Source organism: Cherax quadricarinatus, chromosome 45, assembly GCF_038502225.1.
Source record: "Cherax quadricarinatus isolate ZL_2023a chromosome 45, ASM3850222v1, whole genome shotgun sequence".
NCBI classification, from domain to species: Eukaryota; Metazoa; Arthropoda; class Malacostraca; order Decapoda; family Parastacidae; genus Cherax; species Cherax quadricarinatus.
This window is the reverse complement of record NC_091336.1, coordinates 26,706,786-26,831,472: the sequence shown is the minus strand read 5'-3', so window position 1 is coordinate 26,831,472 and position 124,687 is coordinate 26,706,786. Positions and strand designations below refer to the sequence as shown.

Genomic DNA, 124,687 nt, shown 5'->3' with positions numbered 1-124,687 from the left:
CTCAAACAGCCTTCTGGAACAAATTAAGTTTGTATCCCAAGGTACCACTGTACTTTTTTACAATAAGCTTGATTCCATTTATATATGTGAAACATTAAATGTGTATGGGTCATTCATTGGGAGGCATGGTGGAAGCTCGATCATCCATCTACTTAGCAAGAGAGAGACGCTTACCATCCAAAATATACAGTGGACCCTCGTTTTTCATAAGGCTCGAAAGTCGTAATTTTCGAAAATCGTAACTTTTTTCGTCAAAACATTGACTCGTGAATCGTCGTTTGACTCACAAATAGTTGTTTGTCTCTGACGCATATTCACAGCCCCAAGCCGCCTCACACTCCATTCCCAGCCAGTGTGCCATTGTTTACCAGTGAGTGACCATCCCCTCATGTGTTCATATAAAATACGTATTTCATAATATTCCATTCATTTTAGTGCTTGCAACTGCTAAATGAGCTACCATGGCTCCAAAGAAAACTCCTAGTGCCATGCCTTTGGTAAAGAAGGTGAGAAATACGATTGAATTCAAGAAAAATATCACTGAACAATAAGAAAGTAGCATACGTGTGGCAGAACTGGCCAGGATGTAGTATAAGAAACCCCATACAACCATAGCTTCCTTCATGGCCAAGAAAAAGGAAATCAAGGAAGCTGTTGTTGCAAAGGGGGTAAATATGCTGACAAAAATAAGATTGCCAGTACTCGAAGATGTTGAGGAGTTATTGTTGGTGTGGATCAATGAGAAACAATTAGAAGGAGATAATCTTATGTAGTCGCTTATTTGTGAAATGGCTAGGCAGTTGCATGACGATCTTGTAAAGAAATTGCCTGCAACGAGTACTGATATTCGTGAATTTAAGGCCAGCAAAGGCTGGTTTCAGAAATTTAAGAACTGTGGTGGCATATACAGTGTGATAAGGCATGATGAGGCTGCCAGCTCTGATAAAAATGCAGCTACAAAATTCGTAAGTGAATTCAAGGAGTACATACAGAATGAACAATTAAAACCCCAACAAGTGTTCATTTGTGACGAAACAAGCCTCTTTTGGAAGAAAACGCCAAAGAGGACTATTACAACCCAGGAATCCAAAGGCCTGTTATCCTGGGTGTAAAGGGAGCAAAATAAACACAGCATAAAAACTTCTGACTTGTATTATCCTTCACCAATTTAGAACAGAAGTATGTACACTATATACACTATGTATAACAATAGGTATTAGTGCACTCCACGGTAAGCAAGGCAGAATAGGAGCCACTAGAGAGCAGACCGTGCTTCAACCAGCTCTAGAATGGGAATGACAAGGGCAGACAGGTGTGTGGTACCCACAACACCTCTGCAATTGCCAAAACCATCTTCTCATTGGCTGGAACCTGGGTACTGATTGAACAATGGGGCCCCATCATCAACCCTTAGTACCTGGTTCGCTGGTTGGGGGAGATAGCCTTTCAATGAGGGTGTGTACATGCGCCGAATAAAGGTTACGTACTCTTTGCATGCCACAAGGACTTACATTACTCATAAGGAAAAGGCAGCCAGGACACAATCCTATGAAAGACAGACTAACTCTCATGTTTTGTAGTAATGCTAGTGGGGATTTCATAGTGAAGCCGTTACAGTGTATCATTCTGAAAGTCCCAGTGTTCAAGGAAAAAAGAGTCATGAAGAATAAATTGTGTGTGTTTTGGATTGCTAATAACAAGGCATGGGTCACGAGGGAAATTTTCATTGATTGGTTCCACAAAGTGTTTTGCCCCAGTGTGAAGAATTACCTCCTGGAAAATAAATTGGATCTCAAGTTCCTCCTGCTAATGGACAATGCACCTGCTCATCCTCCAAACTTGGATGACCTAATCCTGGAGGAGTCTGGGTTCATCTCAGTGAAGTTCTTGCCCTCTAGTACCACTCCTCTACTCCAGCCCATGGACCAGCAGATCATTTCAAACTTTAAAAAACTCTCCACCAAAGCAATGTTTCAAAGGTGCTTTAATGTGACCAGAGACACTCACTTGACCCTAAGAGAGCTTTGGAAAGATCACTTCAGTATCCTCCATTGCATAAGCCTTATAGGTAAGGCTTGGGAGGGAGTGACTACCAGGACTTTGAACTCTGCTTGGAGAAAATTGTGGCCAGATTGTGTCCACAAAAGAGATTTTAAAGGGTTTAGGGCTGACCCTGACAAGCCTATGGCAGTTGTGGAATTTATTGTGGCATTGGGGAATTCCATGGGGTTGGATGTGAGTTTGGAGGATGTGGAAGAGTTGGTGGAGGACCACAACAAAGAGCTAACCACTGACGAGCTGCAAGAGCTTCAGCTGGAACAGCAACAGGCTGCAGCTCAGAATATTGCCTTAGAGGAGGAGTAAGAGAGATGGAAGAAGGTGCCTTCTTCAGAAATTATGGAAATTTTTGTAATGTGGAGTAGGATGGAAAAAATTAAGGAGAAACATCACCCTGACAAAGATGTTGCAAGCCATGTCGGCAACATGTACAGTGACAAAGTCTTGGCCCATTTTAGTTAAGTTTTAAAGAGATGCCAGAACAAAGCTGTCTGGACAAGTATTTAGTGCCACAGGTGTGCAATGGCTCTCAAGCTGGTCCTAGGGACATTAAAAAACAAAGAAGGGAAGTAACCCCAGAAAAGGACTTGGTACCTGAAGTCTTGATGGAAGGGGATTCCCCTTCCTAACAGTGAATAATCCAATCTCTCCCCTCCTCCAGTCTTCCATGCACTAAGAAGAATCGCTAATAAAGGTAAGTGTTATGCTGGTAATGTTTCATTCTTCATGTTTCATTGTTTTGTGTATGTACATCTATATTTCATGTAAAAATAATTTTTGTTTTAATACTTCTGGGTGTCTGGAACAAATTGTATTTACATTATTTCTTATGGGGAAAATGGTTTCGCAAATCGTCAATTTCAATAATAGTCACACTTTCTGGAACGGATTAATTACAAAAAAGAGGGTCCACTGTAATTATGATTGAGTATCATGAACAAGCCTTATAAAATATATACCATGTCGACCAAACTCACGTGTTCTTGGTTTTACACTAAAATGTAATTTGGACAACCACTACAGGCTTCAAAATATATTATCTTAATACTGTGTCTCAATACAAGTTGAGGTTCCATAGACTTTGGGATGAAAATAATCTACTGAAAAAAAAATTGTCAAAAAATATTAAAAACTGAAATGAAACATCCAGTTATATCACACTCCAGGAGTCACACTAGTGTGACATAACATAACTTACCACACTCCAGGAGTCACGGTGTCGTTCTGGTGTACCCAAGGTGTGGAGTCGTACACAGCATCACCGTTGATGTCAAGCCAGGAACCCAGTTGTCTGAGTCTCTCTTCCATGATGGGTGGGATGCGACCATCATGAGTCGGACCAACATTCACCAGAAGGTTACCTGAAAGATACAGAAATTTAATCATAGTGAAAAATGGTGACCTAAGACAAAATAGTTTAACATACAAGTTTATTGTCACTACATTACATGCACACACGCACAGACACACACATACACACACACAGTGGAAACCAGTAGGACTCCAGGAAATCAGAACAGGGGGGCACACCAGCAAGTGCTGGATGAGGTACATATAACCAAGGAGGAGGTGAAGAAGCTGTTATGCAAACTTGACACCTCAAAGGCAGTGGGACCAGACAACATCTCTCCATGGGTCCTTAAAGAGGGAGCAGAGATATTGTGTGAGCCATTAACAAAGATCTTCAACACATCATTTGAAACTGGGCAACTCCCTGAGGTATGGAAAATGGCAAATGTAGTCCCAATTTTTAAAAAGGGAGACAGACATGAGGCACTAAACTACAGACCTGTATCACTAATGTGTATAGTATGCAAGGTCATGGAGAAGATCATCAGGAGGAGAGTGGTGGAGCACCTGGAAAGAAACAAGTGTATAATTGACAACCAGCACAGTTTCAGGGAAGGAAAATCCTGTGTCACAAACCTACTAGAGTTTTATGACAAGGTGACAGAAGTAAGACAGAGAGAGAGGGGTGGATCGACTGCATATTTTTGGACTGCAAGAAGGCCTTCGACACAGTTCCTCACAAGAGGTTACTGCAAAAGCTAGAGGATCAGGCACACATAACAGGAAAGGCACTTTGTAGATGAATGGTTCAGAGAACCGACATGTTGATAAATTAGACACATGTGCAACTCTTGGGTATCTTTATTGAGGAAACGTTTCGCCACACAGTGGCTTCATCAGTCCATACGTAGGAGAAACTTGAAGAACAGGAGGAGAATGAGGTAATCAGTCCCTCAACCTTGAGTCGATGTGTTCAGTCCATCAATCTTGAATAGAATACGGCATATGAGCGGAGCAGCAGCTTATAAACCGTATGGCAGGAGAGGTGCAGCAGTCATAGGTGGTGTCACATTTGTTCAATGTGGAAGTAGGTCGTGCCCAAGAATTAGGCAAGCGAAGAATTCCTAGGTATTATGATCCCAAGAAGTTGCAGTGTCTGACAGGTTTGTAGATGAATGGTTCAGAGAACCGACATGTTGATAAATTAGACACATGTCTAATTTAACGGCTTGCTAAAAACTGAGTCATATTGGGACTTGAGTAGCTCACTCATTTCCTTGCTGTCATCTGTGTAGGACCCATCTTGTTTAAGTAGGGGCCCAATACTGGACATTGTTCTCGACTTTGATTTGGCATAGGAGAAGAAATACTTTGGGTTTCTTTCGATTTCATTTATGTCTTTTAGTTCTTCCCACGATTCCTGACTCCTATAAGATCCCTTTAACTTAAGTTCGATGCTTGCTATTTCTCTGACCAGTGTCTCCCTACGCATTTCAGATATATTGACCTCTTTTAGCCGCTCTGTTATTCTTTTCCGTCGCCTGTAAAGGGAGCGCCTGTCTCTTTCTATTTTACATCTACTCCTCCTTTTTCTTAGAGGAATAAGCCTTGTGCATACATCGAGTGCCACCAAGTTAATCTGTTCTAGGCATAAGTTGGGGTCTGTGTTGCTTAGTATATCTTCCCAGCTTATATCGGTTAGGACTTGGTTTACTTGGTCCCACTTCATGTTTTTGTTATTGAAGTTGAATTTGGTGAATGCACCCTCGTGACTAATCTCATTATGTCGGTCTGGGGCTCCGCACATACATGTCTGAACCTCAATTATGTTGTGATCTGAGTATATTGTTTTTGATATGGTGGCATTTCTTATCAGATCATCATTGTTAGTGAAGACGAGGTCTAGTGTATTCTCCAGTCTAGTAGGCTCTATTATTTGCTGGTTTAAATTGAATTTTGTGCAGAGATTTAAAAGCTCGTGTGAGTGTGAGTTTTCATCAGAGCTGCCTCCTGGTGTTATTACTGCAACAATATTATTTGCTATATTCCTCCATTTTAGGTGCCTTAAGTTGAAATCCCCCAGGAGCAAGATGTTGGGTGCAGGAGCTGGAAGATTTTCCAGACAGTGGTCAATTTTTAACAGCTGTTCCTGGAATTGCTGGGATGTTGCATCCGGAGGCTTGTAGACTACCACAATGACTAGGTTTTGGTTCTCGATCTTTACTGCTAAAATTTCCACTACATCATTTGAGGCATTAAGCAGTTCTGTGCAAACAAGTGACTCTGCAATGTACAGGCCAAACCCCCCTTTTGCCTGTTCACTCTGTCACATCTGTATAGGTTGTAACCTGGGATCCATATTTCGTTGTCCAAGTGATACTTTATGTGGGTCTCAGTGAAAGCCGTGAACATTGCCTTTGCCTCTGCAAGCAGTCCACGGATGAAAGGTATTTTGTTGTTTGTTGCTGGCTTTAGACCCTGTATATTTGCAAAGAAGAACGTCATCGGACTGGTGGTATTGTTGGTACTGGGGGGTTGATTTTTTTTCCGGCATTAGTATCTGTATCTGTTGGTTTGGAGTGGAGGCCATCGACTGTGGTTCCACTCCAGGAATGACTGGATTTTGTGTACGAGCATATCTCCTGAGGCACACATCAATCAGATAACTGCTGCAACATACGGGCGCCTGGCAAACCTACGGATAGCGATCCGATATCTCAGTAAGGATTCGTTTAAGACTCTGTATACCATTTACGTCAGGCCCATACTGGAGTATGCAGCACCAGTTTGGAATCCACACCTAGTCAAGCACGTCAACAAATTAGAGAAAGTGCAAAGGTTTGCAACAAGGTTAGTCCCAGAGCTACGGGGATTGTCCTACGAAGAAAGGTTGAGGGAAATCGGCCTGACGACACTGGAGGACAGGAGGGTCAGGGGAGACATGATAACGACATATAAAATACTGCACGGAATAGACAAGGTGGACAAAGACGGGATGTTCCAGAGAAGGGACACAGACACAAGAGGTCACAATTGGAAGTTGAAGACTCAGATGAATCAAAGGGATGTTAGGAAGTATTTCTTCAGTCATAGAGTAGTCAGGCCGTGGAATAGCCTAGAAAGTGATGTAGTGGAGGCGGGAACCATACATAGTTTTAAGGCGAGGTATGACAGAGCTCATGGGGCAGGGAGAGAGGGGACCTAGTAGCAATCAGCGAAGAGGCGGGGGCCAGGAGCTGTGAATCGACCCCTGCAACTACAAACAGGCGAGTACAAATAGGTGAGTACACACACAGACACACAGTCTGGAACCCACACCTGATCAAGCACGTCAAGAAGTTAGAGAAAGTACAAAGGTTTGCAACAAGGCTAGTCCCAGAGCTCAGGGAAATGCTGTACGAGGAAAGGTTGAGGGAAATCGGACTGACGACACTGGAGGACAGAAGGGTCAGGGGAGACATGATAATGACATACAAGATACTGCGGGGAATAGACAAGGTGGACAGAAATAGGATGTTCCAGAGAGGGGATGCAGAAACAAGGGGTCACAACTGGAAGCTGAAGACTCAGATAAGTCACAGGGACGTTAGGAAGTATTTCTTCAGTCATAGAGTCGTCAGGAAGTGGAATAGCCTAGCAAGTGAAGTAGTGGAGGCAGGAACCATACAGTTTTAAGAAGAGGTATGACAAAGCTCAGGAAGTGAGTACAATTAGGCGAGTACAGACACACAGACACACAGACACACACACACACACACACACACACACACACACACACACACACACACACAGATATGGAGGGAGGCCCAGCGACAGTACGAAAACAGTGGCATCAAAAGTCAAGTCTGACCCGAAACTGCTGTATAGCCACATTAGGAGGAAGACAACATTCAAAGCCCAGGCAATCAGAATAAGGAAAGAAGGTGGGGAGCTCACAAGAAACGATCAAGAGGTATGCAAGGAGCTCAACACGAGATTTAAGAAAGTATTTACAGAGACAGGAAGGACTCTGGGAAGACAGAACAGAGGGGGACACCAACAAGGGTTATACCAACAAGTGTTGGATGAAATACACACAACTGAGGAGGAGGTGAAGAAGCTGCTAAGTAGCCTTGATACCTCAAAGGCAGTGGGACAAGACAACATCTCTCCATGGGTCCTTAGAGAGGGAGCAGAGATGCTGTGTGTGCCACTAACTACAATTTTCAACACATCCCATGAAACTGGGCAACCACCAGAGGTATGGAAAATGGCAAATGCAGTTCCCATTTTTAAGAAAGGAGACAGAAACGAGCCACTAAACTATAGACCAGTGTCGCTGATGTGTATAGTATGCAGAGTCATGGAAAAGATTATCATTAGGAGAGTGGTGGAGCACCTGGAACGAAACAAGATTATAAACGATAACCAGTACGGATTCATGGAAGGCAAACCCTGTGTCACAAACCTTCTGGAGTTTTATGACAAAGTAACAGAAGTAAGATGCAAGAGAGAGGGGTTGGTTGATTGTATTTTCTTGGACTGAAAGAAGGCCTTTGACACAGTTCCTCACAGGAGATTAGTGCAGAAGCTAGAGGAGCAGGTGCATAACAGGAAGGGCACTGCAATGGATCAGAGAATATCTGACAGAGAGGCAACAACGAGTCATGATACTTGATGAGGTATCACAGTTGGCACCTGTGATGAGCGGGGTCCCACAGGGGTCAGTCCTAGAACCAGTGCTATTTTTGGTATATGCGAATGACATGATGGAAGGGATAGACTCGGAAGTGTCCCTGTTCACAGATGATGTGAAGTTAATGAGGAGAACTAAATCAGATGAGGATTAGGCAGGACTACAAAGAGACCTGGACAGGATGGACATGTGGTCCCGCAACAGGCTCCTTAAATTTAACCCTGCCAAATGCAGTCATGAAGATCGGGGAAGGGCAAAGAAGACCGCAGACAGAGTATAGGCTAGGTGGCCAAAGACTGCAAACCTCGCTCAAGGAGAAAGATCTTGGGGTGAATATAATACCAAGCATGTCTCCGGAAGCACACATTAACCAGATAACTGCTGCACCATATGTGCGGGCAAACCTGAGAATAGCATTCCAATACCTTAGTAAGGAATCATTCAAGACACTGTACACCGTGTACGTCAGGCCCATACTGGAGTATGCAGCACCAGTTTGGAACCCACACCTAGTCAAGCATGTCAAGAAACTAGAGAAAGTGCAAAGGTTTGCAACAAGGCTAACTCCAGAACTAAGGGGAATGTCCTATGAAGAAAGATTAAGGGAAATCGGCCCGACCACACTGGAGGGCAGGAGGGTTAGGGGAGACATGATAATGACATACAAAATATTGCATGGAATAGATAAGGTGGACAGAGACAGGATGTTCCAGAGAGGGGACACAGAAACAAGGGGTCACAATTGGAAGTTGAAGACTCAGACGAGTCACAGGGAAGTTCGGAAGTATTTTTTCAGTCATAGAGTTATCAGGAAGTGGAAGAGTCTAGCAAGTGATGTAGTGGGGCAGGAACCATACATAGCTTTAAGATGAGGTATGATAAAGCTCATGGAGCAGGGAGAGAGAGGACCCAGTAGCGATCAGTGAAGAGGCAGGGCCAGGAGCCGAGTCTCGACCCCCGCAACCACAATTAGGCAAGTACAATTTGGCGAGTACACTCTGGAGAGTGAAGTAGTGGAGGCATGATACATACATAACTTTAAGAAGAGGTACGATAAGGCTCTCGGAGCAGGGAAAAAGTGACCATAGTGACTACCAAAAAGGCGGGGCCAGGAGCTGTGAGTCGGCCCCTGCAACCACACACATAGAGCCTCTCCTCACTTAACGACGTACTCGGACTTATGACGGGCTCTCTGACCAGTATTGATACTAATGTATATTACAGCTGATTTCCTCTATTCTGTTTATTCCAATATACAGTACACCAGTGTATAAACATTTAAAAATATACCAGAAATGTTATAAATGGTGCAAAGGTGACATTAAAACAATATCAAAGATGGCTGACACAAACCCACTACACCATTAGAGTATGCTCCTCACTTAGCGACGAATTCGTTTAACGATGTGATCAGAGGAACGGAACTCAATCGTTAAATAAGGAGACTGTATAGGCGTGTACACACACACACAGTAAGAGAGTGGACCTAGTAACAACCAGTGAAGGGGCAGGGCCAGGAGCTGTGAATCTACCCCTGCAACCACATATAAAGACACCCTTCTCCTGCATTATTCTTACTGAGACCTGGCTTAAGCAGGACACAATAGATATCTACCCTCTACCAGGATACACAGCAATCCACAACTGCAGACCATACCAAGTTGGGGGTGGTATTGCAATCTATTACTCTAACCAATTATCTTGTATTAGCACCACTTGCTTTAGTGATGAATATGGAGAATACATTTTTGCTAATTTTACTGTAAAAAAACTTAAGACGCCTATAACAATCGGTGCCATTTACCGGATACCTCACACAAACATCCTAAATTTCAGTGAGAAATTAAAGGAACTAATAACAAACAGACAAATGAATAAGCACCACCTTCTCTTAGCTGGAGACTTCAACATCAACCTTGGCCTACTAGATGAACAGCCTGTAACTGATTTCATCAACAATATGAACAACACACTTCTCATACCAACAATAACTAAACCAACCAGGCTCACTGAAACAAGTGCAACCATAATAGACCACATATGGACCAATATACAGTACTAGCCCCCCTTAAATCAGGGATAATCACAGATAGCACTACAGACCACTACCCTACCTTCCTCTTGACAAACATTAGTAAACCACCACTTGAATACAACAAAGTTTCATTTAGACTCCATGATGAGGCCTCAATAAGGAAGTTCACAGCTGACCTAGAGGCTGTTGACTGGCCTACAGAATTCTCCAAGGCCAATGGTATTGATGACTGGACAGACATTTTTCTTAACAAATTACTTAGACTATACAACAAACATTGTCCTATAAAAACGAAACAGATCACAAATAAACGGCTTGGTTGCCCATGGCTAACCAGCACCATTCTGAAATCCATTGATAAGAAACACCAATATGAAAAGCAATATAGACAGGGCCTAATACACAAAGATATTCCTAAACACTATTCATCAGTCCTGACCAAAGTAATAAAGAAAGCCAAACAACTATACTACTCTAGTAGATTCACTGACACAAGAGGAGATATAAAAAAGACCTGGAAAACACTCTCTCAGATTCTAGGGACCCACAAACTGAAAAAAAACAAGAATATTGTCCTAACTAAACCTAATGAAACACCACTGCATCCCACTGACACAGCTAACAAGATAAATGACTTCTTCTCAACCATAGGTTCTAATCTCGCCAATAAAATCCCACGTACCAATGCCCACGCCGGGGACTACCTAGATGGGAATTTCCCAAATTCCTTCTATCTTGCTCCAACTGAGCCCACGGAAGTCACCGAGATTATAAAGTCACTTAATCTGTTTACATTAATGTTTTATCACTGATTTCATCATTACTTAGTTAATCTTAAGTTAATTTTAAGCCAGCCCGTAATGCTATGCATAGTATAAGTGGCTTTGGCATACTGCTCTTATCTGTATTTTTTTGTACCTCTGTATGTGTGCTCAAATTGGAAATAAATAAATAAATAAAATAAATAAAAATAACTCAGGGAATCTGTCTCGTGTCCTACCATTATTGTACAAGAGAGCGGCCCATGTCCTCTCGCATGCTATCTCATTACTTTTTAACAAGTCACTAGAAACTAGCACCTTCCCAAAACTACTCAAGACGGCAAGGGTTACACCAATACATAAAGGTGGTGACCCTACAGATTTAAACAACTATAGGCCAATATCAAACTTACCATTGCTATCCAAAATCTTTGAGAAACTCGTGCACAGGAGACTATATTCATTTATAACAGCACAAAACATACTCAACCCCTGCCAATTTGGATTCAGGAAAAATAAAAGCACTAACGATGCAGTCATAAAAATGCTAGATCTGCTTTACACAGCATTGGAAAATAAGGAATATCCACTAGGAATTTTTATTGCCCTAAGAAAAGCTTTTGACACAGTAGACCATGGCATCCTACTCCACAAACTTGACCATTATGGTATAAGAGGCCATGCGCTTGCATATTTAAAATCTTACCTTACTAATAGGTATCAGTATGTCACCATTAAAGACACAGCATCAACAACACAGCCACTTGATACTGGAGTTCCGCAGGGAAGTGTCCTCGGTCCCCTGCTCTTCCTCATATACATCAATGATCTTCCAAACGTATCTCAACACCTGAACCTCATTCTCTTTGCTGACGACACGACTTATGTCATCTCTCACCCTAATCTTGCCACCCTCAACACCATTGTTAATGAGGAGCTGATCAAAATATCGACTTGGATGACAGCCAATAAACTCACGCTTAACACTGACAAAACCTACTACATCATGTTTGGTAGCAGAGCAGGAGATGCGCAAATTAACATTAAGATCGACAACACTCTAATTGCCAGGCATGAGGGCAAATTCCTAGGCCTATACCTCGACAACAACCTGAACTTCAGCACCCATATCCAACACATAACCAAAAAAGTATCCAAAACGGTTGGGATCCTCTCCAAGATACGATACTACGTGCCGCAAACTGCCCTTCTCACACTATACCATTCACTTATATCCATACCTCACCTATGCTATCTGTGCTTGGGGTTCAACTGCAGCAACACACCTAAAGCCAATAATAACCCAACAAAAAGCTGCAGTAAGAATAATCACTAAATCCCATCCCTGGCAACACCCCCCCCCCCCACTCTTCATAGATCTAAACTTACTCCCTGTTCAGTACATCCACACTTACTACTGTGCAATTTACATCTACAGGACCTTAAATTCCAATATTAACCTTGACCTAAAACGCTTTCTTGACAGTTGTGACAGAACCCACAGGCACAACACCAGACACAAACATCTCTATGACATTCCCCGTGTCCGACTAAACCTTTACAAAAACTCAATGTATGTCAAAGGCCCTAAAATCTGGAACACCCTACCTGAAAATTCTAAAACTGCAGACACATTCATCACCTTCAAAACTACCATCAGAAAACATCTTATCTCCCTGATACACCCTGTCAACTAATTACAGTGGTCCCTCAATAATCGACCGGCCTGAAAGTCGACCATTTCGGAAATCAACCTGTTTTTTTGACAAAATATTGACTCGGAAATTGACCGAAATTCGTTTATCGACCCGTCTCGACCCGTCGTCCCAGACGCGTATGCACGAGGTAAGCGGGCCTCGACCCGCCTCAGCCTTCCTTCCCAGCCAGTGTGCCATTGTTTACCAGTTAGCGGCGGTCCTCTCACGTGCTCCAGTGAAATATTTCATAATATTTCATTTATTTTAGTGCTTGCAAGTTATTTAAGTGCTAAATAAGCTACCATGGCTCCAAAGAAAGCTCCTAGTGCCAAACCTTTGGTAAAGAAGGTGAGAAATACCATTGAATTTAAGAAAAACATCATTGAACAATATGATAGTGGCGTACGTGTGGGCGAACTGGCGAGGATGTATAACAAAAATCATTCAACCATATCTTCCATCATAGCCATGAGAAAGGAAATCAAGGACGCTGTTGTTGCAAAGGGGGTAAATATGCTGACAAAAATGAGATCACCAGTACTGGAAGAGGTTGAGAAGTTATTATTGGTGTGGATAAATGAGAAACAATTAGCAGGAGACAGTCTTATCACCTCGATTATTTGTGAAAAGGCTAGGCAGTTGCATGAAGATTTGGTAAATAAATTGCCTGCAAATAGTGGTGAAGTGAGTGATTTTAAGGCCAGCAAAGGCTGGTTTGAGAGATTTAAGAAGCGTACTGGCATACACAGTGTGGTAAGGCATGATGAGGCTGCCAGTTCGGACCACAAGGCAGCTGAAAAATATGTGCATGAATTCCAGGAGTACATAGAGGCTGAAGGACTGAAACCTGAACAAGTGTTCAATTGTGACGAAACAGGCCTCTTCTGGAAGAAAATGCCAAAGAGGACCTTCATTACACAAGAGGAAAAGTCAATGCCAGGACACAAGCCTATGAAAGACAGGCTGACGCTAATGTTCTGTGCTAATGCTAGTGGGGATTTCAAAGTGAAGCCGTTACTAGTGTACCATTCTGAAAATCCCAGAGCATTTAAGAAAAATAATGTTATGAAGAGTAAATTGTGTGTGTTTTGGAAATCTAATAATAAGGCATGGGTCACGAGGGAAATTTTTGTAGAGTGGTTCAACGAAGTGTTTGGCCCTAGTGTGAAGAATTACCTCCTGGAGAAGAAATTGGATCTCAAGTGCCTGCTAGTAATGGACAATGCACCTGCTCATCCACCAAACTTGGATGACCTAATTCTGAAGGAGTTTGGGTTCATCTCAGTAAAGTTCTTGCCCCCGAATACCACTCCTCTCCTCCAACCCATGGACCAGCAGGTCATTGCAAACTTTAAAAAACTGTACACCAAAGCAATGTTTGAAAGGTGCTTCAATGTGACCTCAGACACTCACTTGACCCTACGAGATTTTTGGAAAGAACATTTCAGTATTTTCCATTGTGTAAGCCTTATAGGTAAGGGTTGGGAGGGAGTGTCTACCAGGACTTTGAACTCTGCTTGGAGAAAACTGTGGCCAGATTGTGTCGACAAGAGGGATTTGGAAGGGTTTGGGGCTGACCCTGATGAGCCTATGTCAGTTTTGAACTCTATTGTGGCACTGGGGAGTTCCATGGGGTTGGATGTGAGTTTGGAGGATGTGGAAGAGTTGGTGGAGGACCACAACGAAGAGCTAACCACTGAGGAGCTGCAAGAGCTTCAGCAGGAAGAGCAACAGATCGCAGCTCAGAATCTTGCTGCAGAGGAGGAGGAAGAGAGATGGAAGAAGGTGCCTTCTTCAGAAATTAAGGAGATTTTTACTATGTGGGGTAAGATGGAAAGATTTATGGAGAAACATCACCCAGAGAAGGATGTTGGAAGCCATATCGGCAACTTGTACAGTGACAGAGTCTTGGCCCATTTTAGGGAAGTTTTAAAGAGACGCCAGAAACAGAGCTCTCTGCACAGTTATTTTGCGAGACAGGACTCCAGTGACTCTCAAGCTGGTCCTAGTGGCATTAAGAAACAGAGAAAAGAAGCAACCCCAGAAAAGCAAATGGTACCTGAGGTGTTGCTGGAAGGGGATTCCCCTTCCAAACTATAAACAATCCACTCTCTCCTCCTCCTCCAGTCTCCCATACACTAAGAAGAATCTCCAATAAAGGTAAGTGTTATGCTGTTAATGTTTCATTCATCATTTCCCATTGTATTGTTTATGTACTACATGAATATTTCATGTAAAAAATTTTTTTGTTTTAATACTTCTGGGTGTCAGGAATGGATTAATTGAATTTACATTATTTCTTATGGGGAAAATTGATTCGTAAATCGACCATTTCGATAATCGACCGGCTTCCAGGAACGGATTACCGTCGATAATCGAGGGACCACTGTACACGAATACCACCTGGTGGTTAACACTTACACTCACTCACCGATTTGACCATAAACAGAAATATTAATCTCAATCTCAAAATAATGAATCTTAACTAGTCATAAGTTGGCCTGTGATACTCCAATACTGAAACTATGTATAGTGCCAAAACAAAAGCATTCACATTGCTAAACTCACAAACTAGTATTTAGTCACTTAGCTATAATACCAACTTACCTCATAATTTTGTAATATTTTAAGCTTAAGATTTAATTTAAGTCTGCCCGAAATGCCTAGCCATGCTAGGTGTTCTAGTGGTACACTCTGTAATTATTTTACTACATGTAAACCACACAATAACCAAATTCTGTAAACTCAGCATTGTAATCCTTATAGAGAATAAACTTTGAATTTGAATATAGGTGAGTACATACACACTAAAATAATGTAGACAACTTAAATCGGCTAGACTTCATAGATCTAAACTTACTCCCTGTTCAGTACATCCACACTTACTACTGTGCAATCTACATCTACAGGACCTTAAATTCCAATATTAACCTTGACCTAAAACGCTTTCTTGATAGTTGTGACAGAACCCACAGGAATAACACCAGACACAAACATCTCTATGACATTCCCCGTGTCCTACTAAACCTTTACAAAAATTCAATGTATGTCAAAGGCTCTAAAATCTGGAACACCCTACCTGACAACTCTAGAACTGCAGACACATTCATCACCTTCAAAACTACCATTAGAAAACATCTTATCTCCCTGATATCCTTACAGAGTCGAGTTAACATGCAGTATCATGGTGTCAAAGTATATGCAGGCGATTTTTCCATAAACATTTTTAATCTCTATGCCCCAGCGAACCAGCTTCGACCTGATTCTTTACCAGATCGCATCAATAGTGAACCTACCATCATTCTTGGAGATTTTAATGCCAGACATAAGAATATTGGTGGGTCTATAACAAACACCAATGGAACTAAACTAGTGAGATTGCTAAATGAGCATGATAATGTTCGAATTGTGGGCACTACTGAGCCTACTCGCATATATGGTGGCATACTAGATCTGTGTCTTGGATTTAATACATCATATATGATGCATGACTCTGTCATAGTTGATGATCTTCTATCTGATCACTTCCCAAGACTAACAACTGTCAATCTTGATCACATCTCCAGCAATCAAGGAGCTAAATACAGAAGGAGGAAACTTATTCTCAAACCAGAACACAGAGACAACTTTATTAACCACTTGGATCAATGGTATAAGAATTACGAGCCCATTGGCACACAAAAATTTAATGATGATTTAATTACCACTATTGAGAGTGTTCTCACAGATCAAGTGGGCAGGAATAGGAAACAAAGACCCTTCACTATAAATAACAATAAAAACCAATGTAAATACTATAATGATCCACAGCTGCGCAATCTAACACATGCAGCTAGGAGGATTGGTAAAGCATACCGTGAATGTAGAACCCCAGACCTGCTCAGAACGTTCCAAGCTGCACTAACAAATGCAAGGAATAGAAAGGAAGAACTTAGGCAACAGGAATGGGAACAGTTTGTTAGTGGATTAAATAGGTCCACCCCTTTGAGTTTGGCTTGGAAAGGTATAAATAAAATAACCAGGAAAAAGACTGGCAATGTTGCTCATCCCTTTCCTCTTGAAAAAGCAAATGACCTCATAAATGACTGGTCCAAAACATCCAGGCATGAAAGCCTTCCATCTCATATTAGAAAAAATTTAGAGAGTACTTCTGAAGAAATGTTGAAACTGATTAATTTTATGAGCCAAAATATTAAGATAAGATAAGATTTCGTTCGGATTTTTAACCCCGGAGGGTTAGCCACCGAGGATAACCCAAGAAAGTCAGTGCGTCATCGAGGACTAACTTATTTCCATTGGGGTCCTTAATCTTGTCCCCCAGGATGCGACCCACACCAGTCGACTAACACCCAGGTACCTATTTGCTGCTAGGTGAACAGGACAACAGGTGTAAGGAAACGTGTCGAAATGTTTCCACCCGCCGGGAATCGAACCCGGGCCCTCCGTGTGTGAAGCGGGAGCTTTAGCCACCAAGCCACCCGGTGAGAGTGATTGCCTCTTTACCGAGTATGAATTAGATAATGCATTAATCAAAGGTCGATCAACTGCTCCTGGAGAGGATGGTATAACCTATGATATTCTCAGAACTCTAAGGCACGTGCCTGATAACCCTTTGTTGGCACTGTATAATCTCAGTTACATTGAGGGCGTTCTTCCTACTTCCTGGACCAATAGTCTCATTGTGCCTATCCCTAAGCCCCAACAGCCTGATACATTTAGGCCAATCTCCTTAACTAGTTGTCTTTGTAAAACTTTTGAAAGAATGATGCTTAACAGACTGTACTACAGAATCAGACATCAACTTTCCCCCTACCTCTATGGGTTCATGAAAGGTAAAAGTGTGCAGAACTGTATTTCCACTTTTCTCACTGCACACACCTCTACTAGTTTTACCACTTTTCTTGATCTAAAATCTGCATTTGATATTGCGAACAAAACCGTTATACTACATGAACTAGCCAAAATGAATATTGGTGGTAGCTTACTCTGCTGGATAATAGGATACCTGTCAAATAGAGTATCCTCTGTCCTTTACCAAGGCTTCAGAAGTGATTCTACAGAAATGTCTTTAGGTACACCGCAGGGAGGAGTTCTTAGTCCCATGCTATTTAATATTCTGATTAATGCTCTCCTAAATGCTCCACCTGCCTCACCTAAACATATAGCTATAAGCTATGCTGATGATATCATGATCCATACAACAGGGCATAAGAAGATGAATATCATTCTTAATGAAGTTCAAGCAATTTGTAATCGACTAGGCCTCATAATATCTTCCTCTAAAACAAAGATATTAACAAGCAAACGACATCCCCCACCCATCTATTTGCAGGGTGAAATCATTAGCTACGTTAAAACTTACAGATATCTTGGTGTAGATGTACCCTTTAACAAATCCACTATACCACAACTAAACAAGAAATGTAAAGCTAGGCTAAATGCTCTCAAAGCTGTTGCTGGCTACAATCCCAACTATGGTGCTAATGTGAGAATCGTGAGAATGATGTACATAGCCTATGTTAGGTCCTTAATTGATTATGCTGCTCCCATGTTGATATTAGCTAGAGAACGTTCTCTCCAACCCTTGGAGTTAATGCAAAATGAAGCTCTCAGGATTATTCTTGGCTGTCCCAGATCTACAAAAGTTCTTAACATGAGGAAGGAGCTTGGTATTTCTAGTATCAGTGATAGGATTGTTGAAATTAACACTGTACTCGGTATTAGAATGTTGAGAAACGAACCAGACACTGTCACAGTGAGTCTTACCAAGTGTCTAGAGGTAAATACACACAGATCTAAATGGATTGTGAAAACGTGCAATTGCATTAAGTTTTATAACCTGCATGAACTGTATCACTGTAGGCAACAAGAGCATTTCACCCCTCCATGGAAGATGTGTTCATTTAATATCACATACCTACAAGTCCCTCCCAAGAAGCTCATTGCTAGTAATCCCTTCCTTAAATCTCTTGTTAGAGCAACTGCTTAAGAAGAAATTTCTCACCTAGCTGGTAGTAATAAGTTATCACAAGTTATATACACTGATGGATCTAAACAGGAGTCTTCTGGCAGGGCTGCATCTGCTCTTGTTGCCACCTCCCTCGTTAAGAACGATAATAAATTTGTTGAATTAGGCATAAGAATTAACAACTGGGCGTCTACACTGCAAACTGAATTGTTTGCAATCCTAATGGCGCTAAAGCTAACCTATGACACTGAGCTTGACTCTGTCATCATTACTGATTCTATGTCATCATTGAAGGCTCTTGACTCATATAATGACTCCAACAACATGCTCATTGGGGAAGCCAGGTATAGATACTCAAAAATTAGGGACAAAGGAATTAATGTACAATTGCTATGGATCCCATCACACATTGGATTACTCCTTCATGATAAAGTTGATATGTTAGCCAAGAAGAGTACCCAGAAGGAGAATGTGGAATATAACTTTGGTATAACTGTGTCTAGCATTAGGAATAATATTAGGAGAGAAGTAAATAATGAAAATGATTGTTATATGAATGCAGTTAGAAGCCCGAGTAGATCTATAACCCACTATGATAACATGAACGTAGATAAGTATGTTTATGGAGCAACTTGCAATGTGAACAGACTGACTGATGTTGTAGTGGCCAGGCTTAGGCTTGGTTACAAGTACTTCTGGCAGTTTGGGAGACACACAGATGATGATCAAACTAAATGTAAATTATGTGATCAGGCATATGGTCACTCTCTTGAACACTATGTGCTTAATTGTCCACTCATTGAGGAATACAGAGACAGACAGTATAATAACCTATGTGACATGTCAAGATATCTTATTAATGAAAATAAGATACCAGATATACTAAGCAAATTTCCTAAATTTGCTTGTAACAGATAAGTGAACTATAGATATGTAGATATAAATCCATATGTATTCCTGTTAACCCTTTGGGGCCTAGTTCCTAGGCCTTTTGTGTATCCATATGCTCTCGCGCTACCGTCCACAGGATGGATATGGGGTGCACAATAAACTAGCCACTTCGGTGGCAAAATCTAATCTAAAATCTAATCTCCCTGATACACCCCGTCAACTAATTACACGAATACCACCTGGTGGTTCACACTTACACTCGCTCACCCATTTGACCATAAACAGAAATATCAATCTCAATCTTAAAATAATGAATCCTAAATAGTCATAAGTTGGCCTGTGATACTCCAATACTGAAACTATGTATTGTGCCAAAACAAAAGCATTCACATTGCTAAACTCACAAACTAGTATTTAGTCACTTAGCCATAATACCAACTTACCTCATAATTTGTAATATTTTAAAGTTAAGAATTAATCTAAGTCTGCCCGAAATGCCTAGCCATGCTAGGTGTTCTAGTGGCCCCCTCTGTAATTAGTATTTTACTACATGTAAACCACACAATAACCAAATTCTGTAAACTCAGCATTGTAATCCTTATAGAGAATAAACTTTGAATTTGAATTTGAATAAAGTACCATTGGTGACTAGTGGCCGCTTGATTATTAAATTTAAATACAGCCTCTCCTCACTTAACAATGGAGTTCCGTTCCTAAGACCATGTCCGTAAACGAATTCATCACTAAGTGAGGAGCATACTATAATGGTAGTGGGTTTGTGTCAACCATCTTTGATATTGTTTTAATGTCACCTCTCCACCATTTATAACATTTCTGGTACAGGTCGGCCATCAATAATCTGGCATCATCCAGACCTGTAGGGTGCCGGATTACCCAATATACGCCCTATTTTTGGCCCATTCCATTGTTCCAGTCTACCAAACTCATAGCTATTTCGCTAGTATTCCTTCTGGAGTGCCGTTTAAATTCACCAAGGTTTATACAAGCATTGCACTGAACCTTCAACTCAGTGCCACTCTTGCAAGAACAGATCTTGCAAGGGTTTTTGCAACTGTATAACTGAATAAACTTATTTACTTACTTCTATTCTGTTGGCTGAGCACAAGAAACTGCCCATTCACCTGTTTCAACTATGCAATAAAGTGGTCAGCAATTAGGAATTTGGCCAATTTCACACAAATTTCTAAAGATGTTAATTTCAAAATAGGGTTCAGAATAAACAATGCAGACATTCCTGGCACTAAAATAACATTTTCTCTGTTCATTAGTCACATCTCCAGGCTCCTCTTATATTACTCTTGCTTTCCATTTTGAATTTTTATTCACACGAAAAATAGATTTACTGTTATGCAGACTACTGCATTACTGTAATAATTGTATAAATAAATTAAAATGATATGAGGACAAGAGACTATTTCCACCATAGGGGAAGAGGTGAAGATGCTACCAAGCAAACTGGACACAAAGAGGTCAGAGAACCTGAGAATATATCACCGTAGATGCTGAAAGATGGAGCAGAGGAAATGTATTTCTCTAGAAAAAATATTTTAAAGTATTGGATGATTGAAAGCTGGAAAAGAGCAAACTTCATACTGATATTCAAGGACCTTATAAGCTGGTTGCCTTGGTGCTGGAGATGATAATCACAAGGAGAGTAAGGAAACAAGGAGAGAAATGCATTCTTAAGTGATAACTATATGGGTTTAGAAACATGAAAGCCAGTATCAGACCTACTGGATGTCTATGATACAAGTAACTTAGATTTTTGCAGGAGAGAGATGAGTAGATTGCATTTTCATGAACTGCAGAGAGGAAGTGTTTAATTGAACGAAATTGATGAGGGTAGAGATGCAATGATCACTGATAGAATCAATACTGTTCCTGCTGTATTTAAATGGCATCCCTTAATATACACATATCACTGCTGACAATATATAATTTCCGAGATGTATACAAACAGGAGTAAACAGGGCGGACTCCAGGGTCACCTGGGCCGACTTGTAGGATTCGTGAGACAAGTAACTACTGGGTTATAATCCCAGCAAGAGTAAAGTTATGAACATAAGGGAAGGGAGGAGACGATCACACATTAACAATAGCCTAAGAGAAAAATACTAAAGATGACAAACCAAATAAAAATTTGGAAATAAACATAATATTGAGCACATTTCCAAAAGTGCACATCAAGAGAATAACTTTGCAGGTTTCTATAGCAAGTCATTTAGTCCCTATACTAGACGCATTCCAGGACCATTGTAAAATACACAGCACCAACGTAGTGCCCATACCAGGTAATACCTGGTGAAGTGCATCAAAAATATAGAAAATTTTGCAGCACTACTAGTACAGCTACTGAGAGAACTGACATACGAGGAGAGACTAAGGAAAGTGAATTTGGCTAGATTTGAAGATTGGAACCAGACTGAGATGTGCAAAATTCTCAAGAGACATTGACAGGGCAGATCGGGACAATATTTGAAAGGAGTCCATTCAACAGAAGGCATGTGGAAAAATTTTTACAAAATTTTCCTAAAGATAGAACATATAAATGAATAATATAATAAATGCATATTAAAATGTTATATTATGTGGACCCTTCGAGAAATTTTGAGTGAGAGGGGGAGGTGGAACAGCTGCTAAGTGACGGGGACAGGAGAGAAGCCATAATAGATTTAATGTGTGACCACTGGTCTGAATTGTGCAATGTAATCAGGCATTCTCAAAGGTAAATTGGTGTATATTGGCCTCAATCCATAATTCAGAAATTGCTGACACGTTTCTGCTGAAGAAGTGGAATGAATAGTGTTGGAAACCCTTAAAATTCAGCAACAAGGATGGAAAAATAGAGGACTCCAATCCTTCCCAGCAGCACACCTCTGCTAAGTCATGCTTACCCATAATGTACAGTAGTTTTATCATTGGCCATTGTAAATTCTAGCTGTAGTGGTAGTGTTAGGGAGCATTTCCAAAAAAATAATAATTAAGATCCAGTAATTTAATGGTAAGTGGTAATACGACTTTCCTTTCTAGTAACACTATTTTATGTACAATAATTATATTCTGTGTACCCAGCAAGCCTAATCATATACAGTCCACACAACTTTAATTTACCAGAGTAACTGGTTTTAATACTGTAATTATTAATTTAATGCTAGGTCTAGCTTTTTTGTGAGAGTGGTAAGGAGTGGGCATCGAGTGAGTGTCAATTTGGCGACCTACTTTGACTACGTGCCACTTACCTCGCCCAAATTACTTGCAGGTAATAATTCAGGTAATACCCTGTAAACTTCCTGCAGGTAATTTCCCAGAGGGTGCAACTGGAAACTATAAAAATGAAAATGTCAGTAAATTCTTCTGTAGTGTCAGGATGGTTAAGAAGTGAACTTATCTAGATGAGGATAATGTGGAGGCAGATTCAGTGCATCAGAAGTACAGGTATAATAGGACCCAACATGATAGGAATCTGTAAAACAGGACTACAGGAAAGAAGACTTGTGCAACCATAACTAGGCTAGTGAGGTGTGTCTAGAGGGTATGGTGAAGATAGTTACCTCCGCAGCTGATTGTCTGAGCCAGGGTGGTGAGCAGGTCGTGTATACTGAGGTAATCAGTGGCAAGAGCTTCTCGTCTGTATCCCCATGACTGCTTGTCCAGGGTCATGGCATTCTCCCACTTGTGTGTCTGTAATACACCTGTGCCCATAGCACACTTGTTACACCAGATGTTGGGGTCTACAAGACGTTCTTGTCACGTTTAATTCTACAAAATTAGTTTAGCCTGTTTCAATACTGAAAATTTTCAATATTAAAAAACAACTAACTCGTCAAGTTATGTTCTTGATAGCAACAATGAACATGGCTGTGCAAATGCTATTAAGAAATAAATTATCCAAGTGATGCAGTGGCTGGTGTTATTAATATCAGGAGGGAATGCAATTTCACTTACCCGGGTTATAACGATCTTGACAGTTATAAAACGAGCCATGTTGGCAAGCTGTTCCGGCGCCCCACCTGTCGTTGACCACCACAGTGTCCTTGACGGGGGACTCGTTGAACAACCACGCCAAAAAGATGGTTGAATTCCAGTACCAGTCTTTAGCCTCCCAGTCCCCGTCTGACCAGATCACTTCCGGCTGATAGTCCTTCACCTGGTAACAAATGTCAAAGTTACCTTCGCATACACAGTTTATTTATTTATTTATTTATTTATTTATTTGAACATGATACAGAGAAGTACAAAGGAATACAGTTATTGAAGTTCAACATGCCAAAGCCCCTTGTATGTAGAGCATTATGGGCAGGCTTAAAATTAACTTAAGATTAACTAAGCAATGATATATTCAGTGGTAAAAACATTATTGTAAACAGATAACAATTTAGCACAAATGAGTATTACAAAGACAGGTCATATGGTCATTTACGGTGTTGCTGAGCATTCAATAGAATGGAGTATTCTGTTAGGTAATGTATTAAAAAAAAACCAGTTTGATTGGGTCACAGGTTAGACATTTATGAGATAAAATAATGAGAAATATTTATGAGATATAGTTATGGCATTACACTGGATAACACATTATTATTATTAATTTGGAAGCATATAATAGTTATGTAGTAGGAAATGGAAGTTATTTCATTGAAAAAAGCACAAATTATGAAATATTGGCAAATTGGACCCCACACATTACAATAACAATCCAAGTCGTCCTCTAAAATACACTACTGTTGAAAGTTTGAAGCCGATCGACAGTCTTTCCCAAGTTACCACGGAAACCAAAATCACACCAATTTATAAAACAAGGAAAGGGGAACCTGAATATCTCGTGAACAATCCAAACCTGCCTGTGGGTATGATACACAAGCTTTAAAGAAAAATGAAAGTCAGATGAGGCGTTCTCAAATATCAAATCAAAAGTTTATTCTCTGTAAAGATTACAATGTGGGGGTTTACATATTATAAAATAATGGTTACAATGTCGCTTGTTATGCAGAGCATTTCCCGCAAATTAGGTTTTGTCCCCAGGATGCGACCCACACCAGTCCACTAACACCCAGGTACCTATTTTACTGACAGGTGATTATATACAGCAGGTGCCTTAAGGAAACACGTCCTAACGTTTCCACCAGTACCGGGGATCGACCCCTGGACCTCAGTGTGTGAGCCGAGTGCGCTAACGATCCAGCTACGGGACATGAATAGTATATAATGTCATGGTCAAAGATGTCGGCATTACCATTCTATTTCCACCTTTACTGATCATACATACCGGGAAAAGCCAAATTCTTGGTACAACTATCATAATTACTGAAATAAGCAAATTATATTTCCTAGAGACATTACTGCGTTGTAACAGTACTAAAAAAACATTATTTAAATGGATGCTTTTTAGAAAATTATTATTGCTGAGCATTCATTAACTGAATCTTGAACAGACTGAGCTTGCTACCATCTGCAGCTCATAAGACTGCCATCCCCACGAGCCCCTTTGTGGGGCGGGGTAGATGGCAGACCAGAGGCCTAGCTTCTCCCTACGAGCCCCGTGAGGGCGGGGAATGTGGCTAGGCCTGGGGACAGTTGGTCCTAAAGATGAGGGGGTACTTGTACCTCCTCCCATGGGAGACTTAAGTCTCGAGACACTCCCCAGATAGGGAGCCAAGGCCGGGTCACCACTACTTGGAAAAGACCCGGGCCGGGAGAATACCGGCGAATAAAAAAAAAAAAAAAAGAGTGAATACTAGAGTTCAGGTTTGTCTGAAGATCCTCTGATTTTATTAGTCTCCTAACGCTGTTTTGCTTACCAAATGATGTTTAAGAAAATCGCTTCGATTTACGATATTTTGTAACACTAACCTAATAGCCCTGAATTCATGGTATTCAAAATTTTCTAGATTTAGAAAATTTTGGCATTGGCAGAGTAACAAATAATCTTTGTAAGTCATACATCCCAGACATTCCAATTAGAAGTATCAATTATAATTTTCATCTTTATCAATTATGTAAAATAAAAAGAGGTCATTATGGAATTTCACATTGTCAATAACAAGGTATATATGTCTTTTTCAAACTCTTACATATTACAGTGCTCGAAGTGGTGTCTACAGCATTCAGTGATCCACACGAGTTTAACGCTTAATACAAATAAATTTAGTACTAATTGTACTCTAATTACACATAATTACAGTCATTCACTAAAATAATTTCTACAGCCTTCAAGTTTATAAATATTCCTGTGCTTGTGGCCCCCCAGCCTTCCATAACTTACTGTCTATATTACACTCACCAGTTCGTACAGTTCCGGCAGTGTCTTCCTGGAAACAAAATCGTTGGTCATGTAGTGATTATTCTTGTCCTCGAGGTACAGCGGGTTGTACCATTCATACAAGGAGTGGTACACTCCTACATGGATGTGTGGTGTAGTGGACCTCATCGTCCGGGTTAGATCCCCTGACGAGGAAATGAAAATAGTGGGAGATATAAGAGGTAGTGGCGCTACTTCATGGCTTTCTCTCTCTCCACCCTATAACAGATACCTTCTGGAACTAGTCCCTTCTGGTGAAGGGCTCTTCATACAGGGGGCTGGAGTTGTCCTTCACTTCTTCCAGGTTGAACCAGATTATTTCCCATTCTGACACTTCTGAGACAGAGCTCCATCAGGTTTTAGTGTGGCAGTATACCAGTGCATCCCTCAATAAATTTTCACATTTTAGCCAGAGTTAGTAATAGTATCATCAGAAGCAAACCAGAACAGACTACAAGATCCATTGTGTTAGGCTGTGATGGGTTTTGCACTGGGGAGACGTGTAGATATTTCGACACCAGGGTCAGTGAACACGAATATACATGTAGAAAAATGACATGAAAAACGTATGATTTGATGTAAATGATTTAGAAAATCGACAAGGTGAAGAATTAAACACTTTCGCTGCACTTGGTAATCATTATTGTGGAAACGTTTCGCCAACAAGTGGCCTCCTCAGTCTGGTACAGAGATGAATGGTGTAAGATGTTTAAAAGCTCGAGATAGTCCCTCAGCTTCAGTCGATGTGTTCTGCCCATCAGTCTTGATAAAAGTACACCATTCATCTTTGTACCGGACTGAGGAAGCAACTTACTGGCGAAACGTTGCCACAAAGATGCTCAGATGTTGCAAAGGTATCTAATTCTTCAATGATGCTTCACACACAGTAGCTCACAAAGACATATTAGGAAGTGCAATGCACCGCTAGTGACCACAAAGAACGCCATAAACGCACATGTTTAGATCCATCTTTATTGTTGACAGCTGACACTACCACAAAACAGCTTCAATACCATTGAAGTTTTTGTATTTCATTTAATGATATGCGCTATTTTCAAACTGTATTAATCTACTAAAGGCTTTTGATACTATTCATTGAGATACATTTGTTAATCATTGTGCTACAGATTACTACTGACCCTCGTGACTTCAGTATTCTTTTGAAAAACACGGCTAATAAACTCCTTTTGAAAAATTTATGTCCTTTGATGATAAAAAAAAAATAAAAAAAAATTGTCATTATGATTTATATAAAAAAGCCTCAAACAACTCACCAAATAAATCCCTCTTGGGACCGACATCCATGGAGTTCCAGTTCCAGGAGTAGCGAGAAGGCCACATAGTGTAACCCTCGTGGTGTTTACTGACGAATACTGTGTAACGAGCACCTGACGCGTTGAACAATCTCGCCCACTCAGCGGGATCATAGAACTCCGCTGTAAACTCTGCAGCGAAGTCCTGGTACGTGAAATTCGGCTTAAAGTTTTCCTCCATGAACTTCACATATTTCGAGGAATGAGAACCTGTTAACATATAACAAACACTTATTCTGGTGGACTCTGATTCCTATGCCCTATTCTGTATATCAGTTATGTTTACAACTTAATTTGCCAATTAATAAATAAAAAATAACTTACTTTGCCAAGCATTCCAGAACCACTCATTGCCAAATGAAGGGACAGAGTACAGTCCCCAGCAGATCATGATGCCAATCTTGGCTCCATCATACCAGGGAGGCAGGGGACGTGTATCCAGGGACTCCCAGGTCGGATCATACCCAGCCCAGGCCACTCCTGCGAATACAGTAATTATTATACCTAATACTTATAAAAAGAACGTGGCGAAAGTACCTGGAGTTTACCTGGAGAGAGTTCCGGGGGTCAACGCCCCCGCGGCCCGGTCTGTGACGAATGAGGGTGCCGAGGAGCTGTGACAGAAAATATTGTTCTGTCTCTGTCATGAGATATTTACTTTCTAAAAGCACAAGTGCCACAGATTAAATAGTAAGTAGCAAACTGACCCAAAATATGACGCGAGTCTACAATACTCTAGTGAATGAGTACGACACATGTGTAACCGTTGGGTATCTTTATTGTTGAAACGTTTCGCCTACATGGTAGGCTTCTGCAGTCAAATACAGAAAATGGATTGTAAGCAGAAGTGACGAGGTAAAGATGATCCAGAGTATTTCTCTACTCTGGACTTGTTATAATTTGCCGTCCCTGACCTGTGATGTTCAGGCGTCCACAAGAGGCCATTTTCAACCTGACATGAATGGCAGAGTCCACAAACTCCCTAAACTGAGACAATATTTTACTGTTGCTATGACAGTTATGTGGGTGACTGATACACGAGTGTTAAACAGCTCATATCTAACTTCCATGTTTCTAAGGTACTCAGTAAATGCCTCTTTTCTGCTCGCACGTCACATTTTATTGCATTTAACTTGTATTAATTTACTGTCATTGTGAAATGTTATAACTGGTTAATTTTGACAAAGGATCAGTTAACCTAATTACACCTAACTTAATAACGTAAATAGAGAAAATTGATACAGACCGTGAGTGAATTATCAACATACAATGTCACTACTGCTAAGACTGTCCAATGTGTTCATTATTTGAACCTTAACAATGTACTTACTGAGGAATGTTCTGTCATAATACAAATAATAATGTTCATAGCATTCACTGTTGCTATCTAATAATAATACTAATTATATAAATTATTATAGAAGTTCAATATTCTTATCTAAACTGTTCATAATAAAAACTATGAACGACTCGATAATGAAACATCCTAACACAAACAGGACCTGAGAAAAAATGTACTATATATATATATATATATATATATATATATATATATATATATATATATATATATATATATGTATGTATGTATATATACACACATATATCTTTCTTTCAATTCACCAGCCGTATCCCACCGAGGCAGGGTGGCCCGAAAGAAAAAACGAAAGTTTCTCCTTTTAAATTTAGTAATATATACAGGAGAAGGGGTTACTAGCCCCTTGCTCCCGGCATTTTAGTCGCCTCTTACGACACGCATGGCTTAAGGAGGAAGAATTCTGTTCCACTTCCCCATGGAGAATATAATTATATATATATATATATATATATATATATATATATATATATATATATATATATATATATATATATATATATATATATATATATATATAATATATAGTTAGTTTACGTATACACACACGTACACAACATGTACTCCTTACATGACACCTCAGCTGTTACTACCTCCGCTTCCCGTACTTGCCTCAGCTGCCCGGACTCATTGTACTGAACACTGATAAAGCGTCTGTTCTGACCGGTGTGAACATGAGTATACAAAACCAAAATCTAAAGATGTTCTTCTAGTACTAGTTAATTGAACAATCTCTTCCGATACTAGTGCAACTAAGCCAGACTACAATAAATGTCTTCTGACTCTTCCATAGCAAGAGAACTGAAGTAGTCGGTCAAATTGGAAACTCGTTTTAATTTTGCATTTAATGAACGATGTTATACAGCTGAACTTCAGTATTCTGTGACAAGGAAAAATGTTTCTCATATTTCTGAAGCAAATTCTTTAAGAATTTCATTGTGGATAAAAACTCGGAGCAGAAATACAGGATCCCCTGGAGAAAAATATCAAGGAAGGTTGATGGAATTGAAGACAATTTGGATCCTAATTCGTACCTAGGTTACGAATTTGAAAAGGAAATATCATAGCGCGAGTTTCCTAATGAGAAAAATAATCGTGGAAGGGAGGATATACATGACTCACGAAATCGTAATGACACGATTGCAAACAAACCATACCCCGGCCGGGATTGAACCCGCGGTCAGAGAGTCTCAAAACTCCAGCCCGTCGCGTTAGCCACTAGACCAGCTAGCCACAATAAGATTCGTCCAACTAGGTATATTTCTACACCATAGGAAGGTTAGCACAGGCACCACTGTGACCACAAATGCAAGTTTTTACAGACGAATCTCCAGCTAGCGTGGCCGTGACGAACTCGAGCTCAAGTCATGTTGACGGCAGTGAAGGGACTTGAGCTAGAGTTCGTCACGGCCACGCTAGCTGGAGATTCGTCTGTAAAAACTTGCATTTGTGGTCACAGTGGTGCCTGTGCTAACCTTCCTATGGTGTAGAAATATACCTAGTTGGACGAATCTTATTGTGGCTAGCTGGTCTAGTGGCTAACGCGACGGGCTGGAGTTTTGAGACTCTCTGACCGCGGGTTCAATCCCGGCCGGGGTATGGTTTGGGAGGATATACATTTTGTGGAGGAGCCTCTGGTGCTGGTGCGTCAGCGTGTCAAGATAACGTTAGAATGCTGAAGTCAGTGTCATGTCTGAGTGGAAGTGAATGACTATATTCAGTAAAGATGCATATTGGACCTTGAATTTTATAAACCCAGTGTATGTAATGCAGCGGGCACACACCCAGTGTATGTGATGCAGCGGGCACACACCCAGTGTATGTGATGCAGCGGGCACACACCCAGTGTATGTAATGCAGCGGGCACACACCCACTGTATGTAATGCAGCGGGCACACACCCACTGTATGTAATGCAGCGGGCACACACCCACTGTATGTAATGCAGCGGGCACACACCCAGTGTATGTAATGCAGCGGGCACACACCCAGTGTATGTGATGCAGCGGGCACACACCCAGTGTATGTGATGCAGCGGGCACACACCCAGTGTATGTGATGCAGCGGGCACACACCCAGTGTATGTGATGCAGCGGGCACACACCCACTGTATGTAATGCAGCGGGCACACACCCACTGTATGTAATGCAGCGGGCACACACCCACTGTATGTAATGCAGCGGGCACACACCCAGTGTATGTAATGCAGCGGGCACACACCCAGTGTATGTAATGCAGCGGGCACACACCCAGTGTATGTAATGCAGCGGGCACACACCCAGTGTATGTAATGCAGCGGGCACACACCCACTGTATGTAATGCAGCGGGCACACACCCACTGTATGTGATGCAGCGGGCACACACCCACTGTATGTAATGCAGCGGGCACTAACCCAGTGTATGTAATGCAGCGGGCACACACCCACTGTATGTAATGCAGCGGGCACACACCCAGTGTATGTAATGCAGCGGGCACACACCCAGTGTATGTAATGCAGCGGGCACACACCCAGTGTATGTAATGCAGCGGGCACACACCCACTGTATGTAATGCAGCGGGCACACACCCAGTGTATGTAATGCAGCGGGCACACACCCAGTGTATGTAATGCAGCGGGCACACACCCACTGTATGTAATGCAGCGGGCACACACCCAGTGTATGTAATGCAGCGGGCACACACCCAGTGTATGTAATGCAGCGGGCACACACCCACTGTATGTAATGCAGCGGGCACACACCCAGTGTATGTAATGCAGCGGGCACACACCCAGTGTATGTAATGCAGCGGGCACACACCCACTGTATGTGATGCAGCGGGCAAACACCCAGTGTATGTGATGCAGCGGGCACACACCCAGTGTATGTAATGCAGCGGGCACACACCCACTGTATGTAATGCAGCGGGCACACACCCACTGTATGTGATGCAGCGGGCACACACCCACTGTATGTAATGCAGCGGGCACACACCCAGTGTATGTAATGCAGCGGGCACACACCCACTGTATGTAATGCAGCGGGCACACACCCAGTGTATGTAATGCAGCGGGCACACACCCAGTGTATGTGATGCAGCGGGCACACACCCAGTGTATGTAATGCAGCGGGCACACACCCAGTGTATGTAATGCAGCGGGCACACACCCACTGTATGTAATGCAGCGGGCACACACCCACTGTATGTAATGCAGCGGGCACACACCCAGTGTATGTAATGCAGCGGGCACACACCCAGTGTATGTAATGCAGCGGGCACACACCCAGTGTATGTAATGCAGCGGGCACACACCCAGTGTATGTAATGCAGCGGGCACACACCCAGTGTATGTAATGCAGCGGGCACACACCCACTGTATGTAATGCAGCGGGCACACACCCAGTGTATGTAATGCAGCGGGCACACACCCAGTGTATGTAATGCAGCGGGCACACACCCAGTGTATGTACTGCAGCGGGCACACACCCACTGTATGTAATGCAGCGGGCACACACCCACTGTATGTAATGCAGCGGGCACACACCCAGTGTATGTAATGCAGCGGGCACACACCCAGTGTATGTAATGCAGCGGGCACACACCCACTGTATGTAATGCAGCGGGCACACACCCAGTGTATGTGATGAAGCGGGCACACACCCAGTGTATGTAATGCAGCGGGCACACACCCAGTGTATGTAATGCAGCGGGCACACACCCACTGTATGTAATGCAGCGGGCACACACCCAGTGTATGTAATGCAGCGGGCACACACCCAGTGTATGTAATGCAGCGGGCACACACCCAGTGTATGTAATGCAGCGGGCACACACCCAGTGTATGTAATGCAGCGGGCACACACCCAGTGTATGTAATGCAGCGGGCACACACCCACTGTAATGCAGCGGGCACACACCCAGTGTATGTAATGCAGCGGGCACACACCCAGTGTATGTAATGCAGCGGGCACACACCCACTGTATGTAATGCAGCGGGCACACACCCAGTGTATGTAATGCAGCGGGCACACACCCAGTGTATGTAATGCAGCGGGCACACACCCACTGTATGTAATGCAGCGGGCACACACCCAGTGTATGTAATGCAGCGGGCACACACCCAGTGTATGTAATGCAGCGGGCACACACCCACTGTATGTAATGCAGCAGGCACACACCCAGTGTATGTAATGCAGCGGGCACACACCCACTGTATGTAATGCAGCGGGCACACACCCAGTGTATGTAATGCAGCGGGCACACACCCACTGTATGTAATGCAGCGGGCACACACCCAGTGTATGTAATGCAGCGGGCACACACCCACTGTATGTAATGCAGCGGGCACACACCCAGTGTATGTAATGCAGCGGGCACACACCCAGTGTATGTGATGCAGCGGGCACACACCCACTGTATGTAATGCAGCGGGCACACACCCACTGTATGTAATGCAGCGGGCACACACCCAGTGTATGTGATGCAGCGGGCACACACCCACTGTATGTGATGCAGCGGGCACACACCCACTGTATGTGATGCAGCGGGCACACACCCACTGTATGTGATGCAGCGGGCACACACCCACTGTATGTGATGCAGCGGGCACACACCCACTGTATGTGATGCAGCGGGCACACACCCACTGTATGTGATGCAGCGGGCACACACCCACTGTATGTAATGCAGCGGGCACACACCCACTGTATGTAATGCAGCGGGCACACACCCAGTGTATGTGATGCAGCGGGCACACACCCACTGTATGTGATGCAGCGGGCACACACCCACTGTATGTGATGCAGCGGGCACACACCCACTGTATGTGATGCAGCGGGCACACACCCACTGTATGTGATGCAGCGGGCACACACCCACTGTATGTGATGCAGCGGGCACACACCCACTGTATGTGATGCAGCGGGCACACACCCACTGTATGTGATGCAGCGGGCACACGCCCACTGTATGTGATGCAGCGGGCACACACCCATTGTATGTAATGCAGCGGGCACACACCCAGTGTATGTGATGCAGCAGGCACACACCCACTGTATGTGATGCAGCGGGCACACACCCAGTGTATGTGATGCAGCGGGCACACGCCCACTGTATGTGATGCAGCGGGCACACGCCCAGTGTATGTGATGCAGCGGGCACACGCCCACTGTATGTGATGCAGCGGGCACACACCCACTGTATGTGATGCAGCGGGCACACACCCAGTGTATGTGATGCAGCGGGCACACGCCCACTGTATGTGATGCAGCGGGCACACACCCACTGTATGTGATGCAGCGGGCACACACCCAGTGTATGTGATGCAGCGGGCACACACCCACTGTATGTGATGCAGCGGGCACACACCCACTGTATGTGATGCAGCGGGCACACACCCACTGTATGTGATGCAGCGGGCACACACCCACTGTATGTGATGCAGCGGGCACACACCCACTGTATGTGATGCAGCGGGCACACACCCACTGTATGTGATGCAGCGGGCACACACCCACTGTATGTGATGCAGCGGGCACACACCCACTGTATGTGATGCAGCGGGCACACACCCACTGTATGTGATGCAGCGGGCACACACCCACTGTATGTGATGCAGCGGGCACACACCCACTGTATGTGATGCAGCGGGCACACACCCACTGTATGTGATGCAGCGGGCACACACCCACTGTATGTGATGCAACGGGCACACACCCACTGTATGTGATGCAGTGGGCACACACCCACTGTATGTGATGCAGCGGGCACACACCCACTGTATGTGATGCAGCGGGCACACACCCACTGTATGTGATGCAGCGGGCACACACCCACTGTATGTGATGCAGCGGGCACACACCCACTGTATGTGATGCAGCGGGCACACACCCACTGTATGTGATGCAGCGGGCACACACCCACTGTATGTGATGCAGCGGGCACACACCCACTGTATGTGATGCAGCGGGCACACACCCACTGTATGTGATGCAGCGGGCACACACCCACTCTTTGTGATGCAGCGGGCACACACCCACTGTATGTGATGCAGCGGGCACACACCCATTGTATGTGATGCAGCGGGCACACACCCACTGTATGTGATGCAGCGGGCACACACCCACTGTATGTGATGCAGCGGGCACACACCCACTGTATGTGATGCAGCGGGCACACACCCACTGTATGTGATGCAGCGGGCACACACCCACTATTTGTGATGCAGCGGGCACACACCCACTGTATGTGATGCAGCGGGCACACACCCCTCCCTCCCTCACTTATTTTACCTATTCGGCACTACATATATATATATATATATATATATATATATATATATATATATATATATATATATATATATATATATATATATATATATATATGTCGTGTCGAATAGATTATATTATAATCATGGGGAGCGCTAAACCCGTTGGATTATACAACATATGTGGGGGTGGAAGGTATTCAGGGAACCGGAGCACAGATCCAATTCCCTAGATCAAGAGCCCCTCACCAGTGTCAAGGAACCTCCGCTGAGGGGTGTGCCGAATAGGTAAAATTGGTCAATTAGCAAGAACTCATTTAAAATTAAGTCCTTTCTAAAATTCTCTTATACGTTTAAAGATATATTTTTTTTCATTTATGTTAATATAAAAATTAATAATTTTGTACCAAAAGAACCTTAGAAAACTTACCTAACCTTATTATAAAAAACGCAATTTAATTTAGCCTAATCCAGCTAAATATATTTTAGATAAGTTTACTACAATTTAATAATAACCAAGCACAATGAAATATATTTTTTTTCCGTTAGATTCGGAGTGTGTTTTGCGAAATTATTGCATACACAAATTTTCGCTTACCTTATTCGGCAAGAAGAGCGTTGCTATTTAAACCAAAATCGCAAGTTTTGCCTATTAGGAACGACATATATGGTAGGATAATAGCTCTTACCCTGTTAAATTATATAATTAGAAGCTGCTAGAAATGCTTTCCCTAACAATAGATTTACCCGTCACGCATATCATACATGTTTTATACAAAGTTTCATGTGTGTGTGCTTATTATGGTTGATTCGAGGAACGAGAAGAACTCTTGAGCCAATTTCTGGGCTCAAGTCCCCCTGATCATCATCAGGGCAACCCCCGTGATGGGCTAGTAATCTATAATGCACTGGTATCAAATGTACAGTATGCTGGTTCACACACCACCTGGCGTGTGACCGCTGGCACCTGTGTGCACCGTCAGGTACTCGTTATCGTTACCATGCCTGAAATGCCCTGGCATGGTAGTTACTTTCTTTGTGTATAGCAAACCAAAATTGTAATTACACATTCTAACCTTTACGAAGAAATAAACCTTTATCCTTTATGGTGGATATTTAGGAGATTTTTTCACTGCAGATTATAATGATTATAATAATAATCTTTATTTTTACAAGTACATGATACAACTATTATAGACGTAGCTGTCATCAGTGACAGCTACGTCTATAAGCCCCTGGTTATGCAGAGAATTTCCCTCAACTTGGGTTAATTTTGTCCTCCAGGATGCGACCCACAACAGTCAGGTGCCTACTTACTGCTAGGTGAACAGGATCACTAGGTGTAAGGAAACATCCAATTCCCGAAATGCCCTGGCATGATAGTGGCTTTCTTTGTACTTAACAAATCAAAACTTTAATCACACGTTGTAAAAATTGCAAAGAAATAAATTAATCTTTTTATTCTTTAAAAAATCTTTGTAAAAACATGTTTCACCCGTGCCGGGGTTAGATCCCGGATCCTCACTGTGTGAGCTGAGGATGCTATCAACTCAAATTATTCACCGAGACAAAATAACAGAAATACTGACCCAAAATAGAGATGAGAAGAGTCAGTCGACACATTGTATGCAACACTGAAGACTGGACGGTCACCCAGTGTCACTGATACTATAGGAGGGGGGGGGAGAAGTGAAGGGGGAGGGAGAGGGAGGGAGGGATGTGAGGGGGAAGGGAGAGATGTCGGGAGAGAGAAATGGAGGGAGAGACTTAGGGAGTTAGTAAACAGTGGTCACTCAGCGCTCTTACCAATACACAATTAAATACAATATACACCAACAAAATAAATGGCTAAAAATAGCCAAAAAAAAAATCAAACATGAATAAAACGCACAACAGAAATAATATAATAACCAGTATTAATTAAAATCAACATTAAATTATAAAAGAAAACTAAATTCCCTTGAAAAGTCCCCGAGGTCCCTACAGGCCTCTCAGTAATTATAAAGACCATGGAAAAAGGCAGAGAGGCCTAAACCGCTGGCAAACTTAAGCATGTTCTTCAGTCAGTGACACGCCACAAAGTACACAGTGAGGGGAACACGTGGGAACATGGAGCTACGGGTGAGACGTTTGTTCCCGATCCTCAAATGACAGAGATGCATCTCAAAGTGACAGTTTTTTTTAAAGAAGAGCCAAAAACCCATGTCTTGCTGAACCCTTTGTAAGCTGCTGTATAGTTTGTAGGGTCCACCAGGTCCTACAGACTATCAGCATAGAGTGGGCTCGCTGCAGTAGCAGCCTTTGCCTTGTCATCCGCCCATTCATTTCCCAGACACCGACATGGCCCTGGTACCAACTGAACTTCATTTCGACGACTGGGATGTATGAGGGGAGGGATAATGGAAGAGAGAGAGAGAGAGAGAGATGGAGGGAGAGAAAAAATGAAAAGAGTGTGGAGGGAGGAAGAAAGGAAGAGCAGGAGGGAGCGTAAAGTGAACTAGATACGTACAACGTTTGCGGGAAGTCACTGGAACTCCAGTTTTATTTATACGGGCCAGTTATCAAAAAAAAAAAAAAAATATTGGTCGAGTTTCTAAAGCAAATTAATTTTATTCAATTTATATTTCATGAATACATTATAATTTTTAAGTATATGGAGAACAGGATCAACATTTGTACTTCAAAAAAAAAAAAAATGTTTTACAAATTTTTATTTTAATCTCTTAAATAGAAGTTTTGAAGCAAAAATCAAGATAAACAATTAAATAAATCCAAGTCGAATTTATAACCGTGAAAATAAAAAAGGCGCTGTTATGTAAAATTGTAATAAATTGGCATTTTATTACAAAATCTTATCACAAGGAAGCGCTGACCTCGCAGGGGTCATACAGCGGCAGATGACTGGAAGATAATCAGGTTTGTTCCGAGGAAGGAGAAGGTAGTTCAAATTCTTTGGATCATGGACCCTTCACCGGCATCAAGGTATCCTTTTCCCATCCTAATAATGCAGAGCTCTTGTTCTTTGCAACACCAACAGATAGAGTGATATAAGACAACCCGAAGTTATCAATAATTTCTTCCCTCACGAGCTCTGTAACACCTTGAAGCCTGGGAATTAAGCATTGGTCTCAAATTTGTGCCGCTAGTACAATATCTCATTACCAAACCTTAGTCACCAAGGTAGTGTGTTTAATTTTTTTTTTTTTTTTTTTTTTTTGATAAGAGGCCTCATCACCGCAATTACTGTCGAAGCATCGAGGCCGGTGCTTCCCCGCCATTACTTTGCTGTAATCGGGTGTCATCTGCAAAGGAAGACACGGCACTGTGGCTTATATCCCTGTCTACGTCCGATATGAGGATGAGGATCAAGATGGGAGCGAGTATTGTGCTTGAGGAACAGAGCTTATCACCGTAGCCGAAACAGACTTTACTCCGTTGATTACTACTCTGTATTCTTTTTGTCAGGAAATTATAGATCCATCTACCAACTTTTCCTGTTATTCCTTTAACACGCATTTTGTGCGTTATTATACCATGGTCACACTTGACTTGGCGAAGGCTTTTGCAAAGTCCGTGTATATTACATCTGCATTCTGTTTGTCTTCTAGTGCATTCGGGACCTTGTCGTAGTGGTCCAGTAGTTGGGGCAGACAGGAGCGACCCTTTCAAAGATTTTTATGATATGGGACGTTAGTGCTGTGTCAAAAGCCTTCTTACAGTCCAAGAAAGCGCAATCTACCCCCTTTCCTCTCTCTCTCCTCTTACTGCTGTCACTCTGTCATAGAACTCCAGTAGGTTTGTGACACATGATTTCCCGTCCCTGAAACCGTGCTGGTTGTCGTTGATAAGCTCATTCCTTTCTAGGTGCTCCACCACTCTTCTCCTGATAATCTTCTCCATGACCTTGCATACTATACACGTCAGTGACACAGGTCTGTAGTTTAATGCTTCGTGTCTGTCTCCTTTTTTAAAAATTGGGACTACATTTGCTGTCTTCTATACCTCAGCTAATCGTCCTGTTTCGATAGATATGTTGAAGATTGTTGGTAGTGGTACACAGTGCCTCTGCTCCCTCTCTCAGGACCCATGGAGAGATGTCATCCGGCCCCATCGCCTTTGAGGTATCTAACTCGCTTATCAGTCTCTTCACTTCTTCCTCGGTTGTATGTATTGTGTCCAGCACATGATGGTGTACCCCACCTCTCCGTCTTTCTGGAGTCCCTTCTGTCTCCTATGTGATCATTGCTTTCAATACTGTGTACACTCATCCAGTCGTGTTTGCATGGGTCGAGTAAAAGCTCCTGGCCCCTGTGTGTGTGTGAGAGAGAGAGAGAGAGAGGGGGGGTGAAGGCTACTGGGAGGAGTTGTGCTGGCAGGGGAGGGGGAGACAGAGGAGTTTGTTCATGTTGTGAGTGTGGGTGTCAGGGAGACGCCCCACAGTGTGTCACCATGGTCCACTTGCCACACCTCCTCTGCCTCCTCGGTCAGTATTTCACACTTTTAATATTTTATTTCGAGCAAAAACCTTACATACAAGACCAGAAATATGTTTATATATTAGCCTAGTGATTATCTGAATGCGAAAATTCAATGATCTAGAGCTTAGCTGGTTTTCTAGAAACCCAATTTCGGTCTACTGCGTATGGACTTATAGTTCACTGACTTCATCCATAGCTAAGCAAACCAAATGTAATATCAACAGCTGATGCTGTTGTTGTAGCTAGAAGCAAACAACTAGTTGATGCTGTTGTAGCTAAAATCAAACAACTAGTTGATGCTGTTGTAGCTATAAGCAAACAACCAGCTGATACTGTTGTTGTCAAGAGCACCAGGTTCCTAGAATCTCTGACCCAAACTCTTGTCTTTAAAGTGGTTTTCAAGTCACTGCTGATGAATGGAATCTTGCTATTAAAAGTATTTATTATATAAAAAATGCAGCGCTTGTTAGGCAAACGAAAGGTAAACAAGTCTTGGTCAGATTTCATTCCTTTTCGAAGGGAAAACACCTCAGTAATTGAGTCAAAAAATATAAACTTTTAAAAAAAGACGCAGCTAGAAAAAGACAAAATCCAAAAATCTGATTAAAAAAAAAACAAACAGCCAAAATAGACATGAAATTGTCGAAAATCATAAAAGAAAAATCGTAAACATAGCTAGCTTAACCTTTCACAGTACAACCCATAAACCACGTACAGTGACACGCACCCTCCTCCCTACGTACAGTGATGTGTATCCTCCCCACGTACAGTGATGTGCACCCTCCTCCCAATGTATAGTGATGTGTACCCTCCCCTCGAGCAATGTGTGCATCCTCCCCATGTACAATGTGTGTACCCTCCCCACGAGCAATGTGCGCATCCTCCCCACGTACAGTGTGCACTGTGCACCACCCTACGCATAATGCGTGCACCTTTCCCATATACAATGTGCGCCCCTCCTCCCCATGTACAGTGTGTGCACCATCCTCCCCACGTATAATATGTGCAGCATCCTCCCCACGTATATGAGCACCCTCTTCCCCACGTACAGTATGTGCACCTCTTCTCATAATTACTGTTTATCATTTAAATCTACAATTAAGGAAAAATTATTAACCTAGTAAATATTCCAATAATTTTAAATACTAGTTAATATTTTTGGCCCTGGATCAATTTTTAATCATATTTTGTATATTATCCTGTAAGACCCTTACTTTACAGCCCTGAAGAAGATATTCACTACCTTCGTCTGATTATAATCATAACTAACCCAACCCCACAAGGAACATACAACGCCGTGCCTTCGTCTGAATAACAGTGAAGGATGTGATGAATGGTTTGAAAAACCGACAAGTTGAAGATTGAGACACTTATGCAGCATATGGGAATCTTTATTCAGGAAACGTTTCGCCACACAGTGGCTTCTTCAGTCCAATACAAAGAGGAAGGCGTAAGGAGAGGAGGAGAATGAGGTAATCAGTCCCTCAACCTGGAGTCGATGTGTTCAGTCCATCAATCTTCTACAAGATTGATGGACTGAACACATCGACTCCAGGTTGAGGGACTGATTACCTCATTCTCCTCCTCTCCTTACGCCTTCCTCTTTGTATTGGACTGAAGAAGCCACTGTGTGGCGAAACGTTTCCTGAATAAAGATTCCCATATGCTGCATAAGTGTCTCAATCTTCAACAGTGAAGGATACCCATCTTACCTGACCCCAGTATATTAGAGACTGTCTTCCTAACTACACTTGAGGTTCAGTACCAGTAAGGTAGTGAATACTTCAAGAGACACTGATTACCTCCTTTTCTGCCGTATATTGTAAATTAGGTCAGTAATGAAAGGATACAAACATCGGCTGGCGAATCGTCTACAAAATAATGATGGCCAGATGTTACACAGATGTTTAATTCATCGGGTCTTGGCTTGTACAGGTGTCTCTCGTCAGTTGTTTGTATACAAAAGCTCTTCCCGATCTCTTCCGATCGGCTTCAAACTGTTAACACAGTCCTAGCTTAAAACAAGGTTGATATTACTGCTCGTGTGTGGAAGTTACAACATGTCAGTTGTCTTCCTAAAATGGTATGGTATATTTTTCCTCAGTTTAAACATATTTCATCTGAACTGCTGCAGTTTTTAGCGGCTGATGCGTCTCACGAAAGGGATGCGAGAATGCCTTCATTGAGGGAAGTGAAGCATTGACAGGTGATGCGCAGGTGATGCGTAAGTGATACGCAGATGCGCAGGTAATGTGTAGGTAAAACCTGCTTTAATGACCCTCACGCTACAACACCAAACATGTCCGTGTCTTTGGTAAAACACCAAGCATGTCCGTGTCCTTGGTAAAACACCAAGCATGTCCGTGTCTTGTAAAACATCAAGCATGTCCGTGTACTTGGTAAAACACCAAGCACGTCCGTGTCCTTGGTAAAACACCAAGCACGTCCGTGTCCTTGGTAAAATGCAAAGCATGTTCGTATCCTTGGTAAAACACACAGCATGTTCATGTCCTTGGTAAAACACAAAGCATGTCCGTATCCCTGGTAAAACACACAGCATGTCCATGTCCTTGGTAAAACACAAAGCATGTCCGTATCCTTGGTAAAACACACAGCATGTCCATGTCCTTGGTAAAACACAAAGCATGTCCGTATCCTTGGTAAAACACACAGCATGTCCATGTCCTTGGTAAAACACAAAGCATGTCCGTATCCTTGGTAAAACACACAGCATGTCCATGTCCTTGGTAAAACACACAGCATGTCCGTGTCCTTGGTAAAACACAAAGCATGTCCGTGTCCATGGTAAAACACAAAGCATGTCCGTGTCCTTGGTAAAACACAAAGCATGTCCGTATCCTTGGTAAAACACACAGCATGTCCGTGTCCTTGGTAAAACACACAGCATGTCCGTGTCCTTGGTAAAACACAAAGCATGTCCGTATCCTTGGTAAAACACACAGCATGTCCGTGTCCATGGTAAAACACACAGCATGTCCGTGTCCTTGGTAAAACACAAAGCATGTCCGTATCCTTGGTAAAACACACAGCATGTCCGTGTCCATGGTAAAACACACAGCATGTCCGTGTCCTTGGTAAAACACACAGCATGTCCGTGTCCTTGGTAAAACACACAGCATGTCCGTGTCCTTGGTAAAACACACAGCATGTCCGTGTCCTTGGTAAAACACACAGCATGTCCGTGTCCTTGGTAAAACACGCAGCATGTCCGTGTCCTTGGTAAAACACACAGCATGTACGTGTCCTTGGTAAAACACACAGCATGTCCGTGTCCTTGGTAAAACACACAGCATGTCCGTGTCCTTGGTAAAACACGCAGCATGTCCGTGTCCTTGGTAAAACACACAGCATGTCCGTGTCCTTGGTAAAACACGCAGCATGTCCGTGTCCTTGGTAAAACACACAGCATGTCCGTGTCCTTGGTAAAACACGCAGCATGTCCGTGTCCTTGGTAAAACACACAGCATGTCCGTATCCTTGGTAAAACACACAGCATGTTCATGTCCTTGGTAAAAAAACACGTAAAACACGCAGCATGTCCGTGTCCTTGGTAAAACACACAGCATGTACGTGTCCTTGGTAAAACACACAGCATGTCCGTGTCCTTGGTAAAACACACAGCATGTCCGTGTCCTTGGTAAAACACGCAGCATGTCCGTGTCCTTGGTAACATGGTATAATGAACACAATGAAAAAAGCGACTTAATGTTGTCATTGATGTATATATTTTGTAACAGAAGTTAAAAGCAGCAGTAGTAGTAGTTACTGGTAGTTAGCAGTTAGTAATAGTTGCAGTAGTAACTGGTAGTTAGTAGCTGAGGTAGTAGTATGTTACTCCTTAGCTGTAGTGGTAGTAGCTATTAGTAATAATAGTTGCTATTAGTAATAGTAGCTACTCGTTAACAGTTGTGGTAAGTAGTTATAGATGTAGTAGTAATTATTAGTTACTCGTTAGCAGTAGTAGTAAATACTAGTAGTAAGTAGTAGTTAGTATTATCTGTTAGTGGCAGTATTAGTAGTCAGTAGTATTAAGTGGTATTTAGCAGTAGTAATAATATTAAGAAGTACTAGTTAGTATTAGTAGTTAATAGTAGAAGTTAGTAGTAGTAATTAGTAGTAGTAATTAGTAGTAAGTGGTAGAAGTTAGTAGTAGTAACTAGTAGTAATTAGAAGTAAGTAATAGAAGTTAGTAGTAGTAATAGTTGTTTAAAGTGAATTACAGGTTGGTTAAAGCTGAAAGTAACTAACACCAGGAACACTGACCTTACTAACACAGTATAATAACCTCTGATATACCAGGAACACTGACCTTACTAACACAGTATAATAACCTCTGATATACCAGGAACACTGACCTTACTAACACAGTATAATAACCTCTGATATACCAGGAACACTGACCTTACTAACACAGTATAATAACCTCTGATATACCAGGAACACTGACCTTACTAACACAGTACAATAACCTCTGATATACCAGGAACACTGATCTTACTAACACAGTACAGTAACCTCTGATATACCAGGAACACCAGGAACACTGACCTTACTAACCTTACTAACACAGTACAGTAACCTCTGATATACCAGGAACACTGACCTTACTAACACAGTACAGTAACCTCTGATATACCAGGAACACTGACCTTACTAACACAGTACAGTAACCTCTGATATACCAGGAACACTGACCTTACTAACACAGTACAGTAACCTCTGATATACCAGGAACACTGACCTTACTAACACAGTACAGTAACCTCTGATATACCAGGAACACTGACCTTACTAACACAGTACAGTAACCTCTGATATACCAGGAACACTGACCTTACTAACACAGTAACCTCTGATATACCAGGAACACTGACCTTACTAACACAGTACAGTAACCTCTGATATACCAGGAACACTGGCCTTACTAACACGGTACAGTAACCTCTGATATACCAGGAACACTAACCTTAATAACACAGTACAGTAACCTCTGATATACAAGGAACACTGACCTTACTAACACAGTACAGTAACCTCTGATATACCAGGAACACTGGCCTTACTAACACGGTACAGTAACCTCTGATATACCAGGAACACTGACCTTACTAACACGGTACAGTAACCTCTGATATACCAGGAACACTGACCTTACTAACACAGTACAGTAACCTCTGATATACCAGGAACACTGACCTTACTAACACAGTACAGTAACCTCTGATATACCAGGAACACTAACCTTACTAACACAGTACAGTAACCTCTGATATATCAGGAACACTGACCTTACTAACACAGTACAGTAACCTCTGATATACCCCGAGATACTCACCTCTCAGTGTATTACACACCCTGGTATATTATTAGTTCTATTATTTAAATTTACTTAACTGATAAATTCCCTAAGTAGTTTTATGAAACAATGGTTATAATCAAATTAAAACTGCCTACACAGGGCTGTATATATATTTTTCTCCCTGTAATACTAGTGCAATTATTGATGTTGACAATAGAGCGGCCTCCACTCTTCCCAGGAAATATTTTCTTAAGCGCATAAACACGGATTTCAAGCTGGAGATAAACCGGATATTAAGGTGAAAACACACGTGCTTTCTTGCTTACTGGAAATACGAGATAAAATAAGGGAGGTGATATATCTCGTCTGAATACAACACGACCCTCCCACGACACACTGTTGATCAGTGTGGAGGGTTGATACAGGCGAGTGCACGCTGACTCAATGTTACCTAATCTCTGACAGTCTGACGATTGCTTGTACCCTGCCTGTCTACATAATCCCCCCTCCTTTTTTTCAGCCTATATCTTCCAGTTTCTTTTACTACGTCTCTGCCTCCCATCTTCACTATATTACGAGACATTCTTCCCGAGTCTTGTATCTCGCTTCCTTTCTGTCTCCTTATTTTCTCGATTCTCTCTCACTTTCCGCTGCCCTGCCTTCCTTTTTACTTGCTATATCCCTCTCTCCATTCCCTCCTCCTCACCTTCCTTCATTAACCACCTACTCCTTCCCCTGTAACATCAACACTGTTTCAATAACATTATAATATACCGTATATTCCGGCATATAAGGCGCGCGATCATGATGAATATGAGACGATGTTTCCAAGGAGTTGTAGCATAACATTAATAAACAGCCGCTAAATCCAATGCGTGCCCTTGACCCTGACCTTGAACATATATGGCCCAGGGTGATTTTCCTAGATTTTGTGGAGATAAAACCTCCGCCTTGTATGCCGGAAAATACGGTGCAATATATATATATATATATATATATATATATATATATATATATATATATATATATATATATATATATATATATATATATATATATATAATATATATATATATATATATATATATATATATATATATATATATATATATATATATATATACATATATATATATATATATATATATATATATATATATATATATATATATATATATATATATATATATATATATATATATATATATATATATATATATGTCGTGCCGAATAGGTAAAACTTGCTATTTTGGCTTAAAAAGCAATGCTGTTCTTGCCGAATAAGGTTAGCGAAAATTTGTGTATGCAATAATTTCGCAAAAATCATTCTGAACCTAACGAAAAAAATATATTTCATTGTGTTTGCTTATTATTAAATTATTGTAAACTTATCTAAAATATATTTTGTTGGATTAGGCTAAATTAAATTGCGCTTGTTATAATAAGGTTAGGTAAGTTTTCTAAGGTTCTTTTGGTACACAATTATTAATTTTTACATTAACATAAATGAAAAAGATATACATGTATATTTAAACGTATAAGAGAAAATTTTAGAAAGGACTTAATTTTACAAGAGTTCTTGCTAATTGACTAATTTTACCTATTCGGCACGACATATATATATATATATATATATATATATATATATATATATATATATATATATATATATATATATATATATATATATATATGGAAATATAAACACATATGCAGTATGATGTGATCCTTTATTGACAACGTTTCGCCCACACAGTGAGCTTTGGGAGACAAATGTGACATCTGCTGAGCCAGTGAATGATACCGAGGAAACAGATGATTCTCTTTTCTAAAATTCAAGCTGTTTGTGTATGTATAATGTTCGGTTTCTGTACATTCTTCAGACTGCATTAGCATCAGTGCCACGTGTTTTAAAATTACTTGTCTTTATTCATTGTTAATCTGTTTGTTAGTGTGATGATTTGCAATCACCAACAGTCTGGTTGATCAGAGATCAAGTAGCACCGAGCGCTTCATGAAATGAAATGTTCAGGTTACTCAGTGAACATTTTATATTGGGTGTTGAGGACAGTCCTTGGGATTAATGAACCTCTAAGTAAATACCACACCTCCTGAAGAAGGGTATTGAGCGAGTTTCGAACCCGCGGTTTTGAGGTTCTGGAATCATCAGACCGACGTGTTTACCCATTGATCTACGAAGTTGTAAGAATTCTCCAACCAGATTTACTGGGAAGGTTCGTGATGGCCTCAGAGTTCAGTACTGTGGTAGCTTTTAAAGTAGGCCAGGCCTGCCTATCATATGCCAGTAGGACTGCTGGCCTGCCCATTATGTATCAGTAGGCCTACTGACCTGCCTATTACGTATCAGTAGACGTACTGATCTGCCTATTATGTATCAGTGGGCCTACTGACCTGCTCACAGCGTGATGTGCCGTACATGTGCAATTAAGACTGTTGGACTACCTACCGTGTACCAGGACTACTGTCCTGCCTACCGTGTACCAGGACTACTGTCCTGCCTGCCGTGTACCAGGACTACTGTCCTGCCTGCCGTGTACCAGGACTACTGTCCTGCCTACAGTATACCGTGCACCAGAACTACTGTCCTGCCTACTGTGTACCAGGATTACAGTCCTGCCTACCATATACCAGGACTACTGACCTACCAACCATGTATCAAGACTACTGATCTATCTAAATATGATATAATTATGATATTTTTAGAGGAAAGTCACATCCTATAAAGGACATACAAGGCAGCCTGGGAAACGGATGGGAGAAAGGGGTTGGCTAACTTCAGTACCTCAAGTCAAGGAAAATGTGATGCGTAAGGTAGATAAGACATTACACGTTACAGGTATTTATTTTACTAATTACTTTTCATAATGCTGTAGGCGTGGTGGCTGCCGGCTACGAGCCTACATGGAAGTCCCTGGACACCAGGCCGCTGCCTGCCTGGTATGACGGAGCTAAGATTGGCATCTTCCTCCACTGGGGAGTCTTCTCTGTCCCTTCCTTTGGCTCAGAATGGTTCTGGCAGCTCTGGCAAGGTAAGTGTGTGTGCGCAAATGTTCCTAGATAAAATGGTACCAGTATACTAACGGAAGAGACTGCTGTCTTCTCAGTAATGTAATCAAGTTGTGTGTATAAGCTTCCTGTGTATATGGAAACTTTCATGGTCATGACACATGAGAGAGTTAGCTGTTTTGGTGACGTGTATAGTCATTTTAAATCAAGTGAAAAGATAAAGCAATTTTGAAAAATGCTTAATTTAAGTGATTCATGGAGTTTTTGTGTCCAGCCAATTGGTAGTAACTATACGAACTTCTCAATATTACCAAATAAAAAAAATCAAGATTTTATAACAACTTATATAAACGTATCTTTGATGTTTTGGTTAGGAGCTAACAAGAGTCAATACGTGGACTTCATGAAGAAGAACTACCGGCCTGATTTCACGTACCAGGACTTCGCGCCCCAGTTCACTGCGGAGTTCTTCAATCCGGATGAGTGGTCATGGATATTTGGTTCTTCTGGGGCTCGCTACGTGGTGCTCACCAGCAAGCATCACGAAGGCTTCACCAACTGGCCCTCTCGCTACTCCTGGAACTGGAACGCCATGGACGTAGGACCTAAGAGAGACTTGCTGGGTCAGTCTTCTTGTATTGCCAAGGCAATACTAATTAATTTTAGGTGTTAAGGATTAAGGTCGTTGTACAGTCAGGACCACCAAGGCCATAGTTTACCCAGTTACTATTAATATTCTATAATTACTGATATTCGAAGGTTCCTCCGAAGGATTCGCCTCTCCAGTGAATATTCTCATGTTTCGATCCTCTTAAGGTGTTTACGTTAACCGAATGATGAGATGATAAAACGAGGTGTCAGGTATATAACATTATCTTAGTCGTCAAGCGCAAAGTAATTAGCTCGTTGGAGGCCACCTGCAGGCTCAACATACCTGGAGGCCAGCTGCAGGCTCAACATACCTGGAGGCCAGCTGCAGGCTCAACATACTGGAGGCCAGCTGCAGACTCAACATACCTGGAGGCCAGCTGCAGGCTCAACATACCTGGAGGCCAGCTGCAGGCTCAACATACCTGGAGGCCAGCTGCAGGCTCAACATACCTGGAGGCCAGCTGCAGGCTCAACATACCTGGAGGCCAGCTGCAGACTCAACATACCTGGAGGCCAGCTGCAGGCTCAACATACCTGGAGGCCAGCTGCAGGCTCAACATACCTGGAGGCCAGCTGCAGGCTCAACATACCTGGAGGCCAGCTGCAGACTCAACATACCTGGAGGCCAGCTGCAGGCTCAACATACCTGGAGGCCAGCTGCAGACTCAACATACCTGGAGGCCAGCTGCAGGCTCAACATACCTGGAGGCCAGCTGCAGGCTCAACATACCTGGAGGCCAGCTGCAGACTCAACATATCTGGAGGCCAGCTGCAGGCTCAACATACCTGGAGGCCAGCTGCAGACTCAACATATCTGGAGGCCAGCTGCAGACTCAACATACCTGGAGGCCAGCTGCAGACTCAACATACCTGGAGGCCAGCTGCAGACTCAACATACCTGGAGGCCAGCTGCAGACTCAACATACCTGGAGGCCAGCTGCAGACTCAACATACCTGGAGGCCAGCTGCAGACTCAACATACCTGGAGGCCAGCTGCAGACTCAACATACCTGGAGGCCAGCTGCAGACTCAACATACCTGGAGGCCAGCTGCAGACTCAACATACCTGGAGGCCAGCTGCAGACTCAACATAAATGGAGGCCAGCTGCAGACTCAACATACCTAGAGGCCAGCTGCAGGCTCAACATACCTGGAGGCCAGCTGCAGCCTCAACGAATAACAACCTTGCAAACACAAGAATAAAGAATACCATCAGAAGGTAGTGCCTTGGCTGGAACAATTCATGGAACAATTTACGGTGGCCCGGTGGCCTGGTGGCTAAAGCTCCCGCTTCACATACGGAGGGCCCGGGTTCGATTCCCGGCGGGTGGAAACATTTCGACACGTTTCCTTACACCTGTTGTCCTGTTCACCTAGCAGCAAATAGGTACCTGGGTGTTAGTCGACTGGTGTGGGTCGCATCCTGGGGGACAAGATTAAGGACCCCAATGGAAATAAGTTAGACTGTCCTCGATGACGCACTGACTTTCTTGGGTTATCCTGGGTGGCTAACCCTCCGGGGTTAAAAATCCGAACGAAATCTTATCTTATCTTATCTTATCTTATCCATTGGGATGTAGACGCGTTTACCTTTTTTTTTTATGTTCTTTTCTCTCTTAAATTTCTTGCGTGAGCTGATAATTAATGGGTAAAAAAAATGCAATAGTAATGTAATCGGTAACAGCAAAGTCTGATCGTAGGCCTGTGTGTATAAATAGGTCTCGTTTACATATAGTATGTCGTGCCGAATAGATAAAATTGGTCAATTAGCAAGACTTCATTTTAAATTAAATCCTTTCTAAAAATTTCTCTTATACGTTTAGAGAGATTTTTTCCATTTATGTTAATGTAAAAATTAATAATTTTGTACCAAAAAAACTTAGGAAACTTACTTAACCTTATTATAACAAGCACAATTTAATTTAGCCTAATCCAAATAATTCGTATATATATATATATATATATATATATATATATATATATATATATATATATATATATATATATATATATTTATATATATATATATATAGAGAGAGAGAGAGAGAGAGAGAGAGAGAGAGAGAGAGAGAGAGAGATAGATAGATAGATAGATAGATAGATAGATAGATAGATAGATAGACAGACAGATAGATAGATACGAAATTAACAAACCACAGAATGTAGTACTTGAATAAATGCGGATCTTAATTCCAAACCCACAACTGTGGAAAAATAAATTCCACTTCACCCCAACACAACTCAATTTTTTTTACTGCACCTTTGGTGTGTGTAGATCCCCGGGCTGCGTCACCCACGTCCTCCTCCTCTTGTGTGCACCACCAACTTCAACTGTTAGTAGTTATTAGAATCAGACTTTGGACAAATTAGATATTATCAAGTATGAATAGTGTCACTCTGAAAATAAAGACTGAAGTGAACTCTCAGTGCAGCTACAGACACTGTACACCTCTCAGTGTAGATACTGTACACCTCAGTGTAGACACTGTACACCTCTCAGTGTAGACACTGTACACCTCTCAGTGTAGACACTGTACACCTCTCAGTGTAGATACTGTACACCTCTCAGTGTAGACACTGTACACCTCAGTGTAGACACTGTACACCTCTCAGTGTACTGTACACCTCTCAGTGTAGACGCTGTACACCTCTCAGTGTACTGTACACCTCTCAGTGTACTGTACACCTCTCAGTGTAGACACTGTACACCTCTCAGTGTAGACACTGTACACCTCTCAGTGTAGACACTGTACACCTCTCAGTGTAGACACTGTACACCTCTCAGTGTAGACACTGTACACCTCTCAGTGTAGATACTGTACACCTCTCAGTGTAGACACTGTACACCTCTCAGTGTACTGTACACCTCTCAGTGTCTCTCAGTGTAGACACTGTACACCTCTCAGTGTAGACGCTGTACACCTCTCAGTGTAGACGCTGTACACCTCTCAGTGTAGACGCTGTACACCTCTCCTCTGTGTAGTAGACACTGTACACCTCTCACTGTACACCTCTCTGTACACTCTCTGTGTACTGTACACCTCTCAGTGTAGACACTGTACACCTCTCACTGTAGACACTGTACACCTCTCACTGTAGACACTGTACACCTCTCAGTGTAGACACTGTACACCTCTCAGTGTAGACAGTGTAAACCTCTGTGTAGACACTGTACACCTCTGTGTAGACACTGTACACCTCTCAGTGTAGACACTGTACTCCTCTGTGTAGACACTGTACACCTCTGTGTAGAAACTGTACACCTCTGTGTAGACACTGTACACCTCTCAGTGTATTGTTAACGCCGCCACACACAACCTAACTCACCAACATTCCAACAACACTGAGTTTAACAGTAAGATCACAGCTTCAACTACTCACAGAAGGCGCTAAGTGTACTCAGCCAACCAATCAAAACATTGGCTAAACCTACCCTAACTACCCACTTGTTTCTGAGTGGCTACGCATATACACAAGTCTATATTTCATTGCTGTATAGCCCGTGTGGTTTAGCGCTTCTTTTTGATTATAATAATAATAATAATTACACAGCAAAAGTTCACTTCGCGCAGACTATGTAATGAACTCGAGTCATCTTTAAGTGATTTATTTACTGTACAGAGAAAATTCCTACATATTAACCGTCAGGTATGAGAAACATTAATGGATATTCTTTCAAGGTTCATTGTCTCCTTAAACTTTATACGTGATCTTTCCTCTCTCAGGGTTCCTACGCCAGTTTCTTACATACTCAGGAGACCTAAACGAATGCTAGCTACCTAACGTCTGCGCTACCTAACGTCTGCGCTACCTAACGTCTGTGCTACCTAACGTCTGTTCTACCTAATGAGACATTAGGTAGAACAGACGTAGTACAGGCGTAGAACTAACGTCTGTGCTACCTAAGGTCTCTGCTACCTAACGTCTGCGCTACCTAATGTCTCTGCTACCTAACGTCTGCGCTACCTAACGTCTCTGCTACCTAACGTCTGCGCTACTTAATGTCTCTGCTACCTAACGTCTGTGCTACCTAACGTCTGTTCTACCTAATGTCTCTGCTACCTAACGTCTGTGCTACCTAATGTCTCTGCTACCTAACGTCTCTGCTACCTAACGTCTGTGCTACCTAACGTCTGCGCTACCTAATGTTTCTGCTAACTAACGTCTCTGCTACCTAACGTCTGTGCTACCTAACGTCTGCGCTACCTAACGTCTCTGCAACAGCAAAGAACTACAGACCAATAGCACTAACATCCCATATCATAAAAATCTTTGAAAGGGTCCTAAGAAGCAAGATCACCACGCATCTAGAAACCCATCAGTTACACAACCCAGGGCAACATGGGTTTAGAACAGGTCGCTCCTGTCTGTCTCAACTATTGGATCACTACGACAAGGTCCTAAATGCACTAGAAGACAAAAAGAATGCAGATGTAATATATACAGACTTTGCAAAAGCCTTCGACAAGTGTGACCATGGCGTAATAGCGCACAAAATGCGTGCTAAAGGAATAACAGGAAAAGTAGGTCGATGGATCTATAATTTCCTCACTAACAGAACACAGAGAGTAGTCGTCAACAGAGTAAAGTCCGAGGCAGCTACGGTGAAAAGCTCTGTTCCACAAGGCACAGTACTCGCTCCCATCTTGTTCCTCATCCTTATATCCGACATAGACAAGGATGTCAGCCACAGCACCGTGTCTTCCTTTGCAGATGACACCCGAATCTGCATGACAGTGTCTTCCATTGCAGACACTGCAAAGCTCCAGGCAGACATCAACCAAATCTTTCAGTGGGCTGCAGAAAACAATATGAAGTTCAACGATGAGAAATTTCAATTACTCAGATATGGTAAACATGAGGAAATTAAATCTTCATCAGAGTACAAAACAAATTCTGGCCACAAAATAGAGCGAAACACCAACGTCAAAGACCTGGGAGTGATCATGTCGGAGGATCTCACCTTCAAGGACCATAACATTGTATCAATCGCATCTGCTAGAAAAATGACAGGATGGATAATGAGAACCTTCAAAACTAGGGAGGCCAAGCCCATGATGACACTCTTCAGGTCACTTGTTCTATCTAGGCTGGAATATTGCTGCACACTAACAGCACCTTTCAAGGCAGGTGAAATTGCCGACCTAGAAAATGTACAGAGAACTTTCACGGCGCGCATAACGGAGATAAAACACCTCAATTATTGGGAGCGCTTGAGGTTCCTAAACCTGTATTCCCTGGAACGCAGGAGGGAGAGATACATGATTATATACACCTGGAAAATCCTAGAGGGACTAGTACCGAACTTGCACACGAAAATCACCCACTACGAAAGCAAAAGACTTGGCAGACGATGCACCATCCCCCCAATGAAAAGCAGGGGTGTCACTAGCACGTTAAGAGACCATACAATAAGTGTCAGGGGCCCGAGACTGTTCAACTGCCTCCCAGCACACATAAGGGGGATTACCAACAGACCCCTGGCAGTCTTCAAGCTGGCACTGGACAAGCACCTAAAGTCAGTTCCGGATCAGCCGGGCTGTGGCTCGTATGTTGGTTTGCGTGCAGCCAGCAGCAACAGCCTGGTTGATCAGGCTCTGATCCACCAGGAGGCCTGGTCACAGACCGGGCCGCGGGGGCGTTGACCCCCGGAACTCCCTCCAGGTATTTCCAGGTATTACCTAACGTCTCTGCTACCTAACGTCTGCGCTACCTAATGTCTCTGCTACCTAATGTCTCTGCTACCTAACGTCTCTGCTACCTAACGTCTCTGCTACCTAACGTCTGCGCTACCTAATGTCTCTGCTACCTAACGTCTCTGCTACCTAACGTCTCTGCTATCTAATGTCTGTGCTACCTAATGCCTCTGCTACCTAACGTCTCTGCTACCTAACGTCTCTGCTACCTAACGTCTCTGCTACCTAACGTCTGCGCTACCTAATGTCTCTGCTACCTAATGTCTCTGCTACCTAATGTCTCTGCTACCTAATGTCTCTGCTACCTAACGTCTGTGCTACCTAACGTCTGTGTTACCTAATGTCTCTGCTACCTAATGTCTCTGCTACCTAATGTCTCTGCTACCTAATGTCTCTGCTACCTAACGTCTCTGCTACCTAACGTCTCTGCTACCTAACGTCTCTTGTACCTAACGTCTCTTGTACCTAACGTCTCTTGTAGCTAACGTCTATTGTACCTAACGTCTCTTGTACCTAACGTCTCTGCTACCTAGCGTCTCTGCTACCTAGCGTCTCTTGTACCTAGCGTCTCTTGTACCTAACGTCTCTTATACCTAACGTTTCTTGTACCTAACGTCTCTTGTACCTAACGTCTCTTGTACCTAACGTCTCTGCTACCTAGCGTCTCTTGTACCTAACGTCTCTTGTACCTAACGTCTCTTATACCTAACGTCTCTTGTACCTAACGTCTCAACTACCTAACGTCTCAACTACCTAACGTCTGTGCTACCTAACGTCTCTTGTACCTAACGTCTCTTGTACCTAACGTCTCTTGTACCTAACGTCTCTTGTACCTAACGTCTCTTGTACCTAACGTCTCTTGTACCTAACGTCTCTGCCTATAAACAAGTGTTCCGTTTACTCACGAATCTCTCAACATAATAATAAATTAAATACGTAATGGCTAACAATTTTAGTACATGTGTAAATAAATTACCTCTTGAACATACACACATGTACAACTTGCAAAATAATTATCCATTATTTAACGAACAAGTTAGTGTACAGCTAAGTGAACGTTCAGAGATCAATAATTATTAGAAAGTAGTATAGACACCTGAACTCCAATACTTTTGTTAATTCAGTTAACAGAATACAATAGATACTGAATCTAACAGTTATATAATATCTGTTATACTACGCCAACCTTGAACGGTGTTTGGAAATATGTAGTCAATTAGGCCGGTACAGGTTCAAAATCATACAACTGTCGTTTATTTACATTAAGAGATTTAATACTCGAAAATTATGACATATTTACCTTCAGATGGATGCTAAACCTCTTACAGGAACGTAAAAATTCTGAGAGTTGACACACTCACTCAACTAGCCACACTGGTCACTATTTACATAGTTTATGGTACTCATGCTGTACAAATAACCCGCACATAGAAGAGAGGAGCTTACGACGACGTTTCGGTCCGACTTGGACCATACTCATGCTACCAAGCTCTCTCATACCAGAACTCCATGTCTCAAAGCACAGGCACCACCATGCTTACAATGCCAGCAGTTCCCCAACCCTGATTCCCAAATATCCCGTCGGAAGACCCTGTGTGGGCCCACAAACAACAAGATATATACTGTTACTTTCGTTTGATCCATGAATACCTGCTACCAGGGATCCTGCTCCTCTCTTTGTGACTTGTGGCATGCTGTTAACTGTATCCTCTAGTTTAACTCTTCTCATCTTCAACCTTCCGGATTCCGTTATAGATTTTATAATTGCCAAGTAATCTATCGAGATCTCATTAACTTTTCAGTGGGTTATTTTAAATGGATGGCATTTTATAGATTTTGTGATATAGGGAGTTTTTTACTTATTTTTTAAGCGCTTTGCTTGTGTGGCATCGTTTTTGTAGCGTAACCTCTTCATGGACCTTAATTATGACCATAATTCTTAAAGGGGTCGGTCAGATGACCTAAAGCTCCAATGGCGGTTCATCATATAACCAAGACCTGCGTCAGGAAACACTTGTCCTGTTTCCTGACAAACCTTACCTAACCTAACTGACCTCTTCATGGTATAGTGCAGAATTACCACTGAGTGTAGCGTTCTTTAATTCCGCAGCTATTGAAAAAATATGTCTTCCTCAGGTGATCTGGCCAAGGCTATCAGGACCAACACTCCAGAAATCCACTTCGGCTTGTACCACTCCATGTACGAGTGGTTCAACCCACTCTACCTGCAGGATAAAGATAACAACTTCCAGACCAATAACTTCGTGAGGGAGAAGACCATACCAGAGCTTTATGAATTGGTAAACACATTTATAATGCTGTGTTGTATTTAAGCATTTTGTATTGTTAGTTTTGAGAGTGTGTTGTCTTGTCAAGTTTGTGAATGCGTGCGCTGTGTGGTTTGAAAGTGCGTCTTCTTGTGTATTTTGGAGTGCGTTGTCTTTTGAGTTTTGCTAGTGCGGGCGATGTGTGTGTGTGTATATATATATATATATATATATATATATATATATATATATATATATATATATATATATATATATATATATATATATATATATATATATATATATATGCAAAACAACCACTCTGAAAGAATAGAGAAATTCCAAGCGATTTCGTGACTACTCACATTATCAAGGAACTATGAAAGTGAAGCATCCAAGGAAGCTATATAAGGGGTCGGCCAGCACCTCACTATCAGATCCCACAACGGTTAAACACGTGACGCGCGGCGAGCCAACTTGGACAGGTCCTTTGCAAAACTCACCCCCAAGCTATTTATTTGTCCAGTGTATTATTAAATTCTACCCAAATTCTATTAATTATAAATGGATCTAATTTATATAAACCAAACGAAATATTCATATTATTGTCAAAACTGCTTTTTATGAAACAAGATTCAATTATATTCCTATCGACCATGGACTTGCTTGATACTACTTTCTCAACTTTTTGAAAATCAATTGGATGGTTAAAATCTCTTACATGAATAAATAGAGCATTGGAATCTTGTCCAGTTCTAATGCTATATTTATGTTGTTTTAATCTTAGTTCGAGATTTTTACCAGTTTGACCGTAATAAACTTTATCGCAAATTTTACAAGGAATCTTATAGACACATCCATCAGCATTTTGGGGGGAATTCTTAATCAAAAGTTTTTTTACTGTATCAAGATTTTTTAATACAACTTTAATATTAAAAGTCTTAAGAAGAGAAGGCATATCAACCAAGTTTTCATGGTAAGGGAGAACCAACATATTTTTAGTTGTAATAAAGTTGGTAGAATTACCGACAATATGTAAAGTAAAAGGACACAAGTGCAACTAATGTGACATTTATTGTGGCAACGTTTCGCTCTCCAGGAGCTTTATCAAGCCATTACAAACAATACATGGACACAGAGGGTATATAAAGGCTCAGAGTGAGGTGAATACTAGTGAGGTACCATTCCGATGTTCACTAGTGGTAGTAGTAGTAGTAGTAGTGGTAGTGACAAAAGCAATTAATTCGTACATGAGTAAAAGGATATAAAAGCTATTACTTGGGTAACATAAAAATAGGTTGGACAAATATAAACTGGAATGAGGCAGGTTGTTTCAGTGTTCACTCTCTGTGCTTTGTGTAGTATAACAGGAGAGACTATGTGATGGCAGGGTTTACTGTTTTCAGGAGGATTCTTGCTAAGACTTCGGAGATGGTGAAGCTGCCGTTGTTTTGTTTAATTGTATTCGAAACAGCGATCAGTGCTGATTCAAGGCACTTGCGTGTGCGGAAATTAGTTTCTTTTATCACTAATTGGGCGTCTCTGAATTTCATAAGATGAATGGTGGAATTTCGGTGTTGTACACAGGCGTTGTTTAAGTTGTCGTTCCTACATGCGTATATGTGTTCATTGAGGCGGGTGTCGAGGTTTCTTGCTGTTTCACCTACGTAGATCTTGTCACAGCCTCCACAGGGTATAGTGTAAACTCCTGCATTGACTGGTTCGTGGTGCTTGGGTTTTGTCCTGGTTAGATCCTTTATTGAAGTGGTAGAAGCGATGGCGACTCTGGTGTTAGCTTGTGAAAGTACTTTTGAGACGTTTAGTGCAACCTGGCTGTTGGGAAGAATTATAACTTTGTTGGGAGCGGTGTTGATGCGTGGAGAATTGATGATCTGAAGAGCTCTTTTCTTGCAGTCTTTGATGAAAAAAGAAGGAAATTGTAACTCAGTGAATGTTTGGTGAATGTAAGTACATTCCTCGTCAAGAAACTCAGGACTACAAATTCGGTATGCTCTTAGGAAAAACCCGATGATGATGCCTCTTTTGGTCTTGGTATCTTGACTGGAATAGAAGTGTGTGAGATCATTTTTATTGGTGGGTTTCCGATAAACTTGAAATCTTAGGTTGTTGTCTACTTTGTGAATGAGGACGTCGAGGAAAGGTAGCTTGTCATTGGACTCTCCTTCTAGTGTAAACTGAATCGCTGGTTCAACTGCGTTGAGCCTCGCCTGAAGATCCCGTACATCAAAACGTCTTGGAGTTATTACGAGGACATCGTCCACGTAACGTAACCAAGTGACGCTTGAAGGGATGATGTTGGCGAAGTGTTCGGACTCTAGGTGTTCCATGTATAAGTTGGCTAGGACGGCACTTATTGGGGACCCCATTCCCATGCCGTAGGTTTGTTTGTAGAGCTTGTTATTGAAGGAAAAACAGTTGAAGTTAACACAGAGTTCAATCAAGTCAACAAAATCTCCGGGACAATGCAGTCAATGCAGGAGTTTACACTATACCCTGTGGAGGCTGTGACAAGATCTACGTAGGAGGAGTTTACACTATACCCTGTGGAGGCTGTGACAAGATCTACGTAGGTGAAACAGCAAGAAACCTCGACACCCGCCTCAATGAACACATATACGCATGTAGGAACGACAACTTAAACAACGCCTGTGTACAACACCGAAATTCCACCAATCATCTTATGAAATTCAGAGACGCCCAATTAGTGATAAAAGAAACTAATTTCCGCACACGCAAGTGCCTTGAATCAGCACTGATCGCTGTTTCGAATACAATTAAACAAAACAACGGCAGCTTCACCATCTCCGAAGTCTTAGCAAGAATCCTCCTAAAAACAGTAAACCCTGCCATCACATAGTCTCCTGTTATACTACACAAAGCACAGAGAGTGAACACTGAAACAACCTGCCTCATTCTAGTTTATATTTGTCCAACCTATTTTTATGTTACCCAAGTAATAGCTTTTATATCCTTTTACTCATGTACGAATTAATTGCTTTTGTCACTACCACTACTACTACTACTACTACCACTAGTGAACATCGGAATGGTACCTCACTAGTATTCACCTCACTCTGAGCCTTTATATACCCTCTGTGTCCATGTATTGTTTGTAATGGCTTGATAAAGCTCCTGGAGAGCGAAACGTTGCCACAATAAATGTCACATTAGTTGCACTTGTGTCCTTTTACTTTACATATTTTTAGTTGAATAAGGCTGGTTGTCCCTTTTTGGATTATAAAAAGTGTTCCTAGCAACTTTAAAAGATTTATCAATTACATTTCTTGGGTATTTTAAATCATTACCTATTTCATAAATTTTGGATATTTCCTCATCTATGAACTCAGGACTACAAATTCGTAAAGCTCTCAAAAACATTGATGAGAAAACAGACAGTTTGACTCTATCTTGATGCGAGGAATAATAGTGGACATAGGAACAGTTATTTGTAGGTTTTCTGTAAATTTTAAATTTGAATTCATTATTACCCTTAATAATTAAAACATCTAGAAAAGGCAATGAGTTATTTTCATCAAACTCAACAGTAAAGTTTATAGAATGGGCTAAGCTATTTAATTTTCCAAGAAAATGGTGTATATCTACATTTTTGGGCATAAGACACAAAATATCATCAACATATCTGAACCATTTAGCTCTATTAGGGAGGATTGTGTTAAGCAACCTTGTTTCAAAAAATTCCATGTATAGGTTACTAAGAACAGGTGAAAGAGGATTTCCCATTGCCATACCAAACTTCTGAGTGTAAAACTTATCATTAAATACAAATTTTGCATCAACAATGCAAAGTTTAATAATTTAATGATAAGTTTGGTATGGCAATGGGAAATCCTCTTTCACCTGTTCTTAGTAACCTATACATGGAATTTTTTGAAACAAGGTTGCTTAACACAATCCTCCCTAATAGAGCTAAATGGTTCAGATATGTTGATGATATTTTGTGTCTTATGCCCAAAAATGTAGATATACACCATTTTCTTGGAAAATTAAATAGCTTAGCCCATTCTATAAACTTTACTGTTGAGTTTGATGAAAATAACTCATTGCCTTTTCTAGATGTTTTAATTATTAAGGGTAATAATGAATTCAAATTTAAAATTTACAGAAAACCTACAAATAACTGTTCCTATGTCCACTATTATTCCTCGCATCAAGATAGAGTCAAACTGTCTGTTTTCTCATCAATGTTTTTGAGAGCTTTACGAATTTGTAGTCCTGAGTTCATAGATGAGGAAATATCCAAAATTTATGAAATAGGTAATGATTTAAAATACCCAAGAAATGTAATTGATAAATCTTTTAAAGTTGCTAGGAACACTTTTTATAATCCAAAAAAGGGCAACCAGCCTTATTCAACTAAAAATATGTTGGTTCTCCCTTACCATGAAAACTTGGTTGATATGCCTTCTCTTCTTAAGACTTTTAATATTAAAGTTGTATTCAAAAATCTTGATACAGTAAAAAAACTTTTGATTAAGAATTCCCCCCAAAATGCTGATGGATGTGTCTATAAGATTCCTTGTAAAATTTGCGATAAAGTTTATTACGGTCAAACTGGTAAAAATCTCGAACTAAGATTAAAACAACATAAATATAGCATTAGAACTGGACAAGATTCCAATGCTCTATTTATTCATGTAAGAGATTTTAACCATCCAATTGATTTTCAAAAAGTTGAGAAAGTAGTATCAAGCAAGTCCATGGTCGATAGGAATATAATTGAATCTTGTTTCATAAAAAGCAGTTTTGACAATAATATGAATATTTCGTTTGGTTTATATAAATTAGATCCATTTATAATTAATAGAATTTGGGTAGAATTTAATAATACACTGGACAAATAAATAGCTTGGGGGTGAGTTTTGCAAAGGACCTGTCCAAGTTGGCTCGCCGCGCGTCACGTGTTTAACCGTTGTGGGATCTGATAGTGAGGTGCTGGCCGGACCCCTTATATAGCTTCCTTGGATGCTTCACTTTCATAGTTCCTTGATAATGTGAGTAGTCACGAAAGCGCTTGTAATTTCTCTATTCTTTCAGAGTGGTTGTTTTGCATATTTTGAAATCACCTGTTTACTGTGATCTTATTGCATATATATATATATATATATATATATATATATATATATATATATATATATATATATATATAAAAATAATAATAATTATTACTATTATTATTTATTCAGGTGATGAAGTACCAGCCGGAGGTGATCTGGTCAGACGGGGACTGGGAGATCGAGGACTGGTACTGGAACTCCACCAAGTTCCTGGCTTGGCTTTTCAATGACTCTCCTGTCAAGGACACCGTGGTGGTCAACGACAGGTGGGGCAGAGGGATACCTTGTCACCACGGATCCTTCTATACCTGCCAGGATCGCTACAACCCAGGTATGCTCGATTCCTTCTTGTTGTAGTTTTTTGAAGGCTTATACTCCACATTCGAAAGCAATGTTTAATAATAATAATAATTTTATAATACATATTACTATTAGTAGTAGTGGTATTAATAAAAGTAGTTGAGCAACAGCAACAACAGCAGCAGTAACAGTAGTATTAGTAGTAGTAGAAGGACCAGCAGCAGTAATAGTAGTAGTAGTTTTAGTAGTAGTAGTAGTAGCAGCAGCAGCAGCAGCAGCAGCAACAACATTAGCCGTAGTAGTAGTAGTACCAGTAGTAGTAGCAGTTGGCTGGCATCTTGAGGTCAGTAAAGAACAGCTACAACCAGGCCTTGAAGCGAACTATAGCAGGCTAACAACTCTTAGTCTGTACAGACAAACCATGAAAAACAAATCTTGTTTTACAGGCGTGCTGCAGCCACACAAGTGGGAGAACTGCATGACACTGGACCGAGGCTCCTGGGGCTACCGTCGCAATGCTCCTCTCTTCGACTACCTCACCATACACGAACTGATCACCACGCTAGCACAGACCATCAGCTGTGGTGGTGAGTACGCCACACAAGACCATCTTCACTTGCATAACAAACTGTTCAAGACTTGTTGTAACAGTATTGCCTTCGACTCACAGCCGAAAAAAATATATATATTTTTCGTGTTAAGCGCCAAACACATGTTCAGAATAGTCTTATACCTGTTGGTCTTGTTATCTTGTTATCCTCTCTCTTCTCTTTCCAGGTAACCTGCTGGTGAACGCGGGTCCGACTCATGATGGTCGCATCCCACCCATCATGGAAGAGAGACTTAGACAACTGGGTTCCTGGCTTGACATCAATGGTGATGCTGTGTACGACTCCACACCTTGGGTACACCAGAACGACACCGTGACTCCTGGAGTGTGGTAAGTTATGTTATGTCACACTACAGTGTGACTCCTGGAGTGTGGTGAGTTAAGTTGTACCACACTACAGTGTGACTCCTCGAGTGTGGTGAGTCTTGGTCAGTGTCACATTACAATGTGACTCCTGGAGTGTGGTGAGTTATGTTGTGCCACACTACAGTGTGACTCCTAGAGTGTGGTGAGTTATGTTGTGCCACACTACAGTGTGACTCCTAGAGTGTGGTGAGTTATGTTGTGCCACACTACAGTGTGACTCCTCGAGAGTGATACTTGTTGAGTGCAAGCTTTCTCCATACGCAAGAAAATGAAATATTATCTTGTATTTTCCTGTATATCAAACCATAACACTCACTCTAAATCATTTACAGTATAACATATAAACCTAAAGTTTAATTAAGACTTAATTCTGTTAGGTAAGATACACTTCAGTGTTGGAAAAGGGAAAAGAAAAAGTTTGTTGTGTTAATGCCCCTGACTATGAATGATGGTTAGAGCTTCAATACGTAATTTATTCATGTGTACCGCGGGACAGGTTCACCAAGAAGGCAGATACGGTGTACGCTATGGTCCTGTCATGGCCCAAGGGTGACAAATTGACCCTGGGCACGGTTCAGCCCACTCCTGAGACCCACATCACCATGCTAGGCTACAAAAACAACGCCATCAATAAAAACAGCCTTAAGGTAAGCTGGCCAGCACTCTCTACCCCTAGCATTACTTTTATATTTAGTGGGAAGGAAGGTTTAATTTCTTGAATCAAGAATCAAGAACGTCTCACCTACCTCATGGAACATCCCGTGATGGGTAGCCAAATCTGAGATTCTTGTATGGATATATTAGGCTCAAATGGTGTAAAAAAACTTATGTTCATATTATCATGAAATTATGCTTAAGGATTCCCAACGATTTTAGAGCCTTCCCGTGTACTATATTTTTCGGACATATAAGATGCACGAGCATGTAAGACATATAATAGACGATAATTCCAGGCAGTTGTAACGTAACGTTAGTAAACAGTTGCTAAAGCCTAACACAATGCCTACCCTGGGGCAGAGGAGGGGCTGGGTGATTTTCCATGACTTTTTTGGGGGGAAAAGTACGCCTTATATGACGGAAAATACGGTATATAAGAATCGTGTAGAGGACGATGATTTCTTGTGAGACAGAAATCTTGATTGCATTACCTGTCACGTAGTAAGCTATGGATAATGCTTATTCAAACCATGTTTCAAGAAGCACTTTCTGTGTGCCTTCTACAGTATATTATGTTACTGCTGTCTACCTACTCTAGTGTTATGTTACTGTTGTCTACCTATTCTAGTGTTATGTTACTGTTGTCTACCTACTCTAGTGTTATGTTACTGTTGTCTACCTACTCTTGTGTTATGTTACTGTTGTCTACCTACTCTAGTGTTATGTTACTGTTGTCTACCTACTCTAGTGTTATGTTACTGTTGTCTACCTACTCTAGTGTTATGTTACTGTTGTCTACCTACTCTAGTGTTATGTTACTGTTGTCTACCTACTCTAGTGTTATGTTACTGTTGTCTACCTACTCTAGTGTTATGTTACTGTTGTCTACCTACTCTAGTGTTATGTTACTGTTGTCTACCTACTCTAGTGTTATGTTACTGTTGTCTACCTACTCTAGTGTTATGTTACTGTTGTCTACCTACTCTGGTACTATTACTGTGCTGATTATTATTATTATTATTATTATTATTATCATTATTACTTTCATAGGAGAGTCCTAAACCCATAGGGTTCATACAGTGTATAGGGAATGTGAGGTATTCATGCTTTACTTAGATTATTCGAATGTTATCACATATACAGGTAGGGGATAGTTAACGAAAGGTGGCGGAGTTGCTTGTATGTTGGGGGAGGGGGAATATAAACTGTTGCATCAGAAGCAATATGTAGCTGGAGGTTACAGACAGGGAATGTATTTGGCTGCAATTTCTCGAAGGAGGTGAAAAGCTAATCTTAGGTGTAATCTGTAGACAGTAAACCATAGATAGTGCTCATGATAAACTTGTGAGGGACGAAATGGCTCAGGTATCTGGAGGACATATAGGTGAGTACAAGTAGGACGTGCATTTGTCTCACGTTCGGCAGACGGAGGATCGAGCCTCCACCAAGTCTTACACTGATGGAGGCTCATATTAAGTGCTAAACCTGATAGGCTTAGCGCTTAATATGAATTATTTAAATTTATTTTAGTCACCTAGAAGTTAAGAGGTAGTTTTAGTGGGGTATTTCAACGACAGTCATATTGACTGCAGCAATTTGAAAGGTAATTTAAGATATAGTGACTTTCTTTAAAATGATTTAAAGATCGATTTATAAAACAGTTTGTGTCAGAACCAACTAGAAGAAATTACCTTCTGGACTGGTTCTGTGTAGTGTGACAGTATTACTGGTGTAGTGTAGTATGACTGTTATCTCTCTCTCTCTCTCTCTCTCTCTCTCTCTCTCTCTCTTATTTTTAAACTAATTTCTTAATATTTATTTCCAGATGAAGAGAGTGAAGAGCGGGATACAGGTGGTGTTCCCGCCCATGTCAGATGTGAAGAGTCAGTGGGCGTGGGTGCTGGCCATGTCAGGAGTGACACCCACTGTCAGGACCTCTCCAGCACCCACTGTCATGTCGTGGATCACTGCCCCATAGATACCCATGCCCACTCACACAGCAACTCCGGATAGTTTGTCATCAGCATATAATGACTCTGCATGGAGTTATCCGGAGATATAATGCTCTCTCATTTACACAGAATTCTCAGCTGGGCGACACGGTCATGGAGGTTAATGTAAGCATTTTAACAATGGGTTATTGGCTAATTTACCCAGTAATGGAAGTGAGAATGCCACCAGAGATGGTTATCAAAAAAAAAAAAAATACTTGGGTGGGGTTAGCTTTTGATAAGGACCTGCTTTGTACAGGCCAATAGGCCTGCTGCAGTGTTCCTCCATTCTTATGCACTGATGTGTATATATATATATATATATATATATATATATATATATATATATATATATATATATATATATATATATATATATATATATATAATGTATATATAATATTTACATATACTATGATATCCAAATTCCTCTTTACCCTCTCGTTTCTTTCGTGTTTCCTTTGTGTAATTTTTCTCTCCCGCGCTCACGCTCGGGAGTGATGGGTTACCTTCATACAAATTTCAGTTCTCCAGTAACTGGGATAGGCTATCGTGAGAGTAACTTCAGCTCTGCTGGACGGAAACTTCTGAAGCTGTCGTAGCTGAACTCTCAGCGGGGTGATATCCTCATTGTCCTACTGAAGTACAACAGCTCACGCTGACACTACTTAAGTCTCCCAGCTCAGGCTGACACTACTTAAGTCTCCCAGCTCAGGCTGACACTACTGAAGTCTCCCAACTCAGGCTGACACTACTGAAGCCTCCCACCTCAGGCTAACACTACTGAAGCCTCCCACCTCAGGCTAACACTACTGAAGCCTCCCACCTCAGGCTAACACTACTGAAGCCTCCCACCTCAGACTAACACTACTGAAGCCTCCCACCTCAGGCTGACACTACTCAACGCCGTGTATGAGCACCATCCTGCGTGGTGGAATATAACAAAGAAACATAACTACCTTCTTGTATTCACTATGTCATTATATAGTGTAGCAGCGCCTTGAACATGTATCCGATTTTGCTAAATAAAAATACTTCATTTCTCCTTAGATAATATTGCCCATTCGAAAGAAAACTTTTCTTTCCCTCTCCTCTCTTCTCTGTTGTGTCATAATTTACTGTTCCTCTGATGTATTTATAAGGGAGGAAATCACTCTCAAACGCGCGATGGGAATTACGAAAAATAATAGTGAAAGAACACACAAATATCTGAGCATTTTCGTGTACTTATATACATATTGTTCCCTTATCTCACAGCATGGACCAGCAGGCCTCCTGTACTGTTCTATCTCACAGCATGGACCAGCAGGCCTGCTGTACTGTTCTATCTCACAGCATGGACCAGCAGGCCTCCTGTACTGTTCTATCTCACAGCATGGACCAGCAGGCCTCCTGTACTGTTCTATCTCACAGCATGGACCAGCAGGCCTGCTGTACTGTTCTATCTCACAGCATGGACCAGCAGGCCTGCTGTACTGTTCTATCTCACAGCATGGACCAGCAGGCCTGCTGTACTGTTCTATCTCACAGCATGGACCAGCAGGCCTGCTGTACTGTTCTATCTCGCAGCATGGACCAGCAGGCCTGCTGTACTGTTCTATCTCGCAGCATGGACCAGCAGGCCTGCTGTACTGTTCTATCTCGCAGCATGGACCAGCAGGCCTGCTGTACTGTTCTATCTCACAGCATGGACCAGCAGGCCTCCTGTACTGTTCTATCTCACAGCATGGACCAGCAGGCCTGCTGTACTGTTCTATCTCAGCAGGACTGCTGTACTGTTCTATCTCACAGCATGGACCAGCAGGCCTGCTGTACTGTTCTATCTCACAGCATGGACCAGCAGGCCTGCTGTACTGTTCTATCTCACAGCATGGACCAGCAGGCCTGCTGTACTGTTCTATCTCACAGCATGGACCAGCAGGCCTCCTGTACTGTTCTATCTCACAGCATGGACCAGCAGGCCTGCTGTACTGTTCTATCTCACAGCATGGACCAGCAGGCCTGCTGTACTGTTCTATCTCACAGCATGGACCAGCAGGATTGCTGTACTGTTCTATTTCACAGCATGGACCAGCAGGCCTGCTGTACTGTTCTATCTCACAGCATGGACCAGCAGACCTGCTGTACTGTTCTATCTCACAGCATGGACCAGCAGGACTGCTGTACTGTTCTATCTCACAGCATGGACCAGCAGGCCTCCTGTACTGTTCTATCTCACAGCATGGACCAGCAGGCCTGCTGTACTGTTCTATCTCACAGCATGGACCAGCAGGCCTGCTGTACTGTTCTATCTCACAGCATGGACCAGCAGGCCTGCTGTACTGTTCTATCTCACAGCATGGACCAGCAGGCCTGCTGTACTGTTCTATCTCACAGCATGGACCAGTAGACTTGCTGTACTGTTCTATCTCACAGCATGGACCAGCAGGCCTGCTGTACTGTTCTATCTCACAGCATGGACCAGCAGGACTGCTGTACTGTTCTATCTCACAGCATGGACCAGCAGGCCTGCTGTACTGTTCTATCTCGCAGCATGGACCAGCAGGCCTCCTGTACTGTTCTATCTCACAGCATGGACCAGCAGGCCTGCTGTACTGTTCTATCTCACAGCATGGACCAGCAGGCCTGCTGTACTGTTCTATCTCGCAGCATGGACCAGCAGGCCTCCTGTACTGTTCTATCTCGCAGCATGGACCAGCAGGCCTCCTGTACTGTTCTATCTCACAGCATGGACCAGCAGGGCTGCTGTACTGTTCTATCTCGCAGCATGGATCAGTAGACTTGCTGTACTGTTCTATCTCACAGCATGGACCAGTAGACCTGCTGTACTGTTCTATCTCGGAGCATGGACCAGTAGACCTGCTGTACTGTTCTATCTCACAGCATGGACCAGTAGACCTGCTGTACTGTTCTATCTCACAGCATGGACCAGCAGGCCTCCTGTACTGTTCTATCTCACAGCATGGACCAGTAGACCTGCTGTACTGTTCTATCTCACAGCATGGACCAGTAGGCCTGCTATACTGTTCTATCACACAGCATGGACCGGTAGACCTGCTGTACTGTTCTATCTAACAGCATGGACCAGTAGACCTGCTGTACTGTTCTATCTCACAGCATGGACCAGTAGGCCTGCTATACTGTTCTATCTCACAGCATGGACCAGTAGACCTGCTGTACTGTTCTATCTCACAGCATGGACCAGCAGGCCTGCTGTACTGTTCTATCTCACAGCATGGACCAGTAGACCTGCTGTACTGTTCTATCTCACAGCATGGACCAGTAGACCTGCTGTACTGTTCTATCTCACAGCATGGACCAGCAGGCCTGCTGTACTGTTCTATCTCGCAGCATGGACCAGCAGGCCTCCTGTACTGTTCTATCTCACAGCATGGACCAGCAGGCCTGCTGTACTGTTCTATCTCACAGCATGGACCAGCAGGCCTGCTGTACTGTTCTATCTCGCAGCATGGACCAGCAGGCCTCCTGTACTGTTCTATCTCGCAGCATGGACCAGCAGGCCTCCTGTACTGTTCTATCTCACAGCATGGACCAGCAGGCCTGCTGTACTGTTCTATCTCGCAGCATGGACCAGTAGACTTGCTGTACTGTTCTATCTCACAGCATGGACCAGCAGGCCTGCTGTACTGTTCTATCTCACAGCATGGACCAGCAGGCCTGCTGTACTGTTCTATCTCACAGCATGGACCAGTAGACTTGCTGTACTGTTCTATCTCACAGCATGGACCAGTAGACTTGCTGTACTGTTCTATCTCACAGCATGGACCAGTAGACCTGCTGTACTGTTCTATCTCACAGCATGGACCAGCAGGCCTGCTGTACTGTTCTATCTCACAGCATGGACAAGTAGGCCTGCTGTACTGTTCTATCTCACAGCATGGACCAGTAGGCCTGCTGTACTGTTCTATCTCACAGCATGGACCAGTAGGCCTGCTGTACTGTTCTATCTCACAGCATGGACCAGTAGGCCTGCTGTACTGTTCTATCTCACAGCATGGACCAGTAGGCCTGCTGTACTGTTCTATCTCACAGCATGGACCAGTAGGCCTGCTGTACTGTTCTATCTCACAGCATGGACCAGTAGGCCTGCTGTACTGTTCTATCTCACAGCATGGACCAGTAGGCCTGCTGTACTGTTCTATCTCACAGCATGGACCAGCAGGCCTGCTGTACTGTTCTATCTCACAGCATGGACCAGTAGGCCTGCTATACTGTTCTATCACACAGCATGGACCAGTAGACCTGCTGTACTGTTCTATCTAACAGCATGGACCAGTAGACCTGCTGTACTGTTCTATCTCATAGCATGGACCAGTAGGCCTGCTATACTGTTCTATCTCACAGCATGGACCAGTAGACCTGCTGTACTGTTCTATCTCACAGCATGGACCAGCAGGCCTGCTGTACTGTTCTATCTCACAGCAGACCAGTAGACCTGCTGTACTGTTCTATCTCACAGCATGGACCACCTGCTGTACTGTTCTATCTCACAGCATGGACCAGTAGACCTGCTGTACTGTTCTATCTCGCAGCATGGACCAGTAGACCTGCTGTACTGTTCTATCTCACAGCATGGACCAGTAGACCTGCTGTACTGTTCTATCTCACAGCATGGACCAGTAGACCTGCTGTACTGTTCTATCTCGCAGCATGGACCAGTAGACCTGCTGTACTGTTCTATCTCACAGCATGGACCAGTAGGCCTGCTATACTGTTCTATCTCACAGCATGGACCAGTAGACCTGCTGTACTGTTCTATCTCACAGCATGGACCAGAAGGCCTGCTGTACTGTTCTATCTCACAGCATGGACCAGTAGACCTGCTGTACTGTTCTATCTCACAGCATGGACCAGTAGACCTGCTGTACTGTTCTATCTCGCAGCATGGACCAGTAGACCTGCTGTACTGTTCTATCTCGCAGCATGGACCAGTAGACCTGCTGTACTGTTCTATCTCACAGCATGGACCAGTAGACCTGCTGTACTGTTCTATCTCACAGCATGGACCAGTAGGCCTGCTATACTGTTCTATCTCACAGCATGGACCAGTAGGCCTATTGTACTATTCTGTCTCACAACATGGATCCGTAGACCTGCTGTACAGTTCCACTATCTCACAGCATGGACCAGTAGGCCTGCTATGCTGTTCTATCACATAGCAAGGACCAGTAGGCCTGCTATTCTGTTCTATCACATAGCAAGGACCAGTAGGCCTGCTATGCTGTTCTATCGCATAGCAAGGACTAGTAGGCCTGCTATGCTGTTCTATCGCATAGCAAGGACCAGTAGGCCTGCTATGCTGTTCTATCACATAGCAAGGACCAGTAGGCCTGCTATGCTGTTCTATCTCACAGCATGGACCAGCAGGCCTGCTGTACTGTTCTATCTCACAGCATGGACCAGTAGACCTGCTGTACTGTTCTATCTCACAGCATGGACCAGCAGGCCTGCTGTACTGTTCTATCTCGCGGCATGGACCAGCAGGACTGCTGTACTGTTCTATCTCACAGCATGGACCAGCAGGCCTGCTGTACTGTTCTATCTCCCAGCATGGACCAGCAGGCCTCCTGTACTGTTCTATCTCACAGCATGGACCAGCAGGCCTGCTGTACTGTTCTATCTCACAGCATGGACCAGCAGGCCTGCTGTACTGTTCTATCTCGCAGCATGGACCAGCAGGCCTCCTGTACTGTTCTATCTCGCAGCATGGACCAGCAGGCCTCCTGTACTGTTCTATCTCACAGCATGGACCAGCAGGGCTGCTGTACTGTTCTATCTCGCAGCATGGATCAGTAGACTTGCTGTACTGTTCTATCTCACAGCATGGACCAGCAGGCCTGCTGTACTGTTCTATCTTACAGCATGGACCAGCAGGCCTCCTGTACTGTTCTATCTCACAGCATGGACCAGTAGACCTGCTGTACTGTTCTATCTCGCAGCATGGACCAGTAGACCTGCTGTACTGTTCTATCTCACAGCATGGACCAGTAGACTTGCTGTACTGTTCTATCTCACAGCATGGACCAGCAGGCCTGCTGTACTGTTCTATCTCACAGCATGGACCAGTAGACTTGCTGTACTGTTCTATCTCACAGCATGGACCAGCAGGCCTGCTGTACTGTTCTATCTCACAGCATGGACCAGCAGGCCTGCTGTACTGTTCTATCTAACAGCATGGACCAGTAGACCTGCTGTACTGTTCTATCTCACAGCATGGACCAGTAGGCCTGCTATACTGTTCTATCTCACAGCATGGACCAGTAGACCTGCTGTACTGTTCTATCTCACAGCATGGACCAGCAGGCCTGCTGTACTGTTCTATCTCACAGCATGGACCAGTAGACCTGCTGTACTGTTCTATCTCACAGCATGGACCAGTAGACCTGCTGTACTGTTCTATCTCACAGCATGGACCAGCAGGCCTGCTGTACTGTTCTATCTCGCAGCATGGACCAGCAGGCCTCCTGTACTGTTCTATCTCACAGCATGGACCAGCAGGCCTGCTGTACTGTTCTATCTCACAGCATGGACCAGCAGGCCTGCTGTACTGTTCTATCTCGCAGCATGGACCAGCAGGCCTCCTGTACTGTTCTATCTCGCAGCATGGAGCAGCAGGCCTCCTGTACTGTTCTATCTCACAGCATGGACCAGCAGGGCTGCTGTACTGTTCTATCTCGCAGCATGGATCAGTAGACTTGCTGTACTGTTCTATCTCACAGCATGGACCAGCAGGCCTGCTGTACTGTTCTATCTCACAGCATGGACCAGCAGGCCTCCTGTACTGTTCTATCTCACAGCATGGACCAGTAGACCTGCTGTACTGTTCTATCTCGCAGCATGGACCAGTAGACCTGCTGTACTGTTCTATCTCACAGCATGGACCAGTAGACCTGCTGTACTGTTCTATCTCACAGCATGGACCAGCAGGCCTGCTGTACTGTTCTATCTCACAGCATGGACAAGTAGGCCTGCTGTACTGTTCTATCTCACAGCATGGACCAGTAGGCCTGCTGTACTGTTCTATCTCACAGCATGGACCAGTAGGCCTGCTGTACTGTTCTATCTCACAGCATGGACCAGTAGGCCTGCTGTACTGTTCTATCTCACAGCATGGACCAGTAGGCCTGCTGTACTGTTCTATCTCACAGCATGGACCAGTAGGCCTGCTGTACTGTTCTATCTCACAGCATGGACCAGTAGGCCTGCTGTACTGTTCTATCTCACAGCATGGACCAGTAGGCCTGCTGTACTGTTCTATCTCACAGCATGGACCAGCAGGCCTGCTGTACTGTTCTATCTCACAGCATGGACCAGTAGGCCTGCTATACTGTTCTATCACACAGCATGGACCAGTAGACCTGCTGTACTGTTCTATCTAACAGCATGGACCAGTAGACCTGCTGTACTGTTCTATCTCATAGCATGGACCAGTAGGCCTGCTATACTGTTCTATCTCACAGCATGGACCAGTAGACCTGCTGTACTGTTCTATCTCACAGCATGGACCAGCAGGCCTGCTGTACTGTTCTATCTCACAGCATGGACCAGTAGACCTGCTGTACTGTTCTATCTCACAGCATGGACCAGTAGACCTGCTGTACTGTTCTATCTCACAGCATGGACCAGTAGACCTGCTGTACTGTTCTATCTCGCAGCATGGACCAGTAGACCTGCTGTACTGTTCTATCTCACAGCATGGACCAGTAGACCTGCTGTACTGTTCTATCTCACAGCATGGACCAGTAGACCTGCTGTACTGTTCTATCTCGCAGCATGGACCAGTAGACCTGCTGTACTGTTCTATCTCACAGCATGGACCAGTAGGCCTGCTATACTGTTCTATCTCACAGCATGGACCAGTAGACCTGCTGTACTGTTCTATCTCACAGCATGGACCAGCAGGCCTGCTGTACTGTTCTATCTCACAGCATGGACCAGTAGACCTGCTGTACTGTTCTGTCTCACAGCATGGACCAGTAGACCTGCTGTACTGTTCTATCTCGCAGCATGGACCAGTAGACCTGCTGTACTGTTCTATCTCGCAGCATGGACCAGTAGACCTGCTGTACTGTTCTATCTCACAGCATGGACCAGTAGACCTGCTGTACTGTTCTATCTCACAGCATGGACCAGTAGGCCTGCTATACTGTTCTATCTCACAGCATGGACCAGTAGGCCTATTGTACTATTCTGTCTCACAACATGGATCCGTAGACCTGCTGTACAGTTCCACTATCTCACAGCATGGACCAGTAGGCCTGCTATGCTGTTCTATCACATAGCAAGGACCAGTAGGCCTGCTATGCTGTTCTATCACATAGCAAGGACCAGTAGGCCTGCTATGCTGTTCTATCGCATAGCAAGGACTAGTAGGCCTGCTATGCTGTTCTATCGCATAGCAAGGACCAGTAGGCCTGCTATGCTGTTCTATCACATAGCAAGGACCAGTAGGCCTGCTATGCTGTTCTATCGCATAGCAAGGACCAGTAGGCCTGCTATGCTGTTCTATCACATAGCAAGGACCAGTAGGCCTTCTATGCTGTTCTATCACATAGCATGGACCAGTAGGCCTGCTATGCTGTTCTATCACATAGCAAGGACCAGTAGGCCTGCTATGCTGTTCTATCGCATAGCATGGACCAGTAGGCCTGCTATGCTGTTCTATCACATTGCAAGGACCAGTAGGCCTGCTATGCTGTTCTATCGCATAGCAAGGACCAGTAGGCCTGCTATGCTGTTCTATCACATAGCAAGGACCAGTAGGCCTTCTATGCTGTTCTATCACATAGCATCGACCAGTAGGCCTGCTATGCTGTTCTATCACATAGCAAGGACCAGTAGGCCTGGTATGCTGTTCTATCGCATAGCATGGACCAGTAGGCCTGCTATGCTGTTCTATCACATAGCAAGGACCAGTAGGCCTGCTATGCTGTTCTATCGCATAGCATGGACCAGTAGGCCTGCTATGCTGTTCTATCACATAGCATGGACCAGTAGGCCTGCTATGCTGTTCTATCACATAGCATGGACCAGTAGGCCTGCTATGCTGTTCTATCACATAGCAATGACCAGTAGGCCTGCTATGCTGTTCTATCGCATAGCATGGACCAGTAGGCCTGCTATGCTGTTCTGTCGCATAACATGGACCAGTAGGCCTGCTATGCTGTTCTATCTCACAGCATAGACCAGTAGACCTGCTGTACTGTTCCCTTCTCTGGTTAATATTAACCAAGAAAATGTCAACTTAGCTAACAGAGCGTCAACTTAGGAGCGTCAAAATATGCTCTCCTATATTCGTATTCCTAGTTCCTCTGCAGACGTGTGTTTAAGCACACCAAAGTTTAATCTTTTCATTATGCACCTGATACCTATGGTGTGGGTGGTAGTCACAAGGTTACAGAAGTACGTAAGTGAGTCTTGGACGTACGTAAGTGAGTCTTGGACGTACGTGAGTTTTGGACGTACGTGAGTCTTGGACGTACGTAAGTGAGTCTTGGACGTACGTAAGTGAGTCTTGGACGTACGTGAGTCTTGGACGTACGTAAGTGAGTCTTGGACGTACGTGAGTGAGTCTTGGACGTACGTAAGTGAGTCTTGGACGTACGTAAGTGAGTCTTGGACGTACGTAAGTGAGTCTTGGACGTACGTAAGTGAGTCTTGGACGTACGTAAGTGAGTCTTGGACGTACGTAAGTGAGTCTTGGACGTACGTAAGTGAGTCTTGGACGTACGTAAGTGAGTCTTGGACGTACGTAAGTGAGTCTTGGACGTACGTAAGTGAGTCTTGGACGTACGTAAGTGAGTCTTGGACGTACGTAAGTGAGTCTTGGACGTACGTAAGTGAGTCTTGGACGTACGTAAGTGAGTCTTGGACGTACGTAAGTGAGTCTTGGACGTACGTAAGTGAGTCTTGGACGTACGTAAGTGAGTCTTGGACGTACGTAAGTGAGTCTTGGACGTACGTAAGTGAGTCTTGGACGTACGTAAGTGAGTCTTGGACGTACGTAAGTGAGTCTTGGACGTACGTAAGTGAGTCTTGGACGTACGTGAGTGAGTCTTGGACGTACGTAAGTGAGTCTTGGACGTACGTACGTGAGTCTTGGACGTACGTAAGTGAGTCTTGGACGTACGTGAGTGAGTCTTGGACGTACGTGAGTCTTGGACGTACGTAAGTGAGTCTTGGACGTACTGGGCCACAAAGTTTTGATAGCTGAACAAGTTGGTAGTGAACTATTTACATGTTTGTGTCTGGTTACAATCGTAACGAGTTCATCTTATCCTTGATGAAACTGAAACACTGGACACTGGATTCCAGAGTGAGGGAGTCATTACCTCATCCTCCACTGTCTCCAATTTTAACACCTCCTAATTACACTTGTACTGAATTAGTGAAGCCTCTGGTTAATGAAACTTATCTACACTAAATATATTCAAGAGGTCCACATGTGTATAACTATTATTATTATTATTATTATTATTATTATAATTATTATTATTATTATTATTATTATTATTATTCAGTAGCATCAAGGCACCCTTCTCCCTCACCCTGAAGAGTTTCATCGTAAAAGACACCATAGAACAGAACATGATTCTCTCGGAACAAACAAGATGTTTCATGTTGGATTCTGACTTTCTCTTTAGGATTAGAAAAACAAATTATAATTCATTGTTATATTTTTCCTTGTCCAATTTATCAAGACGAAAATACAGATACATCTTCGGTCTTTAAAATAACTGTACAAGGATCGTGACATGTTTGTATCTAACATTAACACGACTGATCAGTCACAGGTACCAATGTTGATAAAAAAGATACATGTGCAGCAATCAGTCCCTCAGCTGAGGGACTGACCATCTCAAAATTTACATCTCTGCTACTTCTGCTCATTCCTCTGTAACTTGACTGAAGAAGCCTACTGTGTAGGCGAAACGTTTCGGAATAAATATACCTAACTGTTGCATATGTGTCTTACTTATCAACTTGTCGGTATTGTACACCATTGTCATAGTCACAGGTACCAATGTCAGTCTCTGTTACAGATGGTCTCTCACAGTGTACCAGCAGTTAACGGTACTGAAATCAATCATCATTTCATTGTACTTTTGATTACCTCATTATCAGAATGAACTTGCAAAAGAAATAAGACCTTTATCAAATTTAAACTTAAGACGATCGCAGCTATATTACTGGATGCTCTTATTATGGGTCCAGAGTGGAAGAGGAGGCATGACGTAACTGGTCTAGAAAAACTAGCTAATTGAAAAATGAGACGCATGCGCAATATGCGAGAATCTTTATTGAGGAAACGTTTCGCCAGTCAGTGACTGGCGAAACGTCAGCTATTCAGTGACTTGCGAAACGCTAGCTAGTCAATGACTGGCGAAAGATTTCCTCTATAAGATTCCCGAATGTTGCACAAGGGTCTCATTCTTCATCTCTCTGTCGCCTTGAAGACCGCATCACACAAATGGAACGAGTGTTTTACAATAAAGAATGAAAGTTAGCTGGGACTTGATGAGGCTCCAGGACGCAGTGATGGCAATAGATTCAGGTTCCCCTCGAGTTTACAGTAACACAGCTGTATACGTCGATGTTTCTCTGGGAATTATACACTACTAATCTGCTACTGTATCAGGAGTCTTCAGAAAATGATACTCAGATCTAGAATCAGAGAGGGATTTATACCGGGGTCTGGTCTTGGACTAGTGGTTATTATGTGGCACTAAATCCTCTTCCCACATTACTTGGAATTACTATGGTACTCTAAGATTTTAACTACTCAGGATCAAGTTATTATAAACTTTAGAGTAAGGAATGCTATCTTATTACTTTTTCTCAGAACACGAAATCTGGCTATCTCAAAAGATATGTTAATCCATTCTCTTCTTTATATTCGTAATTGTTAAGAGTACATAAGTCTTCAAACTATATATAACAGTTACTAGCAGCGGTTGACTTACAAACTAAGCCAAGACATTTATAGATTTTTTTTGGAATTTAAAAGTAAAACATACACAATGAAAAACATACGAACTTATATTCACATAAAAAAAAGTTAATTTTATTTACAAGCAATAAAGTAACCAGCTTTTCAGAGTTCATAATTCTCACAAGACAAACCTGAGATCAAATCTTTCTCAAACAGGAAGATGAAAACTCAAAGTGTTGCTGCTGAAGCCTTTCAGCAACACAATAATAAAAAATCAAGCACAGTCTTATGGCCAAACATTCTGTGGAATACAATGAGAACTTTAACACTGGCACCTAAACCTTCATGGAAACCCTAAGATAATGCCAAAAACAAAATATTCATGGGAATAACAAAATAATTCAGATACAGTCTTGAGAGTAAACCATGAAGGAACACGAACACGACAACTTAAATAGTCTCTTATGTGAATAAACTTAATCTGGGTTCAGTCTCAAGTATGGGTTCAACAATCATCTGTCTTGCGTCTCCGTCTCAGGCAAAGAGTTCTAGATTGAAAAGTAAATAAGTGTACAAGAACAGTTAGAAAATATACAAGAAAGCATAGCTGTTTGAATATAGAATGCAAGTAGAAATTTTAAAGATTCAACTGACATTCTGTAGCAATCCTGCCGGAGTTCAAAATATTTTACAGGCTTCCATTTCACACCCATATGACAGAATTGTTCATCCCTGTATGGTTGCTGCCACCCAGCCTATCGCCTACTTCTTATGGCTTAATCTTCCTGGGATGTAGAAATAAGAGCTCATACATAGTCTTACGACCAACACTCACAGAGCATGAAGAGCTAGGAAATAGTCCTGCGATAAAACCTTACGGGATAATGCTAAGAACAAAATCCTGTAACCAAATTTTCCGGGAGCCTAGAGACGAAAGCTCTCAACTACAGATTTGTGAACACTGTTTCCGGAGGCATAACAAGAGAACCCAAGGATAGCGGAGTAAACATGACTCACGAAATCGTAATGACACGATTGCAAACAAACCATACCACGGGCGGGATTTGAAATCCCGCCAGTGGTATGGTTTATAGCGGAGCAACCAAACCAGCTGGGAATACGACGATGAGAGTTAAAATTTCCATGGAATATAATGATGAAAATTTAGTCTTTTGACTAAACCTTTCAGGAGCACCAAGATGAGAACACAACCATAGTGTCGCAAGGAAATCAGCCATCTTGAGACATCTTCCATAAACACAAGTACAAAAACTAACTCAGACTTGCGACCAAACCTGCTTAGAACACAAAGATTAAAACACAAACTCAATCTTGAGACCAAATATTCTGTAACCGTGCATATATGAGATATCATACACAGTCTTGATACCAAACCTCAATGGAACATGAAATTGAGAACTCAAACACAGTTTTGCGGATACAGCTGCATGGAACACGAAGACGAGCTAACATACCTTGCAGGAACACCAAGATAAGTACTGAAACACAGTCTTGCGACGAAATCCACCTGAAACACGAATATTAGAGCATTAAAACAACCATGCTATTAAAGTTTTGAAATTAAACATCTTAGGAACACGAAGATGACACCTTAAACATAGAGTCATGTACTCAAGACTTCAAAGAGCACGAAAATGGAGCCTAAAGAAGTCTGGTTACTAAACCATTTAGAAAACGAAGATCAGAATCCAGACAATTCTGTGATCAAATCTTCTGCAAGTATCAAGTTGAAAATTCAAACGCAAGTCTTGCTACCAAACCTACAGGGAACACGAAGATGGATATTCAGGCATACCCTAACGACCTTACCCTTCAAGGTCATGAAAATGAAGTGACAACACAGCATAGTGAACAACCCTTCTAGGAACACGAAAACGAACAGTCAAACCCAGTATTGTGAACAGATGTTTCGAGACGTAAAGATTGAAACCTCAAACAATCGCAGAAACCTTCGGGAAAGATGAGGACGAGAAGCCATACACAGTCTTCCTACCAAACATTCTGTTTATACGATAATACGATTTAAACATTAGTATTGCGACAAAACCTTCCTTCGTGAAGGCGAGTAATGGTTCCAGGGTCTCAGACCAAGCCTTCAAAATCGAAGAGAAGAAATAGAATATTAATAAGAACGAGGAAGCATGCAGGAAACGCAGGCTGAGGGAACATTGAATGGTGGTAAAGGTTGGCAAGATTTACCTACAATTTTACGTTGGACAATAAAGCAGACTGTAAACGGATGGGTTTGTAGGCGCCCTTATAAACACAAACATTAAAAATCAGGAACGTGACGGTAAGCTGTCCAATATACAAAAAGAGTTAGAAACAGAAATACAAATAGCTAGAACTTCATTTAAGGTTATTAATATAATATTCAAGAGGTTGCTAGTAGAATTGCAGTAAATCAACCATTCACATCATTATGAAGCTGTGTGTAGTCTGTGCTCAGTCAAACAAACGGGCTTCCACATGGATAAATTGTCATTTTTGTGGAAATTGGTGTCACGCTCCTTGTGCAGATATCCCAGAACTAGCTACAAGCAGTATTAAAACAGAGAAGTGTTTTTGGGTATGCCCAAATGAGGAAAATCTGTGGACTAAAATCACAAGGGTATTAAAAGAGGACAACATCAAAGCTGCTTTCATAGAAAACCTGGAAGCTTTCTACAACAGATGGGAACATAAAAAGTCTGGGCTGAATGGTACTGCCCTTGATACTGGCCATGTAGTCACAAACTGCAAGGCTGGAGGTGATGTCCTGGGAGACAGTAATAGTAAACCTGGAGGTGCTGTCCTGGGAGACAGTAATGGTGAAGCTGGAGGTGCTGTCCTGGGAGACAGAAATGGTGAAGCTGGAGATACTGTCCTGGGAGACAGTAATGGTGAAGCTGGAGATTTTGTCCAGGTAGTCGGGAATTATACGCAGGAAGGAATACATATAAATGACCTCATAGAGGACAGGAGCCATAGTAGGGAAACAAGTGTAGTCAAAGATAAGATAAAACCAATATTGCAAACTAGAAATACCGCAGGAAATAGCAAACAAGAGGACTCCAATAGCAATAGTGAGGATAAATTACCAAAAACAACTGGTGGGAGCTCCATTGTTGGTGCTAGGGAGGATAGAAGTAAGACAGGGAAACATGCACCAACAGGGAATACAGTCACAGAAACCCAAGGCAAACGGAAACCAAGCCTGTGCACATACTATGCACTTGGTATCTGCTGGCATGGGAAATCTGGAAAAACAGATGGGACATGCAACTATGACCACCCTAGAAAATGTCATGTCCATATGACAACAGGAAAATGCAAACTCCCTTCCTGTAAGCTTTTTCACCCTGAAATGTGTACCTCTTCAGTACAGGAAAGACTGTGCTATAACTTAAATTGCCAGGCATACCATCTAAAGGGGACAAAAAGATACAAAACATCCAGGCCATGGGAAAACCTGGGTAGCCACAGCCACTCAAGAGGGAGAGGTTTTTTAGTGCCAGGAAGGAAAAAAAACTGGCAGGAAATGGCAGAAATCGTACACCAAATCCAGTCATTCCTGGAGTGGAACCACAGTCGATGGCCTCCACTCCAAACCAACAGATACAGATACTAATGCCGGAAAAAAAATCCCCCCCCAGTACCAACAATACCACCAGTCCGATAACATTCTTCTTTGCAAATATACAGGGTCTAAAGCCAGCAACAAACAACAAAATACCTTTCATCCGTGGACTGCTTGCAGAGGCAAAGGCAATGTTCGTGGCTTTCACTGAGACCCACATAAAGGATCACTTGGACAATGAAATATGGATCCCAGGTTACAACCTATACAGATGTGACAGAGTGAACAGGCAAAAGGGGGGGGTTGGCCTGTACATTGCAGAGTCACTTGTTTGCACAGAACTGCTTAATGCCTCAAATGACGTAGTGGAAGTTTTAGCAGTAAAAGTCGAGAACCAAAACCTAGTCATTGTGGTAGTCTACAAGCCTCCGGATGCAACTTCCCAGCAATTCCAGGAGCAGCTGTTAAAAATTGACCACTGTCTGGAAAATCTTCCAGCTCCTGCACCCAACATCTTGCTCCTGGGGGATTTCAACTTAAGGCACCTAAAATGGAGGAATATAGCAAATAATATTGTTGCAGTAATAACACCAGGAGGCAGCTCTGATGAAAACTCACACTCACACGAGCTTTTAAATCTCTGCACAAAATTCAATTTAAACCAGCAAATAATAGAGCCTACTAGACTGGAGAATACACTAGACCTCATATTCACTAACAATGATGATCTGATAAGAAATGTCACCATATCAAAAACAATATACTCAGATCACAACATAATTGAGGTTCAGACATGTATGCGTGGAGCCCCAGACCGACAAAATGAGACTAGTCACGAGGGAGCATTCACCAAATTCAACTTCAATAACAAAAACATAAAGTGGGACCAAGTAAACCAAGTCCTAACCGATATAAGCTGGGAAGATATACTAAGCAACACAGACCCAAACTTATGCCTAGAACAGATTAACTCGGTGGCACTCGATGTATGCACAAGGCTTATTCCTCTAAGAAAAAGGAGGAGTAGATGTAAAATAGAAAGAGACAGGCGCTCCCTTTACAGGCGACGGAAAAGAATAACAGAGCGGCTAAAAGAGGTCAATATATCTGAAATGCGCAGGGAGACACTGGTCAGAGAAATAGCAAGCATCGAACTTAAGCTAAAAGAATCCTTTAGGAGTCAGGAATCGCGGGAAGAACTAAAAGCCATAAATGAAATCGAAAGAAACCCAAAGTATTTCTTCTCCTATGCCAAATCAAAATCGAGAACAACGTCCAGTATTGGGCCCCTACTTAAACAAGATGGGTCCTACACAGATGACAGCAAGGAAATGAGTGAGCTACTCAAGTCCCAATATGACTCAGTTTTTAGCAAGCCGCTAACCAGACTGAGAGTCGAAGATCAAAATGAATTTTTTATGAGAGAGCCACAAAATTTGATTAACACAAGCCTATCCGATGTTATCCTGACGCCAAATGACTTCGAACAGGCGATAAATGACATGCCCATGCACTCTGCCCCAGGGCCAGACTCATGGAACTCTGTGTTCATCAAGAACTGCAAGAAGCCCCTATCACGAGCCTTTTCCATCCTATGGAGAGGGAGCATGGACACGGGGGTCGTCCCACAGTTACTAAAAACAACAGACATAGCCCCACTCCACAAAGGGGGCAGTAAAGCAACAGCAAAGAACTACAGACCAATAGCACTAACATCCCATATCATAAAAATCTTTGAAAGGGTCCTAAGAAGCAAGATCACCACGCATCTAGAAACCCATCAGTTACACAACCCAGGGCAACATGGGTTTAGAACAGGTCGCTCCTGTCTGTCTCAACTATTGGACCACTACGACAAGGTCCTAAATGCACTAGAAGACAAAAAGAATGCAGATGTAATATATACAGACTTTGCAAAAGCCTTCGACAAGTGTGACCATGGCGTAATAGCGCACAAAATGCGTGCTAAAGGAATAACAGGAAAAGTCGGTCGATGGATCTATAATTTCCTCACTAACAGAACACAGAGAGTAGTCGTCAACAGAGTAAAGTCCGAGGCAGCTACGGTGAAAAGCTCTGTTCCACAAGGCACAGTACTCGCTCCCATCTTGTTCCTCATCCTTATAACCGACATAGACAAGGATGTCAGCCACAGCACCGTGTCTTCCTTTGCAGATGACACCCGAATCTGCATGACAGTGTCTTCCATTGCAGACACTGCAAAGCTCCAGGCAGACATCAACCAAATCTTTCAGTGGGCTGCAGAAAACAATATGAAGTTCAACGATGAGAAATTTCAATTACTCAGATATGGTAAACATGAGGAAATTAAATCGTCATCAGAGTACAAAACAAATTCTGGCCACAAAATAGAGCGAAACACCAACGTCAAAGACCTGGGAGTGATCATGTCGGAGGATCTCACCTTCAAGGACCATAACATTGTATCAATCGCATCTGCTAGAAAAATGACAGGATGGATAATGAGAACCTTCAAAACTAGGGAGGCCAAGCCCATGATGACACTCTTCAGGTCACTTGTTCTATCTAGGCTGGAATATTGCTGCACACTTACAGCACCTTTCAAGGCAGGTGAAATTGCCGACCTAGAAAATGTACAGAGAACTTTCACGGCGCGCATAACGGAGATAAAACACCTCAATTATTGGGAGCGCTTGAGGTTCCTAAACCTGTATTCCCTGGAACGCAGGAGGGAGAGATACATGATTATATACACCTGGAAAATCCTAGAGGGACTAGTACCGAACTTGCACACGAAAATCACTCATTACGAAAGCAAAAGACTTGGCAGACGATGCACCATCCCCCCAATAAAAAGCAGGGGTGTCACTAGCACGTTAAGAGACCATACAATAAGTGTCAGGGGCCCGAGACTGTTCAACTGCCTCCCAGCACACATAAGGGGGATTACCAACAGACCCCTGGCAGTCTTCAAGCTGGCACTGGACAAGCACCTAAAGTCAGTTCCGGATCAGCCGGGCTGTAGCTCGTATGTTGGTTTGCGTGCAGCCAGCAGCAACAGCCTGGTTGATCAGGCTCTGATCCACCAGGAGGCCTGGTCTCAGACCGGGCCGCGGGGGCGTTGACCCCCGGAACTCTCTCCAGGTATACTCCAGGTATATGAGAGAGTAAAATATCATCACTAATGCCAGAGTGCAAAACGTGTACCAGGCTTCCGTTTAATGCCCATAAGATAGAATGGAAGTAACTTCTTGGATGGTTACTATCTACCAGTGTTAGACAGAATACGGAGGACAGTGTTGGAAGTGTATGAGCTAATCAACAAATTCTATGCCCAGTTAATCATAATAATTATTATTAACAATACTATAATCATTAACCATAATTAATTACTTATGAAGGGTCTTCTGTGCACAGGAAACGAAATTTACCGTGCCATATGAGATGCCATATCATTACTAGAAGATGAATGATAATGCTGTAACATAGGTATGTGATGTAACATAGGTATGTGATGTAACATAGGTATGTGATGTAACATAGGTATGTGATGTAACATAGGTATGTGATGTAACATAGGTATGTGATGTAACATAGGTATGTGATGTAACATAGGTATGTGATGTAACATAGGTATGTGATGTACAGTATATAAGGTGTAACCAGATGCTGGATATCTCGTTAACAAACTCACCAGCTTGACCTCTCTCCTTGTGAATCTTTTTTTTTTTTTTGTAATGATTCGGGCACTTGACAAGAGAGGCCATCTTAACATCCGGCCGTCTTAAATGAGTTACTTCGATTACTTCTGCTGAGTTCCCTACATAATTGACTCTCTCCGGATATTCCTTCCCATTCTTTCTTAGATATCAATATTCTGGTGATGGTGATATCGCGTTGCACTCCCGATATCCATCGTTGTGGTCGGAGTGTGGATACCTCGTGGCTTCGTACAGATATCCTTTGTTACTGCTGCCGTCTTTACTGTTGTTGTTACGCTTCTCTGTAGGTGAGACACTGAAGCCTACTTGTTATTATTGTATATTTTTGTGCTATCTGTTAGATTATTACTGGATAAACTTGTAGTGTCCATTACTTCTGTAATCATTGACCTGCCTGCGGTCACAAGAGATATCCATAATCCTTTACAGTCAGGATTATAACATTATGCTCTTATTTCTTACAATACTCTGATGAAGATAAACACACTATATGCAGTGCTCTTCTTGACAGACTGTATTAAACAATGTTTATCTACTTTCATAGTGATTAAATTAAATTATTTTTGTAATAACATACTTTTAAAATTAACCTCCGGGATCAAGTGAACTATTCCTATTTATGTTTAATTCCTTCTTACTTCTAATTGAATTTTGGTAACTCTCTTATTATTTTCAGTATGAAGCCCTGCCTTGGGGGTACATAACCCTGATCAATCAGACCGTTAATGCTGGCACGTAGTAACCAACCTTCGTAGAACACGAAGATAAGAACTACCTGGAGTTTACCTGGAGAGAGTTCCGGAGGTCAACGCCCCCGCGGCCCGGTCTGTGACCAGGCCTCCTGGTGGATCAGAACTGAAACACAGAATCTGGCTCTTCAACCTTCCAGAAATACGAAGATGAGAATACAATCACAGTGATGAAAACAGACTTCCTGGAAACATAAAGTTCATAATTGAAAAAGCATTGTGATCAATCGTTCCGCGTACACGAAGATTTGAACACAAATTCAGTCATAAGACCAGACCTGCCCGGAACACGAAGGATAAAACTCGCAAGTAAACATTCAGTAACACGAAGATACAATAAGAACTGACACATTCTTGAGACAAAGCCCTTCTTGGACAAGAATACTACAATACAAAAAACAGTCATGCTGTTTATTTTTTAGGAACGTGAAAATGAGATCATAATTAACAGCTTCGTGACAAACTTCTGGCAATGTGAATATGAGAAATTACAAACAAGAGAGCAGACAAATCTTCCTGAAACACGGAGGTAAGAATTCAGAATCTAGTAACCAAGCCTTCTGAAAGCACAGAGGTTAAACATCAAACATTCTAGCTATTAAATATTCCAGAAAACACGAAGATGAGCATTGAAATAGAGTATTGCGATCATAACAGTGAGAATTCAAAGTCTTGCAGCCAAACCTATAGGGAACACGAAGATGAATATCCATGCCCAGTTAACGATCATATATTTCAAGAAAGCTAAAATGAGAGCTCAACCATAGTCTAATGAACAAACATTCCAGTAACACTAAAACCAAAATATAAAGCAGTCTTGTGACCAGATGTTTCGAGAACATGCAGACAAACTATCCGGCAAGATCAAAAGGCAAACACAATCTTCCCACCAAATACAAAAACAAGTATTGTGACTAAACAGTAGCGTGATCAAACAGTAGCGTGATCAAACAGTAGCGTGATCAAACAGTAGCGTGATCAAACACAGTACTGCGACCAAAACTCCTACGAACACGAGGAAGAGAACTTAACATAGCCTGGTTACCAGATTTTCGGCGTAAGTGACTGTTTAAGCAGAGTCACTTATCTGTTAATACCTGGTACAGTTTCCACTGACCGTCCCTCATGCTGCCCGGCCTCAGACCAGGCCTGAAAAGATTTGAAAAAGAAATATTATACGAATAAGAACTATTAGAAAGGGCTTAGGAAACGAAGTTCAAGTGTATACTGTATTATGGTAAAAGTTTGTAAGATTTACCTGCAATCTTACATGTACATGAGACAGAGAAAGAAACCAGCAATACTGCCAGAGTGCAAAAGGCGTGACAGGCTTCCTTTCAGCACCCTTTTGACAGAACGGTAGTACCTCCCTGGATGGTTGTTGTCTATCAACCTCCTACCTACGTCTTATGACCATATCACCTGGAAACGCAGTTCTGCGACCATACCTTCCCTGAGCATAAAGGTGAAACTTAAAGACTTGGTAGTCAGATTTTCTGGGAATATGAAGATCCGAAATTCACACAGCACAGTCTTATGACCAAACCTTCAGAAAGAATAAAGAAAAAAAGACAATGACTTGAGACCATACCTTCTGGAATATTTTTTTTATCAAAATTAAATATGCCATCACAGCAATGCGATAAAAACTCAGACACAAAGTTCTGATCAAACCATCTGGCAGCACAGAAAACTTACACGCAGTCTCGTTATTAAAAATTCCGAGAACACGAAGATGAGAATTTAGTAACAATCCTACGATCAAACTTGTAAGTATGAAACATCAGAATGAGAGACTAAACTTTCATGCAACCAAACCTATGAACACGAAGATGAGAGCTCAAACACATTCGAGCAACCGAGTCCTGTGAGAGCATAATGCTGAGAACTTAACGAAAATGATATTTTGGAGAAAGAAAACTTTTGCCGAGAATATACTGAAAACATGAAACTCTACGAGAACGAAAATAAGAACTCACAGTCTTGCGATGAGATCTGAGATCATAAACTTAAGAAAGCAAACAGGTCTTGTAACACACAAAAATGCACTTATAGTAGAGAAAGCCTTTATTACTCAACGTTTTGCTCAAAGATGAGTTTTATCAAGTTAAATAGAGGGATTTACCATTCTTGTATATATATAATCTATTGAGTGAGGTGTAGTGTTGGAAAGGTAGGTGCAGGATATCACTAAACCTGTTTCTGGGGTCAAATGTAGTGATGAAGAAGAGAGGAATGGCGAGGAGGGTCAACAAGTCATGAGTACAGTAGTTGTCCGTCCAGGTAAGATGACCTATGTCAGGGATTTTGCGATGTTGAAGGCATCCTGCAGCTATCTTATGGCACTACGAGTTTAAATATCTGGGGCTTCCAAACATCTCATGCTATCTTACTTTTTGGTATTAATTGGTTTTAGGACAACGATTCTAAACAGATGTCGATGGCAAGAGTTTAGGGGGAGGTCCATGGTAGGTACGAAAAAATTAAATCCTTTTCATTCAGTAAATTCTTGCTCCCAGCTGCTTATGTTTTCTCGGGGGATAATGAGGATGAACATCTGTTCTGTACACACCTTGAAACCATTACTATAGCTGTGGATGTGATAGAATAACCTGTTCTCTTTCTCGCAACTAGCGGTGTCACATGGGGCAGTTGTTTGATTCGTCAGGACCTGCGTCCCGACACGGGACACAGGTCCTACGATGATCCGTCTATGGGACAATTGTTGCGGAGTCTGCACAGTTGTGGCTCCGGTGATGCTGGATGCAAATCGGACTCCAGAAGCGGGTCAAAGACTTATCTCTGAATACTAAGGGAATTCGTAGTATCCATTGTTTTGCACTGGTATCAAAAATCCTTCTTAACCCGTTCCACAAGATCGTGGAAACAGTGATCCAATGCGTCAACCTCTTGACAACAGGAACCCAGAACTCTCGCCTTTTTTAAGCAACTCTGTAAAGACATGGATTCAGAACAGCTGTCCTCTTTTATTTCGCTGTGCTCTGGCCTTCGAAGAGTAATGTTACGAATCGACTGTTCCTAGATATGCAAAATATGGATAATCTTGCGGATTACTTTAATAATGTAGGAGCCATAGATTGCATACTTGGCTGACATATTTGAGCAACTGATTAAACTGAGTCTCAAGCTACATGGCAAGGGTACAAATGTGTTTAATTTCATAGATTTCTTGGCAAACTAGAAAATTAGCAGAATGAAGATCCATGCAGGAAATACTGCTGAGTTCGAGAATCTTTCATCTGTCCTCTTCGACACTGAAGTTCATCCGCATGACTCGACTCAAAACTGACATTAATGAACACCTGATATCCTTGGGAAGTCAGCTCAAAATATATTTACAGAACATGAGAAGTCAAAGTCAAATTAGTGAGAAATATTTTCTCTGGTACTCTTAGTGTTGATATCATTCAAAAGGAATTCCTTGATCCCAAAAACTATTTTACAACTGAAGAACTCTGTCACGAAAAGTCATTGATTGTACTGTGGTCTTCAGTGTATCAGTCGTAGCCAAAAGTTAGTGAGGTGGCACTACGAGTTCTGGTGGCATTTTATACAACCTTCTAATGCGAATTAGGGTTTTCCACCTTCCAACGGATAAAGAATAAAAGTCGGAACATATTAGATGTGGACCCGGATATGAGATATACTTTGCTCAAAACACATGCTAACATTATGCAACTTGCCGAAATTGGGCAGTGTCATCCGTTCTTGCGATGTTTTTCTCAGATCAATTCAGATTTGTCTTACGGTTGTGAAACTAGTCAAGGAAGAAGCCAAAATTATGTCCTCATATTGTAAAAATGCAGTATAATGGTGCCAAAACAGAAAATTAATGCGTTTTTTCTTTGTATGTTCAGGATCTAAAGAGTTCATTTTAATAATTTTTTTTATGATTTATAAAAATAAGGGGTTCACGAGAAATTTAAGAATTCCTCAACGTGGGAAATGGAGTGAAAAATGTCTAAGAATCAGTGTCCCAAAGGCACGCTTTAGACGAGGCCTTTTAAATTAAAAATGAAATCCCGGTAATACATGAATAAGAATTAAGAAACACAAATAAAAAGTGAATACTGAAGCCAAGTGTATACTGAAGCCAAGTGTATACTGAAGCCAAGTGTATACTGAAGCCAAGTGTATACTGAAGCCAAGTGTATACTGAAGCCAAGTGTATACCGAATACAAGTAGAGCTTGCAAGATTTCCCTTCTGTGTTACATTTTAATCAGACAAACAAGAAAAGACCAGCGATCCGGCCAGTGTAATATCGTATAACAGAACGATATTACATCCCAAGATGACTCTTGTCTACCAACCTACTACATAAATCTTGCGACCAAACATGCCAGCAACACGAAGATGAGAATTCAGTCATACGACTGAAGGTTCTGTGAAAACGAAGGCAAGAACTTAAATACAGTCTTCTGGTTGAAAAAACAAAATACAAAATACTGAAAAATATAGCAAGATATTAGTAAATAACGAACAGATTTGCCTACTGGGGCAAGAATCAGTCAAAACTGTTCCATCACTGTTAGTTAATTCTAATTTATATTATTATTATTATTATTATTATTTTAATAACAGTAATCAGGTCAGTACTAATTTGTTGTGTGTGTGCAAGATACCACCTAAGGAATGGAGTGATGTTAGAAGCTTTACAGTACAGTATGACCGGTCTTTTGTACACAGACTTGATGCAATGCAAGTACCAGCCTCACGTGTTCTTCACACTGTGGTCTGCTCACACCATGGGTTCCTCACACCACGGGTTCCTCACACCACGGGTTGCTCACACCACGGGTTGCTCACACCACGGGCTGCTCACGCCACGGGCTGCTCACGCCACGGGCTGCTCACGCCACGGGCTGCTCACGCCACGGGCTGCTCACGCCACGGGCTGCTTACACCACGGGCTGCTCACACTTGGATGCTTCTCAAATCTTTGCCAAAGACACTGTTCATCATTTAGAACTGGAGGCACCGAAAAATCACTCTTGCCTTACGTATTATTTTGCGCTGTCACCTGACACTGATTTCTTTGCACATACACACACACACATATATATATATATATATATATATGTATATATATATATATATATATATATATATATATATATATATATATATATATATATGTGTGTGTGTGTGTGTGTGTGTGTGTGTGTGTGTGTGTGTGTGTGTGTGTGCGCGGGTGGGTGTGTGGGTGTGTGTGTGTGCGCGGGTGGGTTTGTGGGAGTGTGTGCGGGTGGTTGGTTGGGTGTGCGGGTGGGTGTGTGGGTGTGCGGGTGGGTGTGTGGGTGGGTGTGCGGGTGGGTGTGAGGGTGGGTGTGTGGGTGGGTGTGTGTGTGGGTGTGTGGGTGGTTGTGTGGGTGGGTGTGTGGGTGGGTGTATGGGTGGGTGAGTGTGATGGTGGGTGTGCGGGTGGGTGTGTGGCTGGGTGTGTGGGTGGGTGAGTGTGCGGGTGTGTGGGTGGGTGAGTGTGCGGGTGGGTGTGTGGATGGGTGTGTGGGTGGGTGTGTGGGTGGGTGCGTGGGTGGGTGTGTGGGTGTGTGGGTGGGTACGTGGGTGGGCGTGTGGGTGGGTATGTGGGTGGGTGTGTGTGTGGGTGTGTGGGTGGGTGGGTGAGTGTGCGGGTGTGTGGGTGGGTATGTGGGTGTGTGGGTGGGTGGGTGTGTGGGTGGGTGTGTGGGTGGGTGTGTGGGTGGGTGTGTGGGTGAGTGTGTGGGTGGGTGTGCGGGTGGGTATGTGGGTGGGTGTGTGGGTGGGTGTCGTACGGAATAAGCCAAATCGTCCAGTTATGCCTAAATAGCAAAGGTTTTCTGCCGAATAAGGAGAATGAAAATGATTTTTTGGGGCCATAAATCTGGAAAAATCAATCTGACCTTAAAAAAAAAAATATTGACTAATATTACACAAAGTTAATCATGACCTTCAAAAATAATTTGTCTTGCATCAGTATCAATAATATATATATATATATATATATATATATATATATATATATATATATATATATATATATATATATATATATATATATATATCCATCAATCTGTAAAACATCTTGGAAAAAGTCTAATTTTTAGGGGAGTTCAGCCTTTTTGACAACTTTTACTTATTAAGCAAAACACATACACACAATATATATATATATATATATATATATATATATATATATATATATATATATATATATATATATATATATATATATATATATTATACATTAAACAAAATTTTATATGCTAATGTATGAAGATGTATAACGTCGTTTAATCTCATATATTTTTAAAACTCTGAATTTTTTTCTTTACAACAATTAAACATGTGACAATGAACAAACAAAAAAAAATCAGCATAGAAGAATAGACTTCTAAAAAATACTATTATCATTTTATTCATTTTTTTGTATTTTTTTCCTGAGGGTATCTGTTATGGTTAGTTTTTTTTATGACTTTATAATATATTATCGAAGATCATCGGTTCAGTTAACGAAAGTCCTGGTCAGTGTTGTGTCTTCCTCTAGTGGACCAGTGGACCAGTTTGTGGTTCTCGCTGGTTTGATATTGTGTGGTTCTCGCTCGTTTAATATTGTGTGGTTCTCGCTCGTTTGATATTGTGTGGTTCTCGCTCGTTTGATATTGTGTGGTTCTCGCTCGTTTGATATTGTGTGGTTCTTGCTCGTTTGATATTGTGTGGTTCTCGCTCGTTTAATATTGTGTGGTTCTCGCTCGTTTGATATTGTGTGGTTCTCGCTCGTTTGATATTGTGTGGTTCTTGCTCGTTTGATATTATGTGGTTCTCGCTCGTTTAATATTGTGTGGTTCGCTTTGTATCGTGTGGTCTCGCTCGACTGATATTGTTCAATGTGATTTCGTTTGCTTTCCATTGTTAATTGTAAAGTCTCGCTCGTTGTATATTGTATGGTCTCGCTCGCTTAGCATCGTTAATTGTAATGTCTCGCTCGCTTTATATAGTTAATTGTGTTGTCTCGTGGGTCTCGCCCGCTTTAAAAAGATAATCTCTATATTCACTACGTCCTCTATAATGGATTGTTCCTCTCTAATGGCTTGTTCCTCCCATTATCTTGAAGCCATCCCTATGAGAAAGCTCAGCTCTAGATCTATCGTTCGTGAACTGGTACGTTTCTTTTCGCATGTTGGAGACGAAGGAATATCCCATAAGTTTGTTCCATCACATGCTTTACAACCAAGGTTTGTTGGGCCATTAGAATTTATAAAGTTAAGTGATGTGACTTAGTCTGTATTCTGTTAAAAAAGAAAATAGGTCTTGCGTATCACATGAATCAACTTAAGACATATAGTGACTCTTACTTCTGCTTCAGTTCTTCCTTTGCGAACTGAAAATCAAGACAGACTACTTGACATTACTAGGGGAATAGTTACGTCTAGAGAACTCCCTTACCCTGCAGTCTCTAGACAAGGTCCTAGAATGCATGTCAGTTGATAAAGCTGCTGATATTAAATCTCTTCTACTCGAGTATACCTGTCGTTCCAGTGATATCCCTCAGTGTTATACTTTAGGTGAACACGATGTTGATGTTCAAGGAGCAGCACCTACCGAGCAGAATGAGTCCGGTTAAACAGGAAACTCCCTAGAAAGAAATAGATTATATGTTATTACATGGCCTGTCGAGAATAAGAATCGATGGGCGTCGCCGTTTATAATGGTACATAATCCTGATGGCAGCTATAGGATACCAACTGATTACAATAAGGTGAGTACTGTCACCTTACCAGATTATTCTCAACTAAGATATTAATAACCGCGTCAAGAAAGCCACTACATTCTGGGCGCATCAGACATAAAGTGATGTGTTCGTTTGAGTGGAGAGTTCTGTTCCAGGCTGACAGACTGACCACCTTAAAATACATCATCGTCCTTACATTGCTATTGCTGTTGCAGACTCCACTGTATTTGACTGAAAAACTTTACTCTGTAGGAGAAACGTTCTGGAATAACGATACCTAACTGTTACATACGTGTCTTATCAAATGATATTTGTATTTATCAGAGAACTGAGTGCACAAATAACCCGCACATAGGAGAGGGAAACTTACGACCACGTTTCAGTGTGACTTTGTAAATGGTTCAAATCGGACCGAAACGTCGTCGTAAGCGGGTTATTTGTGTATTGTTCCAGTCACTATATTGTGCCTTTTTCTTATTTAACTGTCTGGGTGTTTGTAGTTCCCTCACAGTCAACCACGTCTCTCATAACCTGTTAATTCTTCTGGTTATAAATAACAGAATTGGTGTTGTATTTTGTAGATACATTAATTATCATCTTCTGCCTCTTCAGTCTTTTATATTGTATTGATGAAGCCACTGGTGGGCGAAACGTCGACAGAGTAAAGATTCACAGATATTGCGTAGGTGTCTAAATCATTATCGTAAACTATGTTAAGATTTGTTTGCATTTTTAACCCGGGGGGTTAGCCACCCAGGATAACTCAAGAACGTCAGTGCGTCATCGAAGACTGTCTGTCATATATCCATTGAGGGCCTTCAATTTCGTTCCCCAGGATGCAACCCACACCAGTCGACTGACACCCAGGTACCTACTTACTGCTAGATGAACAAGAACAACAAGTGTAAGATAACTAACACCCAGGCACCTACTTACTATAAGGTGAACAGGAACAGCAGGTATAAGGAAACATGCCCAACATTTCCACCCGCGTCGGGGATCGAACCACGGACAATTAGCGTACGAGGCGAAAGCATTGCCAACCAACCCAAAGTCAAACTTTATTCACTTTTGCTGCCGATCTATGATGATATATTTGGGATCTCATGAGACGTTCCTTTTAGACATGTTATATATATATATATATATATATATATATATATATATATATATATATATATATATATATATATATAAATATATATATATATATATATATATATATATATATATATATATATATATATAAATATATATATATATATATATATATATATATATATATAGGTAGTAGGTTGGTAGACAGCAACCGCCCAGGGAGGTACTACCGTCCTGCCAAGTGAGTGTGAAACGTAAGCCTGTAATTGTTTTACACGATGGTAGGATTGCTGGTGTTTTTTCTGTCTCATAAACATGCAAGGTTTCAGGTACGTCTTGCTACTTCTGCTTACACTTAGGTCACACTACACATACATGTACAAGCATATGTATACACACCCCTCTGGGTTTTCTTCTATTTTCTTACTAGCTCTTGTTCTTGTTTATTTCCTCTTATCTCCATGGGGAAGTGGAACAGAATTCTTCCTCCGTAAGCTATGCGTGTTGTAAGAGGCGACTAAAATGCCAGGAGCAAGGGGCTAGTAACCCCTTCTCCTGTATATATTACTAAATATGAAAGGAGAAACTTTTGTTTTTCCTTTTGGGCCACCCCACCTCGGTGGGATACGGCTGGTGTGTTGAAAGAATATATATATATATATATATATATATATATATATATATATATATATATATATATATATATATATATATATATATATATATATATATATATAATATATATATATATATATATTGGGCCGTCAGAAAAGTGTTCTGACTTAGGCCTAAATCGGAGATTTTTCGCATTTCATCACCTTGAATAAATCAATTGAATTGTCATCTATTACAGAAACAATTAGCATCAATTCCTGGTGTTACGTTGCGACTTGCGACGTTACTTTGCGACTTAAAGCGCTACTTTCTGATATGCGACGTTACTTTGTGGTACAACTGTGTTTATCCTCAGCACTTTTTCTTTTAAAGCTTTCTTGTTCATTAATTTCTCGAAATCTAAAATGCTGATGTAAATTGTGGAACGGTGTATGTGGATTGTTCAACGTTGTGGAGTGTTCAACGTTGTGGATTGTTCAACGTTGTAGATTGTTCAACGCTGTGGAGTGTTCGACGCCCTATGTGGATTGTTGAACGGTGTACGTGGATTGTTGAACAGTTTACCTGGAGTTTACCTGGAGAGGGTTTCGGGGGTTGTTCGTGGATTGTTCAACGGTGTATGTGGATTGTTAAACGTATGTGAATTATTCATCAGTGTATGTGAAAGGTTCAACGGTGAATGTGGACTATATATAAAATTGCTTAACGGCGTGAATGTTAAGTTAAACGGTAAGAACATAGTATTAACGGCGTGATCTGGTCACATTTTAAACAACATACCTCTGTTGAATGGAATGGTTCTCTTCACAAACGGCGCGAGTCCATCACTGAAGGACAGGAGACTCCCGTTATCCTCCACGAGTAGAAGAACAAACAAGCGGTGAACCACTGTTACCAGTAAAGAAAGACAGAACTTGACAACGGCTTCCGTTTACCGTTGGGATCATTGGTACAATGCACATTAGCCGGACTCCCTCAACGGGACACCAGCTCAGTGTACATCGTTCTCAATTAAACTGAGAACAGCACGAACACCGAGGATACAACGGTTTTCGAAAACACGTTATCGAGATAGAATTCCCGAAGACCTGATTTTTTTTTTTGCCCCCCCCCCCCCCGAGAAGACGAAGTCGAAAACGTGTTTTCCAGGGAACGTTCTCGAGAAATATTAGGGGAAAGAAATACTGAGATTAAGTCTTTCGAAGAAGAGCGTCCTCGAAGTCATACCCAGAAGAGAGTGACCATGAAAACGTATCTTCGGGCACAAATTCTCGAAAGGTTTTCGAGGATAGATGCTTAAGAGCCATAACCTCGAGTATCCTTCAGGCATCCTCGCCGCTTTGTAGGAGGCAGCGTTCTCCCTACAGGCCTCAGCCCCAGCTATTGACACAGTATACCACTGGTCCAGAGGTCCATCTTTCTGGTGAACCACTGGTGGTAAGGGGATTCAGTGGTTCGTTAGTCTATTAACTCAATGGCTCACTGATCCACTGAATCTGTGATTTATTACTTCATTGCTTATGAGTTCAGTGTTTCACTGACTTGCGATTCGTGTATTTAACGATTCATTAACTTATGATTCCTGGATGTGGTATTTCATGAACCCGAAGCCCATAGTTCCAATGATACAATGATTCATGAATACGCAACCTGCCAGTGAATTCAGAGGTCCATGAGCCCAAGGAGTCAGGTTCAGTGGTCCATTGGTCTCGTATCTCACTGATCACTGATTCAGTGTGGAACATTTGACCATGGGACCATTGTTCCGCTGGTCCGTGGATCTGGTATTGCACTAATTCATGGGTTCAGGCCATGAGTTCAATAGTCAATTGGTCTATGGGTTCATTTGTTCATGGATTCAGTGACTCATTGATCTTAGCTGTCCAATGGTCCATGATTCCAGCATCTCATTGGTCCACAGGCCTAGTAGTCCACTGGTCCACGAGCCCAGTGCCTCACAGAGCCACGGGTCGGGTGATGCTGGGAACTTCACAGATAAGACTCAGAGATGTCGAAACTGATCCTCGGGACTGAGGCGTGATCCCCTCCAGAGGACGCATCGGGAGTCACGATCCTCACTGCTGGACGACCACCTGCAGAGTGTAAACAGATCAGCAATCAACAAACATGAGGAATATAACGCAAATGAAAGGAATAATTAGCAAATAAGAAATAAACCCTCGAGAGAGAAAATGGAAACAATGTATATAAGGGAAACATATCTTTCAGGTACATAAAATGTAAACAAACGCTAAATAAGATATAAGAAAGACTTATATCTTATTTATATTTTAGAATTACTAAACAGAAAGTAAGAATTCACAAATGTAAACAACAGGAAGAAAATAGTATATGATAAGAGTCTTCAATAGGAAAAGACAGCATTGACGATAATCTAAACTGTCATAGCATTATGTACCTAAAATCTTTTGCTTACCGCCCACAAGATGGGTAATGGGGTACATAATAAAGATATTGAACTGTCATAGTGACGGTATGTAAGCTAGCACAAACTGGAAGAGAGAAAACTCTTTAATGCAGTATGGAAAAGTTCGTTTATGACAAAGTTTCACTCGGTTTACGAACACACTAAGTTATAAAAGTCTGTGGTTAAAAATAATACATTAACAAGATAAAATCTTGTATACAAAATTGAGGAAGTGTTTCGTTTGTCAGGAAACAGGAAAATGATAAATGATAACCCAATCAGTGGTCAGGCAATCACTGGCTTACCTGTGATAGGTTCTCTAACCCATTTAAAAACACTGGCTTATGACGTAATTACATAATGTTCGATGGATTTACTCACTGGCTAGACAGTGAATGAAGCTACTGTTATTGAATTCTTATTGACAAGTTTTAAGAATTTTTTATATGCAAATTTAATTCACAAGGCGCCCGTGAGCGCATGATTTATACATATAGTATCTGGCTGAGTGGCTAAAATCTGTGTACTCTGATGCAGAGTGTGAAGGTTCGAATCCTGCTGTGGACCGATAATGTTCGTAAATTTGTTAGACCAAAAGTTCGCTTATCAATAACCAGTTCTGATACAACAAAAGTTTCTGGTGTGGTCATAATGAAGCAGAAAAGGTGTATTAAATATTTCGGGCTCACACTGCAGCCTTCTTCGCGAAACTGAAAGTGTACATGCGATAAAGTGTATTTACTTTCAAGCCAACCAGAGTGTTTGAAGGCTGGTTGTTGTAGTCTGGGGTTGTGATCCTCACCAACAACACAACAGGTATACACGGCACTCGTACACTATGAGGACGTGTGTCTGGTGCTGTCTGCTGTTCTTACAGCAGTGACAGGGCGTGTGTCTGGTGCTGAGTGCTTGCCGTCTTACAGCAGTGACAGGGCGTGTGTCTGGTGCTGAGTGCTTGCCGTCTTACAGCAGTGACAGGGCGTGTCTGGTGCTGAGTGCTTGCCGTCTTACAGCAGTGACAGTCACTGTACTGCTGGTACACACTCCTGATGTTGAATATTTTGTATATATCACTAGCGACAAAGCACAACTATAAGCATGAGTGCGTCTCCTGAGTGCTTGTGTCAATGTTGAGTGCCTGAACACCAGCTTTGAGTGCAAGTTAGGAAGCAGCAGTGCATAGTAACTATGACAACAGTGAAAGAATTTACTCAGAACACAACACTGTGCGTCCTTGTTAATCAAGAACAGTGTTTTATATATTTGTGTTTGGTGTGTCTCACATACTAGAGTAAACACAGAGTTGCGTAGTGTTTGTCTAGTGAAGCGTTAAAGCTGGAAGATTACACAAGTGCTGGTGTTACAAAGCTTACATTTCTTACCTTTAAATACAACCTTGTGTGTTTGTGTGTGTGTGTGTGTTTGTGTGTGTGTGTGTGTGTGTGACACTGAGTGCATGTACTGTAGCGTGAGACAGAGTAACACTGCACACGGTCTGTTGGTTCATAAGATTACTTACAGCCGTAATACAGTTCTATATCGGTGGTAAGCAAGGGTTGAGTGTCTTTCTGGGAATCCTTGGATACTGTAAAAATACACACATATATATATACATTTCACCGAGAATGTTTATATTTCAGTACATACTCAGAGATAATCCTAATTCCTTCGTAGATGAGTAAACTATAGTTAAAGTTAGTGAACAAGTAAACTCTGACCTAGTTCATCTCTTGCAATCAGTACGCCTTATATATATATATATATATATATATATATATATATATATATATATATATATATATATATATATATATATATATATATATATATATATATATATATATATATATTGGCACTCATGTACTTATATTAGCACTGACGTACACTAACACTCATGCACATTAACACCCACGTACACCATCATCCACGTACATCATCGCCCATGTACACCATCACTCGCGTACACTAGCATTCACGTACACCATCACCGACATGCACCAATACCCACGTACCCTGGCGTAGACGCATGTGGTGGGTAGAATAATCTACTCCCGCTACGTGGTTTTCTGATGCCAGCTGTTGCTGTTGTTGCTGCTGCTGCTGCTGTTCCCTGTTCCTCAAGACGGTTCGCTCCTGAAGCTTTAACTTCAACAGCCTGATCTTCTCCTCTTTCTGCAAGATGTAAGAACAAGAATGTGTTGTGTTGAATGTGTTGAGTATATTGTGTTGAGTATAATATGTTGAGTATATTGTGTTGCGTATGTTGGTATTATAAGTATTTTAGATGTGTTCGGTTTGGTATATTGAATATTTTGAGTGTGTTGTACATTATTATTATTATTATTATTATTATTATTATTATTATTATTATTATTATTATTATTATATGATAATATTAAAGTACTAGAGATCGCTAAATGGGAATTAAAGATAGAAAGAGAGAGAGAGAGAGAGAATTACCTCAGCAATTAGTCTCTGCATTTCTTCGTTTTCGTGGAGAAGTTTGTGGTACCTCTCTTCCTCCTCCTTGCTGGGGGCGGTGTCCCCCGTGGCCTCCACACGCTCCCCCGGGTGACGCACGATCTCCACGATCTGTTGGAGTATACGCCAGAGGTATACCCTGAGTATACTGGGTATGCAGAATTACATAGCAGGGGTGTACTAGGTAGATGCAAGGAGATTAAATTAAGAAATTGTTGGGTGTGAGGGATATACTCTTGGAGTATGTGAGGGATATATATCAGGAGTGTGTGAGGTATATATCCCAGTAGTATGTGAGGGATATACCCCAGGAATATGTAAGAGAAAGGCAACAAAAAAAAGGTATATAGGCTTGAGCATGGAGGAATTCATAGCTCAGGGATATACAGCAGAACTATATAATGGGGGGCTCTGGTGGCCTGGTGGTTAACGCTCTCGCTTCACACGGTGAGGGCCTGGGTTCGATTCCCAGCCAGAGTAGAAACATTGGACGTGTTTCTTTCCACCTGTTGTCTATGTTCCCCATCAGTAAAATGGGTACCTGGGTGTTAGTCGACTGGTGTGGGTCGCATCCTGGGACACTGACCTAAGGAGGCCTGGTCACAGACCGGGCCGCGGGGGCGTTGACCCCCGGAACTCTCTCCAGATAAACTCTCCAGAATGGTTATACAAGAATACTGGTGGGATATACCCGAACAGTTTATAGGGTTATACTGAGGGAATATACAAAATAAATAGCGGAGGTTTGGAAGGCTATGTTAGACAGCTGTGGAAAGTTTGTTGACTAGATTTTCTTGACAATTATCACAGTAGAATCTCAGCATTAATGGTAAAATTACCGACGAAATGTTCGGTGACACACTAATTGCATCTGTATCCCTTAACAGTAGAATCTTCAAAGAAGTAAGTTAGATTTGATCCCAGAGGCAGCCTTATGGCCTCTTTGAGTAGTTGATAAGCCTTATTAAGCAACCAGATTTATGAAATGCAGTTTGAGATACACAGGGATGGTGGCCACTCTTGGCCGAAGACTGACCTTAGGAACGAAGACAAGAGCCATGGAGAGGAAACAGCAGAAGATGATGGCGAGAGAGACGAAGGCAAAGGAGGCGTCCTGTTGCGTGGATATAACCAGAGTGACTGGCGCTGTGATGAGGCACAGCACCACTACGTTGTAGATGCTCATACCCACCTGTAGGAGAGCCAGGGGCGTGTGTGTGTGTGTCAGGTGTGCCACTAACACACTGTAGAATTTGAATAAATTATTTAGAAAATCGACAAGTTGGTAAATTAGACACTTGTGTAACATTTAAGTATCTTTATTCTGGAAACATTTACTCCAGGCTGAGGGACTGATTACCTGAAACCCCACATCTTCCACCTTTCTCTGCACTGGACTGAAGATGTCACAGGCTGGCGAAAGTTACCAGAATAAGGATACTCAATTGTTGCATAAGTGTAGAGGTTCCTCCTTGTTCATGATACTCACTCTCCTCACTTAGCTAATCAGAGATTATCTTCCGACATCGCAGAACCTCACAACGAGTGCCACTTCTCTCCCATTCTAAATGTTTTGTCAATTTCTGTTAACAAGAAATCCAACTGATAATAAATTCAAGTTCAGCCTCAAACCCCAGGCTTAAAAATTATCTTTGTTTATCACAGTCTTCAGTGTCTTCCACTCGGTCCATCCTCTGGAACAGACAGACACCAACTAACACAACTTCATTCTGGCAGCGTATTTATCAACGCTATCACTTCATCAGCCATCTTTCATCCCTTAATTGATTCATCTATAACATATCACACAAATATTCAGAAAATCAGGTCTTCTGATCAAATGACAACTCTGATTCACAGATTTGATAATTAAATCAATTTCACCTAAAATAGAACGTTATCAACTTTTGAATAAAGTGTTCTTCTATAAATAAAATATATAAAATTATTGTTAATGCCAGTAATTGATATGAGTAAAGGCATAAAAATGTTTTGCGTTTAGAGTCTTTGTTGTATATCAAGGGTGGTTTACAGCATACTGCCAAGTATGTTAATAAGACATCCCGACAGGGAAGTTCCTGGTGAGAGAAACGTCTCCCACCAGGGAAGTCCCTGAAGATCAGAAGGAGGTTGAGGTAATCAGTCTCTCGGTCTGGAATCGATGTACTCAGTCCACCATTCTTGATAAGAACATAGTATATGTGAGAAGTGTTGTACATGTGTCTAATTTACAAACAGTTAACTTACCAGTCGAGAGTCGTTTATCTGCTTGAGTTTAATGCTTCTCGTCTCGTAAGCCAGGAAAAGACCGAAGATTAGAAGGAGGCCCTTGTATCCGTACAGCAAACCTGCAAACAACCACCGTAATGCAATAATAATAATAATAATAATAATAATAATAATAATAATAATAATAATAATAATAATAATAATAATAATAATAATTTTTATTTCTATAAGTACAGGGCGTTTCACTCGTAGAAGGCCCCAAGTTGGTACTCCCGTAGTTTCAACTATCTTGTTTGTATATTATGTCCGTAGTAGACGATAACTTGGGGCCTCCTACTCGTAGGAAGCCTTTCATCTCTTTAATTGATTCATCTGTAACATATCACAACAAATAAAGATTCATCCCTTTCATCGATAACTCGGGGCCTCGATGACGCCCCGAGTTATCGTGTACCACAGACATAATATACAAACATGACTGTTATAACTACGGGAGTACCTTGTACGTGATACAGCTTATACAGAACTAGCTGACATCAGTGATATACTATATAGTAAGCCAATGGTTATGCAGAGCATTTCGGACAAACCAGGTTAATTTTGTCCCAGGATGCGATCAACATTTGTCGGCTAACACCCACGTACCTACTTACTGTTTGTGAACATGGACAGCAGGTGTCTTAGGAAAACACGCCCCAATATTTCCACCCGTACCGGGGATCGAGCCATGGACCTCAGTGTATGAACTGAGTGTGCTACCAATCGAGTTACAGGACACTCAGTAAACAGGTGATATCACGTTATGCAAATAAGGAAGTATTTCAGTAGTCTCAGGCTGGCTGACAAGTGGAATGACTTGGATGAGACAGCGACGGGGACAAGAATGAGTCTCAGTCCCCGCAAACACAACTCAGTGAGTAAGAAACGTTGACAACACACACACATAGCTTTAAGGTGAGGTACGATAACGCTCTTGGAGCGGGGACAGAGTGGGACCTAGTAGCGATTAGCAAAGAGGCGGTGCCAGGACCTGTCTCCCTGTGTTAGTATCGCTACAGAATCCCCCTCACGACTCTGCCAATATAAGTGATTACAGCCAACCAAGTGTGTTTATCTCCAGCCATCATATCTCGAAGGAGCCCTCGCAACACCTGCAACCACAAATATGTGAGTACACACACACACACATACCTAGCCAGATAGTGTTGTGTTTACTCTCGCAGTGTTCCAGTTCTGGCTTAATCTTAATGTCCTCAACAGCGTCCTTTGGCTTCTCCAGAGGGAAGACCTCCAGCCTCCTCTGCAGGGGATCCACCGCCTGCCACACACTAAGGACGATCACGTCCACCACCACGAAGCTCCCCACCATCACGTACAGCTTCCACGGCTCCACCCTCTGTAAGACGAGAGAATCACGGACGGTGTCACAAACCAGTTAGCGAACACACAAAAGTTATTTGAATTATAAGATAGACGTCGCAATATCAATTGCTGAAGACATCACCCACCGATAGGTGAGCGAAACGTGTAAATATATCTACCAATGAGATTCAAGAAACATCTCAACAAGCTACGCTAAACATCTCAACTTCACGAAACATCTAAGCAAGCTTCACTCTTCACTAAACATTTCGACAAGTACTGAATCATAAACACACTCTTCTCTCACTTTTAGCCTTGTCTTTGTATGGTTTAGATTTTTTGTATGATTTAGACTTTCAGTATGATTTAGACCTTTTTGTATGATTCAGAATCTTTCGTAAGATTTAGACTTTTTTATATGATTTAGACTTTGTATGTTTTACAAATACCAAAGCTCATTGGTTAGAGAGCGCTAGGAATATACAACGCTGATTAAATCGTAGTTAATATTCTGCTGTGATTACTGATGTACTGCTACGGAGAATCTGCACAAGTCACAATACTGATCGTCCACCATATTGCCTGTCAAGTGTGTGCTGCTGATGGAGCGTTTACCTCTGGTGTGTTATGAGAAAACAGGGGTTTAGTTGAAGGATTCTGAGGTTGATTAAGAGCTGCTGTGTTTTGGGTTAGTACTGTTGTGTTGTGGGTTGATCAGCAGAAGATTGGTTAGTACTGTTGTGTTGTGGGTTGATCAGCAGGTTTTTTAGTACTGTGAGCTGTTCAACCACAACACAGCAGCTAACAATGAACCTTGGCTTCATTCATCAACCTTGATGCTGATGAGGGGCTCCTGATCTAAAGAGATTTTCTTTGCAGTTTAGTTACACAGGTGGTGGTTCATAGTGGAAGGTTTTAATGAGTTTAGGGTTGGATATATCACATTTTCTCAGTTTTATTGAAGAAAATGGGATATTAGTGTCTATGTGATATCTTGTAAATACCAAATTTTATTCGCATCAGATCTTCAAAGCTAATAGTTAACTGTGACAGTAAAGTATGCCGCAGTCTGTATTAATATTTTTCACGCAGTACAGGTCCTGGAACTCATACAAGAAGGATACCTTTCACGGATCACACGACGACAGGAATAGTACATGTTGCTGCTGCCAGGGACGGTGCCAGACTGTCTTTACTGGAGATAGCTTAGGGATGGTTCTCTGGTTGGAGGGTGAGGCTAGGAAACGTACAGAGAATTGTAGACTCAGTCTACAAGAACTCAGTCTGAAGTCCCTCGTTCTACGTAAGATCCTGGAAGATCCTGGAGGGACTGATTTAGACTTGCTGTGAATCACTGTCATTATTACCAATTAAATTAATCCATTGCTGGGGAAACCCACCTTATTCTCCATCTTGGTCTTGGTGGTGAGTCTGTGGACTCGCCAGATCTTGGAGAACATGGCACCATAGGCGAGGGTGAAGCCCAGGGTGAGACACCACGCTCTTAGACCACACACCGTAGGGAACTGTTGCTGGCTGACAAACTGACCATCCAACCCCAGCAGGAAGATGGATCCTAGACACAGCACAATCCCAACCAGGGTGATGTTGTTGCAGGCAGGGTGTGACAGCTGGATCAGTCTGTGAACGTAACAACTGGTCAGTCTGTGAGTGTAATAGCCAGTCAATCTGTGGATGTAACAAGTAGATCATTGTTTGGGTATAACTAACAGATAAGTCTGTGGGGATGAATGTTGGATTACTTGATGAGTGTAAATATTGGGTAACTCTGAGGGTGTGAATGTTGGGTAACTCTGGGACTGTGAATGTTGGGTAACTCTGGAACTGTGAATGTTGGGTAACTCTGAGGGGTGTGAATTTTGCATGTGCAAATTGAATTTCACATGGCGCTAAATTCATGAGAGTCATTCAGCGCAAGAAGTGGTGGGAGCTCGATCCTCCGTCCGCTAGTTGCAGAGTCGGTTTCTGACGAAAGATATTGCAAAAGATATTGACTGCGAAAGATATTGCAACATATTAGTAAAGTTCCTGCAGGGAACGTGGGTGAGGTGACGTAATTCTAGAGAAGTGGCAGCCAGAGTCTGTGGCTAGTGTCTGTGACTGATGTGTGTATTTCACTTCTATAACTGGTTGGTCCTTGTGGCCACTTTCCTGTGGTGTTTGTGGCGACAGGTTAGGTAGGAAAGGAGTTTCTTACCTGCGGTGTCTGTGGGCGAAGGTAAAACCGAGAAGGAAGAGTGCCCACACTGCCCCGATGGTGCTGATGGTACACATGCTGATGAAAAGAGCTAGAGATACCGTCCGCAGCTGCCGCCTGACGATGGTACGGTCTTGCGGCACCTTGCTTCCTGCGTCACAAGAAATAATGTTGTGTGAGCAGCCTTTGACTAGCTCGCAGACATCCCTGAATTAAATTCAAAGAAGATCTTATGAGAGCTATGACATATTCAGAGCGTGATACTAAACCTCAAACCTTGAACCTTATGCTAAATCAGAGAAGAGACCTAAATTATCTTATAATCCAAGTCCTGGTGTACCGAGATACCATGTGGAAGACGGGTTCAATTTAAATACATGCTAGAGGTGGAGCAATGGTATAATGGTGTTGCCGTACCTATCCACTGTTCTCTGTTGAACCAGGTGAGGTTGTCAGTTTGTACGTGGTAGTAGCCCAGCTTGTGGTAGCGGCCGTCAATCATCTGCTCCACTTGTGTCCACGCTATCCTGTCACCGTCGGTGCTGAACGCTACACGCCCCTGAAATGGAAATAAGTCACTTTTTTTTTGGGGTATTCTAGGTCATTTTCACATACGTTACACTGTATGATAATTGTACTTATGAGTACCTTTGCCTAAAATTCACTCGCTCAGTGTAGTGATCAGGACAATCACAAGACATACCATGACCCTCACTACAGCGTCTGTGACGCCTAGCACAAGACATACCATGACCCTCACTACAGCGTCTGTGACGCCTAGCACAAGACATACCATGACCCTCACTACAGCGTCTGTGACACCGAGTACAAGACCCGTGGCATCAACTACAACAATTTCACTACCATCAGACTGTATCTATGTTCCCGCTGTACAATTCTATAGCTGACAACACAGAAACAAGAAATTTTTATTCTGAATTTGCTGCAGGTTTTCACTCCTTAGGAAGATAACTCACTCTGTTTAACCTTATTATGTTACAATGAACTCTTGTATTATGGCAGCAAAATCTTGTAACACATTTTTAACTAAAGGAATTATTGCATGATGACATAACCTGGATATTATTTTATGATCATATAGACAAACTCATTCACCTCACACATAATATTATTCACGAGCTCACTCCGTGTATATCTACAAGATGTTATACATGTACCCACTGTATTACTTTATACAGTGTACAGTTAAACGGTCATTAAGATTTACTGAAAACTTTCTGAAGAGAATACCAAAGCTAAATATGTTTCGTGCATCGTGTGTGTGGATCTACTGCACATATTAAGTATATACCGCTCACTAAGTCAGGAATGTTAAGTATATATCGCTCACTAAGTCAGGAATGTTAAGTATATATCGCTCACTAAGTCAGGAATGTTAAGTATATATCGCTCACTAAGTCAGGAATGTTAAGTATATATCGCTCACTAAGTCAGGAATGTTAAGTATATATCGCTCACTAAGTCAGGAATGTTAAGTATATACCGATCACTAAGTCAGGAATGTTAGTATATACCGCTCACTAAGTAAGGAATGTTAAGTATATACCGCTCACTAAGTCCAGCACATTTTTATCTCGGCCTTCCGGTGTATATACACATAGAGATTGCTGTAATGCATTTTTAAGGGATTAAACTATTCTTGATTGGTGGAGAACAAGTTACTGTGGTCTGAATGACCCCTAGTAACCAGCCAGCCAACCTCTCGGCACATATTTACAATGTGTGACAGTGAGATTTCAGACTGTTTATAAAAAGCCGTAATTCCGACTGTTTAGAAGCAGCAAACAATTTTTTTTTTTAACTGTCTTACCGAGACACCAAGGAACTGTGTGGCGTTCATGGCCTTGTATAGTTCCCTGGCTATCTCCTCGTTAGTATAGGTGAACTCCTCAATAGACCTGTTCACTGCTGCCAGCACCTCCATCGTCTTGTTCAGTGCCAGTGCCACACTCCAGATGGCATCGTAAGCCAGAGGAGCTTCCTGAGGGGATGAAAATAAGTGAATTAACTTAAACGCTGTATGATCCCTGAGAGTGAGCGAGAGGGAGTGAGTGTGAGAGGTAATGAATGTGAAAAGTGAGTGTGAGCGGGAGTGAGAGGGGGTGAGTGTGAGAGGGAGTGAGAGAGTGTGAGAGGGGGTGAGTGTGAGAGGGAGTGAGAGAGTGTGAGAGGGAGTGAGAGAGTGTGAGAGGGAGTGAGAGAGTGTGAGAGGGAGTGAGAGAGTGTGAGAGTGAGAATACGATGTAGATTAAAAGAAATCTTTTATGCAATAAAAATTCTCAGGTGTTGTGCATGTGTTTTATTCATCAACTTTGTTGGTATTTTATATCAATAATATGTGATATAAGTATTTATCTTTTAAAAAATATACCTTAATATGTATTCTTGAAGGTACCTCAGCAACTGCAGTTCTTGTCTTACATAAACATGAAAGATCTTTCTTTGTTCCCGTCAAGAACGGTGAGGAAGTGAGAGGTGAGAGTCCAGTGAGAGAGAAATGAGAAGGGGGAGAGGGAGTGAGAGGTTAGAGTTCAGTGAGTGAAATAAAAGGAGAGGGATGAGAGGAAGTTTGAGGGGTGAGATGGAATGAGAGCAGAGTGAAAGGGGTGTGAGAGTACCTGGTATCCCACGGGTGCACTCTGGTTCTCGTAGCCACGGTCTATCAACACTCAGAGGACCTACCTGGTATCCCACGGGTGCACTCTGGTTCTCGTAGCCACGGTCTATCAACACTCAGAGGACCTACCTGGTATCCCACGGGTGCACTCTGGTTCTCGTAGCCACGGTCTATCAACACTCAGAGGACCTACCTGGTATCCCACGGGCGTACTCTGGTTCTCGTAGCCACGGTCTATCAACACTCAGAGGACCTACCTGGTATCCCACGGGCGTACTCTGGTTCTCGTAGCCACGGTCTATCAACACTCAGAGGACCTACCTGGTATCCCACGGGCGTACTCTGGTTCTCGTAGCCACGGTCTATCAACACTCAGAGGACCTACCTGGTATCCCACGGGCGTACTCTGGTTCTCGTAGCCACGGTCTATCAGCGCCTGGTTCAGACGCAGCCTGAAGTCTCCAGCAGTCTAAACAAAGGAACACTCACTTCACTATTATATATCAGCTTGAAAACATGATTTTACAATAAATTAATTAGAAACAGACGCACAGATACACTCATACATGGATACACTCACCCATGGATACACTTACACTTGGAGTAGGACTCCTCATCAAAGACCAATGGAGTTTTGAAGAGATGGGAGGATTAGTCAAAAGTGAAGCGGAGGACACATAGTAGGAACACTTCTAACTGGGGATCCAAAAGTGATGATAGCAGTAATGTACAACCCGCCACCGAACAGCAGGAGAAACACACGCACACATACACACACACACACGCACACACACACACACACACACACGCATACACATACACACACACGCACACACACACACACACACATACACACACACCCACACACACATACACACACCACACACACCACACACACACACACACACACACACACACACACACACACACACACACATCCTGTGTCACAAACCTTCTGGAGTTTTATGATAAAATAACAGAAGTAAGACAAGAGAGAGAGGGGTGGGTTGATTGCATCTTCTTGGACTGCAAGAAGGCCTTTGACACAGTTCCTCACAAGAGATTAGTGCAGAAGCTAGAGCATCAGGCGCATATAACAGGAAGAGCACTGCAATGGATCAGAGAATACCTGACAGGGAGGCAACAACGAGTCATGGTACGTAATGATGTATCACAGTGGGCACCTGTGACGAGCGGGGTCCCACAGGGGTCGGCCCTAGGACCAGTGCTATTTTTGGTATATGTGAACGACATGACGGAAGGGTTAGACTCAGAAGTGTCCCTGTTTGCAGATGATGTGAAGTTAATGAGGAGAATTAAATCTGATGAGGACCAGGCAGGACTTCAAAGAGACCTGGACAGACTGGACACCTGGTCCAGCAAATGGCTTCTCGAATTTAATCCTGCCAAATGCAAAGTCATGAAGATAGGGGAAGGGCACAGAAGACCACAGACAGAGTATAGGCTAGGTGGCCAAAGACTGCAAACCTCACTCAAGGAGAAAGATCTTGGGGTGAGTATAACACCGAGCATGTCTCCGGAAGCACACATCAATCAGATAACTGCTGCAGCATATGGGCGCCTGGCAAACCTGAGAACAGCATTCCGACACCTTAGTAAGGAATCATTCAAGACACTGTACACCGTGTATGTCAGGCCCATACTGGAGTATGCAGCACCTGTTTGGAACCCGCACTTGATAAAGCACGTCAAGAAACTAGAGAAAGTACAAAGGTTTGCAACAAGGTTAGTTCCGACACAAATGAGTCAGAGAGATAGTAGGAAGTATTTCTTCAGTCATAGAGTTGTAAGGCAGTGGAATAGCCTAGAAAATGACGTAGTGGAGGCAGGAACCATACACAGTTTTAAGACGAGGTTTGATAAAGCTCATGGAGCGGGGAGAGAGAGGGTCTAATAGCAACCGGTGAAGAGGCGGGGCCAGGAGCTAGGACTCGACCCCTGCAACCACAAATAGGTGAGTACACACACACACACACTCACCATGCCCGAGATGGTCTTCTCGTTGTCCTTGTTCCACATTAGAGCCTCTGTGGTGAGGTGACCCTCCGCTGCCTGCTTCATCTCTTCTCTGGTGCAGTTAAGGTTCTCCTCCACCAGGTGATTCTCGAACCAGTTATCCTCGTACCAGCCTGCAACAACATCACACTTGAGCACCATACACTCACCCAGAAAACTGCCTAGCAAGCCAGTCAGCAACCCAGTCAGTTAGTAAGCCAGTCATCCAAGTCTGCTGTTTTACCTGGAGTTTACCTGGAGAGAGTTCCGGGGGTCAACGCCCCCGCGGCCCGGTCTGTGACCAGGCCTCCTGGTGGATCAGAGCCTGATCAACCAGGCTGTTGCTGCTGGCTGCACGCAAACCAACGTACGAGCCACAGCCCGGCTGATCCGGAACTGACTTTAGGTGCTTGTCCAGTGCCAGCTTGAAGACTGCCAGGGGTCTGTTGGTAATCCCCCTTATGTGTGCTGGGAGGCAGTTGAACAGTCTCGGGCCCCTGACACTTATTGTATGGTCTCTTAACGTGCTAGTGACACCCCTGCTTTTCATTGGGGGGATGGTGCATCGTCTGCCAAGTCTTTTGCTTTCGTAGTGAGTGATTTTCGTGTGCAAGTTCGGTACTAGTCCCTCTAGAATTTTCCAGGTGTATATAATCATGTATCTCTCCCTCCTGCGTTCCAGGGAATACAGGTTTAGGAACCTCAAGCGCTCCCAATAATTGAGGTGTTTTATCTCCGTTATGCGCGCCGTGAAAGTTCTCTGTACATTTTCTAGGTCGGCAATTTCACCTGCCTTGAAAGGTGCTGTTAGTGTGCAGCAATATTCCAGCCTAGATAGCCTAGATAGAACAAGTGACCTGAAGAGTGTCATCATGGGCTTGGCCTCCCTAGTTTTGAAGGTGCTGTATATCATCATGGGTTCTGTTAGATCATTTAATACTTGTTTTGAGAGAGTCGCTGGTACAATAACAACTCTAAAATCCCGAGAATAACTTGCCACAGATAAGTACCTCTGAAGCATCAAATAAAGATAAATGCAAACTGCTTAGCAGGGAAGAATCTATTAATTTCATAGCAGTAAAGAGCGTCACACGATCTAAGATGAGAAGTAACTACGAGGAAGGAGCTAGGGGCATTGCCTTACTAGGGAAGATATACTGTGAGCCACTAAGGAGTTATTATGTACTTTATGTGAAGATCTGAACCAGTGTGGGTTATCTAGCGCAAGGAGATGTGTAGGTTCGATCCTCAGTCTGCTAACATTCAATGTTGGAGGCACAGTAAGTGGCTCTAAAGAGAGGAGCAATAAAGGTGAACGCCTTACCAATGAAGAACCAGACGTAACTCTTGCCGTAGAGTTTATTCTTGTAAATCTCGCAGAGGACCCTCCTGGCTGCGCTGACGTAGAAGAGTCCTACGATGATCCTGGCGTCCTGCCGCTTCAGGTTCCTGACGGCGTCCGTAGGATCAGTGAGGAAGCTCTGACGGGTGACTATCTCTATCCCGGCATCCTTACACCGCACCTCCAGATCCTCCACCGTCTGCAGGACAACTGTGGCTGCTGAGGGAGAACAGAGGAGAGGCGGACGGCAGGACACCCCACCGTTCATGCTATCTGCTGAGGCAGTCTGACTTACACTCTAGTCTCCACTAATATTGTTTAGAAATAAGACCTAAGTGCAACGCCTGGGTATCTTTATTGATCAGACGTTTCGCAAACTAATGGCCTTTCCAGGGCAAAACAGCAAGTGGTGGGCGAAACGTTTCATCAGTTAAGATACCTAGGCATGGCACATGTGCCCTATCAATCCACTTTATATTGTATGCCATTAATTCGATAATATCTGTATTGAAAGTTGAGGTTAGAATAACACAGCAAAAAGGTTCTCTCTCAACGACACAACGAAGAGTCAAGTATTTCCATCAGGTACAGAAAAGTATCCATAGATATTTAATATGAATCTTGAAGTCATAACTTATGAATATAATTACCAGGGACGAGAGTAGATAGTTGGGTGGACGACATTGTTCTGTACAACTAAATATCTCTGAAAGGAACACAGACTAGTGGGAGATAACTTACGTTTCTCGTGAATGGTAACAGAAGTTTAGTTGCAAATAAGTAGAGTAGTTTTCAGTGAATCTGTTTGAAGATTTTTTTTATTGAATTTAAAATATGCATGAATTACAAATTATGACAAAATTTAATGGACGAGTAGCCAGTAGGTGACCAAAAAACAAATATTATGGATTTTAATTTTCTTTTCGTCGAGGTGAGGAAAACAGTATTGTACGTGATGAGGGAAGAAGCTGGAGGCAGTGGAGATAGTATGTTTCAAGGCGATATGTAGTGTGGATATTACGTGAAGAATTCGGACAGTGGAAGATGGATGACGGTGTGTGGAGGGAGGATTGTAATTCATTCTCCGTGTCAGAGATTTACTCACGGAGATGAAGACCTCCTCAGCCTGCTGGATGATGGCCACCCTAGACCAGTTGTACTTCTGCATCACCCTGATCCTGGTGGGGTTGTGCACTGTGGCTGATGGATGCGTCCTGAAGAACGTCGGGAACCTCTGGCGGTCACTCAGCGCTGGCGAGCTGGACCCGTACGATAGCTGAGGCGAGAGGTACATCTCAGCACAGCTATTGTAAGCTCACGTATAATCACGTGAGAGAGAGAGAGAGAGAGAGAGATAGAGAGAGCGTGGAGTTACCAACAACGTCAGCCAATGATAATGTCTCGCGTTGCTAGACTATGTCTCTTGGGTAGGTATGTTACCTCATTATTAATAGCTAATTGTAAGTAAATTTTATTAATTAATATTACAATATCTTATCCTAAAACTTGAATAACTAATTTTAAAGAATTATTATTTTGATCGCGAAGAGATCAATGCATTGTGAAGAGTCTGAAAATGTACTTTCTGTTTCATTGATGTACATATATATATATATATATATATATATATATATATATATATATATATATATATATATATATATATATATATATATATATATATATATGATGAATGTTGCAGCGAGGAGAAGGCTGGAGGCAGTGGAGATGTCATGTCTGAGGGCAATGTGTTGTGTGAATATAATGCAGAGAATACGTAGTTTGGAAGTTAGGAGGAGGTGCGGGATTACCAAAACTGTTGTCCAGAGGGCTGAGGAAGGGTTGTTGAGGTGGTTCGGACATGTGGAGAGAATGGAGCGAAACAGAATAACTTCAAGAGTGTATCAGTCTGTAGTGGAAGGAAGGCAGGGTAGGGGTCGGCCTAGGAAAGGTTGGAGGGAGGGGGTAAAGGAGGTTTTGTGTGCGAGGGGCTTGGACTTCCAGCAGGCATGCGTGAGCGTGTTTGATAGGAGTGAATGGAGACGAATGGTTTTTAATACTTGACGTGTTGTTGGAGTGCGAGCAAAGTAACATTTATGAAGGGGTTCAGGGAAACCGGCAGGCCGGACTTGAGTCCTGGAGATGGGAAGTACAGTGCCTGCACTCTGAAGGAGGAGTGTTAATGTTGCAGTTTAAAAACTGTAGTGTAAAGCACCCTTCTGGCAAGACAGTGATGGAGTGAATGATGGTGAAAGTTTTTCTTTTTCGGGCCACCCTGCCTTGGTGGGAATCGGCCAGTGTGATAACACAAATATATATATATATATATATATATATATATATATATATATATATATATATATATATATATATATATATATATAATATATATCACATGCTAATGTACATATATCCAGGTGTAGTAAGACAGGCATGATAGGCACTTTATCAGCGACGTAAACCGACTGATAAAGTGAAGATCATACACAAGATCAGAAGAAAAATGTGTGTCAGTTTACTGCACTTAGTCGAGAATTACGACCAGTTGCGTAACAACTGGTTGAAAACTGTGACAAGATATGTCAGGGACATGTGTCTTACATAATGTGTTGGACATAGCAGGATGTATCAGGGACATGTGTCATACATAATGCTGTTGGACACAGCAAGATGTGTCAGGGACATGTGTCTTACATAATGCTGTTGGACATAGCAGTTGACATGTGTAACATAGCGGGATGTGTGGTGTGTCTTAAAATGCTGTGACATAGCAGGATGTGTCAGGGACATGTGTCTTACATAATGCTGTTGGACATAGCGGGATGTGTCAGGGACATGTGTCTTACATAATGCTGTTGGACATAGCGGGATGTGTCAGGGACATGTGTCTTACATAATGCTGTTGGACATAGCAGGATGTGTCAGGGACATGTGTCTTACATAATGCTGTTGGACATAGCAGGATGTGTCAGGGACATGTGTCATACATAGTGCTGTTGGACATAGCAGGATGTGTCAGGGACATGTGTCATACATAATGCTGTTGGACACATCAGGATGTGTCAGGAACATGTGTCTTACATAATGCTGTTGGACACAGCAGGATGTGTCAGGGACATGTGTCATACATAATGCTGTTGGACACAGCAGGATGTGTCAGGGTCATATGTCTTATGTAATAATGCAGGACACATGTTGTATGAAGGTTGATGCATGTGTCTGTATCACTTACCACAACCAGGTTCCACATTTTAGCAGCCTCGCCGATGGTGGTACAGACGGTCGAGCAGCCACCCAACAACATCAACTTGGTGGGTGGGTTGTACAGCAGGTCGTACATCACGGCAGCTCCGAGGCCAGGCTCACACTGCCATCATGTGTTCATGTTAGTACACACACCATACATCTCCACAACACACACACACACACACACACACACACACACACACACACTTCATAATACATTTTTTGCTTATTCACAACAAAACCCATAAGTCAAAACTTTTTAACTTGTCACAGCTATTTATTTTTCACATAGTTTTCTTTAGCTATTCAGAAGTTATTGATTTTTATTTTACACTGCACAATAAATTTAGAAAATCGAGCCTAACTCAAGCTCTTAGTTAGTACCTGGAGTATACCTGGAGAGGGGGGGGGAAGGTTTCGGGGGTCCGCGGCCCGGTCCGTGACCAGGCCTCGTTGTTAGTTATCTGCAGAATGTTATGTTCTAGGTCCCCTGATAGAACAGCGTTACCTGTTATCAGCTCCCCTGCTAGAACAGTTTTATCTACCATCAGCTCCCCTGCTTGAACAGTTTTATCTACCATCAGCTCCCCTGCTTGAACAGTTTTATCTACCATCAGCTCCCCTGCTTGAACAGTTTTATCTACCATCAGCTCCCCTGCTTGAACAGTTTTATCTACCATCAGCTCCCCTGCTTGAACAGTTTTATCTACCATCAGCTCCCCTGCTTGAACAGTTTTATCTACCATCAGCTCCCCTGCAAGAACAGTCTTATCTACCATCAGCTCCCCTGCTTGAACAGTTTTATCTACCATCAGCTCCCCTGCTTGAACAGTTTTATCTACCATCAGCTCCCCTGCTTGAACAGTTTTATCTACCATCAGCTCCCCTGCTTGAACAGTTACCTACTGTCAGCTCTCCCGGTAGACCAAAATGACCCTGCTAATCAGTCTATTAGTTTCCATGACTGGGAGACAAATTACTCCTGAGAGCCATTATTGTCTCCTTGTCTGGAAATAAAGACTCGGGGCGCAGAGAAACCCTGAAATACAACGTTTCGCCCAAGGCTGAGCTTCAAGTATTGTAGTAAAGGGATTCTCTGCTACCAGTGTTTATATGTCCGCTTGTTGGTCTTTGTCACTGTTTCCGGAACTACGTCCCCCTGCCTGTGAGTGTAAATAAAACACACATTGCGTGTTATGGCATTTTATTGTGAAGACGTTTCGCCCACCAGGGACTTTATTAGTTCACACAGTAGGCAAGACATGGGTATGGTTCTCTGTGTTTATTAATTAAGTCTTCGCAATAAAGTGCCATATCCCACACTGTTTTATTTCCATACTGTGAGTACACTGTGCCACACCATACTGTGGGTACACTGTACCACACCACAGTGTGGGTACACTGAAGACTTTCTGAGCTGAAGCTCCTGAGCCTTGAGGATGCTGATCTCTAACTCTTGAACCTCTTTGATGAGTTGAATTATAGGTAGATCTCTTGAGGGAGTTGAGCTGCAGCTCCTTTGCTTCGTGAGTGTTTCTGAGATACAGATAAATGGGGTCGTGCATGAATTGTGCCGCACAATGTTGAGTTCGTGTGAGACCATAGATACTTCTATGGTTTGACGACTTAACCAAAATACCTCTACTTAATACTCATTCCAGGCGAGACTGAGCTTATATCCTGGCAGGAGGTCTGGTCTACTTACCAGGGAGTCATTCCAGGCGAGGTTGAGCTCATACCCTGGCAGGAGGTCTGGTCTTTGGTTGACGTCTTCCATAGCCAACATGGCCGCCGGCTGACATGCCTGTAACAGACAAAAACAATGTTAGTACAAGAAAAAAAACATGATTTACTCATATCATACACGTCTGTATTAGTTGCCAGTTATCAGAGGCACTTGTTGACAGACACTAGGTCTGTTAAAAAAAAAATTGTGTGTGTGTGCTCACTTGACCGCCTTGCCAGCCGTCGGATCCACCGATGGGGAAGATGCCACCGATGTTGAGGGGTCGTGGGGTAGCCTCGGCCCTCGGGATGACCACTACAACCACCATCACCACCCACGCCACCCTCGTCCACGCTGACACCTGTTACACATAAACATACTATGAAATACAAATATGACAGTGTTATAACCACTAGTCATATCTGTGACGGGTTGCGTGAGTTCACCATTGGAAAGAAAGGTTCAAACGGCGTTTCGATCAGTCCTGGATAACTATGACTTGATAGTGATCCATGATGGACCGAAACGTCTTTGAAAGTTTCCTCTTCAAAGTGAACTGTGAATTGTTACAGTCACTGTATTGTGACTCTGATTCTTGTAGAGTTCTATCCCGGAAGCCCTACGCGAAGTCAGACAAGATTGGTCTTTAAACGTATATGAGAAAATTTTAAGAAGAACTTAGTTTTAAATGAGTTCTTTCTAATTGGCCAATTTTACCTATTCGGCACGACATATATACAGTAGACCGTCGATTAAGACGGTAGCTAGGTTCCTGAAAATGCAATGTTAGACGAATCCGTGTTAAATGAACTGAAGAACTTATGGGAAAAATAGGGCTACTTTCCTAGGACCCCCCAAAAAGCCAAACATTTTTCTTAGGTTTCCAAATCTTACAAAAAAAAAAAAAAAATAATAATGCAATTGTTGTTCATTATTGTTACAATGTATGTTTTTTCTGTTGCTTAAGGCTAAAAATGCAACAGAAACAATTTTTCTTACCTTATTTTGTGGTTACTGGTGTTTGGTGATGATTGTGAAGAGAGTGGAGATGCATGTTATGGCCCTACTGGGCTGAGGTCGATGGTTGTTGGTTGTCGGCAGAAGTGGATGGTTGAGGTTCTAGTACTAAAGTCGATGGTTGTACTGTGTGCATAACTTCTGTAATGGATCTCTGGGCTCTTTTTCCCTGCAGTAAATTATACAGCTGACGGTAAGGCATCATCAGCTGCTCTAGTCCCCGTTTCAGAGCACTGCTTCTAGATTTATCAGGGTCCTTTTCAGTGAAAAAAATCTACAATTTTACCAACATTATGGAACTGCTCACATAACTGTTGCAATTTAAACTGTTTTTCTTCAATTTCTTCTTTATCTTCTTCTGTTATGTGCATCCCTTGTATCTTTGCATTGAGCTCTGCCAACATTTCCTCTGGACTCCTGTCTTCATCATGTTCTAAGAGCTCATTTATATCATCCTTCATGTCTTCAAAACCATCACCTGGTAATCTCCTTGCCAGCTGAACAATTTCCTGAACCTGACTCTCAAGGGGGAGAAAACCAGTGAAAGAATTAACTACAGGTCATAACTTTCCCCAGCCTGCATTTAATGTTGGTTGGGGCACTTCATTCCATGCACTTCTAGCATAGCTAATGGCATCTGCAATATTAAATTTATTCCAGAAGTCTGGAACTGCCAGGTTGGAGTCAGAATCCATTGATGCAACTAATTTTTCCTTGTGTAGTTACACTTGAATAACTTAATAACTCCCTGAGCCAGTGGTTATATTAAAGATGTTGTATTTGGAGGTAAAAATATAACTTTTACATGTGGGGTCACATCCAGCAAAGCTTGTGGATGAGTACGGGAATAATCAAGAATGAAGAGAACCTTGAATGCAAGGTTCTTGTTGTGCAAGTAAAACTTGACTTCAGGAATAAAGTGGTGCTTAAACCGGTCAATAAATATTTCCTGTCATCCATGCTGACAGATTTGACCTCCAAATTACTGGTAACGTGTTTTTATCTACACCTTTCAAAGCACGAGGATTCTTAGAGCGGTAAATAACCATGGGCTTACACTTGAAGTCACCCGACGCATTACCAGAAAGGAACAAGGTGAAATGATCCTTTGCTGCCTTGAAGCTTGATGCACTTTTCTCTTGCTGATTGATGTAAGGTCTTGCTGGCATTTATGTACTTCCAAAAAACACTCGTCTCGTCAGCATTAAACACTTGCTGTGGCTCGTAGCCACCCTCAGAAATAATTTCCAGCAATTCAGCAGGGAAATTTCTTACTGCTGTATGATCACCTGAAGCCCTTTCACTAGAAAACTTAATATTATGTAACTTATTACGTAACTTAAACTTGTGGAACCGGCCTGTGCTAAACACACTCTTGTTCAGACCTTCATCATTACACACCGTTTTATACAACTGTAAGACCTTTTCCCCAATTAAACTAAAATTAAGTAGTGCACCTTTCTTTGTTCTTTGTCCAATCCACTCAAGCAATAAGGTTTCCGTTTTATTTACTTGTTGTGATCTATGTGTCCTTCTTCTCAGGAGATTACAGCCCGGGTTATTCATTGCACAAGCCTGTATATTTGCCTCACTGCTTTTAATTGTACGAACTGACGCTTCATTAAGGCCATAAGCTCTCACAATGTCCACCACGTGTGCACCATATTTAAGCTTATCTAATATCTCGATTTTCTTCATAATTCCAAGACTTGAACGTTTAAACTTTGTTTTGCCAGTTCCTGCATTACTTGCATGCCTCCTGGGTTCCATGATTCCTTGGCAGATGCAATCTACGGTAATGAAAAGACTAAAACCCGATTCACAATGCTGGGTGCCGTACTGAACGCTTATATACAGAGTGCTAGGCCTCCCCCGCAAATAACAATGGCCTCACCCACAGGCAGACTGCCTAGCGCTCACTACACACAGGGAAAAATCCCAGCCGGCCGGCTTCCAGCGCTGAAATTTTTTTCCTACCAAGAAGCAGAACCGCTTAAAGCCTTAAATTGAATTTTACGAAGTGTAAAATGAAAATATGCCTCAGTTTGACAATAGTATCAGAATAGCTTGAACTCGTGGCTTTAATGTCTCTCGTGTGGTATATGGTAATAATAATAATACTAGGTAAACTCCAGGTAATAATATTCTTTATTTCTACTTGTACAAAGTATGCAGACCATAGCTGACATCAATAAAATACTGCTATATAGAAACCCGCTTGTTATGCTGAGCATTTCGGGCAAATTAGGTCAGTCTTGTCCCAAGATGCGACCCACACCAGTCGACTTACACCCAAGTACCTATTTTATTGATAGGTGAACATGGACATCAGGTGTCTTAAGGAAATAAGTCCTAATGTTTCCACCAGTACAGGGGATCGACCCCCAGACCTCAGTGTGTGAGCTGAGCTACGGGACATTTTAGTCTTTGAACCTGATGAACTAACCAACTATCACTCAGCTGCTTCCTATATTTTTTTCTAAATATAAATTTATCAACCTTGAACTCCTCGTTTGTGGATTCATCTTGATTAAACCTCTGCAAGACCTCATTTATATCCCTTTTATGCCTGATTATCATTTCTTCGTTTGAGCCGTAACGTCTTCTCTCGACACCTATCCTCTCTCAGGTCAGACCTGATTACCTTCCATTCCCCAGGTACTGTATGATCCCTATCAACACACATCCCTTCTACCGTGTAATAGGGAGACCGAGTCATGATCCAGCCATTTTGGTCACCAAATGACAGATTTAATATTTTTACGTACCTAATGATTTAAAACTGTGATGTATTTACGAACCTGTGGAAGAATCAGCATGTGCAGTCGGGTTAATGGCTATACAATATTCTCTCAGTGACTTCTTGGAGTGAAATATACGATTTATTGCGATGGCGCCTACATGATCAACAGCATTTGTTGGAGTTACAGGAGCTGCTTTAGCTAGGCGAGAGGAGGAGAATATATAAGAGAAGACTAGCATAGGAGTATATTTTTTTTACGTCTTCCGTGTATTGTGTATTGAGGTACTTACCTCCATGTTGGCTAGGAGAGGTGAGGAGGCCTCAGGTGAGGAGCATGGCGGAGATGCCTCACCCAGGAGCAGGTGACGTCTGACCTTCCTATGATGTCAGCTTCACACTTCTCCCAAACTCTCCTTCCTCGCAGCACTTGTTTACATTTGCCTCAGCAACCTAACCTCAGAGAACTGACCAAACTTGTATTTAGTGTTCGGCCGTCTCCACTCATAATAATTTATATATTTTTACTCTGTAAATACTGTTGAAACTTTAGTACTGCATGTGCAGTGACGGGTTTTAAGTGATGTATTCGGACAGTGGCAGTATTTCAGTTAACTGTGTATTGATTGAGCTGAGAGCGCAGTCTCAGCCTGCAGCTCATGCGCTCAACACAGCTCCACAGTTGTTGTTTACATATGTTTTATCATCCATTTATTGACTCAGTATTGCGTTTGTCTCTTCTTCCAGCATATATTTGTTTTTTAGTCCATGTTTTTAAAAGTACCACAACTTTTAATTTGTAAAATAAGTAATATTTCAGTGGTACCTCACTTATTTCGTTTCAAAAATAATGTTAAGTTTTCTCTTACAAAAAGTTTATTGAATAAAATGAAAGAAAAATAAACCAATTTTTTTTCAAAAGTACTAATTCTGTAACTGAAAATTAAAATACAGTTTACTAGCTTAAGGATCTGATAAGTGACATTGATCTTTGTGATATAACTTTAAAATACCTTCTCTGACTGTATTTAAATTTTCAGACCTGGTGCATCTTATTTAAATGGAGATACGAATTAGTTTTGGGCCACATAGATGCAATTTTGCCAGTTGTTTTGAAGATATTTGGATAAAACACCTAAATGGGGATTTTTTTTTTATTTTCAAGATGGATATAACAGCCAGATGGTAAGAAATGTTCAGTGAGCAGCGTAATTTTCTGATGAGGTTAAATAAGCAATTGTTTATTTGCGTTCATCAGCTTCAAAAAAAAAAGTCATTGTAATGTTTATAATGGAGGGATGAGCAAGTGGAAGGTCTCAGTCAGATAACCAAAAGCTGAACATTAAAATGGTATAAAATACCGACAGGTTGTTAGGTAAGACACATATGCAACAGTTAGGTATCTTTATTATGAAACGTTTCGCCTACACAGTAGGCTTCTTCAGTCAAGTAGAAGCCTACTGTGTAGGCGAAACGTTTCATAATAAAGATACCTAACTGTTGCATATGTGTCTTACCTAATAACCAAAAGCTCCTAACCTGCACATGCCAATGCTTGCCTCAGCCTTTCCTTAGTCACTATACACCAATGTTGAAAGTTTCTAGTCGCATGACTGAGACATTCTCAAGTTATAAACGAAAAACTTAGAAAAAAAAAATCAGACACGAGCTTAAAAATCCCTCGAGAAATACCTAAAAATTCCCTTAACTCATTTATTTCCAGAGTACCGGAATAAACTCCGAAATAAATGTAACTCTCACAGCTACTGTAAAAAATATAATTATTTTTGGGTTAAAGATTTAACAAAATTCATAAAGCAGTTTTATTTTGTCTAACTTAATTCAAAATACAATAGATATAATTATAAACTGTAATTACATATATACATACACTCACCTACATATAGCACACCTAACTTACATCAGCAAGTTAAAAAATAATCAGCTTTTTAAGGGGTGGAGGGGTAAGCCAGTGGAAGGCCTCGGTCAGACGTCCAAAAGCTCCAGCTGTGGGTCATCATATAACTAAGACCCGCCTCAGGAAACACTTGTCCTGTTTCCTGACACATCTTATCTACCTAATAAATAATTTTTTTAGCAAATCAGTTATATTGTTGCTGTTATAACAATAATAACTATAACAAATAATGATAATAATTATAATAATAATAATAACAACAATAACATTAATAATAATAATAATAATAATAAAATAATAGTATAAATAATAATAATAATAATAATAATAATAATAATAATAATAATAATAATAATATAATAATAAAAAAATAAAAGTAATTAACACGTTAAAAATAAATCAATTTTTTTAAACTAAATTACATAAATTATATGATAATTTAAAACAATTATTAAAGTAGAAAATATAAATCATAATGAAAAATTAACATAATCCTTATGTGGAATAATTAAAATATTTTAATTAAGTCGTACCTGTAATTGTACAATTATTACCCTCTATAATTATTTTATTAATTTTAATTATTTATTAATATTTTTTGATAATTTTTTCCGGTGTAGTGTTCTTGATCCAAGGAACTGGAGCTACATTCACCTTCTTTAGGGCTAATTATCTTCTATTATGGCCCCTACGGGTGTAGTGCTTCTCTTTGAATAAATGAATAATAAGTGACATAAGTATCCTAAGACACTTATTACCATCCTGAGACACTTATTAGTATCCTGAGATACTTATATGTATTCTGAGACACTTATTAGTATCCTGAGATACTTATATGCATTCTGAGACACTTATTAGCATCCTGAGATACTTATATGTATCTTGAGACACTTATTAGTATCCTGAGATACTTATATGTATACTGAGACACTTATTAGCATCCTGAGATACTTATATGTATCCTGAGACACTTATTAGCATCCTGAGATACTTATATGTATCCTGAGACACTTATTAGCATCCTGAGATACTTATATGTATCCTGAGACACTTATTAGCATCCTGAGATACTTATATGTATCCTGAGACACTTATTAGCATCATGAGATACTTATATGTATCCTGAGACACTTATTACCATCCTGAGACACTTATTAGTATCCTGAGATACTTATATGTATCCTGAGACACTTATTAGTATCCTGAGATACTCATATGTATCCTGAGACACTTATTAGTATCCTGAGATACTTATATGTATCCTGAGACACTTATTAGTATCCTGAGATACTTATATGTATCCTGAGACACTTATTAGTATCCTGAGATACTTATATGTATCCTGAGACACTTATTAGTATCCTGAGATACTTATATGTATCCTGAGACACTTATTAGTATCCTGAGATACTTATATGTATCCTGAGACACCTATTAGTATCCTGAGATATTTATACGTATCCTGAGACACTTATTAGTATCCTGAGATACTTATATGTATCCTGAGACACTTATTAGTACCCTGAGATACTTATATGTATCCTGAGACACTTATTAGTATCCTGAGATACTTATATGTATCCTGAGACACTTATTACCATCCTGAGACATTAGTATCCTGGGATACTTATATGTATCCTGAGACACTTATTAGTATCCTGAGATACTTATATGTATCCTGAGACACTTATTAGTATCCTGAGATACTTATATGTACCCTGAGACACTTATAATCATTTTGAGATACTTATAAGTATCACATGGCACTTATAATACATCTTATAAGAAACTTACAATTATCCTGAGGCACTTATAAGTATTCTAAGACACTTATAATTAACATAAGACACTTCTTATGCACTAACATATTTCATAATTCACTTATAATACATATGTTGGGGCACTTATAATTATCCAGAAACATTTACAAACGTTCTAGGACACTTATAATTATAATGAAACACTTATAAGACACTTACAATACATATTTTAAGACTCTTATATTACATATCCTAAGACACTTTTAACAGATATCCATTGCACTTTTCTCAAAAAGTGTCTTATACTATTCTAGTCCCGCACTTTTCTGTCCCACTTTCTTCTACTAATTATTCACATTTCGTTTTTTTTATTTCTGTTTCCACCAGTAATACTTATAGAGACACTTATAAGTATCCTAAAGCACTTATAAATATAATTTCCCAAGTGGGCTCAGATCATTTAATTATAATTTCTTTTTACACACACACACACACACACACACACACACACACACACACACACACACACATACACACATACACACACATACACACATACACACACACACACACACACACACACACACACACACACACATACACACATACACACACACACACACACATACACACATACACACACACACACACACACACACACACACACACACACACACACACACACACACACACACACACACACACACACACACACACACACACACACACACACACACACACACACACACACACACACACACACACACACACACACACACACACACACACACACACACACACACACACACACACACACACACACCCACACCCACACACACACACACACACACCCACACACACACACACACACACACACACACACACACACACACACACACACACACACACACACACATACACACACACACACACACACACACACACACACACATTGCCAGACTCACACATACACACACACACAGCGGGGCCAGGAGCTAGGACTCGACCCCTGCAACCACAAATAGGTGAGTACATTGCCAGACTCAC

The 124,687-nt window shown here is 42.0% G+C and overlaps 3 protein-coding genes across 7 annotated transcripts; 1 reads left to right on the top strand and 2 right to left on the bottom strand.

Moving 5' to 3' along the window:
- Window positions 1–3,256: 3,256 nt before the first annotated feature.
- On the bottom strand, window positions 3,257–50,499 carry LOC128694885 (alpha-L-fucosidase-like; the record flags this gene model as incomplete). 4 transcript variants are annotated; one of them, XM_070094388.1, is given in 7 exon segments in its annotated part: window positions 3,257–3,419; window positions 22,948–23,088; window positions 23,342–23,543; window positions 25,674–25,837; window positions 26,966–27,214; window positions 27,329–27,484; window positions 50,364–50,499. In XM_070094388.1, coding segments are annotated over 6 exon segments (986 nt in total), but the record flags the coding sequence as incomplete, so codon positions are not given.
- On the top strand, window positions 39,016–66,129 carry LOC128694882 (alpha-L-fucosidase). The gene is made up of 9 exons (XM_053785234.2): window positions 39,016–39,110; window positions 47,320–47,475; window positions 47,827–48,075; window positions 55,936–56,099; window positions 61,292–61,493; window positions 61,909–62,049; window positions 62,240–62,402; window positions 62,935–63,085; window positions 64,921–66,129. Exons 1-9 carry the CDS (start codon window positions 39,077–39,079, stop codon window positions 65,071–65,073), a joined length of 1,413 nt encoding a protein of 470 aa, XP_053641209.2. The 5' UTR covers window positions 39,016–39,076; the 3' UTR covers window positions 65,074–66,129.
- A 29,533-nt stretch (window positions 66,130–95,662) lies between these two features.
- GABA-B-R1 (gamma-aminobutyric acid type B receptor subunit 1) lies at window positions 95,663–120,394 on the bottom strand. 2 transcript variants are annotated; one of them, XM_070094384.1, is made up of 19 exons: window positions 120,256–120,394; window positions 116,429–116,566; window positions 116,185–116,283; window positions 114,466–114,600; window positions 112,339–112,509; window positions 111,216–111,432; window positions 109,877–110,025; window positions 108,261–108,344; window positions 107,069–107,239; window positions 105,655–105,796; window positions 105,238–105,388; window positions 104,420–104,660; window positions 102,849–103,053; window positions 101,676–101,776; window positions 100,465–100,620; window positions 99,408–99,539; window positions 98,960–99,119; window positions 98,467–98,532; window positions 95,663–96,612 (listed from the first exon to the last, which is right to left on the bottom strand). In XM_070094384.1, the coding sequence occupies exons 1-19, from the start codon at window positions 120,259–120,261 to the stop codon at window positions 96,509–96,511; spliced, it is 2,628 nt and encodes an 875-aa protein (XP_069950485.1). In that variant the 5' UTR covers window positions 120,262–120,394; the 3' UTR covers window positions 95,663–96,508. The 2 variants fall into 2 exon arrangements, with proteins under 2 accessions (XP_069950485.1, XP_069950486.1); XM_070094385.1 differs by lacking the exon at window positions 98,467–98,532 and having other exon boundaries at window positions 96,357–96,612.
- Between the last annotated feature and the right edge of the window lie 4,293 nt (window positions 120,395–124,687).

Coding starts and splice junctions, on each gene's coding strand:
- LOC128694882 (XM_053785234.2), top strand. CDS start 39,077: ATGGTCCACTTGCCACACCTCCTCTGCCTCCTCG. Junction 62,050..62,239: donor ACAGACCATCAGCTGTGGTG/GTGAGTACGCCA, acceptor TTCTCTTTCCAG/GTAACCTGCTGGTGAACGCG. Junction 62,403..62,934: donor ACCGTGACTCCTGGAGTGTG/GTAAGTTATGTT, acceptor ACCGCGGGACAG/GTTCACCAAGAAGGCAGATA.
- GABA-B-R1 (XM_070094384.1), bottom strand. Junction 108,345..109,876: donor AGAAGACCATCTCGGGCATG/GTGAGTGTGTGT, acceptor TCCTTTGTTTAG/ACTGCTGGAGACTTCAGGCT. Junction 104,661..105,237: donor TTCGCCCACAGACACCGCAG/GTAAGAAACTCC, acceptor TTACGTTCACAG/ACTGATCCAGCTGTCACACC.